A 144,179-nucleotide genomic window follows, 5' to 3' on the forward strand; every position below is an offset into this window, starting at 1 on the left:
TATATACAAAGGCTGGGTCCTTCTATTTCTGTTTAAGAGTTACTACAACAAATTCAAATTTTAAATCTGTTCGTTTGCGATTTTTCATAATTATGAACCCCCTCTCCATAAATTTCAATCTTTTTTTCTTCTGTGAAGTTTGTCCATGCACTCTGGCATAAAAATCTTGTAGGATTTGGATGACATTTTTACTTCAGGTTGATATGGTCATTTAGATGTGCCATCTGTTTGGTTTACACCTAAACTCTGCAGGTACCTTGATAGCCCTAAAACTGTATAACACTGTGTTTTGCATGCTAACAACCACCACAAATCAATGGTTCTATGTTGTAAAAGCGTAACTGAACATATGTAAGTTATGGTAGTGATGTATTTGCATTATTTGTTGGCTATTTTTGCAGATTGCAGTTATGCTGTCAGTAACATCCTGATGATGTCAGAAGCATCAACAGGTTCTGCTTCACATGGATCTGGTGGTGAAATTTTTCATTACTGGTTGATTGTAACAAAACGTTTGTGGTTAATTATGGGTCACCTTCTATAAAGGGGACACATATTGTTTTTGTCCGTCTTTTTTTCTTTTTCTTCTTCTGTCTAACGCTGGTTTGTTAAACGCGTTTGGTCAAGAAAGAGTGCTCCAAAAAAATTTGGACAGATGTTACATATTAATCCAAATTTGATCCTCCTGAAGTTTTGACCCCGAATCACCCGCAGGCCCCCAAAACGTATAAATTTAAAAACGGTTGTACTGATTAAAATACATCATCTATGTGCTCTGTTGGTGAGTTATGTGCTCTGTTGGTTGGTGCAATGTGAGGTTTTCTAAAGAATTTTCTAACTTTTAACAGGATTTACCCATTTTTACTCCTTAAACCCCGAAATATTCGTTTCTGTCTAACGCTGGTTTGTCAAACACGTTTGGTAAAGAAAAAGTTTTTTAAATTTGTTCAAATTTACACATATGTTAGCTATTGTTTGAAACCTGATCCTCTTAAAGTTTAACCCCAAATGACCCAGCGGTTCACCCACTAGACCCCAAAACGTAAAATTTTAAAAACGGCTGTACTGACTAAAGTACATAATCTAAAAGTTACATGCTTTGTTGGTTGGTGCAATGTAAGGTATTCTAAATAATTTTCTAATTTTTTATTGGATTTACCCATTTTTTACCCCTTTGAAATTTAAACCCCGAAAAAATCGGTTTTAGTTTTAAGGCAGAAATACAAGCCATATGGTGCAGAAATATTTTAAAAAAATTAACAATTGTTTAAGCAGGGTATTCGTTTAGTATTTAAAATTTTGCCAGTTACCTTGAGCGGGAGTGCTCAGCTTGACGTCCGGACAGACGTTTTCTGAGACAGTCGTTTGGGTGATTAGAAATCAGCTGTTTTTTGTGCAGCAATGCTGTGTCGTTTTATTGAGTTATCACGCGCATTTTCAGTTTTGGCGAAGGTTTTACACCCAAGATGTAATTTAAACTTGATAAACGTATTTCGGTTTCGTTTTTGTCAGGCAAAACGTTGTTGATCAACATAGATATGAAAAAATAAACTTAACTTTTTCAAACGTCGCAATAAATGATCTTTAAATTCTTGTTGTAAGCTTTGCCGTTGCATAACCACGTGTCACTAAAGGTCAACTTGTAGGCATTACAACACAGTTAAGAATTTTTCGTCATAACGTATCTTCTTTATTTTTGACAAATCAATTCAAGAATCAGGGTATTGTTGAACACTAAAGACTGCATGCTGTTAAAAACAGTGTCAAAAGGTCATTAAACGGTCGTTTTTGCGAAACAAAGTTAAGTGAAAAACAAGTTGTTATGTATACCTTTGTAGAAAACAACTTTTTTATATAGTGTCTAATATAACAGTTAAGGCTTTCTAGGAAAATTTGTGTTTAGAAACTGAACTTGAACGACAATATCAAGGTCAAAGCAAGAGATTAAATTAAATGTATTTACCGTTCTTTTTTCACCAATTTTTTTGTAATTGTGTCACATTAATGATGCAAAAAGAATATGGAAAAGAACTTTCAAAGTTAAGTTAATGCTTTGTGAAAAATTTTTCCATAAGCATCTAAAAATAACTGCAATATTAAAAAAAACGCGTGTGGGGACCCATTCGTTTTTGCTTGCAAAAACAATCATATATGTAGATAAAATTGTGTATACTATAGTAAATTGGTAAATCTCGTATAGAATATATAAAATGGAAGTATATCAGAAAGCCACTTTTCTAGTATTTTGTTAGTTTTACTTTAGAAACATCGGACAATTACCTCTCATACCCCCTAAACTAGGTGAAAAATTTAAACAAAGTTTGAACCATAGAAGAAGCTTTTGTTAGGTGTTGATTCTGTTTTACCCAATAGCCCCCTTATTTATTTACCTATTTAGCCTCCCAAAGTGGGAATTTATGGGTCCCCTTCCCTGAAGTTTTCCCATCAAATGTTTGATGGATTTGGCTGAAATTTACACAGATGGTAGATATAGTTATGTAGATGTGCATCCCACTTCGTTTTTGTTGATAACCCCAGTATTTACCCCGCTAGCCCCCTAAAATGGGTGAGTTTTTAAAACAGTGTCAGAATTGGCTGAAATTTGGATTTCTTGTATAGTATGCCATTTATAGGTGTCGATTGTTGTGTTCATCCCTTTAGTCCTAACATTTACCCCACAAGCCCCTAAAGTGTAAAACGTATTTGTATGTTACTGGTGACCACAAACGAAAGATTTCTTTGGAGCAATAGTGTTGGAAGGGCAACCAGTTGTATGTTGCTCGTTGGTGGGTTGCTTGGTGGTCGTTTTTGCGCCATGGCAGTTAGGGGCTTGTTAACAGCCCTATGATGTCAGAAACATTAACAGTTGTTGCTCAAAACACCTCTAGTGGTCGAAATTTTAAACATTGGCGGATTGGACTGAAATTTTGCAGTTATATATTTTTTAGTTTGTGTGTCGAACCCAATTAGTTACCCCACTAACCCCCTAAAATGGGTCAGTCTTTTAAAACGTTAAATGGACATACTTCAAACAATATCTGGGGTGAATCTAATTTTATAGTTTGTATTCTACATAGTATTATTATTTAAGGCCAGTGCCGATCACTGTTTTACCTTACAACACCCGACTTTCTCATGGTTATCCCTTGAATTGCATTATTTTCAACTTTGCATGTGTGGGGACCCATGAGTTTTTGCCTGCAGAAACGACTAAAGTTATAAAAGACGATGGCTAATATGGGACCCAATACAAAATAAGCATAGGAAATATATTTATGTTATAAAATAGGTTATAGTGTATGTGCAACAACAAAATGTGCTAAGCCACCCTTCTAGTTTCTATTAGAAACCTGTTTGATGGGTTTGACCGATTGGACGGAAAACCAACTCAATCTGAGATCAGATCCCAGATGCAAGCGAGAGCTGCAGAAGAAGAACGGAGGAAGAAGAAAGAGGTAAATCAAGTTGTGCTTAAAACTTTAACGGATTAATATCAACTCCCTTTTGTCGATCTGTGCTTATCTAAAATATGCAGTGTCCAGAAGGCTATTGTGTGTGATATAATAAGCAATAAAACTGGATTGTAGTTAGCTGGAAATATTTGCATTTATTAATGCTAGGTTTGAGAGACAGCACAGCTAACTGATTTTAAGATTTGATGATGAAACAATTAATGGTAAACTATAATTCACTTGGTTAAAAGTTACATAAAACTCCTTGTCCCAAATGATGATTCGTTTCTGGACAAGTAAGTTTCCAAATTTATTTGTTTAATGCAATATTATATGTTATTTATGTGATAAGCGTTTATGCTATAATATGCATGTGCTCCGGTAAAAAAAAAACTTGTTAGGAACTGTTCTCGGTGCAATTGTGCATTTAAGTAAGATTGTTTAAAACAAAATAGGTGATTGCTTATCAATTGGTAGCTTTGGTACTATGCATATCTAGAATGTTATTTAAAAATCAGATATGGTTTTTGCATAATAATGATTGGTTTATGTGCTTAAATCCCATTATAAAAGCTGAAGCTTATATCAGGCTGTATCATTCCTTTACTTCTTCATACAAATAATAGTAAAATTGAAATCAGTTGATGTTGTTTTTTGAAAATCATTTTTTATTACCTTGCCCAGAGAAAAACAAACCGAAATTACAACTGTAGTACAATTAACCTGTTTGTTTATTGTAGCAGGTGTGTTTTCTGTTCTCTAGTTGAAATGAACTTGCAGTCATGCATCTGAGTAAGCTTGTTACAAACAAAATAGTTGTTCAATTGTCAATGTTGGTCACAGTATGGATTGATCAATATTTAAAAGTGTTTGTATGATTATTGATTTGTTTACTTGCTTATGCAAAAACTGTATTGAAACTTGGCACAAAACCTGCTTTTAGCATGCTTGTGTAATGCTGCTTACTTCTAATGCAAAGTTATAAAAAATCAACATTAGTTTGATGTTTTTTTTCGGAAAATCAATTGTTTTGTTATTCTGTCTGAGAAAAATATACCAACAAGAAAAAAAATGTCATCTTTACCTATTTTACTACAACTACCTTGTTTGTTTTGCAGCATGTGTATTTTCTGTGGCGAAAGAGATGAGGGATTTACAGAGGAGGGTTTAGATTTACATTACTGGAAACAATGTCCAATGTTAAGGAGATGTGAACACTGTAAACAGGTAAATTAATGTTGCTGACATACTCACTCCTGATATTCACATGTACAAGTCGAACAGGAGTCCCTCCAGGGGGGTGTTTGGGGGTCCTTAAATGCATCATTGAATAGCAAAAATTGTACAGACTTGTAAACAGATCAACTAAAAGTTCATACCACTCCTGAAAGCACATGCTTTTGATATTCTAGTATAGAGCAAAATTAGAAACTGTTTTAAATTAAAAACACAGTTTTAGAAACATAAAGCAGCCAATACATATTATACAGGCTCATTGTTAACTTCTGCATCCTGTAATGTAGCGATTTCAGCACCAACTTATGCCATCAATGGGGTTTCACCAGAAATTGGAAAAAATTGCCACAAAATTAATTAACTATCCTATTTATGGAAAGTAAATACATTACTCTGTCAGGACATGCTCTGCGTGCTACTGGAAATATGTAATCCAGTACTGTACTACCTGTTTCATAGTCGGGTCGTTGGCGACTAAACCAGCTCACCACCCACCTCTGCTGTGTGGAGAGTGCCTAGCAACTCGTTTAGTACCCAAAATAAGACCTAATGAAGGGCGGATGAGCTTTAAAAAATGCCAACAGTATCCCATCTAACTTGCTCAAAAATGAAAATGTTATCATATGACTTTATCTATATAATGTAGCATACTTGGGTGTTGCTAACTTAGCCAAGCAGAAATTTGTTTGCTTACTTTTGCTCTCAGAATAAAGCCTAAAATAATTTGATCATCTCCATAGCAACGAATGAAGGTCAGCAGGAACACTGTCCATTGTGTCATCACAATATCGTACCAGGCGAGGAGTCGTGGAAAGCCCACTTGATGGGGTCAAAGAGAGATGCATGTGGCGACAACTCACGAAGACTTCCCTCAATAAACAGATGTAAGTGGGATGTTTGAAACTTGCTACCACCTAGTGGTAAATGATTATCAAAAATGTCAAAAACTCTGTCAACAGTTTTGGGGCTGGCACTTTACCAACTTAGCTGTACAGGCTCAGTGGTGAACTTGTCAAAAGTCGAAGCACAAGCACCATTGCCTGCCGTGTATGCTGCACATGTAGCTTCGTAGTAGGCTAGCGCTAGTTCTACCATTATTTACATGTAAATAAGCAAAAATTGTATTCATTTTAGTGAGAGCAAAAGCTAAAGCGGAAAAAGCAGCAGCGGTGAAGAACAAGAAGAAATCTCCTCACAAATAGTTTCCTTGCCTTAATATTTTTGCTTAGTTTGCACAGGGTTATTGGCTTACACTGTGCGTCGATATATATTTTTATGCAGTGATATCGTACTGTTGCTTCCTTTGTTCCCTTTGTGTTGTATGTTTTTTCCTGTATACATATAGAGGTAGTGACAGGATAAATAATAGTGGTGGCTGCGTGCGACAGAAACCTGCTTACACATGAGGAAATGGTTTGTAAAAAGTCGTTTGTTGGCTTCTAATAATATTAGCATTACTTGGCAAAAAATAATAAATCGTCCCTAATTGTCAAGACTTTTCTCACAAAGGGCTTCCGAACCGGTTTACATTGAAAACCGTCTACTTTTAAATATTTTTAATATAGCAAGTTTTTTGGTTTACAAATGAATTCTGATATATTGTGTGACAAAACTGTGTCTTACCCTTCTGAAAGATAAAGTTCGTAGACTAAAGTAAATCCCTTATTCATCTCAATTTGTTATCAAGTAAACTAACATGTTCCAATAAAATCATGCAATGTATTATTAAACCAAATGAGCAAGTGACCAATACATTTGTTACATTTCTCATGACCAAATTTCTTAGTCTTTATGTGTTGGTCCTAATGAATAAAATCATTCCTGTATAACAAAACAGTTGCAACATAAACAAGAAATTAAACGTGCATAAAGATATCATATATTATATTACAAACTTGACCGGGCACCATTCTTCACTGTGAGATAAACAACACATAGAATTTCTTTTAGACCATGTCCATCAACAAAAAAGTCACTAATAAAAATGTAGCACTAAAAGCATGTCAAAAAGACAATAAAATTTAGGAAAATGCCAGTACAGTACGTGGAACAAGTGGGTATAACTCTTACACCAAATTGTGACAAACCATGCATATGTGTGATTATGTTTTGGTTTTCATCTCATTTAAGTTTGTTTTTCATGTTACTGTCTGTAAATTGTGGTAAATAGTTTCATTTTCTTACTTGCATTTTTAATATTAAACATTTTGCTTCTGTATCTTTGAGTTCTATGTCATGAGGGCAAATGAAAAGAAATTAGCAGCTATATTTAAGCACAGACGTCTCTTGTCATCTTGTTTTTAAGGAAGGAATTCCTCACAAGAGATGGATTTTGAAACTTGAGGGGAAAATTTACTTTAATTTTTACATGTGCTTTGTAAATAGATGCTTCAGCTCTGGAAATATAACCTGTAAAGTTGATAAAAGATCCAATGTTTAATGATCTTTGTATTGTTTAGCATCTACTACGTAGTATATTAGGGAGAAATGAAAATGTTTAAACTGCTAAGGGAGAAGTTTGCCGAAAAAGTTTGGGAGCCACTGGGCTAAACATTTGCTTTGGATTTATATGAAGTAGGCAGCTATATACATGTACAGACTGCTTCTAAATATGTTAATTGCCAGAATGTTTAAAGCTGGTTGTATGTTTAGTCGCCCAATGGCACAAAATTTAATGTTGTTGGTAAAGGAAAACGAAACATAACAACGTTTTTAATACTTATTTCGTCTACGCAACAACACACCAAGTAAAATAAAACTTTTCCTTTAATGAAATTGCATTACATTTTTACGATGACGGGACAATTAAACGGATGGCTAAACCTATTTGTGCTGTTTGGTTACAAATCCTAACGAACTTCGGATTCTACCAGCAAGCAATTGTGTCACAAGAACCAATCAAGTCAAGCCACGTCACAACAGTTCAGCCGCCAATCATTCCAAGATTTTTGCCTCCCGCAATCAATCAACCAGCCCGAAGTGGAATTCACTGATTGATGCAATAAAGCCTGTCATTGGACGGTTGAAGAGCGCCCATATGACGTTTGAGAAGCAAGCGTTCTAATTGGCTGAAAGAAAAAGAAAAAAAGTGAGGCGACTTTGTCCTTGCGCCTTCGATCTGTCACTCCTTGTGAACAACTTGGTGAAGGTATCTGTGTCGATGGAATGACTTCCCAATGGAGAATAAAAGGTAATTTGCGAGTTGTAAATCAACTTGTTTGGTGTCTTTGTAGAAGTAAACTCGGGTGCACACTTGTTTACTTCGCACTGATACCTGTAATAATAAGTTATGCGTTTATGTTTAATTCACTTTTCAAATACACTATATACTGCTGCTGGATCACTTTGTTTCAGGTCGTCGGATGGCTTCGGGAATTGATTGGCTGGACGCTGAAACATCGTTCTTACGGAAGAGGGCTTCGTTGGCACACAACACACACTTCCGAAAACAGGCGAGTAAATGTATTTTTATATGTTATCTATTAAATTGTATCACTTAATATTAGATGTAGGTGCCAACATGGGGAAATAGTATAAAAGTGCACTTATCCTGTCTTCACATGTTGGTATATAGTTAAGCTTTTCGTAATTAATATTACGTTATGTCAAATTCCTGGTACTGCTTATATTTTGTTTTGCAGACAATTACTGGAGGCGGAGTGATCGAAGAAGATGGAAAGATCGGAAAGGCCTAATTAAGTTAAGTAACCAGAAAGTTAAATGTTATGTTGCTTATTTGGCGTTCCCTGGTTTGTAACAGTCGTTTTTTTTTTGAGTTTAGCTTACTAGTTGTGAGGCAGGAGTAAAGATTAGAAGCGTTAACAAACGGAGCGTCAAATATGCACTGATATTATTTTATTTTCATTTCTAAAACCAACAGCAATCGAACTTTAATATTTACATTGGTTATTGCAGATCTCCCGTTTGCAGTTAAGACACTGGGGAATAATATCGGCATTGGACTGATCACTAGATGAATGGGAACTACATACATCGGAAATACTTAATACGTTAAGTAACCAGAATAATGTTAAATCTACAGATACAACGTAACACAGAGTAAGCTAAAGAGCTGTGAGGCAGGAGTAGAGTTAGAAGTGATTAATTTTATAACTTTATTTTGTATGCACTAAAATTCGTCAGATATTAATATATGTGTTTTGCTGCAGATCTCCTGTATGTCGTGAAGGCATTGCGTAATGGAGTCGGATTTGCGCTTGAACTGACCATTGGATGAATTGGAACTATATACAGGTACGTGTTGAGGCAAATCTACATGAATTATATTCTTTTAGATAGACGTTTTGCTGCATAAGTGCCGGTTCGGGAGTTTCTATAGTAAAATGTTTACAAATCAACCAATGAATTGGAGGGGATTAATAATAGTTGTGACTCTTTAGCCGTTGCTGCAACGAATAGCAAGCCTGTTGTTGTTTTGCATGATGCTTGTGCATGTTACATTTATTGTTTTGCATGTCACTTGTGTGTTAGAGCGGCTATTCAGTTGTCAGCATCGATTAAATCATTCATATTAATAAGTAAGCGCATTTAAAAATTATTTTAACACTTAATGAACTTAAGGCGTTTGTATGCAGCAAATTATAGTCGAACAATTTACTTTTTTCAATTAGGTTGCTTATAGCCAACATGGTGCACACTGTCTAGCTTTCAGTATATTATATTTTGCGAATATGTTAAGCGATCTATATGAAAGTATGGAACTGCATTGTTTTGTCTCTTGTATGTTTCTGTTTCAGGAGCTCAGATGTCGGGTAAAGATTGGAGTTCATTCTATGGACGATGTTGGCCACAAGTTGAAGCACTCCTATCATATTCAGACTTGGAACAACAACCATACAATCAGCGGACGATCTTCAACCAGACATTCTCGACGCTCTTTTCCCGATGAAGAACTTACTTTCCGAAGAACTTCGAACTTATGTTTTGTTTTCACATTTCTGTGTTCGCTTAAATAAAAAACAACTTTGTGTATTGAGTAAGTTAAAGCTACATTTGTATCGTAATTATATTTTTGCGTTTTGTCGTTTATTGTAAATTCTAACATTCTAAAATATTTATGTAATTTAGTTCTTGTTCATCGTCAATTTTGGCAATGCTTACTTATATTATTTTGTTAATAGTCCTGAATTATAACCAAACTTTTGGCATGAGTACAGACACTGTTGAACGTTTATTTAAATGTTGCTTATTTTTGTGTGCGTGTTACTCATACTTGTTTGTTATTTTATTTGTTCACTTAAAACGTTGTTTTGCCCTTAATTTGTGTACACATATAGCACTGTGTTTATTCTAGGTGTTTCGTTATTCTATACTATATTCTATATTAGGTTACATATTTAAAGACTCATAATGGTGTCTTTTTTGTAATTTTATTGGTTTTGGTCTTTGTTTGTACTTAACATCTTTCATTGCACAAGTTATGCTTCTACATTCTATGCTATAATATACGCTATTTTAGGTTGCCGTTTTTTTGATATTTTTATGTCATTTTTATCCTCCATTGGCTTGACGCCGTTATACCATAATTATTCTTGTTAGACCCCATATTTCCGTATTGTTGGATAGGCTTCAGTGTAGATCCCAAGTCAGTCGTAACGGGAGGTCAACAAACAAACAAAAATCTGAGAAATTAGAACGTAAGAGCAAAAAGATTTGGACCTTACACAACTTCCTATCAGCAGATTTTGAGACTTCCGGTGGGATTAGAACCAGAATTGTCGTACTCCGATCCAACTACAACATTAAGTAGCGTTGCAATGGTCACATACCACAGTGCTGTGGTTGCACACTTGGTCAAAAAACAACAACTTTTACAGTTGAAGTTGTTCGTAAAATTCAAGTTTTTCTGGCCTTCCTACGTCAGTTGAGTCAGTTCCTCTGCAAGCGGACAGGCAGCCCTCTGTGAGACTTTCTGTGAACTTCTATCCAGCCTTTCGACCTTTCAGAGGTTCGAACCAGTGAATTGGAGATTTGCTGCCTGCCTGTCTGCCTTACTCTGAACCTAACTACCTGCCTGCATAACCACTGTACTAACGAGCTGCTTGCCCAACCACTAAAAAATCGTCTACATGTATGGTCTGTGTGTCTAAAAATTAAGACAATAATAGGTAAGAAAAGAAATCGATATCATTAAGGAAACCCGCCCTGCGATTTCGTGTCCATTGTGGTCTAATGGTAAGCTGCTTGGTCCATAGAACTTATGGTTTGTAGTTCTAACCCTCCCCCAAAATTTGTTATTTTTTTCGGGAAGGAATCGTCTAACTCACAAATGTATCATTTTTGGTTGGGTTTGCCGTCACCTCTCGTGGTGTAGCGGTGAAGATCTTGTCCTCATATTCTGGAGATTTGGGTTCGAATTCCAAAAGCTACATCGCTGCTTAGTTTTTGGCTGAAGCCTAGAACCGAAAACATATAAGGACCACTTAAAGCTGGGTTTCTCGTCACCAGCCGTGGTGTAGAGGTTAGTTCCTTGCTTCTCAATCCTCTCACCACTGTTCGAACCCCGGTAAAGATAAACTCTGCCCCGGTAACCGATAACACACTTCGGGTTCGAACGTAGCCCCTCTGATAAAACTCACTGGTGACCCTCCTTGATTGAGGTCTCTCCCCGCTCTGATCTCATCACTCTCTAAGCCACCCCATGGGCCTAACCCTTTTCCATGACTGCCCCCAATCTCCCTGACTGGCTTCCATGCCCCCCATAAGCTAACGAACCTCACGCTGATCGTTCAAACGCATAAATATTTTGTTTGATGATATAAGAATCGACGAAAAGAACAAGTCATAAGTCAGTTTAGCCCTTAGACCGAAGGGCGCTTGCGCGGTGTAGTGGGTAAATAGATGTGTAGTGGGCGCGGTGTAGTGGGCGAAGCCAATGGTTCGAATCGCAGCCTTGGACCCCCCCCCCCCCCCCCAAGTGATGTGAAGAACCCTCAACCCTCTCCGCACAAAGGGCTTGCGCCTTCGGCGCAAGCAGGGCCCGAAGGGCCCTCCACCTCCCATGCCCCCCCAAAAGTGTCTAAAAATACTACTCTACAACATTCCCCACTTTTTTTGTTGTATTATATTGGGCGGTTTTCCAAAAAAGTGCAAAATTACCTTTTAATTGTGATCTCATTTAAATAGGTGTACGGTCTTAAGGTTTGAGAGTGGAGTGACACACATAGAGAAGGGGAAAAACTTTAGCTCGCTGACGGCTTATGGCTTAGAGTCTGGGAAGCGGGGGATGAGATTGCTACAACGGGGAGAGACCTCAATCAAGGAGGATCACCACAGAGTTCTATCAGAGGGGCAACGTTCGAACCCAAAGTGTGTTATCGGATTGAGAAGCAAGGAACTAACCTCTACGCCACGGCTGGTGACGACCATCCCAGCTTTAAGTGGTCCTTATATGTTGTTGTACCAGAGCGTTTTTTACTGCGGTTCTAGAGTTATGTAAAAGAATCATTCAATAAACAACAAGCAGCTTGCTAGTGTAGTGGTTTGCAGCAAATGGTAGAAAGCAGTGAGTCATGGGATCGAATCTCGCGAAGCCTTCGAATCCTCGTAACCCAAGGACAACCTTTTTGTAAACTAATTCTCTTGTGTTTTGCGACGTTGCTCTGATTGGTGGTTTACCTAAAAAAACAACACACCGAACCGAAATAAAACGTGTTATTTAGTATTATTGAAGTAAACAAAGAACAAGTTTCACACACATGGTTAGGCAAAAAAGGTACTACTACGACAAACTAAAGGACAGACGTTAAATGGACGATTTAGAAGTTTAGTGGGGAACGGAGATATGTTATTAATTTTAAGATTCGTGGGACAAAATTGAAACTTTTCAAAGACCAAAAGGGTGGAAATTTCTAACAATAAATAAATTTTGTGAGCAAGGGAAATACGAAAGCGACGTAGAACGAAATATCGTGAAAATTATGGGAAATTATTTATTAAAAAAATAATTCTGTGTATTAGATGTAGCTATAACATATGTTATCAGGAAAATTTGTTTCGCAACAATGCAAGAAGCAGGACTAAAAATGGATTTGTGGAAGATTTAAAGGGGTGAAAAAACAGTAATGGAAAACACTATGTTAGTAAGGACAAGGAATTGTTCTGTCATTAAAAATTAAAGCAGAATAAAACCGTTGGTACAAAATATTACACACGCAAACTGATAAACAATGCTGATGTGTATTTGAAGTGTACCAAATATAACGTGTATGAAAGATTGTTTATTAGTGGACAAATACAAAGTACACGATGACGTCATCGATCGCAGGTTTCGTCATCACGCTCATCTACATGCGAAAGGATCATGACTATGCGAAGGTTAAACCGAAACTGCACGATGACGTCATCGATCGCTGGTTGCGTCATTCCTATCCAGTTGAAGGATCCTATCCACGCGAAGACCCACCAATGTTTTCCAGTTGTTTCTCCTGATGTTATCGAAGTGACTAAAAAAACAAGTATATAAATGGTAAGTGCGCGGCCAGTTGCATATAAACAAAATATAACATAACTTTTGTAGCAAGTTTTATTCATTCGCCTATTTGGAAGGCATGAGCATTTCCGTCTTATTTAAATGGAATCATATAGTTATAAGATTTAATTGACGCGACCAGCGACCTTCAAAAGTAACATAACTAGGTAAGATAAACACTTACATTTGGAATGTTGTGCTTCAATTACGTTGATCCGATCAGCGTTTCTCCACAACCTTTGTCACCGCAGTTGTTTCCGATGTTTGGCTGCTGCTTCGAACGTCTGCAACAAAACTAACAACAGCATTCTGGTTTGATAAAAAAAACCTAAAACTAATATAATAGAAATCTAATATCTCAATCGCATTCTGTTAAACTTATGTAAAAAGGAAAAATCGATTCTACCGGTGCTGATAACTGAATAGCAGCTCACAAACACACGTGACATGCAAAACAATGTAACATGCACAAACATCATGCCATGCAACACACCGGGCTTGCTATCCGTTGAAGCAACGGTATAAATGATAGTTTAAATTCTAATCTATGTTTAACTTCACAACGCTCGTGTTCTCTATTTATAGTTTACTTACATTAAAGCTTCAGTGCCATTTCTGTCAAGTTCAGATTTAGAAGTCTTTAAACCTTAGTCACGCCATGATCTGAAACCAAAACCATTTGAGTAAATATAAACATGGATGTACCAGCATTGAAACTGTAAATTGTTTTAAATTTTGATGTATAGCATATTTGACTTCTGCCTAAAACTCTTACTAACTTTCTGCAAACTATTATCGTCAGTGTATGCAGCAAATATTATTTTAGGTAACCTAGCATTATATAAGCGTTAAAACAATCAACTTAACTTGAAGCCGAAAGTTCCCCCCATCTTTTTTACGCTTCCGTCGGAAATCCAATCCCTGCAAAACAAAGCAGAATCAGTATTTGGAATTCAAGGCAACATGTAAACTATAGTTTATGAAATATTTAACTGTGTCAACATGCGAAGACAGAATAAGTGCACTTTATACTGCCAACACTTGGACATACAAACTATTACCATTTAACGCCAAAAGTATAGATAAGTACATAAACTTCAATCATTTATTTACTCGCCTATTTTAGGAAGTTTCATAAAGTATTTCTTCTTCGCTGTGGTAGATGTTTCTCCGAAGCGATTGAAACCATCCGACGACCTGAAACATACGATGCAGCAGCAATATCGTGTATTTGATAAATAAGTCAAACATATTCTGGTAAATGTTATTCTGGTATATGCACAGAAGTCAACAAGTGTGCACCCGAGTTTATTCTGCACAAATACCAGGCTAGTTAATTTACAACTCGCAAATTACCTGTTTATTCTCAATTGGTGAGTCGCTCCACCGACACAGCTTTCTTCACCATTGAACAAGATCGAACAAGTTGTCTCATTTTTTCTTTTTTTTCGACCAATCATAGAGCTTGCTTCTCAAACGTCACTCCCGCGCCCGAAAACCGACCAATCACAGAGCTGATACAAGTAATCAGCAAGTCTCGTCAAAAATGCAGAGAAAAACTTCAATTGATTTTCCTGGAGCAACGTTCGTTCAAATAGGCACGTGTCGTGTTGTTACGTAATTTGTGAGCATTCTATCTGTAATAAAACGCGCCATGCTGGAATATAGAAGAAAAAATGACAAAAGCTGATAATATATTTTTGATAGTTTACAGCAAATCAGTTTCCGCTTTCTGTTTCTTGGTAGAACATAAATATTTTAAAAATCAAACCTGCTGTGAAAGTTGGAACTATACGTTGCCGTTACTCTATTATATGCTTTTTTATTTCCATCCAACAATTTTAATTGCTTCAAAATCCAACCTGTGACTTTGTTTTTCAGTTTTTCTGTTGCTGACGTTTTTCATTTTGATATCACTTCAAATTCATTAGCTGACATTTAAGCTGATAAGGTTTAAACCGACTTGCTGCTTAACTCTGTCACGCCACGTGGTTTTTATCATACGTTAAGCAGGTTTACTTCAGGCCTAATTTATTGGATTTTTGACTCAGATTTCTACATACCGCTTAAAAGAAAACAGTATTTGAATATAGTATAGGCTTATGCTTTTTTCCTGTTTGAAGCCTAACAATGTTTTGGTTACCCGATTTAAAGTGGCTTGTTGCTGAAATGTTTAATTTTCACAGGTTTTGCCTCCTACCTCACCTTTAAATCACGTTCAATCAAAATCGTAAAAATATAACGTTGATCTGATATTTTAAATGTAGGCTTGTATCGCTGCATTTATTTAAGTGCAACTAGCAATTTATGCGATTGACCACAACCACAATTATCGAGTCAAGTTTTCGGTTATTTGAATGATGCTTACAATGTATTAGGTATGTTTTATAAGACAGGCGGTTACCTACAACGGTGGTTGAACCCGTAAATCACTTTACTCGAACCAATTCCCAATCACGCATGCATTTTATTGCCGGAGTGACCAATATGTTGTTTATGTACATATGCATAGAGAAAATGCACAAATCCAGAATTTGTTCGCTAGACACACAACGATCGAGTCAACTCCCTCTACTAAGAGGCACCAACCAAAGTGAAAACAACGACAACAATCCAAAAAGTACAGCCGCTAAATATTGATATATTATTACTATGGGCACACACGCGATAAAACGTCACACTACACAGTTTGTTACGTCACAGCCAGACGTCATAATGCGAGTACGTCATTAATGTATTACGTAGCACGCAGGGGTTGATGAAGCACTCGAGTCGGATAAAAAAGGATTTATATCTTTGAAGATGGAACACGGTCCATGACGTCACACACATGACGTCATAAACACGTACCTGATCGATGACGTCATATATCGACAAGAACTCAAAAGTTTTTGGTTGAAAAGAATCACAAACAAAAAATACATGCCAAAAAATAGTGATCATAATAAATACAAGGAAATTTCACTTCGTGTTCACAATCGGCGTTTATTCGTTTGCTGACGTCATAAAGGTCATTAGCAGGTGTTCGAACGGTTTTATTGTTCACAGTATGGACACTATGCTGCGCACCTGAGCGACTGTATCGTGATCTCGATTGGTTAAAAATTCGACCAATCACAGAGGTTCCCGCCAAAAACAGGTCCCCAGTAAAAAAACAGAAGTACGTGACGAACACAGTTACATGCTGCACACTACAAAAGTACGAAGTAATTAAATAAATAAACAAAAAATGAGCACGGTAGGCAGGATGCCGTTGTAACATCACACAGAGCATTGTGTTTGACACAACAATGTACAGATTATGGCTTTCAATCGAACACTATGACTTCATAGAAGGATGTTGCGCAAAAAAACAGGCTGCTGTTTATTTGATGCTAAAAACGAGCTGATAAAAGGTTACAGAAGGTCGTTGACCCCGTACAGAAGAGTTCACCGCCGTCGAGGTTACTCGCGGTCAAAAGCATGCTGCATAAAAGCTAAAAGCTGCGGGCTTTTGCATAAACAAGCGCTTTGCGATAAAATACGCAAAGTTTGGGGCAAGATGCCTTGGATAAAAGAATTCGCCACAAGAAGCGGGAGGCAAGTCGCTATAAAGTGAAAAGAAACTCGATCCAACAACGATAAAACTCTAACCACCAAACTATAACAAGCGCAAAAATCTTTCACGGGAGAAAAACGATTTAATCTACGGGAAAAATAAAAACTAGGAAAGCTAGGAAAGTCCAATGCCTGCATGGTAACCGGTCATCACGCTTGTAACCCCGCCCTGGTGATTTTGATTGGCAGACAGATTGAGCGAATCAGAGAGGTCCATCGCCACACTAGAGGCTGCGTTTCCTTGCATGAGACTAGGATTAAACTGCTGCGTCACAACGGCAGAAGCATTGAACTGTGGCGATGCTCGTTCATCCGGAACGGGGCTGCTGTGAGTGCTCACTCGAGCGTACGACTCTGCGTTGAATTGTGGGTAGGCACCGCTTGAGGTGGGGGCGCTAAATGCTGAGTCAGCATGATTCAGCGGAATTCGGGCTTGCGACATGTTGCTGTATTCAATGTCTTGTCTGCGAAAAAAACATCAAAAGTTGCGATATTTTTCTCTAACCGTGCTTGTTTCCATAGCAATATGACGTAACATGGCAATGACGTACCCGGCTTTTGTGCAGACTTGAGCGAGTAGAATTCCTCTCTTATGTTTGTTGGCGTGTTGTTCTATGCCGGACAGACCGACCACCGAATAAGTACAGCCCGGTTGGAGACAGTGAAAGTGGGAAGTATTTCTGTGTCTGTCGGAATTTCAATTATTATTTCACAGTTTCAAGTTGTTACGACATACTGCTGTGACGTAATCGACTGCTAACTGATACAATCGACCACACTTAAAGCTGGGATTAAAACCGACCCGATAGGACCATGTTGTGGTATTTTAGAAACATGCTCTTCTGCCAGAAAACTACTTTTGCATGAAACCTTGTAGGTTGAAAAAGTTTTCACCGTTTGCTGTTACTTATCATTTATTAGCTTGATGCTTTCATACAGAATTTCCTCTGGTTTATGACATCACAATCTGTGATTGTTACCTGTATTTGCACGTGTCCCGCATACAATCCTCCTTCCCTCTGAATCTCTCGAAACCGGATTGTTCAAGTGTATCAGCTTTAACGTGTTGACGTCGATGTGTTCCAACTTTCGCACTGTCTGTACACCTGTCACGTCACAATACAAAGTTTGTTTCCAAGCAACGACAAAATTCTAATAAAGACGATTTAAGTCCACCATAGCGCTTGTTACAAGGACCTTGCAAGCTTAAAGCGGGTTTCTTAACGAGCTTCGTGTAGTCAACCATAGCGCTTGTTGCATTAACGTTTTTACGATTAAAACGGGTTTCTTAACGGGCTTTGTGCAGCCAACCATAGCGCTTGTTACATGCACGACTTTGCAAGCTTAAAGCGGGTTTCCTAACGAGCTTTGTGCAGCAAAACACGACCATAAATTAGAATTCCCCCCAGCCTCTTGCAAATCTAAAGGCTCGTTGGTAGCAAAATATCGACTGCGGAATGAACTCACTTAAACTGACATCTGAGACAGTGGAAATGTGTGCTGGTGCTTCTGTACTGGCAACCATCTACTTCACAATCCTGTGTTGTCTTGAACCGCTTGAAGTCGTCCCTCACCAACCCGGCCACACGTTCATGATGCTGCTGATGTTTGAACATGTGAGTGCGACCTGTGAATCTGTACATGCATCCGTCCCTCGTGCAGTGATAATGCGAAACCTGCAAGGGATTATAGCATGCTTTTATCACCAGAAAGGAGGATATATTCTCAATTATATTTGAATTCTGTGAAAAGGGTTTTACCCTCACTACCCACATTTTTTATGTTGAATAAATACTTATTTACATGACAACGATTTCTATGAATGAAATATGACGTACTTTAAACACATGCGGACACTGGGTGTCGCCACAGTTCTCCGAAGACTCGAACCTTCGAAATCCTTCTATGACGTCATTATTGATTCGGAATTTGGCGAACATCGATTGATTCTCGTCGTTCGGTTTCGGAACGAATCTGCTCAACAAAAATTATTTCACTTTATTTGAGAATTTCAACTGTTACGTCATACTACTATGACGCAATGATCGCAAATAGTGACGTAACATTTAACAAGATTTTTTTACATTTCGGGAAAGCCTAGTTTTTGAATAAATAAACCGAAAAACAAAAATCGCTTGACTTTTCAATAAGAAATACGTTTTGTGTCATCAAGTTTTTGCTAAACGTTTTCTTTTGCTATTTTGTCAACAAAATATTCCAATGAGAATATCAACTATTTCTCTGCGTTTCGTGTTTTTGTGAAAATTTTGGGAAACTTTTTTGCTCGCTTTAAACTCCTGACATTTAAACTGTTTTGCATCAAAACGAAACCGGCAGAAAAAAGTTCAGGTTGCGAAACAAGTCAGTGAGAAACTTCTCCTCACCTGTTGACAACTTCCGGGTCAGAAAAATGAAACGAACTCCCCTCCTCTTCCGGTATCTTCTCAGGGGAATCACCGTTTGTCGACGGCATGTCGTTCGAGAATTCTAAAATTCCATTCAAACAGTTTTGTTTAGATCAGAAAAACACAAGAGAATGTGTTGGAATGGAACAAAACGTTTCAACAATAATTCTGTCATATATTTAAACTTGAAATACTAAGATTAAATGCGAAAACGGCACTTAAAACGTCGGATTAGAGCAAGGTTCACCGCGATACTTCAATTGCTTGGTACCAACGGTTCGTCTGGGGCGTTCAAAATATTTTTTAAAACAGCTCAAAGTGCTGGCTACAATATACACGGACCTAAAAAGTAGCTTGGTCAAAACAAAACTGCCAGAGAACGTGTGTGTGTAAAATATGTTATGTTTCTATTGTACAAAATATTCGATGTACGAAGTAATACTTAGTAATGAATACAATATATTATGGACGTTTCAACAATCGCTTCTGTCACCATTAATGCAATGGCGATAAAACGATAATTGCGTGTTATCAGGGATAAAAATGCTTTTATGAATTACGACGGGAAACGGGATTCTTAGCTTCTTAGTTTAATCGCTACAACATGTTATTCATAGAAAACATAGAAATAAATTCATAGAATTCATGTTATTCATAGAAAACTTATCGCTCAAAACTCACTCGAGTTGGATTCGTTGCTGTTTGAATCGGTGTCGGGATAATTTGCTCGTAAATCCAGCACCCCCTCATCCGACGAAAGATCGTTGCTTTCAAGTTGGGCAGGAAGTGAGGTCGAGTGAAGACTCGTCACAGGTCGGGGGGAACCCATATCTCCGCTAGTTGGCGCCAAAGATTGCCTCCCTGTAATTGAAAGGTTTGTGGTGAGCGAGCTCGTCTCGGTCGAAGCGAAATAAGTGAAATATTTCGACCCCGAACCTTTCGATATTTGCTCCAACATCGCTAGCTGAGGTCGGCTCAACTCATGCATGAAATTCGACGGTTTCTGTAGAAACGACGATGGCGTCACTGATGATGCAGTCGCCTGTAAAGAAAAAAAATTTGTTGAAGTAATATTTTCAACTTTTAACAAGATTTTGTGATGGAACTTTTGTATTAGTGTCAAGCATATCAGACGCCGTTTTGTGTTGTTGAATTTTTCGTGATAATTTTCAGGCAAAGATTTTCTATTTGTTTTGTCAGTACCTGGCTCGTATCCATGGCAACGCCTGGACGCTGCTCGATCTCGTCCGCTTCGTCCACTATCAGCGGTAGAGAGTCGTCGCCGGAATCGACGTTGCTGTGGTCGATGTCAGTCGTGTCTGACGTCATATCTGCAATAATAATAGAAATCTTAAAACTCTTTTCGTGTCTTACTTGCCGGACTTTGACGATAATGTTTTGTGTTTGTTTGTGCAAGATGTTTTACAGAATTGTTTCTTTCTGGAAAATACCGAACTAGCGTTTCGTATGATTATCGAATTTGTCGTTCAACTGGTGTAATGCTAAACAAAATATTAGTTGTTGTTCGAGAACTTGTATTTTTGCTGACGGTTTGCCCACCAGAACTGTAAAGCTTCTTCAGAGCAATGAATTATATATTGCGAGCACACATGCAAACTGTTTCTTCTGTTGTTTCTTACTGTATATTTGTATGTTTTTGTAAGTGTGTGTGTGTGTGACATTTTGGTGCAAGTTTTGTGTGTGTATACGTAGAAACTTTTTTCATGTTCCGATTAAACACGTGCTGTTTCCGATTAAACATGTTGTTTTGTATGTTTCTGTGCAATTGTTTATTTCTGTATCTCACCCATTCCGTTGTAACTCCTCCCCAACATTCTGCGCAGATGTTTTCTCACGTGAGTTGACATCTGATGTTTATATTGGAAAGCAAAAGCACAACCGGCTCTTATGCAGTGATAATGACTGAACAATCCGTTGTACTTGCAATCTACGAAACAAATATGTACAGTTTGCTAAAATAAAATACTTTTCAAACAAAGTACATCGCTTAGGTATAATGTGTCTAAGTGAGGAATGTGGTAAAAACCAAAAACCAATAGTTCACCACGTAACTTTTTAAATCTTCAATTTGCTTAAAAAACAATGTATAAGTTACAATTTGAGATAGCTAACAAATTGTTTTATCTCTTGAAGACAACCAAAAGGTGTAGTTTAATTGTTACAATTATTAAAACAAGGTCCCAACCACACTAAGCAATAAAGGAAAGATTTTCGCCGTTTTATTTTGCAAAATTGGAACATTTGAAAGAATAATTTAATCTCTTGAAGACAAACAAAAGGTTAATTGAGGTTCAATTGATGAAAAGGAAATGTTTTTGCCGTTTTGTTTTCCAAAGTTGCAGCATTTAAAAAGCTAATAATGAATTAAATTATTAAAACTAGAATGGTGGCTTTCTGATATACTTCCATTTTATATATTCTATACGATATTTACCAATTTACTATACACATCATTTGATCTACACATATGATTGTTTTTGTAAACAAAAACTAATGGGTCCCCACACGCGTGTTTGTGCGGATTTACGGTAAACAAATGTTGCGGTGATTTTTAAATTCTTAAGAACAAATTTTTAGAAAGCGTTAACCCAACAATGAAAAATTTTGTTGTATTTTTTTGCACTATTATTGTCGTATAATTACAAAAGCATTAAAAAAGAACGAAACAAATACTTTCAATTTAATCTCTTGCTTTGACCCAGATATTGTCGTCCAAGGTCGGGTTTTAAACACAATTTTTTTCTAGAAAGCTGTAACAGTTGTGTTACAGACAATTAAAATACGATTTGCTGCAAGTGTATACATAAGTTCTGAACTGTGTTAGTAATACCTACTAATTGACCTTAAGTAACCCGTGGTCATGCAGCGGCCAACCTAACAACGAGCATTTAAAAAACTTTTATCTTGCAAAAAAGTCAAGTTTATTTTTTCATATTTAGTTTGTTTAACAAAGTTTTGCTTGACATTATACGAAACCGAAGCACGCTTATTAGGTTTAAATCGCGTCATATGTGTGAAACCTTTGCCAAAACTGAAAATGTGAGTGATAACTTAATAAAACGACATGCATTGCTGTGCAAAACAGCTGATTTCTAATCACCGAAACGACGTCTCGTAAAACGTCTGTCCGACGTCAAGCTGAGCCCTCCCGCTCTGCCCTATTATTCGTAAACGTACTCTCTTGGGACTTCTGCCTACAGTGTCTTTCTTGACCAAACGAGCGTTAGACACATTTACGTTTCGGGGGTCTGTGGGTGTGTCGCTGGGTCATTCGGGGTCAAACTTCAGGTGGATCAAGTTCAGATTAATATCTAACATATGTCCAAATTTGAATAAATTTGAAGCACTCTTTCTTTACTAAACGACCGTTACAAACCAGCGTTAAAAATTTTACGTTTCGGGGGCCTGTGGGTGAACCGCTGGGTAATTTGGGGTCAAACTTCTGGTTGACCAAGTTTGAATTAATATCTAACATATGTCCAAATTTCAATAAATTTGAAGTACGCTTTCTTCACTAAACGAGCGTTACAGACCAGCGTTAAAAATTTTACGTTTCGGGGGCCTGTGGGTGAACCGCTGGGTAATTTGGGGTCAAACTTCACGTGGACCAAGTTTGGATTAATATCTAACATATGTCCAAATTTGAATAAATTTGAAGCACTCTTTCTTGACCAAACGAGCGTTACAAACCAGCGTTAGACAGAAAAAAGAAAAAAGAAAAAAGAAAAAAGAAAAAAGAAAAAAAGAAAAAAAAAATACGGACAAAAACAATATGTGTCCCCTTCAGGGAAGGGGACCCATAATTATTAAAATATGGTCCCAACCATTAAAGGGAACATTTTCGCTGTTTAGTTTTGCAAATTTACACCACATAAAAACCCACCATATCTTCCGCATTGCTCCTTCTTTGTGTAATATTTAAATCCGCTCGCCTCTCTTCTGGCAATCTTCTCATGCTTCTTCATGTGCCAGGGAAGTTTCGACGTTCCTATGGTAACGAACTGACAACCGGGTTTCAAGCAGTGGTAATGCCCCCTCAACCGAAACTCGCAACTCTGAATACAATTTCGTGTTAAGTCGACTCGCTGGAATTTCACTAACAGCGTCGACAATGTTTTAAAGCTCTTAGACTTGTATAGATCACAGTACGCCAGCCCCATTGAAGGCGCCATACCGAATCAGCCGGTCACCAAGCATTCACCACCACATGGCAAGGCGTAGGCTGCAAAAGTCTAGCCTTAGGTGTGTAAAACGGGTCACATATTTAGTAATTGGGCCCTAAAACATGAGGATAAAAGTCGATGAAACAGCAGCTTAGCACTAGCACATAGTTTCAATTTGATGGATTTATTAAATCCAGAAACACGCAACATTAGTTTACCGGGTTAGGACACATCTTCTTCACTGTGTAGCTTCGAAAACATTCTTTTGCCGCTTTTGCATAAGCTTCCAAACTGTCGTGGGCTTGTCTGGATGAAAACAAACAAAACAGGACAATTACGATATTGTTTATTTAAAGTTCAAGTTATTAAAGTTCAAGTTATTTATGCCCTATGCTTGTGTTACGTATTTTTGAGCCCCAAAACAATGACGTCATAAACTATGTTTTTTTCGCTGTAGCTATGAGCTAACCAGGTAAAAAACCCGGTGACTGGGTTTCAGTCGGTACAGAACCGTCTCACGAAATTTTATGTGACCAGCGAACCGGTTAGCATTACTGGTTACTGTCAATGGACTTTTTGTAACAGAACCGGCCGAAAAATATGGCTTTTGTGATAAAACCGGGTGACAAAAAAATTGAACCCCACCACTGCATGACACATAACATACCTGTGCGTTTGAGCTTTGCCGAGCGACTTGCAAACGTATCTGCACCGGTTCAGAGTGCAGTGCCAGTGATTCTGCATCATATATTTGCAATCACGACGCATGCATGTCATTCTGGTGAAGAAATAAACACAGAATTGTTATTTTGTTGATCCTAAGACCGAGCTCATTCGGTATGGGAAACTTTAACACACTTTACGGCATAGTTACTTTAAGCTTGTATCAAGTTTTTTCAAAGATCACGAAGGTAGTTTCAAGCAGCTTCGAATTGTTGCGAATCTGATCGAATCCCAAACTTACCCAGGTCGGATGTGGATGAAACCTTCCTCATCGCTTCCTCCCAACTTCTTCATCAAATCCAAGTGTCCTCCCAAGCCACTAGAGGGACCCTGTGAGCCCGACATCGCTTGTGACATGAGAGTGGGGTTCTGCAGCATCATATAAGTCCCAGTTGAGCGGGGTTCGGGGTTCAAAGTCGGGTAAACGAGCTTTTTTTCGGCCACCATCCGCGATATGTATTTGTACACTGGATGGTCGGCATAACTCGCCATGTTTACCGGGGGAGGGGCGCTCACATTCGGGTAATCCCCACCGCCGTTGTTGTTGCCGTTGTCGTGGTTACCCATGTCACGTGACTGGTCGAACTGCGCGCGACTGAGCACGATGTTTCGCTGGGTGTCGCCCTCGCCGCGCGGCAAATGACCGCTAGATGGAGTTGTAACGCGGCTGGGGGAGCGAGGTCGGGGGGGTTCGTCCTGGGCGGGAAATACCGGGGAGAATTGGCGCGCGATTGGTTGTTCGAAACCCGATTGTTCCAGTTTTTCGTGAAATCTGTGAAAAAAATTAAAAAAATGCAACTAATTTGTTTGAGAACAGTTTTTTGAAATGTTTGAACCGTTTTGTTAACGAAGTTGTTGAAAGTCGGCTTAAGCCTCATACTGTCGCTATGGTTACCACCAATAGTTGTTGAAAAATTCAGTTTAGGAACAGAAATCATTGCACAATAAAAACTTTTGACATAATAGTCGTCTGTTATCTACATTATATATAGATATTAGATAACCTACAAAAATGAATTCAATTTTTATACCGGTTGCGATTTCTTCCAGCTTATACCAAAATTCCTTTTATGTAAAAAGGCCAAGTTCCAAATTAGTGTTTTCAAGCCTCGATTGAAGCGTTACAAAACTGTTGCGTTTATCAATGAATTGTAACAAAGAGGTTTTGCTGGACAGCTTACGTGGTGTGAGTTAGCACGAGATGTTTTTCAGTGAACACAGCACAACAATCCTCTACAGCACAGTGAAAATGATGACACGAACCGAATACACAGTTGGCGACGTTGCATTCATCAGGACCGAGTCTGTGTGAAAATAAACATTTTATTTGCAAACTTCAAAACAAGTTGTGTGTCAACAAGTTGCATTTTCTGCGTTTTGTGCAAAATGAGGCAGAAATATTTCGTTAAAAGCGGCACTTTGTTGACCTAATTTATCTGTTATTTACATCTTTTTACATTATTACAGCCATTTTTATTTCAACATAATACAGGTATTGCCATTTAACTTGATTTTAAGTTTGGTTAAAATCGCAATATAGACAGTCATTGTGAAAACTTTGATTTTTAAAACATCAAAGGCCTCAGCTACAGATATTTTTCTATGCGCGCGTTTAACCAGAAAATCTTCGTCAAAATACAAGGAGACAAAATGAAATATGCAGATTAGGTGCTTACCCTCGGAAAAACTTGAGCACCGCTTTTGAGGGTTTGTCAGATTGGTGAATCTGAAACAAATGCAACACAGCGTTAATATTGTCTTAATGTCAGCTTAAGTTGCTGTTGTAATGTTAAGTTATTTTACCTCCATTGGTTTCTTTTCACTTGATGACGTCGAATTGCTCTTCGATGAAAGATTAAGAGCTTGGTCCTCCACTAAAAATGTTATTGCTATTAAACCGATGACTGGATAATATGACATAACAAAAAAATTGGAAAAAATTAGAACCACTATATGCGGACTTGAAAAGTAATTTAATTAAAAACTTCTGCATGCTGTATGTTGTTATGTTTTTGATTTCAGTTTTGAAACGATTTGAAAGATATCCATTTAATGATGAAAATAACGGCCAAATCAACGCTGCTGCGCACCTTTTTAGCAATCTTTTATATGGCTCAACTCTATATAAACGGGTGTAACTGATGTGACCCTTAATATCACTGATGATGGCATGAGCATTTACCGATGCATTTAAATAATAATGCATGTAATACATGTCGCTTTTTACGTCCATTTGGGCCATCATTCAATTTATGAACAGATCCGTATATAGTGTTACCAAGATACGCATATTTTGAAACATTGCAATTTTTCTGGGATATCCAATACCGTATTTTTTTTTTATTTACTCTGTTCAGCAAAACTCAAAACCTCACTTACTCTGGTTTTGATGACTTTCATCAATAAACGAACCATAGTTATCCCTATCTTGCTCCTGATTGGCTGGCAGGCGGTCAGGTGACCTAGCCGTTTCGCTCCAGTGCCCACAACGTTCTGCTTGACTGCTTTCTTGCTCGTATTGACTTTCACTCTTGTATGTTGAAGTCTAAAAATGAAAAAAAAATCTGTGATGGGTATTTTATGATTTTTGTGTTTATGCCGCTTTATAAGAAATTTGTATTTCTCGATATGCCGTTATCACATGAAGGCGTCTAATACAAAACGTCTAAACGTCGGTTATTTGTAAAAAAACTGCTGGAAATGCAATACTCGTTTATACATTCTGTGATGCATTTACAGTGGGGTTTTATGTGGGCAATTTCCAATATATGTTATAGCGAATGTTACCTCCATTTGATCGTTATATGCCGGTGGTAGAATGTACGGGTTCATATTTCCCCGAGATACAACTTCATCACTGGAAAACAAAATATTCATTAGTGGTTAGTAAAAGTTGTTAAAACGAGAAAAAATAGGTTTACTAACAATTGGGCAAAAAGGCTTTTCCAAATTCAGTAAAATACACAATTAAGTGTAGAAATCACAGTACGCCAGGCCCATTGAAGGCGCCATACCGAATCAGCCGGTCACCAAGCATTCACCACCATATGGCAAGGCGTAGGCTAGAAAAAACTAGCCTGCGGTGGGATTCGAACCCACGACAGGAGTTTTCCGGGACTCACACTCTACCAACTGAGCTGCACAGGTTCGGTGGTGAGCTCGTTAAAAGTCGAATCACAAGCACCGTTGCCTGCCTTTTATGCTGCACATTCGTTGTAAGTAGAAGTAATAGATGTGATAAAAAATACTTCAACCGAAAAAATCACTCAAAGAGATTTGAAGTTGACAATTTAAAAGGTGGAAGAGCGAAAGAAAACTCACCGTGGAGTTGATGACATGTCGGGTTTCATTTCACCGCTGGATGGCAGCAGAGGAGATGCAGATGTCGATGGGATAAAAGATGAAGAAACTGGAGGATTAGAAGATTCAACTTTTGGGGTGAAACCCGATAAAGTGTGGGGCAGGGCAGCTGAAAACGAGAACAAAAATAAAAAGTAAGATTTATATTTTAGGACATTTGACTCGATGACTTATGCTTTTTTAAACAATTATTTTACGAACTGTTATCACTGATGATGGCATGAGTATTTGCCGAAACGTTTGAACGTTTCAAATAAGGCTTGTCGCTTTTTACGTCTATTTGCGCCGTTGAATTTATCATTAAATTTATAAACAGATCCGGCAAATGTACATAAAAAGTGACATGCTTTATTATTCAAACGTTTCGGCAAATGCTCATGCCATCATGAGTGATACGAAGGGCTACATCTACTAGGCTGTTATATTCGTCAATAAACTTATGGACAGATCCGTGTATAGTGTTACACAGTTGTTAACATTTACCGAAAATTAACATTAAGAAGTAAAACGAAAACCCACCAGTTGCTACAGTTGTCGGAATTGAGGCTAAAACTTTTCTTGCCGCTTCCTGCAACATGGAAGAATCAAACTTTGCGCTTCCACCTGATCTGGATTCGAGAACCAGCGAAGGACCCGGACCTGAAACGTGAAACGTTGGGAATAATATATCCGGGTCGGTAAAGCTCGCGACAAAAAACTTTTTCCTAATGTTATCAAGTATGTAAAAGCATAGAGCCAATAAATGATAAGCTGCAGACAGTGCACGCTGTTTTGACCTATAAGGTCTCACAAACTGGAGTGCCGTTGGATGGCTAACAAGTCAATATGGCCGATCTCTCGTCACCAGCTGCACTGATAAGAACTTTAAGGTCGAAACAGTGTGAACTGTCAGCTTATCAAGTAGGCTTTTGAACAAAAAAGATGAAAAAGTAAATTTAACGAATATTACGTTTTTCAGGAAAAACTTTCTAAAAGTCCTCTTTTTAAATGTGAACAAGATTTCAGTGAAGAAAAAGTTTCATAGAAAGCAAGAAAAATAAATCTCACGGTTGAGTAATCGCGACGCGACGTAGGGGTAAATAAAAGATGGCATCAAAACCGGGGTTGGGGGGTTTCCCCTGACACCCAGATAGGACGGGGGTCGTCCAAAGGTCACGGGGGCTTGTTGATGTCTCACTAAGGACTGCTGCACCACCGCTGGAGGGAGGTGTGGAGCGCACGGAGCAGATGTAAGAGGACGGGAGGAGCAAGAGGAGGAAAGAGAAGTGAGAGTGGGAGGAGGAGGAACAAGCTCTGGAGAGGTTGCTATGGCGACAAGATAAACGGAAGAATAATAAATTAGAAAAGGTTTTTGGCACAAAAGTTTCGAAAATTAGTAAAGAAAAGAACCATCAGAAAAAAATGTACAAAGAGAGAAGAAAAGCTTTGCAATGAAAAAAAAATAACTAACTTATGTGCAAAGTACTTAGAAAAGAGTTTTGTGCACCAAGAAAAGGTTTTTGTCACAAACTGTTTTGATAGGAAAGATGAAAAACAAAGATTTGCGCGGAAAATATTTCTCATGTAAAACAAAACGTTCCGAAGTATTTTTTCTTACTTGAGCTTAGACTGTCAGATCCCATAAGATCTTGTCGGTCGTGTTTCCTCTTGTGAGACACCATCTGGCTGGTTGACGTGAATGAAAAGCCGCAATTATTCCGCAAACAGTGAAAGTGGTTTGCTGTGCGGTTCCAAGCACATGTCGGAAATCTGAAACAAAAGTTTGGACTAAAAATTTAGTGTTTTTCATATATGTTACTTGTTTTTGGTCAAGGGCTCTAAACAACATTTCTTAGGGAGGATAAACAAGTGAATTGAAATTTAAAACATCAATCTTTGAATATATAAGCTATTGCTGCCAGGCATAATATCAAGTTTATAGAGCTCTTCTGGCAAATGTATTTTTATTCCGACGTTTCGACGTCCTATACAGGTCGCCTTCATCAGGAAAAAAAGGCAACGATATATTTAGTTCAAACAACTTTTCAAACAATTCTCCTTGATTTAATCCTTACTATTTTACGACTTACTGGCAAGCTTCGTTCTTGTAAAACTTCTTGAATCCCTGTCTGGTGTACGCGTCATCTCTGGTGTGGTAAGCTTTATGTTTCTCGATGTCACATTTGTTCTTGAAAGTGAAATTGCAACCGGGACGACTGGGGGATAAAACGATCGTTCAACAAGTTGTCCAAATCAATCAGTTTAAACATATAGGCTTTTATGGTGACAATAATACATTAATTTGCAACATGCTGACTCAGCAATTATTGTCACCGTAAACGGCCTCTGTTCTCTGTTGCGCCACCTAGCGGAAATTCTCAAACCTGGTAACTGTGAGTTCTTACGTAAGTAGCTCTACCCCAGAAAACTTGACCAGTAACATAGAAACTCTACTTTTATGTCCACAAAAACGCACTTTTAATGAGTTTCAGAAAACTAATATCTTGCACAGGACTTTCAATGCAAGTCCGCCACTACTTATATTTTGCAAGTGGAAGCGCGCGAGTGTATTTTAAGGTACAAGTAAATAAGTGCACACGGCCGTGGGATGTCGGCCTTTTTAAAATAATAACCTAAAACACCAGCTTGAAACTCACGTGCAATGGAAGTGGGTTGTTCGTTGGTTGACAAACGGACAATCTGACATTCCACATGATTCCGTGGCTCGATATCTCTCAAATCCATTGCTCACAAACTGTTGGTTCTTCTTGTGGAAATTTTCGTGCGTCATCACATCAGAAGTGCTAGTGTAGACTTTCGTGCAGCTTGTCTGTTCACAAATTCATTTATTGTTTGTTTATTTCTATGATGGAATAAATTCACGCACTCTAGCACCATCTGGTGACACGCCGTGTTTGAAAACATTGAAAAAGTTGATTATAGACGTTATCACAAAATGGAACAAAAATGCTAACTTTAGTAAAACTAGAAGGGTGGCTTAGCACATATTGCCCTTGCATATACACTATAACCTATTTTAAAACATAAATATATTTCCTATGCTTATTTTGTATTGGGTCCCATATTAGCCATTGTCTTTTATAACTTTAGTCGTTTCTGCAGGCAAAAACTCATGGGTCCCCACACATGTAAAGTTGAAAATAATGCAATTCGAAAATAATGCAAAACCATGAAAAAGTCGGGTGATGTAAGGTAAAACACAGTGATCGGCACTGGGCTTAAATAATAATACTATGTAGAATACAAGCTATAAAATTAGATTCACCCCAGATATTGTTTGAAGTATGTCCTATTTAACGTTTTAAAAAACTGACCCATTTTAGGGGGCTAGTAGAGCAACTAATTGGGTTCGACACACAAACTAAAAAATATGTAAAAACCACAATGACTCAATCAATAGTACTGCAAAATTTCAGCCCAATCCGCCAATGTTTAAAATTTCGACCACTAGAGGTGTTTTGAGCAACAACTGTTGATGTTTCTGACGTCATAGGGCTGTTAACAAGCCCCTAACTGCCATGGCGCAAAAACGACCACCAAGCAACCCACCAATGAGCAACATACAACTGGTTGCCCTTGTAACACTATTGCTCAAAAGAAATCTTTCATTTGTGGTGACCAGTAACATACAAATACGTTTTACACTTTAGGGGCTTGTGGGGTAAATGTTAGGACTACAGGGTTGAACGCAACAATCGACACATATAAATGGCATACTATACAAGAAATCCAAATTTCAGCCAATTCTGACACTGTTTAAAAACTCACCCATTTTAGGGGGCTAACGGGGTAAATAACGGGGTTATCAACAAAACAAAGTGGGATGCACATCTACATAACTATATCTACCATCTGTGTAAATTTCAGCCAAATCCATCAAACATTTGATGGTAAAACGAGTCGGACAAACTTCGGGGGAAAAATACCCATGTTAGGGGGCTAGCGGGGTAAATACTGGGGTTATCAACAAAAACAAAGTGGGATGCACATCTACATAACTACATCTACCATCTGTGTAAATTTCATCCAAATCCATCAAGGATTTGATGGAAAAACGAGTCGGACAAACTTTGGGTAGAAGAAAAAATAAGAAAAAAAAACAAAAAAAAATTCAACATTTTGAGTAAAATCAATATGTGGGGACCCATAATTATCATAGTACACAAGGCCCATTGACGGCGTTATACCAAATCAAACCGGTCTCCCAAGCATTCCCATGTGGCAAGAGGGTAGACTAGAAAAAGCTAGCCTGCGGTGGGATTCGAACCCACGATAGGAGTCTTTCCAAGGCTCGCGGTAGAAGATCTACCCACTGAGCTACACAGGCTCAGTGACGAACCCGTCGAAAGTTGAACCACAAGCACCGTTGCCTGCCTTGTATGCTGCACATGTCAGCTTCGTAATAGGGCATCGCCAGATTGACCAATAACCACAGCAACAAAAGCGCAAAATTATTGTTGATTTTCGTTTAACAGAAATAGTTTCTGCTTAAAATTGGTAAAATTGACACTTTTTAGATTTTTGAAGGTTCTCGCAATGCCTTGGACAGTTTTAGGTACCTGACGCAATAAACTTGAATCGCAAATTCGTTACAAAATGCGAGTAATGAGTTACACTTACATGCAAGCAATGGTAGTGGGTGCTTTTCCCGTTCAAATGGCAGTTACCAAATTGTCTCGAGCAATCGTCTGTTGGTGCGAATCTCATGAAGCCATGAGCTAATGAGTTATCTCTCTTCTTATGCATGTTGTAATGACGAATCACATCTGACTTGTTGGTGAAGCGCTGGATAGATATGTTTGAAAAAGATCAGCAATTTTGAATTTTTAGGGTCACAAACGTTAAGAATAGGTAAATAAGACGCTATACATTTACGGAAAACGGTTCTATAAGAACTTAGCAAGTCGTATGAACAATGCCCACTTGCAGGGGATTAACCTGTTTTTTATGTTATTGTAATGTTAAGTGTATTACCTGAAAGTTACAATCACTATCAGTGCAGTGGTAATGATCTCTGTTGATATGAGGACAAGATGCTTGCATGCAAGGATGCTTTGATGTGTACCTGGAAATATATAAGACTGTTTTAATGCTCTGCTGGGGTGAAAAATATTACAAAGATCATAGTAGAATCGTAGAACGACCGACACAGGAAAATATTATTTTACGTTTAAAAATACAAAAAAATATTCGCTTCACTTATTATCCGCGTAAAACTGAGAGAAAACAAGTCTTTTCAACAGATGCAAAAAAGCATCTTACTTTGAAATATATTTGTCAAATACATCCTCGTCAAAGTTGGTTGGATCCAGAGTACCTTTTTTGATTGAACTAAAAAAATGTAAAAAAACAAAATTAAATATATAAGTTATTGTTGCCAGGCATAATATCAAGTTTATAGAGCTCTTCTGGCAAATTGTATTTTTATTCCGAAGTTTCGACGTCCTATACAGGTCGTCTTCATCAGGGTAAATAACACTGAATGCGCGTTGCACTGTACTACGGCATGTATAGGACGTCGAAACGTCGAACTAAAAATACATTTGCCAGAATAGCTCTATAAACAAATTTAAATGTTGATGAAGAAATAGAAACAAACAAGTTACACACCCGACTCCACTTGATACAGTTCCAGCTGTTATTGTGTCGATCGAGTCGGCATTCTCACTATACTTCACACTAGGTGGCACACAAGAGCTGGACGAGACCTGAAATAATAATAAGTGTTACAGTGATATAGATCAGGTCCTGTAAAGATTATGACGGGCCGCTATGTGTAATTTTGTCAGCATTAGATGATAAACTAAGACTGTGAAATTTACTGGACAAGTTATTGAGTAGTTTTAACAGTTCTGTTTGTATTTACACATTTTTTTAATTTAAACGTATGTTAATGAAAGATTTAACTGTTCACCAAAATGAGTTAAACTGTTTTTGTATAGCTGGCATTTATGTTTTTAGTAAAACCACTCTTAAAATATGTGTCTTGCGTTCCTAAGTTACATAATATCATACATTTACTTCAGTACACATATATATATATTGCTAAAAAAACATGTATTAAAACACATGTTCAGTAACAGTAACATATATGCTTACCTGAGAAATAGCTGATGATCTTTTGAACATTTTCTGCAGAAGTTCCGCTTTAGAGTTAGCTGAAGCATGTTCTAAAATGTTTTAACATAAATCAGTGTTAAAAAGAGTTTTGTCGTTAGTTGAAGTTGAATTACAACTTCCGCAAGTTAAGTACCGAACCACTTCCTTTAAACACAAGGCCTGTTTTTTTAGTAAACTAACATAATAAAAAATTATCATTCTTCCTCCACTTCTGTCATGTAATGCGCTTATGGTAGCTCGTAAGCCAAAGCAAATGGGTTATTTCATTCAATTTTTAGTCTAATACAAGTCAATTGTTGTCAACAAGTAACATTTTTTTTTAGATATTCATGAAGTACTAGTGTTGATAAATCAGTAATGTTTCGATGCCAGAATTAGTCTACACCACTTTTCCAACTGCACACCCTCAGACAACATAGGTTATTCAAACAGATTTTCTAAAACAGCTTCGGTAGCGATGGTCAAAATAACATACATGATGTTAGAAGGCAAAATATTGTGTGAAGTACTGTATTCTTTATTGAGTAACTTTTTTACAAGTAAACATCATAAATTTGCCCGGTATCTTTGAATTTCTCTTATTTAGAAGTTACACACCTGCATTGCTTGAAACGATTGAAGCCATGAAGGCTGCAGCAACTGCTGGAGGTAGACTGGCTGAAGAAAATGGTTTGAGGGGAGGGATTTGATTTGAAGATGTTGGTGGTGTGACAGCCTGTAACATACAAACTTTATCAACAAACAAAATATCAAGCACCAATTTCAGGTTTGCAATGGCACACAAATGAAGATTTACACCATTAAAATACTTTACAGTTTACAGAAACAACAACAGGATTATACAAAGCTTTAAATTAAATCTGATCAGCAAAATGCAGGCGTCAAACATTTCGATGTTTCACATTTAATGTACTGAAGTCTATATTTCATCTAACAATACCTAAACAGTGTAACTAAACTTTTAGTTATACTGAGTAAAATCAAACAGTAAAATGTGTGCAATTTCAATGCGTATACATCCACTCTAGCTACTAAGGTAAGTTTTCAACACTTACATTTGACAAACAGTTAACAATAAAAACATACCTGGTATGCTGCAGAATCAACATTTGTATTATTCCATGATGTGGGCGGGTTCCAAGTTGCATTGCTACTAAAAAAATGTAAAAAGATAGACTAAAAATTTTTTTGTTAGCTTACAAAGCTTTGCTAAATTGCTAAGCAGCTCATATTAATCTGGTGACAAAATGCAAAGTATGCAACCTGTTTTTGAAATCTATAATTGCTGTTTCAAATGTTTTTGTTGGATTAGGTATAATTTTAATGTTAGCAATAACATTGTCTATATTAGAATCAAGGGAAATGACATCTGCTTCACAAAACATATTTATTGCCAAAAAAGTTTAAAACTTAAGAATTTTACTTGAAAATCAATGAAATTGGATTAATATTTATTTTCTACCTTGTGTTGTGAGTGTCTTGAGAAGTTTCATGTTCAGAAGAAGATTGATTCTGAAATTAACAATATATTGAACAAAGCCGTTACAAAGCACACTGGATCTCAAAATAACTGTGGTTTGGCAAAAGTTGGTACTTACAGTTGATTCTGGTTTGTTGCTGGTCATAGTTTTCATTTGTCTAATAGCGATCAAGTCTTGATGAGTTAATCCTGCTTCAGTCATTGCTTCAATCAGAGGAGTTTGCTGACCAAGAAGTTCCATGAATCTTCTGTATCTAAATATGACATATTGGGTTTAGTTAAGATGCAATTTGAGTTGATACTTGATTTCACAAGAAGTGTTGTGTTTTAAAATGACACAAAAGTTTGAAAATGGTTTTGATACAGTCATTTCTTGTCTCATATTCATTATTCTTGTCATCTATTTTAAATAGTTGGCTTTTTGGTTCTAGCTAAGCAATAATCGTTATGTGTTCCGCTGATAAGTGAAGCATAATGTTTTTAATAAACAATTTTATGTTTTAACAAAAGTAAACTAATTACTCCATCAAATATTGTTTTCAGGCGCAAATAAAATTGGACTTACAGAATTGCAAAAACTACATAAATTCATGGCACATAATTTGTATTACTATCAGACTGTAAGCAGTGACCCCATTTCTATAAACTGCCAATAAGATTAAATGGCAATTCTGTAATTCTTTTGTGAATTTATTCCCACAGGCAAATTCCAATGCATTATGCGAGCAATAATTTTAATGAAAAGAATTATGTTAGAATATCGCATATACAAGTAATTCTAGTGTGCTGTACGAGTAAACTTGGTATAAGCGTTCACTTATTCACAGAATTCAGTTTAAAATTAGGCAAGAAATGTGTAAACACCATTTTGTCTTCACCAGCCAATAGCTTTTTTCATATTTTAACTATTTTTTACCCCACGTTTTTGTGAAACTTACTTTTCCATTCTGATATGAATGCTGTCATCAACGTCCATCTCATTTCCATCACTCATGTGTCCTGCTGCTCCTTGTGATGCTTGTGCTTCATGGTCAACTTCACTGTCATGCTCAATACCTTGTGTTGATCTCTCCTCTATAAAAACAATACAAAAAAGATTAACTTTAACATAAAAAACTGCTGTTAATTGAAAAAATGAAATACAAAGTGGAAAATTTTTTAGACTTAAATGGTTTGAGGGTATAGTGATATTGATAGCAGAGAAACAGAACTAAATGGACGTTAATATACAGCTTTGCCAGTTATACATAATGCTTACGGCAGCAATGAATATTTTCTATAAGGTTAAGGTGCAAATGCCATATTTAAAATGTATACTGTTAAAGTGTAAACAACAATTTGTGTAATTTGCCACCTTGTATAGTTTGTGTTTAATTCAAATAAACATGTACATGAGCTATTTGCTTCTGGACAGCAATTTCCTCAAATTTGTTTTCTGCACAATGTCAATAATGTTCTATATTTTGCTTGTTTTATCCCAAGGTTGTCGTTTTACAGTTTAGTACATGATTGCTTTTATAAAACATTAAATTTAAATAAAACATAGCTGTTATAGTGTCAAGGTTATTGCATGGTTTAATAATAGGGCAACAAAAATTAAACAAGAATTAAACCTTTATATTATGTCAAGGAGCATCTTGTGGCTTATTCACTTGCCAGCAGACAGCCGCTCCTTAGAACAGGGAAACAAACTTTTAGAGTTTTATAGAAATGTTTGACGACTACTTCCTAACTTCAAGCTTCCAAAACATGAGTTCGTTTATCGCTTGTGTGTTGAAACCCACACACCCCACAAAGGAAGCCAAAGTATTTGGTGGAAGATTAGAACAACACAAAATCACACGGGGCTGATTAACAAAATAAATGATTCATTTCCAGGGCAAAAGATTAATGATGGTCTGTTCTCAACTTTGTGTGATTTCATGTTGCCGGTTGGACAACACACAAATAACAAATGTTTTTTTTCAGGTTTCCCTTTATTAACAACAATATTAACTAGGGATGTGATTAAATGTTTTTAAAAACTCATATTAATTATGACATAATTATATTTCTAATTATATTCTAATGTAATGATTATTATTTTTTATTTTTTGTGCCAATAAAACTTTTATAAACTCCAATAAAACAAACAATGTGTTTGTGAATCTAAAAAGCAGAACAAAAATGTTACCTTCATCAGTTTTTTGTCGCTTCACAGACAAATCAAGGCAGGGCTTCACTTTCGGGTTAGGGATTTCACCGTCAGATGTGTTGTTTTCAAAATCTCGCATTCGTTTTCGCTCGGAGCGATCGTCATCTGTAAAACAGTGTTAGAGATGAAACAACTTATATTGATGCATTTTTTTCTTGTACATGATGCAGCATGGAACTTGGTTCAGCTTAAAAAACAGCATTTTAAACAATGATTTTGTCACAAACAAATTACTGTATATAATATTTGCTAATTATTATCAAAAAAATCGTGTACAGTTTTGTTTGTGCTTTAATATTCGGTAAAGAGTGATTTGTATCCAGTCTAAAAGGTCAAATATAATGCTACAGCCATAACTATTTAACAGTGGATTGTTAAAGACAGAAGTAAAGTCAGTATTTGGTTCACAACTTTATCAAAACCAATATGTATTGGATCTAGTATGACATCACAATGCCCTCTTAGTTGACTTCCTACTTTTTGCACTCAAAATATTTTCTTTGCTATCTTGAGCAAATTTAAATGAGGCAAACTGAAATACATTGAAGCTGTGTTTGTTTTCACAACAAAGAATGAAGATTGAAATAAATGAGGAACAAAAGATGCACTAAGTACAATGGGGTCTTTAACCAAATATCAGTTTCAGATTTTAATTAAGTTTTGAAAATTAATTTGCGTGGTTTGGCAGCAAACGAAAATTCGTTCATTGTTGTCAATATATCCCTAAAAAATATCACCACAGTAGCTGAAATACTAAGTATAATATCAACCAACAGATTGAAATGAAGTTAAAATATTTCTAAGACTGGTTTGATTTCATAGAAAACTAGATGAAGTTGTATTGAAAAATATTTCAGCGCTAAATTGACTCATTGAGATGATTTCTGTTGCACAATCGGAGGATTTTGACGTAGGGTTTATTTTGACATATAATTTCCTCATATTTTAACACAACTGTAAAGCAAACGCTTTTCTCAGCATTTTACCCAGCTTGAATCATTTCATTGTTAAAAAACAAGCTACAGCCGAGATAAAGTTACAAAAATGGAGCTTATGTAACACAATGGTACATACAACTGTAAATGTTGAAACATTTTAGTTTATTTATTTAATTTGTTAACAGTGTTTAAAATTGATTGTATCTTTAGATGGGAAATCTTACACATAAATTGTTCATTGAGTTGTACATCAAGCATTTCAAGCATTACCTTGTTTACTTGCTGAACTTTCGATCCCTTCATCATCACTAAAACCCTGTGGTTGCAGAATGTAGACCCCTGGGAAAAGAACACAAGTTCAAAGTGGGTTGAAATGCATTGCTATACATTAGAGCATGGACTAAAATGGGGCGGAAATCTTTATAGACATGTTTTTAAAGAAGCTCAAGCATTATATTTTACCGTCAGCTCAAATACAAACCACAAATAAATTTTTTAGGCCCTAATCCAATTTGAGCAAAATCTGCACAGAGTGACATACCAAAGACCACAAAGCATTATCAGAATGTTAAAGCTTTAATAATTTCCAACCAGCCCACATTGTAATTTGAAGCAACTTATCTTGTTTGTCCTAATTTATGTTAATGATTTGTGCTTGCAACAAAAGTAACAGACACCTAAGCTTTCAATTAAAATATAAATTCAGTGTTTGCTTGCAACTTTGGATATTATGTATACATATATGCAGTGGTGGGATTCAGCCGTTCTATAAAACAGTCTCACAAAATTTTATGAGATCAGCAAATCGGTTAGCATTACTGGTTACAGTCAATGGAAATATGACTTTTTGTAACAGACTTGGTTGGAAAAAAAATGACGTTTGTGAAAGAACCGGCTGACAAACAAATTTAAATCCGACCACTGCAAATACATATAATACTTTCGTATACAGTTTTATTTACCTTCCGGAGGGTGGTTGTCAAAACTGTGGTTCTTTCTTCTCACAAAATCTCCAGGCTCGGAAGTTTGTTGGTTGTGTTCTGATACTAGAAACAAAGTTAAAAAAAATTGTGAAAATTTCCAGCACAAAACAACAACAAAATTTTTATGTCACACAAAGAAACATACTTCACCACTTAACAAAGGTATATCTGCTATAACCACAATATAACCACTTATTTTATGTTTTACATACCATTGTAATATTGATGCATATTACAAACATTATAATGTGTTTTTTGTTTATGTCTGAGGTAAAGGGGGGCACAGTTAATTTTTATTCATAACAATGATTCATACAAGAAGCTGTGGCTTTTGTTTATTAAAATCCCAATGCTTGTGAAAATTATTGTAAACAATTTGGATGAATTCAATTATTGTTGACAACCAAATAATTATTTACCAGGAACGAACTGATGTCTTGGATCCAATCGGTCGCCGTCTTGTAACTCAGGATTTTCATCTAAATAGTATTTAGGTAAAATGGCTGAAAGGATTGTTGTTTTGGATGCACAAGCATCTGTGACTTAAATTACCTTTTCTACAGATAATGAACAGGCATTGTTTTCCAAAAAAATACAAGTATATACAAATGAGGATTTCATATTATTCAGTTTTACAATGCTAGCAGAAAATCTGTAACATGACTGAAAACACATAACAAATTTTATGCATTCAACAAATAAATCAAAATGAAAGAAAGAGTTTAAAATACTGACCACAAGGTGGAGTAGAAGATTCCCCTTCACTTTGCTGATACTTTTCGTAAGCTTCGAACGGAATTTCTTGATTTTCGATGTTTTGGTTTTGTTGCAAATTTGAACAGATCAGATCGAGCCTTCTAACAGGTCGACTTTTTCTTCGCGATGACATGTTTTATTTAATTTTTCACCAGCATGTCACCCTGAAGTGTTTTTCTACCAAGTTATGGGACCTGTGTAAAAAAATAACATTGTAAGGTTTTAAAGATATAAAAAAACAGAATGCTAATACAGGCTAAAAACTATTAAAACACAGTAAAAGCATTTGCTTGACACTTCAGTTCTATGTAAAAAACAAAAAATCGAAAACAATTCTTTGAGTTTGACACAAGCGGGACAAAACAAAAACATACTAATGATCTAACATCCTTAATCTTATAAATACAAAAACATGGCAATTAAAAACAAAACGACTAGCTCCTTAAAAAACTGGAATATAGGAGTATAACACCAGTCTGCCACTCAACTGCATCAAAATCATTAGCAACTGCCCTTATTGTAGCGACGTTTGCGTTCATCACCTACTACCGCAACTTCTTAAAATGTTACAGACTGGTAAAACTTCGTTGCTTCAGAGAAAATGCAAATCTCCGTTTCCTTGCTAAAGACGAGGCAAATTTTCATGCAAAATACTTCGCCTAATATCACCACAGTCCAAAGGTAACTAGCGCCTTTAAGAAATACAACCTACTCAAAATGTTTGCGCAAGTAACCAACAACGTTTAGCACCTATTAAGAATCTAAAAAACGTATTTGAGCGTAATCAGCGAATCGATTAACGTCTAAAAACAACTGGTATTACTTTCATTTTAAAACATATTGAACTTTAACGTAAATTTACAAAGTCGTAAGTTGGACATTTCGTATTTCCTAAGTTTATTTCAAAGACTTGAAAACATGTCAAGTTCAAAACTAAAAACTGTCTTGTTTTAATCAACTTTTGATGCATCGTGTATTTCCAAAACCGTCTCCCTTGGTAGCTACAAAACTTTCCTATGCATTACATTTTGTAAAACTTACAAAGCAGTTAAGTGAAAAATTTGCGCCCGATTTTTGTCGAAAGATTTGACCAGCAAACTGCGATATGGCACTAAGTTGCGAAATTTAGCACTGCAAGGCAAATTGGGACACACCACTTTTTACAACATTCGCAAAAATGTTGGCTTAAAAAATTTGGAACGCCGTATATAAACAGAAAACTTCACTTTTGATCATTTGTTAGTTTTTATTGGGCAATTCCTAAAGTGAAGATGTTTAAACTGTCGATCGACCAAAGTTTCGGTCGGTGGAAGCAAATCGACTGAACCTGTCCCTTTGACATTAGCAAAGCTCCAGTTTAAGTTCGACATTTCAAATCAGTGCATAGTTTGTCTATTAAACACCTTTGAATTAACGCTATGATTTTCTAAACTGTTATAAAGCGATGCAAATGGGCCCACTTGAATTAGCAACACGTTATTTCGTAACTACTATTTCATGTCCAGAAAGTCGGTTAATTTCGGTGGAAATTTTGCAATCTTTTGCCCGAATATTCGGTTTCGATACGGCTGCTGCACGGTTAAAACTTTTCCAGACGGTTTGGTGCTTCAACAACTTGTTTAGGTTACACAAAGTGAGAATTATTTAAATTCGTTTCAAAAAGTGCATTAAAATCTGTCTTTCAAACGATTTTATTTCATTATTTCTTTATATTTATTTAATTGTGAACATAATATTTGTTAGTAGGTAGAGAAAAAGCAGACTAGGCTATTTAGTAAAGCTTCGTGGGTTAGCCAAAGCTCACGAAATATCAAAACTTCGAAAAGTCTGTTAAGTCTTCTTTGTATATTACATGTGATATTTGTAAGCATTAAAAAGCATGGCATGTCGATTTACAGAACAGCATTTCCACTGATATGCCAAAAGACCTTCATCTAAATACTAGAATATCTTTGAAATGTAAAATAGCATTCATTGTAGGAACTGCAAAAGTGCAGAGCGTGAATTCGGAAATTTCAAATCATGACAATTTAAAATCGTGCACGGTTTCGGCGCAAACAAGTCGAAGGAATTGAGTGGATGTCACGTTTTACTGTTAACGCTTCTATTTGTTTTTTAAATCGTGAAATACGTCTAATAATGTTTGAAGACTTTGGGACTGTAGCTAAATTGTTTGGAAATAAAAACAAACGAAAATAAAAATTCGCCTCAAATCAACCATTGCAATTATCACACACCATAACAATTACAGTCGCAATTTAAACAAAAACTTTTTTAGTTAGTTAAAGGGCCGTGTCTTGATTGTGTCAATGTTGCTGCAGAAACTTAATTTTGCGTTTTATTCAAACAGATTTTTTTTATGTATCAAAGTTTTTGAAGCAACAACGACACGCTGGGTGGCATGAAGCTCGCTCGGAACCCGCTTGGATGCGTGTATAAAATAAACTGGGATCAACTGCATACCAACAACCAATAAAACTTAAATAAAAAGTCCAAACTGTAAATATTTTACCATATGTTGCAATGCAAACGCCACAGTAGTAATCAAAATCAAAATGCGCGCTGTGAATATTTCGGCAACTGTCACAACGCGCTCGGAAAACAGCAATTTAATTTTCAAGCTGGATTAATTCTACACCAAATCCCAGCAACCCAGATTAACAGTTGATCGGTTGTGTGTGGTTAATATGTGGAAAAACGCGTTGCAGGAAATTAGGTCGGGTTTTGGGTTGGCACTTCGAAGCGTTTGTTTCATTTCCTTCCTCTAAACCTCGCTCAGCAGTTGTTGTTGGGAAATACTTGAGCGAAAAAGCGTATCATGTTTTATTGGCAGGCACATAGCAAAAAAAATCCACATAGTGGGACTTCTTTTCAGGCACTTTTACTTGTGACTAAAAACTTGACTGAAAAGTTATTTGAAAACATTTTTTTTCCTTATTCGACGATAGTCTGACTTCGCAAACCGGTTTTGCAGCTAGCTTAAAACTTGTAAGTTAAAAAAAACTGAAAATGTGAAAAAACTCAAAAAGTTTCGATTAAATAGAATAAATACATCGAGCTTTTAAATGAAAACTGGTAAAGCTAAGACTAAAACTGCACCTTACAAGAAACCAAGCAGATAACAAACACACCACAAACACTAGCTTGTCTGATGCATCGAGGTGCAAAAGCGAAACGGATGTGATGAAAAAATTATTTGTCACCGGGTGCGCGAGCTGATTTTTTTCCTTCAACGGTCTTACCGGAACCTTGCTTCCTAACACTTACTGATGATAATGGCATCTGCACTGCTGGTGGCGATCTCTGACTTGTTAAGGTCACAAGCGCATGGATATTTTATTGCAATGGCGCGATTTGTCTCAAAGCACTAGTTCTATTGTGAGTGTGTGGGAAGTTTTTACGCTCCAGACAACAAAGTACTTCTGTCAAAATTAACTGAAGGAAACATCACCAAGTATTGCCTCAGTGTCAAACATTGATCTGTTTTCAAAACCAACGGGGTTTCACATAGAAGTAAAAATACAGTTGCATTGGTAAACTAAGTAGTTCTCGACAAATTAAACGGCCAATCAGGCTCGGAGAGTGCAGAATGATAGAAACAGGTTTAAGTATTAAATGCTGGATTTTACATAAACCTGTTGGACATTTATATTGTCTTTAGGAACCTCAAGACACGGATTTCAAAAGTAGCTTGATTTGAAACAAAACTGACGTGTTAATACACAATACTTCAGACATTTAAACATTCGCTGTTGTTATCAACAGGTCTTGGTTTGAACACGACCCATTCCACATAGCTCGAAGTCTGCTGGACAAAGTTTGCTTTTATATTAAACCGTTGGTATCCAGAAAGCGAAGTATTACGGCGTGTTAACCAGTAATTCGGCACATGTTGTTTTGAATGCTAATCGCGTAATCCCTAAAGCAGGGCAGGGTGCGGAAATTTCGTCAGCTTATAACATCACACAGGAAATCTATTGCTCTGATTTAATTTATTGCATTGGAGCCAACAGTGCGACTAAACACATTAACCGAAAAAAATTCAATCTATGTTCATTTGGTCGCATGGTTTGACAGTTTTCAATTTCCTGGTAAAACGCATTTAGTACATATTTTACGCCAACGCAACGAAACAAAGCGATTGTTTAAAACCATTCCACTACTAAAGTATTTTTTTGTTTCAAGCGTTGAGCAGTCAAGTAAAAACTTATGGTAACACAAAAAAATGTTTTTTAATATTTGAACAGATTTAAGCTGTCATGCACATTAGGTTTTTAATAAATTTAGAAATATAAAGTAGTATATTTCACAGTTAGAAAAAGCATTTATCCAGTTCTCAAACCGTGACCCACCACCATATTTTCTACCGCATAAGTTGGCTGGCAATCAACTCATCACAACTTCTGCATCTGCCCTCTAAACTACATTCTTGTACGCGATTAATATTAACAGCAGTTGGTAGAACGCATAAATCAAATCCGCATCCGCAATATTGCGCACTCAAATTTTCCATTCAATTCCCGGGTTGGTGAAACGAAAAAATAAATGCGTGAAAAAATGCGTCGTTACGAAAACCTGTCGCAAGTTTTACCGCAAACTTGTTTCGTTTCCGCAGTATTTTAGAGAGGGTTTATAACTTAAACAGTGTTTCCCATGCAAAAATTACGTGCTACATGTAAAGCAGCGCTGGACAAAACAAATTCTGGGGGAGAAACACTGGCGCTTGGATGTTTTAAGCGGGTTTCCAACCGGCTTTGTCCACTAACAATCATTTTTTTATTTAGAAAACTCGTCAAAACTGCCAAAATCGGAACGAAACTTTGAATTAGAGGTATTTTAACTATTTTTCGTTTAACGTTTAAAAACAATTTAAGGAACTAGAAGCGAACTAATACATCTTTACCTGACGGCTGACGCAATAAATATCCGAAGACAATACGCTTAAGCCTCAAGCAAATGGGATTGTCCTGATTATTCTAACACTGTTAAAAAAATCCAAATTAAAAACAGTTTAGCGCGAAAGGCCTGCCTGTAAGCTAGCGTTAATCGAGGCAAATTAAACTGAAAACTTCCTGTAGCGAAGTTGACATGTTACTACATGATACGAGGAATAGAAACGAAAACTGGATGCTAGCTTGGCTGTCTGAAGGAAATCGGCTAAAGTAATTACAGTAACACGTCAGTGGCGCATCTGCAATTTAATCGGGCCACATCCTACAGATCAACCATAGAAACGTGTTTATACAAATTAGACGAGCAATAAAATATCGTGATTGTGATTAAAACGTGATCGGATTCTTTGTTGGAGAGAAACAGGCTCTCGATTGCATAATGTCTGGGTAAAACTATTTAAATGTCATTTGTTGAAATTCTGTTTATCAGTCATGTGGCTGTTTTAAGTTAAATGTTAGTTGTGGTGCAACTTTTAAAATTGACTGTAAAATAAATAAGAACGCAAAATATTTTCCTCGTAACGAAATCAGTCGATGAATTTCTGGAATATATATATTTCATCTAACTGGCATCTTCAGTTCCTTTAAAAACCACAAGATGAAACATCAATAAAAGAAGAATTACAAAAACGACTGTATCGCTGTGACAAAAGGCGCAAAAATTTGCCATCTGCTTGTTTTTACAAGACATCCAGCCACGAGTAGAACACCCACTCAAACTATATCTCAAAACAGAGTCAGTATGCAAACACAAGAGTGCATCGAACAGCTAAAAACTACGAGGCTGGTCGCACTGACAGACTCCTATGTACTTAACACATTACATGCATCGGGCCAGTGCTTGGAGGGTAATTAGTTAAAGGAAGGATGTGAATTTTAAGACAGAGGTTTTTGCAAATAAGATCGGTGGATCAGGTTAAGCACCTTGCATATCTTAATACTTGAAACGGCACGACAAAATATCTCGCACAAGAACTTGTTACAAGACCCAGTAACACACTTACAGTTAACGACACCTTTTTTATTAACTGCAAATGTTACAAAAATCCATTGACACAAAAATCTAGCCAAACTAATTAGAAACTCAGTAACGCAATAACGACATAAATCTGTCAGACAAATCTAATGCATAGCTCTTGTGGCAAATGTATTTAGTATGCCCACGTTTCAAATGCCCACTAAGGTCGCGTTCATATTGGTAAATTAACACCTAACACTGACGCCACAACGAAAAATCATTTGTGTGTTACTGGTTCACAACAAATACACAAAAACACTTAATTATAATCTTTACAAAACGAATGCGGCTCTGCTAAAAAATAACTTTGAGCCCAAAGAGGTTTCCTAACTAGCACTCGCATAAAATGATAAGACCTGCTTTGATACAAGATTTCTCCAATGTAACGATGTTTTCACGATAAGCCTCAAATCCCTTCAACCTGTTGTGTGCTACATTAATGCATCATAGCTACATGAAACAGATACATAAGAATTTTTTCGTGTAAAACAAGCCAGCCAGAAATCGGTCGACCCACTTTATACAGCGCTACATGAAGCATACATGACGATTCGAAACAATTTGTGACCTCATTCATCCAAAGGCGCCCAGCAATTCTAAAGCTATTTATAAATTTTAGACCAGACTTCATAAAATACACATTTTTAATCTAATTTTACTGTTTTCTGACGGGAACACAAGCAAAGAAAAACTGACAAATCTGTGAATAACATTTGATATCACTTGTATTGGTTTTCCATACTTCCCTCCTATGTAATGTCGCTGGTTGTGCATCACAAACTGACAACAGCACTCGGCAAACCTGCAGTATTAACTGTTAACACATAAAGTATGGACTTAACGTTTTTCTAATAAGTATACAAGACGGGCTTTGCTATCAAAGTTCTTAACAAATCTACTTTAACACACAAAGTATGGACGTTTTTTCCATTAAACTTTTAGCTTTTCATAGTAGATAAATCAACATTACAGGCTGACACAATAACACACCAACATTTACATTACAGGCTGACACAATAACAAACCAACATTTACATGACTTTCAATCGAGTGAGAGCATTCGAACATCTACGAATCTTCGGCCAGACACATCATGGGGTAGCAAGTGATAAAACGCTACATGGGGTTTGAAATCCATGTTGTACAGGATGCGCGTTTTACGATGATTCAAACTTCTATGCTGCCATCTCTCAAAACAGGTTTAAAACATATTTGCCCAGCGCTCCATAATAAGGTGCGCAACTATTTCACATATCTACCAATACGTGTCATGTAATGCTTGCTTGTAAAAAAATGTGTTCTAATAACTTTATTGCGTCATTCGGTGATTTGTGACAAAACAGTTGAACATTTGAGCTACTTGTTTATTCGATGTTCTAAATAAGTATTGTATTATTTTGTATATTTACAAAACATAGGTTGTTTTCACCATAATCTTATTGCATTTTTAGTATTAACACCGCTTACATTAAACCGCAACATGCAATAAGAGGCTATGTTTGTTTCAACGTTTATATTAGTTTGTTTATTAAGAATTTATTAAATTTTAAACCTTTACCACAGACATTGAATATGTATTGAAGCCATAGGCAATTGTTTTAAAAACACTAAATGTTTCTTTTCCCTGGGAGTATTGCTTCGCCAAAGAAATAAAAATATTAAAATTAAATTGTAATCGTCGTAAGGTGTTTTTTTTTGGATTAAGTAAACTGGATTCATGTTTATCAACAGAAAACCACAACTCACAAGGTCAAATAAAAACAAAATAAATCCAATCAATTGGACACATCGTGCTGTCTAAACTCGCTGAAAGCAGTTTCCTCACAACCGACAAAAACCCGCTGACAGTAGCGAAAAAAGAGCAAGACAAGCGAAAATCGCGTTAATTAATTGTCAAGGCAACAAAATCGGCGCTTCCTAACAGAAAACGCAGCGTAATGATCGGTTGAATTGATAACACAGTGACAGGTTATGTTGAACTAATATAAAAAAGCTCTGATTAGAATTAAAAGCCCAAATCACTGGCTTGCTATTTCGGTGTGTCCAAAGAAGCGGTTTGCACGAAATATTTATGACAACTTCGCAATATTTTTAGATAGTTAATGTGAATTTGAAACAGTGTGCACTGTCGTTAACTTGCTTATCATATGTTGGCTTGGTGTTTTTATCATGTGATTTGATTTGCATCAAGCTTATGAACGACCAAAAACGCTGAACGCCAATCAGCTATTAGTGCCTTCCTTGTCAAGTAAATAAACCCACAAAGTCCAACAAACGCTGCGTCAAGCTGTTAAGTAAGCGACAACCTCACAACAACTGTTAAGCAAAGTTGACTACAAACTGTGAAGCAAAAATGAACCGGAAAACCATTGGTTAAACAAAGAAGTTTCAGAACGGAATCTTATACATGCTATTCAGTCCAAGCAATAATATTTGGCAATGGAATGCATCAATCGCTTGATGGCATATATTTAGTGCTTGTATTAAACTGCAGTATTTATATGGTTGAGATTAATGTGTCTTTTCGTTTGCTCAGTTTCTGCGAAAACCCTTAAAACCAAAGTTAATAAACTTACAAACATAAATGCTTCACTCAACATATTTAGACTTGTCTAATTAAAGAACAGATTTGGAAACTGTCACTAACTATCCTGTAACTGTGAAAGCTTCTCTAATCAGAACAAACTGCTAGCTTAACTTGTCAGGCGCAAACTCCAAACAAAACCGTTCCCGCTGCAATCATTCCCATACAAGCCCTCTCGGGTGTTTGAGGGCCCAATCAAGCACGCAAAACTTTTTTCTCTTTTTTTCCACACGCTCGTTCGAGCAAAATAATTCAAAAAGCGGGAAAAAACGCCACAAAAAACTGGGACGCTGTATGTGTTAAGGAGAAAAACGCTTGAAGTGGTAATTGTGAAGAACGGAATTAAAACTTGACAAGGGCGATTGATTTTTTAGAGTTAAGCGCCAAACTGGTTACTCAACACCTTTGTAATGTAAAGCATTATAGGTGTTGAACGTTTGATTGTTGTTGTTTTTTGTAATAAGACATCGCTTTCTATGAAGGAACCAAAAACTTCATTCAACAACTAAAGAGTATTATTAATTTAAAATATACTACCCCAGCAGAATGGACGTAAAGTCGTTTTACTTATAAAGACGCTCAGAGCAACACATTATATGATTCCCGTTTTACGCGCTGGGCCTAAATATTTAAAAACATATGGAGCGTAAGTCTTGAACACGCAAACAGGACATTTCCTTTGCAGCAAAACATTTTTAAAGATTCAAGTCAAACTGGACATTTCCTTTGCAACTGGACATTTTTAAAGATTCAAATCAAGATATTAAGGTGGCTTGTCAAGCTGGTTGAAATGTCCGCATAAATGACAACAACCCGCAAAACAGACAAATGTACGAGAGTGCAAAGAGAGAGAGATTGGTTCGAGAAGAAGATAGGATGATTCTAAACATAGGCGGCACGCAGTTAATGCTGGCGGTCGTTGCGAGGGAGAGATAAAACCGTGGCATATTCATGCAGCGTTGAAAAATCAAGCAGGAGCCTTGGATGCTCTGGGAATTGACAAACGTTTTTCGTCCGTATTATGACATAAAACAGCAGCTGTACGCCCGATGCAAGAGCAGCGCTAAACTTAGACGGGCGACAGGATAGCAGTGTGCAAGAACAGCTGAAAGCCCGTCTTGTCTTATCATACACTTCCTAATTATCATTCGCATTTTTTCGCGGCCTTCCCAAGAGTCTACAACAATTTTTACCAATACTTGCAGTTTTTCACACCGACTGGTGCACTTTAAGCTGCTAGACCTCTGGGTTGTGCGTGAGTCGATGTGAAGTTGTATTTATCGCGTTTATCGTTGCAATCTGGGCGCAAGCACTCCGAAACACTTTTGCTGACACGCGAAGATTTTTGTGCTGACAAATCACAGTTAGTTGAAACGCGAAATGACGAACTTCGGGCTCACAGCTACAAGGTTCAAACGCGAGTTAATCGAAAAGTTGATAGCGAAAGACAAGCCGCCACATTTGCGACATTGCACTTTAAAATCAACTGTGACGTGTTTAACCACGTGATCCCGGGGTTCCATTTTAAACGAAAAAACTTGTACGTATAGTTTGAAATGGCCTTCGGTTTCTGTTTAAAAAACTGCCTCATAATATTATTGTAAGTAATATAAGGGACTTTGACGTTTAAAGAATATTTTTGTAATTCACTTTATCAAATGTGCTCAAACATCTGTTAAAATTCATGAGGCGTAAGTGTGGTAAAATCTTCCTTCACCTTTTGCCCGATACTCCCATTGTTAAAAGTAACTAGTTATCCTATTTCATACTAGATTCAAAAAGCTGTGTTTAAAGCCGTACTGGCTAAGTTTGTCAGCATCATATGATCAAATTTTAAACATTTAAAAAACTTACAAAAAAATTCTAACCGATGGATGCTTAAAGCGAGCGAAGTAATCGGGCGTAACAAACTATTTCCGAAATTTGCCAGTTTTAGACCAATTGTCCAACATTCTAAAACTTTTTGCGACGATCGTTGGTTGTCATGGTAACGGTTATATTCTTGCCAGCTCCGACCGTGATTGGTTGCCAGGGAGAATATTATCACGTAAAAATATCCGAATGAAAGTTTGCCGCCTCGCAGAAACTTATGACGTGCAGTATTGTGACGTACAGTATTGTGACGTGTGTGTCATTCTGGCAAGTTGTGACAAAAGCGAGCAATTAAGACGTGAGAAGTAAAATCACTGCTAACTTGGTGAGTAATATCCGCCAGACGCTTCCCACATAATGTTTGGACTTCATGCGATCACAAAACACTGTCTTGGAAAAGATTGATACGCCACAACACTGAAAACACTTGCCAACATCAAGTCACCAACGCTTTTCAACCATGGCGTTAAGGCGCAGATTCTAAGTTTATGTTTAGCGGGTGATGCAAACCTTTGTCGTACAATACATCGCCACTATTGTATACTGGGACGTAAAGTCATAATATTCAAAGGAAAACGCCGACCCACGAATTCAAATTATACCCACAAGTTAAACTCTCCAACATGTCATTGTGCAAAACAAGTGTTTTCATCTACGTTTATGAGGTGAGGAATATGTTTTTGTGTTTGTATAAACATATGATTTAATTAAATTGTGCAACCAATCAGCATTGAGCTGCCAATCATATTTCAGGACCTGCAAAAACATGAATGAAACGCTTGAGTGCGCGAAGCCTGGTCAGACAAGCTACACACAAACCAAGCGATATAATAAACTCCTCACAACAGTCTGAACTGACCAGCACGTTCGCATATTACCAGAAAAATATGTCATATTTTTTTCGAAACCACATTATTACAGCCGCCTTGTGTTAGTTTGTAGGATAAAAATGTTGGTGAGCGAATTTCTTAACCAAGTCAAAAGTCTTGCTCGAACTCGAACTTAAAAATCAATACATAAACGCAAAGTTGCGTCTTGTTTGACTGGGAACTGCTTGGCTTAGTTCGCTTTTTACATTCAATAACATTTTAAAGCAACCGACCATAACCCGACTAAACCACAGAGCACAGCATTAAACTTTTACACGAGTTAATATGTTTTTGCGATCTCAGCGATTTGACGCAAGTTTTATTTTCACAACCGTTGTGTGTATAAAGGTTTAAATCGGAATATTTTACTCTTATGTACGGAATGGGTTTAAATCGATAACAATGCCAGTTAAAGTTGGTTTTAAGCAATGTAAGAAAACACACTAAACATATACAACTATAAATATCATGTACAGGGCTGTAAAGCCACTGTATACATGTTGCGTTATACCAGTTGCCGACTATCATAAAACACATAGAGAATGCAAGACAAGCGGCAAATAACCAATATGTGGAAGCATAAAGACAGTTAAAAGCAACGAGTTTTGGCAAACCACACAAACCAAGGTAGTTTATCTGTTAACATGGTTCAAGAATTCCCTCCTACACCGAGGGAAGATTATCACTCCCTCGAAGCTTTTCTAAAACGCAACGAAAACTGACAAGCGCTCTTTGGACCTTGAAATTTGCAGTTCGAAAGTCTAAGCAACCTGAAAAGTTTGGTACAGTTGGTGGGCCTGCTTATTTGGCTCTACAGTCCAAGACATAGTCCTTGTTCCCAGGAAAATCAAACAAAAACATTCGCGCACCACAAACGAAAGGCGTCGGCTCATATGATAGATCATAAACTCCGAAAAAAAGCAATGGTCTCACAAATTTTAAGTTTCAAGCGAATTTTGCTGACAAGTTTCATTAACAGTTCTAGCCAAAACTAGCTCAAATCAAGTAAATCAAGGGGTTATAATTTCCATCTATGGTTTTGATATGATGGACATATCTGCCTATGCACAAAACCTGTGATCGACATGTTATTTTACCGTTCCTGCACGTCTACAACACATAAAACTGCTTCACAACAACAGACAATTTGAGTATTTGACAGAATTGCTGATGCCCCACAATGTCCGAATGCCTCACATTTCCCTAGTCAGATATAAATGCAAAAGTTCTCCAAATTTGTTACAAGTCCAAAACCTTAGGTAAGGACTTGTAACAAAAACTTAATCTAGATTCTAGAACCTAATATAACTCCTGTACTTGCAACAACAGCGGTTGTTACAAGGTTTGCAAATGTATTGATTATATAAGAGCTCTCAGGCAGTTCTGTTTTGTTTAAATATTCTGTTAAACTTAACAAGGTTGCAATATCAAAAAACCTATATAAAACATCTGAAATGATTGTTGGACAACTTAAAAGTTCTGAATTAATGCTGATATAAATCTTCTGTCTAAACTTGGTACAATATATCAATTGTAAATCTGCAACTGTGAGCGAGCTCATTCATAAGCTTACTTCGACACTGACTAAAAATAAACGCCTGTTACAAAATAAAGTCATAAAACGCTTAGAAATTTCCGTCTCACTAACTTTCAATGCATAAAAGCGAAACTGAGCCGACATCGTGGCCCGCATTTTTTCTCTCCAACTGTGCCATTATTGCTGATTGAAAATGCGCAATGGCCGAACAACTGCTTGGGACACGAGACGACAGCTGGACCGCCGATCAACTGTTGCCCTGAGACAATATTTTTTGACGCACAACGTTTTTTTGGTAAACTGATCCAGCGACAAACCAACGGCGATCGAAAAAATGCGACGCTGCTACTTCCAAGCCAACTGCTCATATCGAATTTCCCCAATTTCGGCCAATCGGCTCAAAGCGACCGCGCGCCCTTTGGGGACGAAACGCCCTTATTTCAACATAAAACCGTCGCGTGTGACGTCACAATCAATAGAGCGCCGTTGATTTGGGGTGTGAGGAGGCGAAAAAAATTGCCCAGCAACGAAAAAAGGTTTGTAGCGCGTAATTTGGCGTGTTCGGCATTGAAATTCCGTGGGCTATGTCGGGCGGCTTTCAAAACTTCGCATACAGTTATTTTCCTGGAGTTTTCAGTTCGACTTCTAAGCGGCCGTAATTCACTCACTATGTGTTAATTTCTTATTCGAAGTCACAAAGCGAGACGTGCAAAAACGGTGAAGGGAATTATTGGCCGAAAAACCTGGCGACCAATTGCTCTCGAACAAGTTTTCCTGTGTAACCCAGCAACCACATATTGGGGCAACATCTAGGAAATAAGACTGTCACGCATTTTTGCTCGATGGCTTTTTCACAAAATTCATCTAAGACTTAGAAAAAAAGCCGTATTGCAAGCTGCCATAATGACATGACAGCGCTATTTCCACTATTGTATCCACATTTTTAAAGCTTTAGTTTATTTCAAATGCTAATTTGACTTATGAGATGGTTTATCACAGTTTTCTTAACATACACAAGCAGTGTTTTTTTAAGGTGTCAAATTTCTCCAGCGGTTTCCCAAAATTTGGACTTATGGCTATTTTTTGCAAATATGGCTATTTTTGGTATTTAAATGAAACACTTGCGGTCTCTTAAAACTACTTAGCGGTCACCCAAACCAAACCTTAAAAAAAACCCTGTACACAAGTATAAGAACTTAATTTAAAACATGAAGCCACTGTATGGAGTTTAATATACGTTGCCTAGTCTGTACAACGCTCCAAATCTGACACAATTCCAGCATATTTCGGTGCAATAACCTTCCCATAAAATCTGTTCAACCATTTTTTTCGGTACAATAAACCTTCATACAACTTCATCTATGTGCCAGCTACAAAACCAACAATAACAATTCAACTCAACATCAACATGCTTTTAACCAAGCGCCCTAATAGTTGTAGCACTAATAACTATTACTTGCTGTAAGTGACCATTTGAAGTCTTAACGTCCGAACAAACTGTTTTTCTTCATTAAAATTGCAACGAATTTTCCCCGTCGTCGTTTCTAATCTAAACGCAACTCAGTAAGTCGCGGGCAACTGCCGAAAAAAGTACGCCCGGCGCAAAAAAACAAGGCCTCATTAAAATTTCAATTTGCAACGTCCCTTTTTCGGCTCTCACTCTTTTCCCCGTTGCTCCTGGGAGCGATTTCCTTCTCTTTGTTGCTCCCCGGGGAAGCAGGCCGACTATTTTCAAGATTGATTAAAAAAAGCGAGCGAAATAAGCGGTATGGAGCGGAAAAGATTAGAGATGCTGCGAAAATGGAAAGAACATAGAAGCTTTGCATAATCCGGGCAGCTAATAATAACCTTACTTCCCTGGCGAAGTCGGTTAGCACTGAGAACAAGCGACTATTAATAAAAGCTCACATCCTGAATATTTTGGGCCACCGCTCAATGTCGTATCAAGGTCATTAGCAAGTTATAGCAGAACACCAGTTTCTGGGAAAATTCCTGCCCCTGCTATAGAGTTACTCACAAAAAGTTGACACAGTTAACTTTAATCATTATATGCAGCAGTTTGTGAGCTGCATCAATTCAGTCATTTTTTAATAAACCGACTAAGTATAGTGCTTTACTACAACATGAGAATATAAAAAACACGAATGCAAAAAACGAGCAAAAGTCATTCTACTTTGACTGAACAAAACTAACAAGACATTTCAAGAGAATTTAACTAAATACAAGAACCACATTCAGACTACATAGATTAGCAACATCCCTTCATAATAGCATGGTAGAATGAAAATCTAACTTACAGACAGTGCAGTATGTTTCAACTTTCAGCTGTGTGCAAGAGACCCTGCTTAATCATTAAAACCGATAAAATGTAGGTCGCATTTGGTTAAAACAAGAAAAAAAGGGAGCGATACAGTTAGCTTACTGACTGCTAATGCTGTTCAATGGAAGCAAGACAACGTCTCCTGTGATGCAAGCGTTTAATTTACATCACAAAATGCGGTCAAATTATTTCGACAGATTTGTGAGATACGAACAACTGGTGTTTGTGGAAAAATCTAGGTCGCATCTCCGCTCTGTGCTACAAATATGCGTCATACCGATTGTGCTATAAAATAATGTCATGCAACAAAAGAAAAAATTGTACCGTTTAAGTTTTGTGACCACACATGCATATTAAACCTCAAGTATTTATTGCACAATGTATTTGTTTTTTGTTTACTTGATTAGGTCTGAAACAACAGAAAAACCTTTTCTTTAAAGAGTGGGAGTGTTAACTGAACAGACTTTTAAAAGTTTTACTTTTTGTGTTATGCACACAAACTTCGCTTCAATGATTCACATAAAAATCTATTTTTTTACGTTTTAAACACATTTGAACAGATACCATCCTTTCGACACATATTTACTATGACAGCAACGTGTGCAAGTCATATATTTCTTACATTGGTTTGTGCATTTGTTTTCCCACGAAAATCCGAGCATTACGAATTCCCATCATGTACAGTAGCATCTGTTTGTAAACACATTAACACTAATAACAACAGAACCACAATAAAATGTAACCAGACACATTTCAGCGAAACTGTAACGCAGGTGGTTTGCCTAATATCAGACAATTGTTGTTTTAAACAAAATGAAGGTATAGATAGGAATGACCGAGCGCACCATGGAATTCTTAATGCAGTGAACATCATACCAGATAAATAACCTATTTTAAAGTAAACATTTTACTTGATTATGGGGCATTTAGTTCGCAAAAGATCAGTCAAATTGTAAAAACATATATAAGCTATTGCTGCTAGGCATAATATCAAGTTTATAAAGCTCTTCTGGCAAATGTAGTTTTTTACCAACGTTTCGACGTCCTTTATACAGGTCGCCTTCATCAGGGTAAATAACACTGAATGGGACCAGTACAAAACATATATACGGCGGTTGACACTTTATGGGACTTGTTCATGTAACAACGTACCGTTAAAACATTCTATTTGATCCAAATAAATTCCGGTCGAGAAATCACACAAGCAGCGGGAAAACGTGGAATGTGGGAAACACAAATGATCATTGTGCAACAAATCTACGCGACAAGATAAGATAGTTTCGTGTTATCTTGCATTTATCTCATTCTCACGTTCTGTAAGAATACTGGGACATCGTTCACGTAAACCACATACGGTTTGCTCCAGCCTAAACCGACAACACCATTGTATTGCAAAGTTTGGTCCCAAAACCTTTGAGTAACTATGGCAATTAAACATCTTGAAGTGGTATTTAAACATTGCAATTATTGCGTGAGTGATTTGTGCTTCAAATACACAAATAAACGTATACGCTTATGCCTTAAATTTACTTTCTGGTACAGCAAGCATTGACAACTAAAACTAAAAAATATTATATTGTGCTTGACGCTGAATGGCTTAAAGTAAAATGTAACCAACCACAAAACGACCATCCGATATATTCTGTAATAACCTTTGCACAAACCTGACTGTCACAATTTCTTGGGATCAAATTGAAATGAATAAACTAAACTTTAAAGTAAACATTGCCGTGCTCTGATTGGTCGTGCTAGTCACGTGACAAAAACATTTTGACTTTTACGAAATCTGAATTACGACATTCGTGGGAGATTTGAGAGTTGAACCGCAAACAACGTTCGATATTTATTGCTTAAAGTGGGTAAGCGCGTTGTTTCCACGAGAAACCGAAGTCGTGCAAAAGTTGTACACTTTACAGCGCAAAATTTAACCAATATTACATGCGGAGAATGTTAAAATGTAAAACAAAATGATAAATTTGACATTAGTTAGGAAACGCTATTGTAAACAAAAAGTTGATAGAATTGTTAATATTTGTATTTTTAAGCGCGAAACGTGATAAAACACAATGACAAAGCTATTAATTCGAAACGAAACACATTTTTGGAGCCACCGAAAAATACTGAAGCGGCCGTTTTATCTCTTTGAACTAAAAGCAAATTCCTCGTTGGAATTTAATTTCGATTATGGACAAAAACGCGCGCGCTAAAAAATCGATGCCAACAATCGAAATGAGTTGAAGCAGCGAAGAAAATCGAGCAAAACGTTTCGTGCGAGTTCAAGGCCGCAGGTTTTAGGCCAAAAATCAATCGGGTTTTATTAGTTTTTGACCGTAGTCTGCCTCAGCCGATGTCTGACATCTTCACACGTATTGACGACCTGTCGCCGTTTACCGCCAACCGGTGTGTGAATAAGCGTGTGCGGTTTACGTTCGTTTTTTCATTGAACAGATTTAATTCTCTTTATTTGATGCGATTTTTGCCGAAGCCAAAGCTTAAAGCCAGTTAAAGATCAAACAACTAACAACCGCGTACACAAAAGCTGTTATGTTTACCGCATATTTTACCAAATTACCACAAAAACACATAACTTACAGACAATAACAACCGAACAGATCAAACTTGGATTTGAGCAGATCAAACTTGAAGTTATTTTCAGAGGAAACCGTCAACAGCTGAATGGAGCCAATAAGATGCAGATGCATTTGCAGTAAGACGGTAAACCCAAATGAACTCAAACAGAAATAAAGAGAAAGGAAAGAGCTGTGCATCTCAGCATAGCATAACAGCAAAGTGTTTCGTCTTTCGGTTAATGTCAAAAGCCGGTTTGCAGTAAAAGCTGGAGACGACAGATTGCGCTGTAATTACGCAACCTCGTTTTTATTGTTTTAACTCGTTGGGAGCAGTTTTAAGTGGCGCAAGCGACTCGTTTTAAAGGTTTAAACGAGCTTGTGTGTTGTTAATTGCCACCGGTTATATATTTCAACTCCATTACCATGTCGAAAACAAAACAGCGCTGCTGACGTCACTGGTTTGTGGGCGGAACGTTCGAGTTATTTTGTTCAGCTAATTAGATTTGAAAATTGTTCGTTGACTTTCACGAAAATAAGCTGGCAGTTTTTCAACAAATTTTCATGTAATGCAATTGTCAAACTAAACTCATACACTTTGTCGTCGCAAAAAAAAATTCAAAGAGATTTATAAAGCAATGAATTTGACTGAAATAGTGCAAAAACTGGAAAATAAAACTGTCATAAAAGGTTACATAACACTATATAGGCCAAAGAGAATCAACTGATATTTTGTAAAAGACATATATTTTACCAAAGTTGTTTGGTATCTTTAGTCTTTTATGGGCATAGACCACAGATTTTGTAACAAGACATTTGTCTAACTGTCTTTAGAAACAAATTACAAAAAAATGATCAATAATATATAGATGTACTAGTCGGAACACCACATGCACTATCAAAAATGCGACGAGGTAGGGTATTTTGCAAAAACAGGTGACAATGAGGAAATATGCAGTTGCTCGCAAAAGCTCTTGCAGCCGTAATACGTGACTTTTGGAGGGTATTAGCTGCGCCAAAATTCGTCGATCTGATGCGAAAGTTTGCTCAGTTACGCAATGCAAATAAAAGTGTCAGTTTGACGAAACCGACAAACCCGTCTTGTTGGGAAATGTTACAACTTTTGTGAAATTTGCATTTTCATCGCATTTCTGTGAGCCATTGCGATAGCCTTAGCCGTGTTAAGTCATAACTTCGCAATAGCTCCAATTGTTTTTCCTTATAAATACAAACCCCCCTGGTCAAAGCGACGACTTATTTTCAAATACAACTACAGTATTTCCACTTTTAGGTCCTATTAAGTGTATGTTTAATTTAGGTAAGTTTATGCGAATTTAAACAAATTTTCCAAACTCATTTTACACAATTAACTTGGGTATATTTTATAAAATGACTGAAACATTACTAGTTTACAATTATCGACCTATTTACTAAAACTTTTGTTTTATGAGGCGAAGTTATAACTGTAAGAAGATTTCATGCATGACCCTAAAACGATTTTTTCTTGGCTGTATTAAAGTATCATTTGAAACAAATGCATACACCTTTATACTATATCTAACATCTGTAAACGTTTTCTCCGAGTTTGACAAAGATTTTATGTAAAGTTAAAAGGACAAATTCAGAGTAAAAATGGGGCTAAAATCAAAATGTGCCGCCTCAGTAAAAAGACACAGATTTGTATGCACATCATTGAGTGGAAAAATTATAACGCTTTAACTTTAAATAGTGACATTATTAAGTACACTTGCTTTTAGCGTGACTACTGGAAAAGCCGATGTGATTTAAGCGATAATGTAGTAAAATACCACAATACCGATCCGGGGGAGTTTATATACGACATAAACTTTACTCTGTTGAGGTTTAGTTACAAACTTAGGTATCGAGGGTTTAACTAAGGCTGGTTATGAAATTTGAACGTTACACCTTTTCGGGTAAACATAAAATGCGAAAGCAAACATCACGAAAAGTGGGTTCTTGAGCAACGACCTAGAGGTCGAAAAGTCGACGCTTTGTCACTAAACACATAAGTTTAAATACACAATATGGCCGAGTTTTAAGCTATTTCTGTCTCTTTGTATGTTGTTACAATCGTACGCACTGCAGGGCAAATTCCAACTCAGCAACATAAATTAAAAACTACAAAATTTTGGAAGGTAACTTTTTACGTTAATGCAACTAAAGTACTAAACGAATATGTTGTTTAACAGGGGTTTATTATCACAAGAAGCTATTGAAAATACAGGTTAAAAAAGTTTTAAATTAATTCAGGTTTCCTGTTTAAACAAATTATACGTCGTTATTGTACAAGGGTGCGCTTGTTTCAAATTCTCTATCTAATATCAGCCGAACTATTCGAGGTTAACATTTTGCCAATAATTCTTGCTATCTTACACATCAACTAACTGACGGGCATGATTACTAGAAACTATGCTAATAACTAAAACCTTCACAATTTATAACCTATGACTGCAATACTCGTAAAACTTTGCTTAGTGGATGAAGACTAATAAGCCTTATAGCAATGGAAGTAAGCTCAGAAAAAACATTTAGCCGTTCATTCTATGACTGCAAATGCGACTTTTAAGAAGGGCCCAATACGTGCCCCTGAGCGAAATGCAACAAAAACTCTTCGCAAAGCCGCTTGACGGCCACAAATCAACCAGTTAAGTTCACCAGAACAAGGTTTTTAAGTCGTAAAAAAATCGGAAAATTGCTCTGAATGGGCGCACGGAGCTCCGCGAGCTAATAATTTATAGCGGCCGTTTCAAGCGGACTAAAAATCGGGCCAACTTTTTCTCGTGGTTCGTAGGTTGCGTGCAAACCCAAGCTTTTTAATGATTGACTAAATTCTGCGCGAAATCAACTCGAAAATATCTGCGCAACAAGTTTGTACTTGTCAGCCGAACCAGGTAACATAACTTCAAAATTTATTGGTTTTTGTTGAATCTCAAACGAGGGATTGTAAAAATTTAACAAAGAGTAGTTTCAAGAAATATTTGAAAAAAGGGTAATAAATTTATATTTCTGTCAACGAAATTCGGGGTTTAGAACTAATTTATATTAAAAATCAAGATCAGACTCTCGGTATTATAACAACTTCACACACAAATGTGTTGGATAATAAAGTTCGCTCTTTCGACAAAACCAAAAAAACTTTTCTGCGCAAAATGTTACGAGTTCAAATATTTCTTTGTCTCGATTGGTTGCAACACTAGGTCAAAGTTCAATCAGCCAAATCTGTGTGACTTTAACTTTTTTTCGTGACATCCGCATTTTTGCAGGGGTTGGGATAAAAGCTATGTTTTGAGGAAACGAAAAAACAGCGTGAAAATATCGAGTTTCCCGCCGCAAAACGTGAGAAACATTCCGCGAAAGAGGAAATGAAAATTCCACGACAGGAAATTATGCGCAGGAAATTTTCCTTGTGACAAAATAATCTCACATTATGACGATAAGACAAGCGATCCTGTATGGCAATGTGACGTTATATAGTAAATTATAACGTCATACTAATATTGTTACAATTACAAAGTGGGGCTGAAAGTTTGCTGCTGAGTTTTGCCGAACAATAAGGTCCGTCATATTGTTTATTGTCAACATTTTTAACGTCCAAGATTTGACGATAAGTTTCAGGTGGTTAAGATTTGTTACAGGTAATTACTATTTAGTTGATTTTTGCAATTTTATATACCGATGTTTCCACGTCCTATACAGGCCGCATTCATCAGGGTAAATAACACTGAATGCGACTAGTACAGTGCACGATAATTACCCTGACGAATGTGACCTGTGTAGGACGTCGAAACGTCGGAATAAAAACACAATTGCCAGAAGAGCGCTATAAACTTGATATTATAATAGCTTATATACTATTTAGTTGATCACGTAATATGTGATGTTGAAGTTATAACATGATATATAGTCTGAAAAAAGTTCTGGCCGAAACCGAATCACCGGCACAACTGTACACAATCTGACGAAACTGAACTCAGCAAACTAAAAAAAAACAATATTTCGTGAGATTTCGGTATAAACCACGAGGTGCAAACAGGTACAACAAAAATGTCGTTACCTTTCGGGAATCGCTAATAATGCTGTTGTTAACAAACAAACCGATGTTAGATAGGTTTAAAAACATGTCCTCCGCACCAACCTTGAGTAAGGCGAAAATTTGCGCGACAAACCGGTAAAATGAGCGTTTTTAAAGAGGCCGTCAAAAGTGCATTGTTACGTCATAACGCGTTAGCAGGCAAACCCGGAAATAGTGGCTATTCGCGAGAATTAAATTGAAGGCCAAAAATAAAAGCGGTTGTTTAACAGAGATTTGTGCAAACACATTTGCCACAATAGAGAAAAATTTACGTATGTTGCATTTACATTGTAACTTACCCATATTATAGCACATTACGTAAAATAGATGTATTTTTTAATGTATTTACGGAAAAAAATTTGTAAAATATAAAATACCAAGAAACTAAGGTTCATACTAAGTATATATTTAGTTAAAACTGGTAATCACTTTGAATTGAATGAATTAGTAAACATTTTTTTCGTAGGTTAAATGGGTGCAAGGCACGTAAAGCCCTTAAAAGTCAAACCCAAGGGTCAAGAAATAACAATGACCGTTTTTTTTACTTCCTTTTTGACACTCAGCACATAACGGAAGTAAGATTACACCATGGACTTGCAAAGCGTAAAAGTTGAATCAAAAAACGACGCGTTCGTAAAGAAGCGGGGAAACTTGTTGTGTGGAAGTGATGTTTGACACGTAGAGGATGCCGGATTCGTGGGGAAACTCACTTGTTTTTAACGATGATAAAATTATGAATAACGAGGTTAATTGGGTTTGTTTTTGTTGAATTGGCGGGGAACCTGTCTGCACCTTATAAAAGGGCATCGGTATATCATTGAATGACTGCACCAGAATAACGATGAGCATGTTTACAGGAAAAATACACTTTTGCGTTTCAGCAAATCGGGTTTTACGAAAAAAAATGTTTTCAATTTAAGTTACTACTGTCTATCGATTTAAATAAGCGTAAATAAGGTTAAGAACTAGAAGGGTGGCTTAGCACATATTGCCCTTGCATATACACTATAGCATATTTTAAAACATAAATATATTTCCTATGCTTATTTTGTATTGGGTCCCATATTAGCCATTGTCTTTTATAACTTTAGTCGTTTCTGCAGGCAAAAACTCATGGGTCCCCACACATGCAAAGTTGTAAAAAATGCACTTCAAGAGATAACCATGAGAAAGTCGGGTGTTGTAAGGTAAAACACAGTGATCGGCACTGGGCTTAAATAATAATACTATGTAGAATACAAACTATAAAATTAGATTCACTCCAGATATTCTTTGAAGTATGTCCTATTTAACGTTTTAAAAAACTGAGCCATTTTAGGGGGCTAGTAGGGCAACTAATTGGGTTCGACACACAAACTAAAAAATACATAAAAACCACAACGACTTAATCAATAGTACTGCAAAATTTCAGCCGATGTTTAAAATTTCGACCACTAGAGGTGTTTTGAGCAACAACTGTTAATGTTTCTGACGTCATAGGGCTGTTAACAAGCCCCTAACTGCCATGGCGCAAAAACGTTCACCAAGCAACCCACCAACGAGCAACATACAACTGGTTGCCCTTGTAACACTATCGCTCAAAAGAAATCTTTCGTTTGTGGTGCCCAGTAACATACAAATACGTTTTACACTTTAGGGGCTTGTGGGGTAAATGTTAGGACTACAGGGTTGAACGCAACAATTGACACCTATAAATGGCATACTATACAAGAAATCCAATTTTCAGCTAATTCTGACACTGTATAAAAACTCACTCATTTTAGGGGCTAGCGGGGTAAGTACTGGAGTTATCAACAAAACAAAGTGGGATGCACATCTACATAACTATATCCACCATCTGTGTAAATTTCAGCCAAATCCATCAAACATTTGATGGAAAAACATGTCGGACAAACTTCAGGGGAAAAATACTCATTTTAGGGGGCTAACGGGGTAAATACTGGGGTTATCAACAAAAACAAAGTGGGATGCACATCTACATAACTATATCTACCATATGTGTGAATTTCAGCCAAATCCATCAAACATTTGATGGAAAAACGAGTCGGACAAACTTCGGGGTAAAAACACCCATTTTAGGGGGCGAGCGGGGTAAATACTGGGGTTATCAACAAAAACAAAGTGGGATGCACATCTACATAACTACATCTACCATTTGTGTAAATTTCAGCCACATCCATCAAACATTTGATGGAAAAACGAGTCGGACAAACTTCAGGGGAAAAATACCCATTTTAAGGAGCTAGCGGGGTAAATACTGGGGTTATCAACAAAAACAAAGTGGGATGCACATCTACATAACTACATCTACCATCTGTGTAAATTTCATCCAAATCCATCAACCATTTGATGGAAAAACGAGTCGGACAAACTTTGGGGAGAAAAAAAAAATGAAAGAAAAAAAAAGAAATAAAAAAAAAACAATTTGTGTAAAATCAATATGTGTCCCCTTCAGGGAAGGGGACCCATAACTACTGGTTAGAAGTCTGCCTTCGTAATTATGAAAGACAGCGTAACTTAAGGTCGAAACAGTGTGCACTGTCTGCAGCTTATCATTTATTAAGGCATGCTTTTGCAACATAACTTGTTATGTAACTAAGGCATAGCACACATGAAAAGCGGGTTACAAGTGCAAAACAATTTACAATGTTTTAAACCATTTGTAACGCTTAGCTAATAATTTTGACAGATTCGCATTTTACAGCTGGTTATAAATTATCAATCAAAAACGGCAATAGCGACGGAAAGATTTAAATATATAAAAAGTTATGTTTTCTGTTATGTTACTACAGTATTTCCAATAAACATGGACATCAAAATTTAGATGATAAATTTTCTTAGGTGATAAATTTAGGTGATAAAAAAGGTTTCTGCTGATGGGTGTAATTGTGCCTTACACAAAAAACGTGTTCAAAATCAGGTGGCACATGATTGGACGCAACTCCGCCACACGGCCTACCATATTTCGACAGTCCTTGAAAAATTGCCATATATGAGTGGTAAAGTCGGTTGAATATATACGCGAGGGCGGCCTTACTTGTACAAACACGGCTGGATTTTGACGCAGAGGGCCGAGATTTCGAGAACGAGCACGCGTTTTTGTCAAAACAACTCAAAAACTTGGAGTGGTACTTGCTGAATTCGAACGAGCTAATACTTGGTATTTCCACGAGGAAACTACACAGTTACATGATTCTGTTGTTCTTGCAAGTTACAAACACGTGCACTTCTCGGGTTTTATGATGATTTCTAGTGGAATTGTTATTGAAACAGTACCTTATGTCATACTTTAAGCGCTCCACAAAAGCTTTATAACTGCTGGGGTTTATCATATTTTGTTTCAGAAGGTCAAAAACAAAAAATCACGACAAAAGTACTATTGTTACGTTATATGTGTGACGTCATAAAAAAAATTAATCTATGAATACTAAACAAGAAGGTTATTTGCACTAGCGGTTGAGTGAGTGTTTTTAACAAACACTTCACAAACCGGTTTTGTTGTCAATTTGCTGCGGTAAAAACTCGGTCATCGAGCGTTAAACGACACCAGTACACGTCGATATTGGGGTTATTAGCAAAACTACAACCGCCCTACATGTTTTGCTGTAATTAGTGGTCGAAACAGCCTTTTAAGTTGCCACACATCTTCCTATACTGCATAGTCTTCAGTCTTTAGTTGCGTTAAAAACGGATTTGGTAACGAGCTTCGTCCAGTCAAGCGTAACGATGAAAAGCTCGTTAGTGAGGGTTTTAAATGGGTTATGTCAATCAACTTATCATTCAATTGTTTATTTTTGACCGGCAAACGCAAATATTAAATTGCTAAGTTGAAAAATGTCTAAAAGAATTGCGTATACTTAAGTTTATATACTCCGGTAAGTAAAGTCTTACACGTTTTGCTGCACAATATACCCATTACCGCCCTAAAAGACAAGCCGAAAACCAACCATGAAAAATAATGCTTGTTTGATATTTAACATGCAGTCTGTATTTTGTTACTAAGTTTGTTACAATATTTCACTGGCATCTCTGTTTTTGATAAACAACCGGCCAGACAAATCACAACATCATACGACGGGAGATATTTGGGTTAATTTTCAGATGATAAGACCGACGATATGCCGCATGTTGCGCCACACATTCTAGGTTAACCAGTATTTAACCAACATCAACGTTTCATTTCCTCTCCGCGCTGCCACACGACATAGATTTTCAAGCGTCTGTTATAATTACGAAGGCACAGCGGTAAATCGGATGATGGGAGCGATAACTTCCGGATCTTTTGATACAAGCACGCTCGCGTATCACAAATAAAACACAAATATTTCCGTTTCGTATTGCTGACATGTATTTCTGGTTAACAAACAGTGCGTGTTGTGGTAGCGCGGCTTCCTCAATATATTTATTACTATGCTATCTGAATCTTAAACACAAACTCTGTTTAAATGTACAAGTCGGTTGTTAGCAACAAACGTGGCCTGTAGATAATACTGAAAAACGAACGTTTCGTCCCCTAGGTTGCATATTTAACACATTTGTCGTTCAACTGGTGTAATGCTGAAGATAAGCTTTACTGCTCTGAAGAATCCCTACCGTTCTGGTAGCGAAACGTCAGCAAAAATACAAGTTCTTAAAAAACAACGGGTTTTTGTTTAGCATCAAACCAGTTGAACGACAAATTTGTTAAAAAAAGTGCGGCCCAGTAATACAAAAGAAAACATCGTAGTTTTCATTATTGTCCATTTATATGAAATCAACTGTTAAAACAAAGAGCCTTGCCTGTTTTGGCACTGTAAGGCAACACCTGCACTTGACTAACAGAAAACAAAACTGTCGCCTAAAATTTATATTTTAAGTAAAGTGATTAAAAAGTTGAAAAAATAGTTATCGCGCAAATAAAAATCAATGGTCTGATGGTCTTACAAATTGATACAACCTGGCTCACAATAATTTCTCTTTGCAAGTTAATATCTCGGTTTGGAGAAAACAAAAAGCAGAATAAGACTCTTCACAAGACAACAAATGTTATGATGTTGACTGGTGCAATAAGAAAAGCGCAAGCCACAAGGCACAAGCAGTAAAACAGCACTGCCCCATAAACTAGGGTGATTAACTGGACACAAGAGATACGAAAATTGCCTGGTTTCAACGTAAAAACGACAACGAGCAACAATTTACGAGCGTTGGCCCGCGGCAAAAGTTTCAGCAAACCCGATTTCAGATTTTTAAATCTTTCTCTTTCGCTTTTTCGGATTGTTATGGAAAGTTTAAAGGCAGCAATTACCTTGTAATTATCTGAGTTATGTTAATGGCTTATAAGGCCAACTGAAAAACGTCTAAGTAAGTCCAGTTGTTTTAACCTAATTATATATACCATATCTTTTAACTACTCACGTTTATGGGGTGCTGCTCTCTTCCTTGAAAGTTCTTTCTCGTCTGTAAGAGAAGATACATTTTATTCAACTCACAATACAATGTTTAATAAGCAGCACATGTTAACAATGGTGTAATTCATAAATTTAAGTTGCACCAAAATAGGCAACACATTTGTGTGGGGGCAACGTTGGTGGAAACACGGTTTAGTGTCGACTGTTTGTGGGTGTTATTTCAGATGGAAATGAAAATATTTTGTAGACATAATATTTATTCAAGAGTCGCACATGAAAAGGCGAAAGAAACGCCGGTTTTGGGACAAGTCGGGTCAAGTTTTTAACTTTTTTGTTCGAATCACCTTTTGGTTTGGACTGAAAGGTAAGAAAAATATGGGAATGAAAAACTTCCCACTGGTTTTCAATAGATGCCGTGCGACGCAGACGGTTTTTCGCGACCAGACAAAGAAAGTTTGGTGAAAGAATGGAAAAGTCGCTCGTTTGAAACCCAAGAGAATTTATTTGAGCGCAACGCGAAATTCGAGAAAGGGCAACAAAAATAGGTGTCGCGTCGCGAAGGCATTGTTTTCCCGTTCGAAAAACATTGTGAAGCGAAATGGCGACGGAATGAGCAGAATATTCGACAAACGGGAGTGACACAAACCCCTTGTCGCCGAGTATCGAATACCAGCCGCGAAAAAAGAAAATATTTGGACTTTCAAGCGAAAAAACGAGGAACAATGGTTACTTGCCGCGTTGGGATTCGCAATTTTAATTGTTGCGACACAATGGACTACTGTAAAGTCTACTCACAGTTCCCGTTGGGTTTTTGTGCAGGAAATTGAGTCCAACGGTAAATTTAAGTCTAGAACGAAGTTTAGCGCTTTTTTCAAACATGCGCTCGAGCTTATCCTTCGAAAATGCAAACCAGAACGCGAAAATGTTTTACACAAATACACTGGCTCTAATTTTTTGGCTCAGAACCGTGAAAAGTGTACCTAAGAACGCAAAAAGCTTTTGACGATTTTCACAAAAAAATGCGAATATAAATTTGTAAACAATATTTGAAACCTAGTTATGGGAAAGCTTGGGTAACAAGCTTGATTCGGTATAAAGCATTCCATAGGTACCGCTTACTAGTATTTATAACACACAACGTTTAAAATGAAAAAAAAAGGTTTTAACATTTTGATTTTTTTGGCTGAAAAGAAGCCAATACAGTAGGGAGAAAATGAAGGTTTATGACAGAAAACGAAACGTCACGGGTAAAACAGGCCAAACCCGCCCTTTCGTAAACACAGGAGTACAACATACTATGTACAGCTAAACAAGGACATGAATAAATAATAGAACCGCCTCATCAGTGTAATTACTAGAGGTCAAATGGGTTCGACAACCTGTAGAGCGGTGTGAATCCTTGGTTTTGTCCGAAACAGAGGGTTTAAAATTTAGGCAAAACTTGTAGTAAAGATGGGATATTTGTAAAAAATTAATTAAATAACCTACATATGTAACGTTTGTGATGAAAGTTACATATGCACGAGTTTTACACAAAACCATTGGTTAGTAAAGGTTTAAAAAGTTTTAAACAACTGTAGGCGTGTGGAGCGACGTCCCTTGCGATAAAAGTTTGTTTAAAACTCGAATATCAACTCGGCGGTGGTAAGTGTCACTCAAAACTGGTAACTGGCAAACAAACTTTTCTTGAAACCAAGCTCCCCTCTCCCGTATGTTATCGGCGAATAAAAAATATTAGCAACATTCCCTGATATGAACTACATGACTTTTTGCCGAGCGTCACATTCCTGAGTCGAATGTGGGGCAAATTTGTGCGACTGGAAAGTTTATAGGAAACCAGATTTGATGTAAGGGACACAGCGAGTAAATATGAAGTGTTTACTTTTGCGTTCTTCGTCACAATTTGTTGGGAGTCATAAGATGTTTCTAATTACATACACCACTAGATTTTGGGTGAGGTCAATCCTAACCACAATCGTCATTTATGATAGTTCAACGCCCTGTGGGTCGTTTGCTTGTGTCCAAAGGGCAAATTATATTTTACTTGCCCCATGAAACAATTTGATTTAAATACAACCAATTTGTTGACACTACCATAACAATGTATTTGGGTAGAGCTATTTATAAAACTGTCTTTCTTATAAAACGTTTTTGAGTTGCCATTTTCAACACCCATATCATAATCTAAACAAATCTCATTGCGCACAATGGAATTTTCTGATTTGTTGAAGTAAATAGCTTAATACAGAAACACAGGAAATGGGAAATAACTATTAAAGCTACAAACACAATACACATCACATGCTCAAGCTGAAAAGGAAATACAGTCCTAACCAAATAAATGGTTGTGATAATTCGTTGAACTCTGGTTACATGTTAACTGGTAATATGAAAAGATTTAAAGTTTTGTTTCTCAATTCTTTAACATAAAGTAAAGTTAGTGTCCATAAACCGATTAAAAATATTAATAAAATACACTGTACCAGTCAAAAGCAGCCATTTAAAAAAGTTTCAAAAAAGATAACTTTTTAAGATTCTTTAATTAAAGTGTACAGTTTACACAGCCATCCATTTTTTATAGTCAACAATGAATGTTGCAACAATGATGTGCAAATATTGACTGTTCAACAAATGGCTGCGAGAAATAGGGAAACAAAATTGGCAAAGTTTAAAGGTTATGAGAGAAACAGGTAAACTTTAACATTTTTCGTTACATAATACTGACAAAAGTTACTGAACGATACTGTCCAAATAAAAAAAGTTTACACCGCACAAGAAAAAAAATAACCAAAATCAGACTGGATTTTGTGTTTCCTTTATGGTGTGTGACACTAAAAGCACTCACCTAATAGGATAATGACTACTTTGCAAAAACTTAAAACAAACCTTTTGAACACTTTTAATGGGCACTTAAGTATATGCATAAAAGAAATGGCAAAATCAACAACCAGCATTTAAGACTGTACAATACTGCTTTGGATTAACTAAACACCACAACTTATAGCTGTGGCTGCATTTGTATGTATAGTTGTGAAATAGCATCAATGGAAATACCAAGCTAGACCATAGCTCGCTTACAAAAATATATAACCAACCGTATGTTAGATTTTGCAGTTAACTGTTGGTAACTATTAAAAGTAAAATGGGGTTTAGTGTTGTAAAAACACTGACATTTATTAAAGTCCTAGGAAACGAAACAGAAATTGTATTTATGATATCACATGCACCTTGAAATCGATCGCAGCACACATTAGTGACTGAAAATGTGGATGACTGCCAGGGTTGGATTGAAACTGTAGCAAACTGACGGGAATTTTTGCAAAGATTTACAACAGATGGCTAATGGTTAAATAACTAAATATATGCTGTGGCAAAAATTTTAAATGTAAAAATAACAAGGATGTATCAGTAGTCTATTAAACTGGAAGTGTATTCCAATGCCATATTGGTATTAAAACATATTTACAGAGCAGCCGAATCGTCTACCAAAGTGCTATATTCAGCTTTTAAATATTATACAACTAACATACACTGTAGGTGTTTAAATGGCTGGGAACTGATACTTTTATGCTAGAAAATGCATATTATTGTCCAACATATACATAATTAAGAGTATTAGCAATAAAAAACCATTAGTTTAAGTCTGTATAAAGTGTACATAAAGCCATTAGTTTATTATTGTTGAAAACTGACATTGTAAAAATGTTAAGAGGTATTGATACCATTTTGCTAGCCACTACACAAGCTTTGGTAGATTTTGCTTGTGCAATGTAGTATCACAGTAAGGGATTAGTCATCGACTTATAAATCAGACTTAGTAGGATCTATTTGATTTGCTTTATTAAACACCATTACACAGAGCACTTATGCTATCACTGGCTAGTTATAACTGGTTATAATACAGCACCATACATTACAAAGGTCAATGTGTGATTTAGATAGAATGTTATTGTTATATTAAGTCAGCCAAATTAGTCAAAGTTGAAAATAAAAAAAGCAATCCACAGAAACTAAAGTAATACACATGAAATAAAAAGTACAAAAACCACTCAACAAACGCAAAGTTTAACAAATCTTACCTCCACACGCATCCCCAGCCGAAATTCTTTTTAACCAACATTCAACTTCTCTTATTAGTACAACTTCAAAGCCAAGAGCACCACAGCAACACAACACAAGCAAACACCATGTTGATTGCTGATTCACACGCCAACTAACGGGCATGTGGGTGCAAAAATAGTAACCACCACAGCGCTATAAAACACTATTTGAAACCAATTTAGTCCTTATTGCTAAATTCAAAACATCGCCACTGCAAATTAACACACAGAAGTTTCACAGTTACGAATTTCTTACTAAAACACGTCAGTAAGTTATGTTTATCTAATTCTAAACACCAATTTTCGTGGACTTTTGAACTATAAAACTGCACAATTGTTAGAATAATCAAACCTAATGACAAAGAGCAAGAACCAAACAAAAACAATCAAAGTGTCCGAAATAGTCCAATCTTTTCCAACAATAACTTTCGTTTTTTCTTTAGATAGTATTTCAATTTCAAATATTTATTTGTATGTAAACATAGGAGTCCAGAAGCTAGGCGTAAAAACTGCGTCTATAAATAATTTCATCAATTTCAAACTCGCCTTGGGGATAAGGACAGATGTTGTTAGGCGATATCTCAAGAGAAATGATGCACAACTTCGTCTAACGATTTGGAACGCAAACGAAGAACTCATCTGTCTTGTGCTAAAACCATAGTTGCGTGGCTTGCAGGATAGATTGGGCACAAAACCTGCTAATGTAACGGTTTTGCTTTTGGTTATAATTTCAAAAGTATGTTTAAATATCTAAGTAACATTTAAGTAAACCCGAATTCGTTTTGCTAAAGTACATTTTAATGGACATATGTACAGTACAAATGATTAAATTGCAAAGGTGTAGGCTTGCAGGTTATGTGCACTAAACCTGCTAATGGGACGGTTTTGTTTTTGGCTTATTTTTTTACTATAATTTCAAGTATGTTTAAATATCTTAGTAACATTAAAATAAACCCGAATTTGTTACGCAGGAGTAGAAGGCTTATGTAGGCCTACAGTGCAAATGATCAAATTGCACGACAGCTACCAGTTCAAAACATGGCGAAAAATCTACGTAGGACATACGTAAAAAGCTGTGTTCATAACTTATTTAAAGATGACAAGTTTGAATGTGGTGGACATAGGTTGGTAACCCTGGACTGTAGGCTACCCTGGAGTTAACAGCTGTAAGTTTGTTGATATGTAATTACATGGTGTTACAGAACCAGGGGCGGATCTAGAAAAAGTTAAAGAGGGGTGTCCAACAATTATTTGGGAAATTCTCTAATGCGGTACTGACGATTTGGGTATTCCCCTTTCCAAAAACGTCATAACCTTGACGTCACTCACGCACCAAACAAGTTGCGGTCGAAAGGTATCACTTGTGTAACTACGCAGTGCTTAATGCGTAACAGAGATTTGGGGTTTGGGAAAAGCTGTTTTATTATCATGGACACACCATTTGCTGTTTAATCGTCTCCACGGTTTGAGACCTAAGTACTATTACCCCATGCACCTTTGAAATCGCTCTGTTCTGATGTGTGCTAAAAAAATCAACGCGTTTATACCACAGTACGCCTTACGCCAAAGCTAAATACTTAATTTAACGTCAAACTGGCAGTGGTCACTTGTTTCGTTGCAAATCGTCTACTAGATCAAAACGAAGCGTTAAGTGGCAGACAAAGTGCTTTGTCCAGAATTGCAAGCAGGTCCAAACCAGAAAGTACAAGACCTCAACCTAACTCGCAACTTTGGCACGCAAAGGCGAGCGGAATCTTTTATTACCATCTAATAAACAAAAAAACTATGAATTTTAGTGAAATTATTAAAATTTCCAATCATCGCTCTTGGCTCTACTATCTAGCTTACTCAACAAAACTACATAAACGTGACTGTCAGGTAAAATACATTAGTTACTTAAAAAATTAAAAGGACTGAACGCCTTTTTGAAACGATGGGTAACCTTTTAAGTTGCGCAACGTTGCGAATACAATAAAGTCGGTTACTACGCAAGGCATAAAAAATGCCAAGCATTGGCAATTTACCAATTACATGCACCTTAACAATGGTTGATGTACACCAGGTGTTCCCAACCGGTGGTACGCGAAGGGTTTTCAGGTGGTACGCGAGTAGCTTCTGTTTTGTTCACAAAAACCTCAATTTGCAACTTTATATTTTGTTTGTCTGGTTTTGTTTAGAAAATAACAGTCCCCAGGCCTATTGTCATTGTTACGTAACTATTCCTGTTGTTTCGTATCATTACGATCTTCAAAATACAGGTCATGTCAATTCTCAACAAAAAGCATAGTTGCTACTTGCTATGAAAAGCCGAACAACGCTGCGGCACAGTGGGCGTTAATTATGTCAAATGATTGCTCTTGATAGATATATCTACTGTTTTGGTGCTTAAGATAGCGTTGAATGAAATATGATTCAAACAAATTAGTTGTTCTGCAAGAAGTGGTACCATAGAGCACTGTAGAGCACAATAGTGCTCTATGGTGGTACGCGTGGCAGTGTAGAGCGTCCAGGTGGTGCGGTATCGTAAAAAGGTTGGGAACCCCTGATGTACACCGATCGAATATTGGTGACAAACAACTACGTGTTTGGGGGTCATAAACAATTTAGCATTAAATATTTTAGTCGGATTTAACATTGTTCAAATGCGAAAACAGTTTAATACATTACATTTAGTGCAGTCAGCACTTTTGACTTCAGCGTCCTTGGCGGATAATCACTTTTGTATTGTCAGCGCAATAAACTATTCATTTTAACCCTTGTTACGTCACAATAGACTATTAGATGAGCTAATACAAAACGATGAAGGCGCTCGGCTTTGAGATAACGACTCCTTGTAATCACGCAGCGGTCAACGAAACGTTTAGCGTATTTAATTTACGCACATCTTTTTCAAAATGGGAGCCCGGCAAATTTCTGAGGGGGGTGTCAAAACACCAAACACCCCCGTCTAGATCCGCCCATGTACAGAACCATGAGTTATGTATAGTGTTGCAGATAAAATTGTGTCCATGGGCCAATTCTATCTCCCAGTGTCTGTAATAAACATCAGGGCCCGGTTATTTATTTGAAGTTATGTTTACGCAGCTTTGCATTGTGCTGTTGGTAGTTTTGAAGAGTTTGGTTTATCAAGTGTCTTGGTCGTGGTCGTAATGTTTGCCTTAACGTTTTATTAAGTCCTTTCAAAGGTTATATCTCGTAAAAATAATAACAGCAACAAAATGTCGTTGCACAGATTTGCCACATTTTTGGAACTTTATCAGTTTTTTACCTGATAATTTACACCAGAAGTGTACAACCTGCAACCATGGAGACAGATTTATGCGGCCGTGAACGCCATACCGTCCTTATTTCTAAGAGTTGTCCTTATTTTGAAGGGCTATGACTTAGAAAAATTCATTGTCTTTATTTCTAAGAAATGTCCTTTTGTCTTATTTTCAACAATTACTATAGGCAAATCCCTGCTTCGAGTAAAAGTAAACCTCGACCTGAACTGTCGTAAGATGCGCGAAGTATTTGTTACGGACAAAAAGTTGCTGTAACAGATTGTTTCTGGCCAAAACGTTGCAAATGATATGTCATGGCTCGCAGAAATGCAAAGATTTGTTCAAAAACATTAGTTTCGTTTCGCATAAAGATTTAATTTTTTGTTTTCAAGTCGATGGCAATCCTGCTTATAATTAACAGTAATCAGAGCAAATATTTCAGTATAATGTTTAGATAAAGTTAATTTAAGGATGAATTTCGAAATCAAATCTGATTTTTAAGCACAAAGAGGCGTTGTTATGTAAAAAATCTCATTTTATATCAATTGTAATTTATAAACAAATATTAATGTGAAAACCTGAAATGCGGCCGTCCATTTGAAGGGTTGTGGACCCCTGACTTAAAGCTAATCAACGGTGGCCTAATAATAAAAGGTTTCAAATCAATCACATAATCTAGAACCCTTAAATGGTCTTTCAGTTATACGCAATAATTTTTAAGGGGCCTTGTTACCTGCAGGTACCTTAGTAATCTGACATGTCATCAAACGTTTTCAAAATTGTTCAACAAATTTCACATGGACAATGTTGTTTCAACATTGTTCGAATTATTGTAGAGTCGTCCGTTGTTGATTCGAGTTTACATTGTTTTATTAAGTTCCCTGTTGACAAGAATTCTAGTTCATGCATAGCATGGTCACAATTTGATAAGTTTTAATGGATAAAATCGCAAGGCTTTAAAAGCGTTTTACCCGAATTACTGATTTGATCATTTGCCAATCCTTGTTTTTTGGGGTTTGTTGCTTTGAAACGTCGCAATGTTTTCGCAACCGAAAATCTTAAAGTATAGTCTGTTTAATTACGTCATTCGCAGTTTAAGTTGAGTTTATTTCGCTTGGTGAAACAAAAAATAGCAACACAATTAATAGCATTGAAACTGTGGAAGCTCTCAACTTAAATTTCAAGTTGCTTCGTGTGGTAATGCAAATTTTGAAGTTATATTTGATTTTTGGGTTGCCTGTTTTGGTTTTGGAATAAATGTGTAAAAGTTTAATGGATTACATTTCCTCGATACGCATAACAACGTTCACTAGTATCAAGACCCTAATACATCTGACAGGGAGTTGTCAGTGGCTTAAACCAGGGGGTCGGCAACCTTTTTTGCACAGCGGACCGGTTTGAAACTGAAATTGTTGTCACGGACCGGTCTTTGAAAACCACAAATGTTCAACACTGAAAACTAATTACGATTATTACAACTTTGATTCAATGTAAACCTTGAGCAAGTTTTATGCGGCCCGGTGGTTGCCGACCACCGGCTTAAACCAATGTACCCAAAATTAATCGGCCTTCCCACCAAACAATACGACTTGAACCAAAGTTTGAGACGAGTTCAATGCAGTATTCGTTACAACACTTCGTGCTGAAGACATTTGTTCAGCAACAAATGACATCATCATCAGTTTTAAACTCGCCTTGGGAATTCAGGACAGATGTTGTCAAGCGATATCTCAAGAGAATTGATGCACAACTTCGTCTGACGATTTGTTACAGTAGATTTAAAACTTCTTTCGACTTCTTTCGTACAACATGTGAAACTTTTGGCAGGTCATAGATTTTAAGTTTTCTGCCTTGCGACTTAAAATGTAAAGTATTTTGTCGTTTCAATGAAATGGCCACTATTTTTAGACGTTTAAAAGTGTAAACACGCGGGATTTTGAAAAAATTTGAATCAAAACACTAAATTTTAATTTACTGCTGATATTTTTGGACCTTTTTGTTTCACTCGTTTTTTTTTCGATCAAGAAAATTTGCTTTTATACGTTTCTAAATTTACACACAAGACAGTTTGTTATCCAAAGTTGATCGTCCCAATTTGTAACCCAAGTTGAGCAAGCGGATTACCCACAGGCCCCAAAACATTTTAAATGACAATAATTTCTAAGTACAAGACTGAGGAGTTTCATACTTTGTTGATTGGTGTCATGCGTTATATTTGACTGAATTTTAAAATTTTCTTAGTTCACCCTTCTTTACCCTTTTACCTCTATATATTCGTTATTATGTTCACCGGCGTAAAAGCGAATATACTTTATTGCGCTTAAATGTCATGATCCATGTATTAAACGTAGGCCTACCATACGTCCTCTTTTTGAAGGACATGCCCTCCTTTTCAACAAAAAACAAGTTATCCTCCGAGGACAAGAAAAAGTACCCAAATGTCCTCCTTTATAAAGAATTTCTGGTTTGCTAAGTACATAAAGGACAGTTATGCCTTTGAAAACAGCCAAATACACATCTTCAGCTTATTTTTTACAGAATACAGGCGGATTTTACATTTTTTTAAAAAACAAGGTTATTTTGGGTAGTTATGTGATAAACGTTAAACTTTATCCGAACTATAATTTAATTTCTGAGGCTTTTATTTTTTTGCGGCCAATAAAGTAGTTTTTCATGTTCTTTTGAACAATGTGTCCTCCTTTTTGGGGATAGAAATATGATAGGCCTAATTAAACGCGCGTGCACCATCTATATGTAGGGAATATACAGTTATGTTGGTTGGTCAATTATTAATTTTACAAGGTCTGTCAGGGTGTGCAGCGAGTTGACGTCATTGACGAAGTAGCATTTTGTGCGTTTGATTTTATACCTGAGGGTTGAATGGAGTAAAGTTGATGACCTCGCAAATCGTAACAAAAATCTTTAGAGGGGAACATGCAGGGGCCACTAACCTTTATTAAGCCAACGCCTACCGTAATGTTATGAATTAACCTTTAAGGCAGGGGCGGGCAAAATACGGCCCGCGAGGGAATTTTGAGCGGCCCGCAGACAGTTTCTGGTCTTACATGACAATGTGACCCGCGGCCACAGTCTGCCGCAATCCCCCACTACTTGCTTACTATGCCAAATTATAGTTGTAACGGACAGTAACGCTCCCCAATAGCAAAAAACTTTCCCGCCGTTGTTACCATTGCACCATACATCCATTGTTACGACATAACTGCCAACGTTAGTGTTTCAGCAGTATCTAAGTCTGTGGTCACCACAGTGTGGTGTATGCATTTAATTTGCTGTGGTGAATAATTTTATGTTATATCAGTTAGATTGTTTGGACTGTATTGTAATTGTGACGTTCTTGATTGTATTTGGTTTAGGTGGTGAAAAATCCGTTTTAAATCACTGGATAAATACGCGATTTAATGTTTCGATTCAGGAATCAGGCCCGCCAAGTACTTCATTTTCCCGTATCAGGCCCGCCGACTGGAAAAGTTGCCCGCCCCAGCTTTAAGGGCTACCATTTCAAAACAGAAGCATGAACAAGTTGCAAAATCTATAAAGGGTATGCAAAACTGTATTTATGACTTATTTAAAGCTGTCAAGTTTAAATGTGGCGGACATAGGTTGATAACCCCTGGACAGTAGAGTTACCAGGTTAAGTTTGTTGATATGAAAGAACATGGTGTAACAGACCCATGGGTTATGTAGCCTAATGTTGCAGATAAAAATGTGCCCATAGACCAGTTTTATCTTGTAAAATCTGTTATAACATCAGGGTTCGGTTATTTTGTTGAAGTTAAGTTTATGCAGCATTGCATTGCGCTCTTGGAAGCTTAAAAGAGTTTAAGTAAAAGGTTTATCGCCCTGTCGTGGTCCTAATGTTCGCCTTAACTTGGTATTAAGTCCATTCAAAAGTTATATCTCATAAAAAATAATAACAGCGAAGTCTCTTCAAATTTATGCGGCCGTGAACATGTGAATAAAAGTGTATTGGCGGCGTTTGCGTTTGTTAAAATTCTTTTTGCTAAATATTTGGCTTCAAAAACTGCTATGAGAAGAATTTTGTTAAGCTCTAGGCCTAAGGTAGTTTATAAGCCAAGCAGCCATACGTCAAACTTATCAGGTACCTTACAAGGGTGTCAAACTCGCGGGGTTCGCGGGCCACATTGCAGTTTGGAAATTATGCCGAGGGCCGCATGTGATTTTTATTCAAGTTTTATACACTTAAACAACCTTTTCGCTGCGACGGCCGCATCGCAAAACCTTATTTCACCAACAACCGCCAATTACCCACTGGATTTTGTTTTAAAATTACAGATGTAAAGAAATAGGTTTAATTCCTATCGTTTCTATTCATAACATATAAATTTTCATCTATAAATTATTTTTTGTACATTTCTGTTTAAATAATTGCTTTGACTTTCATCAGTACCAAAAAAATATTTTAATGAGATAAAAATCTGACAAAATTCTACAATTGTTGTTAAGTGTGCGTGGGCCGCATTAGAGGGCTTCGTTACCGCATGCGGCCCTCGGACCGTGAGTTTGACACCCCTGCCCTAAGATATATAGGCCTGGAAGGTAATAAAGCCAACCGCTTTTATTTTTTGATATGCAAGGAAAAATGGTTTTGCTTGTCGGCCATTGGTGGCAATAAGGCCCAACATTTTTTAACATTTTTAAATGAGCCTTTTAAGTAAAGGCGACTAGTATGCACAAAAACAGCTTTTTTGCTCTCTTAGAGATATGAAAGTCCTAATAGTAAGTTTCTACAATGTGATTTTTTATTTAGTTTTCTGGTCACCGTTGTTTATTCGTTGTTGTCAGTACCTCAGATAAACGGTTATATGTCCTAAAGTTAATAACGTTGCTTGTTTGAACTTTACTTGGCCTAACAACGTAGGTATGTAATAAGGCCCAAGTTTTAATTTTTTAAGCTGTCATCCTACAAAAACAAAACGTGCAAACGCCCTTAAAATCTAATGGATGTTTAGTAATAACCTCTGCAACCATCATGTCAAATTGACCTGAAACTTTTGAATGGTTTTGAAATTGCGCAATAGTTTTTTAATGGGTCTTGTTACCTGCAGGTACCTTAGTTAACAATGATCAGAGCAAATCTTTCAGTTTAATTTATAGATAAAGTTAATGTATGGATGAATTCAGAAATCAAATCTGATTTTTATGCAGAGAAATACGTTGTTATGTAACAAATCTCAGTTTAATTATCAACTCTAACTAATAAACAAAATCATGCGCACTTTTGTGGCTGTCAGTGAAACTGAAACCTGTAATGTAGCCGTTCAAATCCAAACGAAAGGGTTGTGCATCTTAAAGCCAATCAACGGTGGCTTAATAATAAAAGTTAGGGTTTAAATCAAGCACACAATAACTTATATGTAGTAATCTGACGTGTCATCGAATTTTTCAAAATTGTTTAACAATGCAGGACTGTAACTATTTTGTTGTTTCAACATTATTCAAGTTATTGATTTGTCCGTTGTAGATTCGAGTTTACATTGTTTTGTTAAGATCTCTGTAAACAGGAATTCTAGTTCATACATCGCATAGTCACAATTAGTACGTTTAATAGATAATATCGCAAAGCTTTAAAAGCGTTTTAGCCGAATTACTGATTTGATTATTTGCCAATCCTTGTTTATTTTTGGGTTTGTTGCTTTGAAACGTCGCAATGTTTTCGCAGCCGAAAATCTTAAAGTAGAGACTGTTTAATTACGTCATTCGCAGTTTAAGTTGAGTTTATTTCGCTTGGTGAAACAGAAAATAGCAACACAATTAATAACATTGAAACTGTCGAGGCCAAAGTCTAAAGACAAGTTGTCCAACCTATTGTTACGAAATAAAGCCTATGTAGCCATTTTGTGTCCAAAATGATACTGTGGGTTGAGAAAAATAACACATAAATTGTCTGATTTTTACAAACTGGAGAGCATAGACGCGAATTTGATTCGCCAAATTGAACAAAAATTTCGGGTTCTAAAATTTCAACGCAATACTAAAAGCTAAATTGTTGTTTTTCATGTAAATTTGGCCGCTTAATTTTCATGTAAACTTTAAATATTTGCGTTCAGCGAGCATTATCACGCTCAAATGTTAGCACCCAAAACTTTTATTCGATTTTACCTATCAAACTCGCGTTAAATCCCACCAGTTTGTAAAAATCAGACAATTTATGTGTTTTTCCCTATACCTGCTGTATTAATTTGGACACAAAATGGCGTCCATGCGGCTCTATCGCGTAACAATGGGTTGGACTACTTGTGTTTTATATATACTTTGGTCGAGGCTATCAACTTAAATTTCGAATTGCTTCGTGCGGTAATGTAAATTTTGAAGGTATAGTTGATTTTTGGGTTGCCTGTTTTGTTTTTGGAATAAATGTGCAAAAGTTTAATGGAATAATGACATTTCCTCTACAATACGCATAACAACGTTCATATGTATCAAGATCCTAATACATCTGACATGGAGTTTTTAGTGGATTAAACCAATGTACCCAAATTAATCGGCCTTTCCACCAAACAATACGACTTGAACCAAAGTTTGTGACGAGTTCAATGCAGTATTCGTTACAACACTTCGTGCTGAAGACATTTGTTCAGCAACAAATAACATCATCATCAGTTATTAAAACTCGCCTTGGGGATCAGGACAAATGTTGTTAAGCGATATCTCAAGAGAATTGATGCACAACAAGCCGTACAACATACTAAAACTATTTGGCTGGTCATGGATTTTAAAAGTTATATGACTTGCGACATAAAATGTAAAGTATTTTGTCGTTTAAACATTTTTAGATGTTTGAAAGGATAAACACGCGGGATTTAAAAATAGTTAGAAGCAAAACACGAAATTTTAATTTACTGCTGATAATTTTGGGAACCTCTTTGTTCCACTCGTTTTTTCGATCAAGAAAATTTGCTTTAAACGTTTCTAAATTTACACACACGACAGTTTGTTATCCAAAGTTGATCGCCCCAATTTGTAACCCAAGTTAAGCCAGTGGATTACCCACAGGCCCCAAAACATTTTGAAATGACAATAATTTCTAAGTACACGATTGAGGAGTTTCATACTTTGTTCATTGGTGTCATGCGTTGACAAAGCTATTTGCATTTTGATTTAATTCGCCCTTTTTTACTACTTTATCTCAATACATTCTTTATTATGTTCACCGGCGTAAAAGGTCGGAAATGCCGTATTAATTGCCCTCAAATGTCCTTATTCATGCATCAAAACGCGCGTGCACCATCTATCTGTTGGGAATATACAGTTATGTTGGTTGGTCAATTACTAAGTTTACAAGGCCTGTCAGGGTGTGTGGCGAGTTGACGTCAACGACAAAGCAGCGTTTTGGGCGTTTGATTTTATACCTGGGGATTTATGTTGTTAATTTATAACAGACACTAGGACACAGTTGAAAGGTTAGGTGTTTTTTAAAACTGAGGCAATTATTTTAATGATAAAAATAACGGCCCAAATAGACGTAAAAAGCGACATGCTTTATTATTCAAACATTTCGGCAAATGCTCATGCCATCATCAGTGATATGGGGGGCACATCAGTTACACCCGTTTATATCCTTTTTATCATTCCTCCATGCGACTCAAGTGGAAATAAACGGGTGTAACTGATGTGGCCCCCCATATCACTGATGATGGCATGAGCATTTGCCGAAACGTTTGAATAACAAAGCATGTCGTCTTTGGGTCGTGTTATCATTATTAAACTTATCAACAGATCCGTACATAGTGCATATAATCCAAATGAAGCAATAATGAACGCCAAACGACTTTTTATATTGAAGTGGCTTTCAATCTTCTTGTGCAAGACATTGCCCTCATGGAGTTTAAAAATACTTAAAGTTCCCAACCTTTTTACGATCTGGTACCACTTGGGCGCTATGTACTACCACGCGTACCACTTCTTGCAGAACAACTAATTTGATCGAATCATATTTTATTCAGAAGAATAATATTGGCCCACTAAAATAACACTAAAGCATCACAACTAAATTAAATGAGATTTTTGTTTTTGTTTACGGGTGGATCTAAAGTATACAGGGTCGCTAGGATCACTTGGATCGCTTGGTGTATTATTATCACCGCTTGGCGCACCGTTATATCACTTAGTGCATCTATTTATCGCTACAGTAAAGGTGCACTAATTATTATACAGGCGCACCAAGCAAAATAAAGTTGCACCGAGCGATAAAAACTGCACCAAGCGATAATAAACTGCACCAAGCGATCCTGTATATTTTAGATCAGGGGCGGGCAACTTTTCCAGTCGGCGGGACTGATACGGGAAAATGAAGTACTTGGCGGGCCTGATTCCTGAATCGAAACATTAAATCGCGTATTTATCCAGTGATTTAAAACGGATTTTTCACCACCTAAACCAAATACAATCAAGAACGTCACAATTACAATACAGTCCAAACAATCTAACTGATATAACATAAAATTATTCACCACAGCAAATTAAATGCATACACCACACTGTGGTGACCACAGACTTAGATACTGCTGAAACACTAACGTTGGCAGTTATGTCGTAACAATGGATGTATGGTGCAATGGTAACAACGGCGGGAAAGTTTTTTGCTATTGGGGAGCGTTACTGTCCGTTACAACTATAATTTGGCATAGTAAGCAAGTAGTGGGGGATTGCGGCAGACTGTGGCCGCGGGTCACATTGTCATGTAAGACCAGAAACTGTCTGCGGGCCGCTCAAAATTCCTTCGCGGGCCGTATGTTGCCCGCCCCTGTTTTAAATGCACCGTTTGTTTACTGTTGACCGATTGGTCGATGCGCGGTGTAAATTTGCTATTTGACATAATTGGCGCTCATTGTGACTATACGGCTTTTCAAAGCAACTGTGCTTCTTTTGACAATTTTGACAAATTGACATGGCCTGCATTTTGAAGATCGTCATAATACGAAACAACAGGAATAGTTACGTAACGATAAGAATAGACTTAAGGATTTTTTTGTAAACAAAACCAGATAAACAAAATATAATGACTATAAAATGAGGCGATTTCACCATTAGGAATTGTATAAATATATACAAAAACTGTGAGACTCAGCTAACTTTAACTTATAAGCAGATTTATTTGTGTTGCAAACACCAGAGACACGGTGCGCTTTAGCTTAAACATGCTGTTATTTGAATAAATTGTGTTTGCTGGCGATTGTTTATTGTTTGTGAGCAAATGTGGGCATTTAATTTTCCACAAGGGACATTTTGTTCAGGCTATGTATGGTGAAGGCCATACTTTTTAAATACAACGGTTACAAGCTTTTCCTCAAGGTGGTTTTGCTTTCTTACTTTCTGTAGGCCTACTGGCGCTTCCCAAGCTGGAATTATTTGTAACATTTAATTTGGTAAATCTAGTGTAAGTTGATGTGGATTGTATAGGTTTCTCCTCTGATGAATAATACACCATTTATTTCAACAACAGAAGGCGATTGTTTACGCATAATCGTAATATATTATCTTTTCTATGATGTAACAAATTTTCATCAGCTGCATAAGAATTGCCCCTGAAAGTAGGCGATTTCGATAAAAAGGTTGAAGACCCCTGGTGCACACAGACTTGAAAAGTGATTTAATCATAAACATAACTGCCAAAGTCCTTGTGTATATAGATTACATCGCGCAGACGTTTCAACAATCTTATTCACCTTTTTGTCATGCTTTATAAACCGTAATCTACAGCTCGATTGACACCTGCACTGATGATGCCAACAGTGATTGTTGAAACGTCTGCATGACGTATTCTATTTAAAAAGTTCTTTGACAGTTATTTTTATGATTAAATTGATTTGATTTGTAGCGAAAATTATTTGTGATGCAACAGACCGGTCCTACATATTTTCAACTTTAGCGTTCACGTTCTGTTTTATGGTTCTTATTTTAACTGTGGCATCGTTTAGTTTATTGGTATCGTTAAAAGTGGGGCCATTTTGACCACAGGTGTTAAAGGATCTGGAAAAAGCATCTGATGCAAAACTTTTTTAGCGCCTACCTTCTAAGGCAGTGGTTCCCAAACTTTTTCATATTTGTTTCAAAACGGTCCCTTTGCCATTATTTCGAGGGCTCGCGGTCCTTAAGCCTAAATGTGTATTTCATAAAAACGAAAGTTGATTCCAGGATTTTAGCTAGTTATGCAAAATTGCGCATAACAATCATCCAAAGACAGCATGTGACATCACAAACAGGGCAAAAACATTACAATTGTGCGCAAACAATTGCATTTTTGATAGTTGTCATTCAATAAAGGTTATTGTTTAGCGACGGAGACAGTCGATTCTCAATTCTATTTTAATTTAAACTTATTTAGTGGCACAAACTGACGCCAAATAAGATTATAGAATTACTTCAACCGCTTCGCGGTCCCTCCAAAATTGCCTCAAATACCCCTAAAGGACTGCGGACCCCAGTTTGGGAACCCCTGTTCTAAGGTAAAAGCATATGATAACTTTTGTTGAATTTTTTGAGAAACTGCTGCTTTGGTTTGAACTTTGCTTTACGAAGTTGTAGTACAGTTCATAAATTACCTTGCAGCATTAGCCCAACACTTCTCGACGTATTTAGCTTTCGAGTCAACAGCAAAACATATTTCAAATCACTAAAATTCAAGGAATTCCTCTGATACTAAACTTTAAGAAACAAATCGGCGTTTTATGCCAATGGCCAAACTGCTGCCCAACACAAGGAGTTTTATTTTTAAGTTTAAAAGCATTATGTTAAAACTTGTAGTTCAACGTGCCCAGTTGCAAACTTTGCTTTGTAAAACATTTTTTCGAAGCCACAGAGTGAAATATTCAGTTGTTTTGAATGTTTAACACAAACAAATACATTTTAAGCTTGTTTTTATTATTTCTTGGCAGGAGAAAAATACTTTACAAACATGTTGTTACAACTGACAGCAATTTTCCTGTATTATACGTCACTGGTCAGCGGACAGCAGCAATGCAGTTACGTTGCAACATGCGGTGATAACGTCACTGTCACGCCTGGAAACCTGATTAGTGGGAGGGGTGAAAAGGGGGACACTGGGTTACCAGGCAAAATGGGCCCCAGGGGATTTACCGGTAACAACGGGTCTATCGGACCAACAGGTCCCAAGGGAGACCCTGGAATGGGCCGAAGGGCAGTGGCAGGTAGTCAAGGTCCGGTGGGTTCTAAAGGATATAAGGGCAAAAAGGGAGAGGCTTTAAATTCGGAAGACTTCAACAGAGATTTGAACGAAATAAGAGAAAGACTTCGAGGTACATTTGTTTTTCTGCAAACTGAAAGTTATTAAAAACGCAATTGATGAAACAAAATTTCAGTTTGTGGCTTTGTGTTTTGTAACTTCTTTAGAAACAAAATTGCTCTTTTTTATTCCTTATAGGCCTAGCCACACAAATTTTCTCTAATCGTGGAAGTAAATTATTTAGACTCCAAACGAAGCTAGTTTAGCTTTCCTTTTAAAACATGAGGTTCTCTATTTTACATTGTCTGCGTTACATGTACAATTGTCTGAACGTTGCGCAGCTATTTCCGGCCTGGTGAATATTTTAGCGCAATTGTGCTGCTACGATTTTGTCCGGCGAAATAAACTCAACTCAACTCAACTCAACTGTACATTTCAGAAATGAACAGCCGACTAACAGCGACCAGCTGCTCAACGTCATCAGTGGATGGTTACCAAAGGTTTATCAGTAACAACAAGGAAGCGGTCTGTGACCACGGTTGGACGGTAAGTCAACTAATATGTAGAATAACAACGTGGAATTACAACACTCGTATATTTCCTGCATAACAGGTTTTTCAACGACGATTTGACGGAAGTGTGTATTTTAACCGAGGCTGGCGGGAATATAAAGATGGATTCGGAAACATGGAAGGAGAATTCTGGCTCGGTGAACAAATAATTTTGCTTAAAAGCGTAAACTGAATTTAACCAAAACTTTAAACAACCCAGGTTTGGATAAAATATACGAATTGACAAGTGGACAGAACTGCAAACTGAAAATAAAGATGAAAGGTTTTGATTACGCAACGGCTTATGCACATTACCGGTATGATTTCTGTTAATAAATTAATACGCCCATATGGTGGCACTACAACTTGGTTATGTGATAGGTTATTGTTGAAACCGAACTTTAAATTAGGCAGGAACTCGGCCAAATTTTCCGGCGCGCCTGACTCACATACAGACATAAAAACACTGATCGGGTTCGAACCTCGCGAAAAAAAAACGATCATCAAATTTACCTGTATGGAGGAAAATGTTATGTTGAAAAATATCTCATTTAAAAAAGTAAAAACACAATTTACCTTCATAACCTACTGTCAGTGGTAGAGCTACTAACACCATAACACACACGACACCCAAAGTCGATTAGGGGGCGTAAAGAGCTGAGTTTTTTATTTAGCGGCTATAAATGGGTTGGGTTGGAAAATAATTTTTTAAATTTTTTGCATTAGTAACTAATTTTTTGGGTTAGTTTTATTGAATTTTAAGTGCTAATACCTTACCCCGACCCTAATAGTCCTAACCGTGAGCATTTTTGGAGATATAACCAAATCGACTTTGGGTGTCGTGTGCGTTATAACGCATATATGGTGTTAGTAGCTCTCCCACTGTCAATGGAAATATGCGTGTTAGATTATCCGGTTTCGCCGCTCCTCCTGAGAGTGGGAAAACGCTGCTCCTCCTAAGCGTGTAAAAGGTGGCACAGCTCCACTTGCCATTGTTTCGAGGGCTCGCGGTTCTTTAGCTGGAATGTGTATTTCAGAAAAACGAAAGTTGATTGCAGGATTCTAGCTAGTTATGCAACATTGCGCATAATAATGATCCGAAGACAGCATGTGACATCACAGACAAGACAAAAAGCATTAGGATTGTTCACGAACAATCGCATTTTTTACAGTTGTCATTTAATAAAGGCTATTGTTTAGTAATAGAGACAGTCAATTCTCGGTTCTAATTTGATTTACACTTACTTAGTGGCACAAACTGACGCTAAATAAGATTATAGAAGAACGTCAACCGCTTTGCGGTCCCCCTAAAAGTGCATTTCTTTGTTTCACTTTGCAATAAGTTTTAACACTAATTCGTTTCTCTCCAATCAGCAATCAAACGCGGCTGTCAGTTGATATTCAACACCGTCCCAAGCAAAACTAATCAAATGTCTTTGGTTAAACGTTTGCCTGTAGCAACACAAAACTTTTTTTTAATTTGATTGTTAATTAATTTTATTTGCAAACAAGAAAAAAATGTGCAATAATCAAGTTAAATCCATCTCTGCACCCTTTCGTGAGAATTTTGTCAAAACATGGATTGATTTTGTTGATTTGTCAGTGACAACGTTCGAAATTATTGCTATTTCGCAAAACAAGTAACAACACCGTCATATAAAGGTGTAAAAAAGTAAGTAGAGAAATTTAATTACAGTTTGTTCAGTTATTGACAAATTTAACCCCTAACCTTTGCAAATTAACGCTTTGATGTTCAATTTATTTGCGAAATTTCAGTTAATTGTCAGTCCCAATATTTACACCGCCGTAGATTGTTTGTTTTCTAAAACGACTGTATTTTAAAAAGATTATTAATTTAGAAAAAAAATTACATTAGAAAGAGCTTTTCCACTCTCTGGAGAAACTGCGAAACCGTCAGGACACAGCGCACCTCGAACAAACATTTTTCAACTGTTATTTCGTTTTGACAACTCGAAATCGTTTCCTATTTTGTAAGAAATCAAACAATCAGGTTTTGTAAAAGTAATCAATGAACCTACTGGCCTGAAATCAGGCCCTACGAAATCCGGGTGCAGTCGGTGCTCCGCGCCAGGGCCAATAACAGTATAATCGGGTCCATTAGTATGAAAAACTAAAATGCACAGTTACGTGAAAACTTGTAGTGTTCGTATTAAGACGCCAAGTGCAGGTGTAGTTTTCCAGTATAGCATTTTGATTCTCTCTTTTAATACAAATACAGTTCAATCTAGTTCTGACTAGTGTGCGAGTAGGGCCCACAAAATGTGTAGTACCAGGACATGTTATTGCTCTCTCGGTCCCTACCTAAACTTTTGAAACAAATAATGAGCATCCTTTGATCAGCGCATTACAAAATTTACAATTCAAAACTTAAGATATATATGTATAATGTTGAACCGCTTGTTATAGGGGTTCAGGTTCGGTTCAGGTTCACTGTTTTTGTGGGTTCGAATTCGTTTTTCGATTTGTAAACCGGTTTAAATTCCGTTTTTATTAACTTTATTCTACCCATAATTCGTCAGTTTTGAAACGCCCTGTAGCTGCTATCCTGTAGCGCAGGGGTCACCAAACTTTTTTCGCTGCCGGTTTAGTTTGAAAATGATTCGCACGGGCCACATAGTTTTTATTTCCTAGCGCCGTCTTTCCTTTAATTTAGCTGCAAGGCGATATTTCTAGGTGCGCCAAGATATGGTCTTTTTACAATCCCATTTAAAACCTGGTGCGACTGTTAAATTGGATAGGTCGCCTCACATTACAAGCAATACTTGCATATTACGTCACAAGTAACAGAAGAAGGCAATTGTTTGCGCACAATTGAAGCTTGTAGTCTTGTCTGTGACGTAATATGCCGGATTTGGATCAATCCTGAGCGTTGTGATCCTATAAAACTGTGTAAAAACTGTGTATATATTTTTATTTTATTTTTTAATATTATTCTACATATTGACACAGGAAAACTTTCGTGAGGAGTAGATTAATTTTTGAAAGTTACGAAGATATCAATACAATTTGACAAACCAAAAAAGCTGGTTGCGGGCCGGATGAAATGACCTCGCATTGTTTGAAATCAGTAAATATGTGAGGATTACAAAAAGTAATACAGGCTGCATTTTTACCGGTACGGTTCAGGTTTCAAACCGGTTCGCAGGTTTGGGTTCAGTTCCGGTTCGACTCCCTGGTTTAAACCTCGATTATTTCATAAAATATGGAAAAAAACCTGAAGGAAAACGAAATGTGTGTCGTTTTGTTTTCGCAGTTCGTTTGCAATCGACGACGAATCACGCAATTATCGTTTACATGTTTCTGGCTTCAGTGGAACGGCTGGTGACAGTTTGACATATAGCAACGGAATTCGATTCACCACCAAAGATCGGGATAATGATGAGTAAATATAGTTTGTGTATATAAGTATAAAACTATGGTCAAATGAACAAGATTATTTTGTTTTATTGTAAATTTGTACATTGCAAGACAAAAACAATTGTGCAAAATTAATTGCACAGAAATCATAAAACTAGTGATGCACCGAAGCTTTGGTTGGCCGAAACATTTGGCCCGAATACGCCGTTTTTCCATGTTTCTTTTATATTGTTAATTTTTTAAATGCATGGAATTAATGCCTAAACTTTAATTTTTAAAACATCATAAAATAACTAATTGTTGTATTTATGAAATACGAACCACAAAGACTGTAAAATATTACAAGTTTAGTTAAGCTTCCGCATTGTAAGGTGATGTGGGTTTGTTATAATTGAGGTCACTCGCATCAACAGCATACGTTTCAGTTGAAAACGGCCATAAGAAATGGGGATTTTCGGATTCGGTCTTATTCGATTTCAGCCCGAAAATTTTTAGGCGGGTTCGGTGCATCAGTAAAAAAAACAAAAGGCAAAAATACAAAATAAGAATCCCAAAAAATTTGACCAAATTTGGAAAAACCCGAAAAAAATCCTCACTATTGAATAAAAATTGCAAAATTAATTTTTGATTATTTTTTTAAAAAACTGAGCAAATAAAAAATCTTCACAGCAGATAAACGACTCACACGTATGTTTTATAATCGTGTTTAAAACCGCTTATTAAAAAAAATACCAAAAATCAAGTCATTTGGGAGTTAGTGTGTGACGTCATAAAATCACCAAAACAACTTCTGTGATGTCACAACTGATAAAGTAATGGCGCTATTACGCTTTTGGTTAAAACACATATTTAAATATTTCACTATGGTTTTTTTTGGAAATTGGAATATTACATTTTGACACAGGTATAGTGGCAACTTGGCACTTTACTACGGAGCTGACGGTGGATGGTGGTATAAGTATTACATCTATTCTAAACTCAACGCTGCATGGGGAAGATCACGAAGTTATAGGAACAACATGATCTGGAAACACTGGAAAGGGGATTATGAAGCGATTAAAGAATCAACGATGATGTTTAAATGCGAATAAAATCAACATTTCTCTTCCAAAGATGAAAATATAGACTTTTATTAATTTTTCTCGTATCAGTGTAAATTATGTAAATACAATTACCCTGTTGAATTAAGCGTCTAAATCTCGTAAACTTAAAATTCGCATAACACTACTTTTTAAACGATAGTGATTAGGATTTATTAAAAAATAAACTAGATTTTTTCTACAAAAGCGATTTTTAAACAAACTAATTCGCCCATTTTTAAACAAACTAATTTAAATGTAAATATATATGCAGATAAACCGTGGTATTATTACTAACAATTAAAACACGTGTAAAAATATTTGCATTAAAAATATTGATTTGATTTTGTGAATACAATACCCGGCTTAATCAGCACTTGTTAAATTGTGTTTCGAGTTTTTCATTTTAGACAGCAAGAACAGAATAAGCAGAAGTTAACGAACTTTATTTCAAAATTTCAACTTACTGCACACAAATGACGTAGCTCCGGAAAAGTTAGAAATCGCCATGGAAACTAGAGTTACCTTTAATCGGTTGCCGTGGTAACGGAAAAAAGTTGAGTCACGTTGAAACTCACTTTGTCACTCTTTTGTCATGGAAACAAATGCAAAGCATCATTTGCTTTTCACACCGTTGTCATGGAAACTCCGTTTGTTCCTGCCCTAGCAACAAAGCGTGAAACGTTATTTCTAACTGGGTTGTCATGGCAAAGGATGTGACGCGTGTGCTGTAGTTGACTTCCGTACATTATTGCGCGGATCAAAGTAGCACGTGTCTATTTCACTGTCGGGTTGAGGGACGAACTCGGGTTGAACCGACAACAAATCGTGCCAGGAAAGATCGGAAAACATCGGATATCTTCGGAAATGAGAATAAGTTTGAGAGGTGACAAACGTCATTTAGTAAATCATTTTACTCTTACTCGCCTTATTACCTATCAAACACAAATGAGAAAATCCTACCTCAGCAAAAACCAGTCCATAGATGTTTTGCTTCTTCTGAAGTTGCCAATTGGGTTGTAGGATTAACGTAGAAGTTTCTGTTTTAAAATGGGATTGCAGAGCAAGAAAGTTTGAGTAGCCCTGATCTACTCCACTCTTTCCAGCAAAGCATCAAGGAATGGAAGTAGATGGAAAACCTAAGCATTGCAACAAAGGATTAGAAAGGTAGAATTTCACAACATTACTACATAATATCGACTATTGAAAAATCCCATACATTTGCTATGCTGCATACTTTAGGTAAAATAGTGTTTAAAGTAGGGTTGGGCATTTGACAGGTCAAATAAAATCTGGTCAATTGACCGGTCAAATAAAAACTGGTCAAATAGGTCAAATACTATAAACATTATTAAATTGGAATTTTAGTTAAAAGTTGTAAGTTAAATCTTCTTCTAAACCATAAGCAATGAAAATAAAGGTTTCAACTCATGTAAATTTTATTGTGAAATAGGAAATGTTCAGTTTATATTATATTACAGACTTTTCCTACTACATTGCATGCTTCATTTCATCAATGGCCCCACCTGTGCGTGACTGGAATTTTTTAAGTATCTCCTAATTGTTTAGGCATTTATTTCAAATGAACAGAACACATCTATATTGGCTTTAAAGGCACTTATTAAAACAAGAGTATGCCCTAAACCAGGGGTTCCCAACTGGGGGTACTCGTACCCCTTGGGGGTACAAGGTTAAACATCAAGGGGTACAAAGAACCTTGGGCCACAGAGCAGCTTTTTCACTTTGGTCTTTGCTTTGAAAAAAAAAACTATCTACAAATAATTATTGTTATTTAGTAAGAAGTCTCATTGTCTCATAACAATGCTTTTTTTACATGCTGCCATTAATAAACAACAAAGCATAAAGTTAGAAATAAAATGCACAGATAAAGGAGGCATTCAATGTAGTCTTGCTGTGAATCTGCTACACCAGTGTACACTCCATCTCTAGAACTAGAGAAAGTAGGGGAAGGTGGGGCAAAATGGACACCTTATTGTTATAATATTAAAAAAAGTGTCAGTACTATTTTTATTCAAGTAACAGCTAAAATTAAACTACTAAACGTTATGTAAAACTTTGGAAACACTGCTGCTCATTCTCGAAGTCTGAAACAGAAAAAATCTAATGTAGCCTAATTTTATTCTTGGACAAAAAGTTTAATAAAATATTTCTAATATATAAGTTTAAACCAATTTCTTTTAAGACAGCTAAATCTTTAGTGTTGTTAAATCAGCTTATAGCTAAATCCATAAGAATTTTTGGGGGGGGGGGGTTCGAAGAATGCTTTGACCTGACAAAGGGGTGCGAGCAGCAAAAAAGGTTGGGAACCCCTGCACTAAACTGTTCTATCTGAGGGTTATTAAAAATAATTTCCAACCCTTTCCAACAACTAAAAAGCAAGTCCAAGAAAGTTTACCACATTTGATTTTTAACATTAAAAAATAGTATTTGACCGGCCAAATAAAGTGCTGTCCATTGACCGTATTTGACCGGTGAATTTAGTATCAAATAATATTGCAATGAGGTTCCAGCATGTTTATGCCACATCAGCATCAGCATTTTGTCCAGGTCCAGTGAATGGAATATTGTGAGATAATTCTATTACCTTAAAACCATAATTTACAAACAAAAACATTGACACACTGGTGGACCTTGTTGAAATAGGTACCTGTGATGTGGGCATATATAGCTAAATCGTTGTGCATCCCTGCTCTATCTACATACCTGCACATGTAGGAGAAACATTGTGTTGTTGCAATTCCATGGACATCCAGCAAGAATTGCATTGATGAAACATTTTGTCAAGATACCTGTGTTATAGAAAAATGTGTTCATGTGAAAAAGTAACAGAGATTTTTTTAAATGTTTGTATTAAATATAATATCAATAAAAGGGTGGAATATGCGAATAAATTCTGCCTCTGCCCTCGTAGACCAACATTATATGTCACATCTACCAACAAATACATGCATCATCTTTCACTGTGCTACAAAACAACTAAAAACCTTGCAACTGTATTCCAACAAGAAAATAGCCTGGTGGCAAGTGTGTTCATGCATAAAGCAGCATCCAATTGACTAAAACCAACCAATCGCTCCTGTGAGAATTGATTGTCTGGAAAGCCCAGGCGCTTTAACACATATAACTTATAGGCTGATTGGGCCAACATTTAAAACAGCAAACTAAAATGCTCTTTAAACAATAACAACCTTACTTCAGATTTTTTCGAGCAAAGAAATTTTTTTTACATAGTACAGCAAGTTGCAAGTAAAGTATGTGTTTACGTATTAACAATATTGTTGATACCAAGCTAGGAAACCATCAGCAGTTTTAACACTGAGGTCCACAGTCCCTTACTTAAAGCCTAAAATCATTATAGCATCCTTTTACTATCAGACTGTGGTGCTCATCATGTACAAATCAAAGTAAATATATTATTTATATTTTTGCTGAACACCAAGTAACAAATGCAATTGTTTTTTTACAATCCTAATGTTTTTGCATCTTTTCGTGGAAAATGGCAACATCAATCCAAGTTTTGTGAAAGTAATATTCAACCTAATGAACAGCAAGTCATCAAGATAATGACATTGAACCATTATGGTAAAAAATATTTAAATGTATAAGAACCAACCTACATATATAAGTTGTGGGATTTGAGCAGCAACAAACCACCTGGCTACTTCAAAGTTTATGACACAACCCTGGGACAAAATATCAAAAAAACTATATGCCAATGACCAACAAATTACTAACTAATCATTATAGGTTTAAAACTTGTGTTGGCAAGTGAAAGCAGATTTGAGCAAGCCCTGGTGGTAGACAACATGCTAAGCCATTTTTTTCATCAAGCAGTGCCAATAAACTTAAGTTGAACAAACAAGAAAAAACAAACAAAACAGGATGGAAAACAATATGTGTCCATTACTGAAGGGAACCAATAAAGCAAAATCTTAGGATTTTTAACAGTTATGAATACTAACGAATGATTTGCGAAAAAATGTTGGTATTTAACCTATTTGACATTTATGTGCAAAAGGGTGTTTAACATAAAATGTATGTGAACTATAATAAATTCTTGTGGCTACTGTGAAAGGTAAGAATTAATCCTAATAGGTTAAATAACTTTCATCTCTTTCGCTTGTGTTTGATATTTCATGCGTCATCACATATAAAATATCTGTTACAAATCGTTTTGCAAACACATACCAGAAATTTAGATCAGGTGTGTGCGACCTGTGGCCCTTGACAAAAGGTTGTGCGGACCGCAGAGAAGCTTGGATTTTAAATGTACTAGCAAACAAGTCCAATTGTTATATATTTTTGAGTAGATTAATGCGCCTTTTGGGGCTAAAATCAAAAGCGTAATTTAATTGTAGTTAACTCAATTTAGGTATTTTCGGTATGCAACAAAGTAAAATCACCTTGTGATATATAAAGGTGCGGCCTACCACTTAAAATTGGTAATTGTATTTGATCCCACAGTGACAAAGGTTGCACACCCCAGGTTTAGATAATTGCATACAATATGTTTTTTAAAATAAAAATGACTTAAAAATGAACCTTAAAATGCAGTGTGGACAATTTTGACCCACTTGCTCAACACAGTTTAAGTACAGAAAAATAAACATATCCTTTTTTCATAAGCTAAAAACTAACATGGTAAATTGTTTACCTCAAAACAGTGTCAGAAAGTTGAGATGGCTTCACATAAGTAAAAAATCCATTTGTGCAGAGCAGAGACATTTGGCTTAATCCAGCATCTCTCCAACATAATAGAGTTGTTGTAATATATATTACGATCAGTTAAAACCAACCTATTTTTTGTTCAATGGGTAGCTGTTGAAAAAACAAAATAAGTAACAATTATTTAATACAAACACAGAAGGTAAATAAATAATTTTGTTTCACATCATTTTTCACTGTTTACTTGGGTCATGTTTTGATGATTAGTCGACATTCATACAAATCAACTTTTCAGCAAAAATTAAGGCTATTTTATTGCTTCTTAAAAGCTATCAAAACTCTGTTAAATAAATCAGGTCCTGTGAAACTTTCTGTTTTGTAACTTACAAACAAACAAAACTGCGCCTTTTGTCTCTGTGCTGGTGATGCTATTTTGTTTATATTTTGTCTTTGGGATAGCAACATGTATTAACACGCAACATATCGCATGTTTGGTGTCTAAGATATTTGTTGAAGAAGTCCGGAATTTTGCTCAGACAGATATTGTAATCCTAATCTAATGTGCCTCAATCTTTTTCAATATCCAACTATTGCAAATGTATCTCATGTTTAGACAAGGCACGAATGAGGTAAAACAATCACACAGTAACAAAAGCGAACTGTTTTCGGATGTGCCGTTTATTAAACCAGTCAGAACCGACGCGGATTAATTCGTCTTCAAGTTTATTGTTGGCAAATAATGGTAAGAGATTTTTCACGGGTAATCCCCAAATCTTGCCGCGTAAACAAAATAATCTTGTCTTTCTATGATATCACAAAAGGGCAAAATAATTCCTTATATTTTAAAAATAAGAGTAAAAATGATGTACAAAACAAGTATAATCGCTCAGAATACTGATGCTGTAACTTCTGCAAACATGTTTATCAATTTTTTTTTGCATTTGAGGATGAAGGACTTTTTTTTCATCAACTTAAATTAAATTTAATTTTATTTGTGCACAGTATATTACATATACATATATCACATATATTTGTATATTAGTTGCACTGTAACTTAATCTATTTTTGTTGCTTTGTAATTATTTTATGCCATTTTTATGTTTTCATGCCTAAAAATATATTTTCTCTTTCCAACAATTTTATTAATTTATTTTTGCCACTGCGAATCCCTCATTACATAACCGTCCATGGTATTGTATTATCATGCTGTAGGGTTTTATTGCACTGCATAGAGTTACCATATTTGCATGAGCAAAATTACGGACCGTTTTGGTAAATGTCTTTGTAACATTTGTGGTTTTTCGGAACCTACTGCAATTGGTCGTACATAAAACGTTTTTATTCATCAGAAAATGAATGGAAACGAGACATGTATCGACGTGGCATAAGTGGTAATGTAACGACGACGAGATGTCGCAATTGCGTAGGCGCGCGCTCTTGCACGCCAAACGCAAAGCCGTCGCCTCAACTAGACATCGTCCCCACACGACCGTCCAGCGCGTATTGGCGAACTGCTTATCGATTGTGGGTTTCCACTTGGCGGCTTCCCACATCGAGACAGTCACCAGGCCTATCCCCAATTAAGTTATATTTTAAGCATAAAATGAATTGTAAAGGATGCTCAGTAAACATTGACTGGTGCTGTCCCATAATCGAGACTGTTTTAAAAAGGAACCCAATTACGTCATAATTCTTACGTCATAATTACGTCATAATTTTGATTTCGGAATAACAACGCAAAACTGCCAAGAATACGTCTGAAAAGATTAACCACATAAAATGAAGCAAAACGTTAAATGAGATAAAAACAGATATGCAAGGCGATTTTTGGCTGAAAATATATCTGCTTTAAACTAATTTTGTTCGCTTCACTAAAAAACAAATTTCCAGCGAAGTGGAAGAAAAGGTATTGATTTTATTACTCAGACGTTTCGACAAAAACCATTGTCATCATCAGTGAATATAATGTAAAATACAAGCGGAAACAAGCGCGTTTATATACACAGAAAAGTAACGAGAAAAGGTCAATTACGTCACACCGGTAAAAGGTTTGCAGACAAACGAGGAGATAGCGCTAAAAACAGTGATAATCAGGCTTTAGAAAGCCGAATCCGATCCGATGTCGTGTCCAATATTTCAGGATCGGTTGACCCTGTGCATGGGGTTAGTTTGAAGATGCATGCACACTTCCGATTTTTCGTTGGTTTGATGCTCGTTTATTCGTGTGACTAAATTTCGTTGTGTCTCACCAATATAGGAGAACCCACATGAACACGTAAGCCTGTAAACAACACTGCAGCGAAGGTTGTTGCAAGGGCGGTCCTTGACAGAAAAGATTTGTTTCGCTGGCAATTGGTTTTTTAGTGAAGCTACTAGTTAAGTCCGTATCTTGTGTACCTAATTTTGTTTGGTTTCTTTTTACGACTTTCAAACTCGATTTAAACCAATATCTAAAACCTGAATTAAATGCATCTTTTCTTAGGGTATAGCCTTTCTGTTTTCCTTAATTATAGGTGGTTAAAATATTTTTAAAGAATCCAGTTTGGGGAAAACAAAGAAAGACAATAAAATAAGAAGAACTCTAATACCATAGATACTACGTACTGTATATAGTATCTATGATACAAGTTAACAGAAATACAAAACTAATAATAAATTGAAAAAGTAGTACGTAATATATGGTTTCCATAGTTGTCCATATTGCGGACAATTTCAATAAATACCTTTCTCGAAACTAAACTGGCGCCATATTGGATTTCATTGAACCGTGGATCAAAAACCGCACAGACATAAGCAAACGTACACTGCCTTAAACATCCTTCTTCGATGAAATAAGGGAAAACCAAGCAGTCCGTTTTGAATATTATAGTAAATAGGCATTTGTCCAATTGCTTGAATCACCTCAGCAAGGCAATTTCGGCCACTTTGAGAGCTTTAATCGGCTACTAGACACTGGATTCCATTGGGAGTGTAATTTAAAATTATTTCTGGACACAGATTTAAACCCGAATTTCAAACATGTCCGGGAAATTTCGGACGTCTGGTAACCCTAACATAATGTAATGATGCTATTAAAAACTTAAAAAGCATTCAATTATGTGTTTGTATGTTTTCAGGCCTTTCTATAAATCTAGATGTGATCAACCAATACCTCTCAACTTACAATATTTAATTGTATGTAAACATAGGAGTCTGTCGTGGGTCAACCGGGTTTGCGAAACTTTTAGGTAAGGGTTACCAGACACCTGGAACAAAAATGTCCAAAATTAAGGCGTAAAAACTGCGTCTATAAATAATTTCATCAGTTTCAAACTCGCCTTGGGATAAGGACAGATGTTGTTAGGCAATATCTCAAGAGAATTGATGCACAACTTCGTCTAACGATTTGGAACGCATGGAAAGAACCTATCTGTCTTGTGATTTGCTGATCAGAGAAACCATAGTTGCGTTGGCTTGCAGGCTAGATTTCCCGCTAATGTAGGCCCAACGGTTTTGTTTTTAGCTTATTTTTTGGCTATGTTTAAATATCATATTATAATTAATGTAAACCCGAATTCGTTTTGCTGGAGTATATTTTAATGGACATATGCACAGTACAAATAATCAAATAGCAAAGGCGTTGGCTTGCAGAATAGATTGTGCACTAAACCTGCTAATGTAACGGGTTTTGTTTTTTTGGCTATAATTTCAAAAGTACATTTAAGTAAACCCGATTTTGTTATGCAGGAGTAGTTCGAAGGCTAATGCAGGCCTACAGTACAAATGATCAAATTGAATGGCAGCTACCGGTTCAAAACATGGCGAAAAATCTACATAGGATATACGTAAAAAGCTGTGTTCATAACTTATTTAACGCTGACAAGTGTGTGTTGCGACATAGGTTGGTAACCACTGGACTGTAAAGTAACCAGGTTAAGTTTGTCGATATCGAAGTACGTGGTGTTACAGAACCATAGGTTATGTAGTGTTGCAGATAAAAATGTGCCCATAGGCCAGTTTTTCTTTTAAAATCTGTAACACTATCAGGGTTCGGTTATTTTGTCTAAGTTAAGTTTATGCAGCATTATATTGTGTTCTTGGTAGTTTACAAAAGTTTAAGTCAATGGTTATCGCTCTGTGGTGGTCCTAATGTTCGCCTTAACTTGGTATCAAGTCCACATACCGTCCTTATTTCTAAGAGGTGTCGTTATTTTGAAGGGCTATGACTTAGAATTTTTGTCTAAAATTCATTGTCTTTTTTAAAGAAATGTCCTTATTTTTGACTTGAGTCCTTATTTTGTCTCATTTTCAACAATTACTATAGTCAAATCCCTGCTACAAGTAAAAGTAAACCTCGACCTGAACTGTCGTAAGATGCACGAAGTATTTTGTTACGAAAAAAAAGTTGCTGTAACAGATTGTTTCTGGCCAAAATATTGCAAATGATATGTCATTGCTCGCAGAAATGCAAAGATTTGTTCAAAAACATTTGTTTCGTTTCGCATAAAGGTTTAATTTTTCGGTTGTCCTTATTTTTGGTTTCAAGTCGATGGCAATCCTGCTTATAATTAACAGTAATCAGAGCAAATATTTCTGTATAATTTATAGATAAAGTTAATTTATGGATTAACTGTAATTATTTTGTTGTTTCAACATTGTTCAAATTATTGTAGAGTCGTCCGTTGTTGATTCGAGCTTATATTGTTTTACTCAGTTTCCTGTTGACAAGAATTCTAGTTTATGCATAGCATGGTCACAATTTAATACGTTTTAATGGATAAAATCGCAAGGCTTTAAAAGCGTTTTACCCGGATTACGGAATTAATAATTTGCCAATCCTTGCATATATTTATTTTTAGGTTTGTTGCTTTGAAATGTCGCAATGTTTTCGCAATCGAAAATCTTAACGTATAGACTGTTTAATTACGTCAATCGTATAGTTTGAGTTGAGTTTATTTCGGTTAAATGAAAGAAAAACAATTGCGACACAATTGCACTAAAACTGTCGAATTTTTCGACTTAAATTTCGAGTTGCTTCGTGTGGTAATGCAAATTTAGAAGTTATATTTGATTTTTCGTTTCCTTTTTTTGGAATAAATGTGTCGGAGTTTAATGGATTGATTACATTTCCTACGATACTCTTAACAATGTTCAGATGTATCAAGATCCTAATACATCTGACATGGAGTTGTTGCAGGGGTGTCCAAACCATTTTTAATGGGTTTTTTTTTATCAGGTAAACACGCCCGCGGGCCATCGTTTTTTTGCAAGTTTTTGAACGTAGAGTTATATAACAAATATGCGTGATTTGAGGAAACATTGGGATTTATTAGGCCAGCAAAATGTATACTTCCCTTTTACCGGTAAATCAAGTTCCATGGAAACTTTTGCGCGAAGATGCAATCGCCACAACTCAAAAACTTAATCCAAACTGTTGCGGTCACATAATTTAAAACAACAAAGGCGGGCTACTTTAAATGCCACCAGGGCCGCATTTGACTCGCGGCCGCGGTTTGCACACCCCTGTGTTGGTAGCTTAAACCAATGTACCCAAAATTAATCGGCCTTTTCACCGAACAATCCGACTCAAACCAAAGTTTCAGACGAGTTCAATGCAATATTCGTTGCAACACTTCGTGCTGAAGACATTTGTTCAGCAACAAATAACATCATCATCAGTTATTAAAACTCGCCTTGGGAATTCAGGACAAATGTTGTCAAGCAATATCTCAAGAGAATTGATGCACAACTTCGTCTGACGATTTGTTGCTGTAGATTTAAAACTTCTTTCCAGCAAGGCATACAACACACTAAAACTATTTGGCTGGTCATAGATTTTAAAAGTTTATTTCTGCCTTGCGACTTAAAATACAATAAAGGCGATATATATCCCTGGGGTCGTTTTAAGAAAATGGCCACAAATTTTATACGTTTGAAAGAATAAACACGCGGAATTTTCAATAAATTGGAAAATTTAAAATGTTTTTTAAATTTAAACGTTTCTAAATTTACTAAATATTTTTAAATGACAATAATTTCCAAAATACAAGACTGAGGAGTTTCATACTTTGTTGATTGGTGTCATGCGCAATATTTGACTGAATTTTTAATTTTTATTCAGTTCACTTTTTTACCCTTTTACCTCTATATATTTGTTACTATGTTTACCGACGTTAAAAAGAATATACTCTATTGCAGGGGTGTCAAACACTCGACAACAATGGAAGTATTTTGTCAGATTTTGATCCAACTATAATAAATTTTTCTTACTTTTCAAAGTGAAAGCTATTATTTAAACACACATTTACAGAAATTTAATTTATATATAATAATTCATATGTTATAAATAGAAACGATAGTAATTTAAGCATTCCTCAAATCGTACGGCCACAGAAACGAGTTTGTGCGGCCGTAAGCATATGTTTGTTAACATAATGTACTGGCGGCCGAGTTGTAATTAAAATTCCTTTGGCTAAAATTTTGTCTTTCAAACTGCTCTAAACAGATTTTGTATTACTGAAAGGAGTATTACTATAGCCTAGTAGTCATATGCGTCAGACTTTTTGTAGGCCTATTTTGTGCAAACAATGCAAAAAACAGGTACCAAAAGCGTCACAATATGAACCAGGAGTGGGGGAACCTTTTTGTTTATAAAGGCCACCAAACGGTTTATCAATACTCGTTTAGGCCGCATGGACTATTTCCCAGGCCAAGGCCATTGGTCTTCAAACTTTGTGACGTACAGAATGGTCGTTTGCAAATCCCTTGTAGAGTTGTAGCACTTACGGTCCAAGCTAAATACAATTCCTTACTACATTCCAATCTTAACAACAATATTCAGGATTTTTTTAACCTAGAAACTCGCTTGTTTGCAAATATCAATGATCTAAGATCACCTTGTGACATCACAGACAAAGTTAAGACATTCGATTATGCGCAAACAATTGTTCTTTCGCAACACAAGTAAGATTGTACAATCTTGGGCTCTTGGTAGTACTACGGAAATCGCCATGTAAACCACTATGGGACCGTTTGGCTCTAATTTAAAACCCGCTGCCCTTGAACTAATCAAATAGTATAATGTGGAATAAAGATCCAAAAATAAGTTTCTGTCTACTTTTCAGCGCCTGGTGCAGTCTGTAATAACAACATCCTAAAAAGTATTTTGACATCGAAGGCCGCACTTTGTGCCCTAAAAGGCCGCAGGTGACCTTTTGTCGCAGGTTCCCCAGCCCTGATATAGCCTATGACGTAATAAACAGTTAAAACTGATCTTCACACTGTGCAGCTTAATCTGCGCATCAAGTTTGAAACTAATCAGGGCTTTTGGGGCGTCAATAGATGGTTTATATGTGATATAAACCTATTTCTTTACATCTGTAATTTTAAAACAAAAACCAGCAGGGAATTGGCGGTTGTTGGTGAAATAAGGATCTGCAATGCGGCCGTCGTAGCAAAAAGGTTGTTTAAGTGTATAAAACTTGAATAAAAATCACATGCGGCCCTCGGCATAATTTGCAAACTGCAATGTGGCCCCCGAACCCCACGAGTTTGACACCTCTGCTCTATTGCTCTTAAATGTCATGATTCATGTATTAAACGCGCGTTCAACGTCTCCTTGTTGCCCTGTTGGGAATGTACAGTTATGTTGGTTGGTCAATTATTAAGTTCACAAGGTCTGTCAGAATGCGTAGCGAGTTGACGTCATCGACGAAGCAGCGTTTTGTGTGTTTGATTTTATACCTGAGGGTTGAATGGAGTAAAGTTGATAACCTCGCAAAACGTAAGAAAAATCTTTATAAGAAGCATGCAGGGACCACTAACTTTTATAAAGTCGAAGACTACCGTAATATTATCAAGTAACATATAAGGGCTACTAGTACAAAACATAAGCATAAACATGTTTAAAAATCTATAAAGGGGTGACATTTGTGTTCATGACTTTTTTGAAAATTAAAACTGACAAGTTTAAATGTGGCGGGCATATGTTGGTAACCCCTGGACTGTAAAGTAACCAGGTTAAGTTTGTTGATATAAGTGGTGTTACAGAACCATGGGTTATGCTGTAGTGTTGCAGATAAAAGTGTGCGTATAGGCCAGTTTTTCTTGTTAAATCTGTAACACTATCAGGGTTCGGTTATTTTGTCTAAGTTAAGTTTATGCAGCATTAGATTGTGCTCTTGGTAGTTTAGAAAAGTTTAAGTAAATGGTTTATCGCGCTGTGTGGTCCTAATGTTCGCCTTAACTTGGTATTAAGTACACATACCATCCTTATTTTTAAGAGTTGTTCTTATTTTGAAGGGCTATGACTTATATACCCAATATCTAAAACCTGAATTAAATGCATCTTTTCTTAGGGTATAGCCTTTCTGTTTTCCTTAATTATAGGTGGTTAAAATATTTTTAAAGAATCCAGTTTGGGGAAAACAAAGAAAGACAATAAAATAAGAAGAACTCTAATACCATAGATACTACGTACTGTATATAGTATCTATGATACAAGTTAACAGAAATACAAAACTAATAATAAATTGAAAAAGTAGTACGTAATATATGGTTTCCATAGTTGTCCATATTGCGGACAATTTCAATAAATACCTTTCTCGAAACTAAACTGGCGCCATATTGGATTTCATTGAACCGTGGATCAAAAACCGCACAGACATAAGCAAACGTACACTGCCTTAAACATCCTTCTTCGATGAAATAAGGGAAAACCAAGCAGTCCGTTTTGAATATTATAGTAAATAGGCATTTGTCCAATTGCTTGAATCACCTCAGCAAGGCAATTTCGGCCACTTTGAGAGCTTTAATCGGCTACTAGACACTGGATTCCATTGGGAGTGTAATTTAAAATTATTTCTGGACACAGATTTAAACCCGAATTTCAAACATGTCCGGGAAATTTCGGACGTCTGGTAACCCTAACATAATGTAATGATGCTATTAAAAACTTAAAAAGCATTCAATTATGTGTTTGTATGTTTTCAGGCCTTTCTATAAATCTAGATGTGATCAACCAATACCTCTCAACTTACAATATTTAATTGTATGTAAACATAGGAGTCTGTCGTGGGTCAACCGGGTTTGCGAAACTTTTAGGTAAGGGTTACCAGACACCTGGAACAAAAATGTCCAAAATTAAGGCGTAAAAACTGCGTCTATAAATAATTTCATCAGTTTCAAACTCGCCTTGGGATAAGGACAGATGTTGTTAGGCAATATCTCAAGAGAATTGATGCACAACTTCGTCTAACGATTTGGAACGCATGGAAAGAACCTATCTGTCTTGTGATTTGCTGATCAGAGAAACCATAGTTGCGTTGGCTTGCAGGCTAGATTTCCCGCTAATGTAGGCCCAACGGTTTTGTTTTTAGCTTATTTTTTGGCTATGTTTAAATATCATATTATAATTAATGTAAACCCGAATTCGTTTTGCTGGAGTATATTTTAATGGACATATGCACAGTACAAATAATCAAATAGCAAAGGCGTTGGCTTGCAGAATAGATTGTGCACTAAACCTGCTAATGTAACGGGTTTTGTTTTTTTGGCTATAATTTCAAAAGTACATTTAAGTAAACCCGATTTTGTTATGCAGGAGTAGTTCGAAGGCTAATGCAGGCCTACAGTACAAATGATCAAATTGAATGGCAGCTATCGGTTCAAAACATGGCGAAAAATCTACATAGGATATACGTAAAAAGCTGTGTTCATAACTTATTTAACGCTGACAAGTGTGTGTTGCGACATAGGTTGGTAACCACTGGACTGTAAAGTAACCAGGTTAAGTTTGTCGATATCGAAGTACGTGGTGTTACAGAACCATAGGTTATGTAGTGTTGCAGATAAAAATGTGCCCATAGGCCAGTTTTTCTTTTAAAATCTGTAACACTATCAGGGTTCGGTTATTTTGTCTAAGTTAAGTTTATGCAGCATTATATTGTGTTCTTGGTAGTTTACAAAAGTTTAAGTCAATGGTTATCGCTCTGTGGTGGTCCTAATGTTCGCCTTAACTTGGTATCAAGTCCACATACCGTCCTTATTTCTAAGAGGTGTCGTTATTTTGAAGGGCTATGACTTAGAATTTTTGTCTAAAATTCATTGTCTTTTTTAAAGAAATGTCCTTATTTTTGACTTGAGTCCTTATTTTGTCTCATTTTCAACAATTACTATAGTCAAATCCCTGCTACAAGTAAAAGTAAACCTCGACCTGAACTGTCGTAAGATGCACGAAGTATTTTGTTACGAAAAAAAAGTTGCTGTAACAGATTGTTTCTGGCCAAAATATTGCAAATGATATGTCATTGCTCGCAGAAATGCAAAGATTTGTTCAAAAACATTTGTTTCGTTTCGCATAAAGGTTGTCCTTATTTTTTTTCGGTTGTCCTTATTTTTGGTTTCAAGTCGATGGCAATCCTGCTTATAATTAACAGTAATCAGAGCAAATATTTCTGTATAATTTATAGATAAAGTTAATTTATGGATTAACTGTAATTATTTTGTTGTTTCAACATTGTTCAAATTATTGTAGAGTCGTCCGTTGTTGATTCGAGCTTATATTGTTTTACTCAGTTTCCTGTTGACAAGAATTCTAGTTTATGCATAGCATGGTCACAATTTAATACGTTTTAATGGATAAAATCGCAAGGCTTTAAAAGCGTTTTACCCGGATTACGGAATTAATAATTTGCCAATCCTTGCATATATTTATTTTTAGGTTTGTTGCTTTGAAATGTCGCAATGTTTTCGCAATCGAAAATCTTAACGTATAGACTGTTTAATTACGTCAATCGTATAGTTTGAGTTGAGTTTATTTCGGTTAAATGAAAGAAAAACAATTGCGACACAATTGCACTAAAACTGTCGAATTTTTCGACTTAAATTTCGAGTTGCTTCGTGTGGTAATGCAAATTTAGAAGTTATATTTGATTTTTCGTTTCCTTTTTTTGGAATAAATGTGTCGGAGTTTAATGGATTGATTACATTTCCTACGATACTCTTAACAATGTTCAGATGTATCAAGATCCTAATACATCTGACATGGAGTTGTTGCAGGGGTGTCCAAACCGTTTTTAATGGTTTTTTTTTTATCAGGTAAACACGCCCGCGGGCCATCGTTTTTTTGCAAGTTTTTGAACGTAGAGTTATATAACAAATATGCGTGATTTGAGGAAACATTGGGATTTATTAGGCCAGCAAAATGTATACTTCCCTTTTACCGGTAAATCAAGTTCCATGGAAACTTTTGCGCGAAGATGCAATCGCCACAACTCAAAAACTTAATCCAAACTGTTGCGGTCACATAATTTAAAACAACAAAGGCGGGCTACTTTAAATGCCACCAGGGCCGCATTTGACTCGCGGCCGCGGTTTGCACACCCCTGTGTTGGTAGCTTAAACCAATGTACCCAAAATTAATCGGCCTTTTCACCGAACAATCCGACTCAAACCAAAGTTTCAGACGAGTTCAATGCAATATTCGTTGCAACACTTCGTGCTGAAGACATTTGTTCAGCAACAAATAACATCATCATCAGTTATTAAAACTCGCCTTGGGAATTCAGGACAAATGTTGTCAAGCAATATCTCAAGAGAATTGATGCACAACTTCGTCTGACGATTTGTTGCTGTAGATTTAAAACTTCTTTCCAGCAAGGCATACAACACACTAAAACTATTTGGCTGGTCATAGATTTTAAAAGTTTATTTCTGCCTTACGACTTAAAATACAATAAAGGCGATATATATCCCTGGGGTCGTTTTAAGAAAATGGCCACAAATTTTATACGTTTGAAAGAATAAACACGCGGAATTTTCAATAAATTGGAAAATTTAAAATGTTTTTTAAATTTAAACGTTTCTAAATTTACTAAATATTTTTAAATGACAATAATTTCCAAAATACAAGACTGAGGAGTTTCATACTTTGTTGATTGGTGTCATGCGCAATATTTGACTGAATTTTTAATTTTTATTCAGTTCACTTTTTTACCCTTTTACCTCTATATATTTGTTACTATGTTTACCGACGTTAAAAAGAATATACTCTATTGCAGGGGTGTCAAACACTCGACAACAATGGAAGTATTTTGTCAGATTTTGATCCAACTATAATAAATTTTTCTTACTTTTCAAAGTGAAAGCTATTATTTAAACACACATTTACAGAAATTTAATTTATATATAATAATTCATATGTTATAAATAGAAACGATAGTAATTTAAGCATTCCTCAAATCGTACGGCCACAGAAACGAGTTTGTGCGGCCGTAAGCATATGTTTGTTAACATAATGTACTGGCGGCCGAGTTGTAATTAAAATTCCTTTGGCTAAAATTTTGTCTTTCAAACTGCTCTAAACAGATTTTGTATTACTGAAAGGAGTATTACTATAGCCTAGTAGTCATATGCGTCAGACTTTTTGTAGGCCTATTTTGTGCAAACAATGCAAAAAACAGGTACCAAAAGCGTCACAATATGAACCAGGAGTGGGGAACCTTTTTGTTTATAAAGGCCACCAAACGGTTTATCAATACTCGTTTAGGCCGCATGGACTATTTCCCAGGCCAAGGCCATTGGTCTTCAAACTTTGTGACGTACAGAATGGTCGTTTGCAAATCCCTTGTAGAGTTGTAGCACTTACGGTCCAAGCTAAATACAATTCCTTACTACATTCCAATCTTAACAACAATATTCAGGATTTTTTTAACCTAGAAACTCGCTTGTTTGCAAATATCAATGATCTAAGATCACCTTGTGACATCACAGACAAGTTTAAGACATTCGATTATGCGCAAACAATTGTTCTTTCGCAACACAAGTAAGATTGTACAATCTTGGGCTCTTGGTAGTACTACGGAAATCGCCATGTAAACCACTATGGGACCGTTTGGCTCTAATTTAAAACCCGCTGCCCTTGAACTAATCAAATAGTATAATGTGGAATAAAGATCCAAAAATAAGTTTCTGTCTACTTTTCAGCGCCTGGTGCAGTCTGTAATAACAACATCCTAAAAAGTATTTTGACATCGAAGGCCGCACTTTGTGCCCTAAAAGGCCGCAGGTGACCTTTTGTCGCAGGTTCCCCAGCCCTGATATAGCCTATGACGTAATAAACAGTTAAAACTGATCTTCACACTGTGCAGCTTAATCTGCGCATCAAGTTTGAAACTAATCAGGGCTTTTGGGGCGTCAATAGATGGTTTATATGTGATATAAACCTATTTCTTTACATCTGTAATTTTAAAACAAAAACCAGCAGGGAATTGGCGGTTGTTGGTGAAATAAGGATCTGCAATGCGGCCGTCGTAGCAAAAAGGTTGTTTAAGTGTATAAAACTTGAATAAAAATCACATGCGGCCCTCGGCATAATTTGCAAACTGCAATGTGGCCCCCGAACCCCACGAGTTTGACACCTCTGCTCTATTGCTCTTAAATGTCATGATTCATGTATTAAACGCGCGTTCAACGTCTCCTTGTTGCCCTGTTGGGAATGTACAGTTATGTTGGTTGGTCAATTATTAAGTTCACAAGGTCTGTCAGAATGCGTAGCGAGTTGACGTCATCGACGAAGCAGCGTTTTGTGTGTTTGATTTTATACCTGAGGGTTGAATGGAGTAAAGTTGATAACCTCGCAAAACGTAAGAAAAATCTTTATAAGAAGCATGCAGGGACCACTAACTTTTATAAAGTCGAAGACTACCGTAATATTATCAAGTAACATATAAGGGCTACTAGTACAAAACATAAGCATAAACATGTTTAAAAATCTATAAAGGGGTGACATTTGTGTTCATGACTTTTTTGAAAATTAAAACTGACAAGTTTAAATGTGGCGGGCATATGTTGGTAACCCCTGGACTGTAAAGTAACCAGGTTAAGTTTGTTGATATAAGTGGTGTTACAGAACCATGGGTTATGCTGTAGTGTTGCAGATAAAAGTGTGCGTATAGGCCAGTTTTTCTTGTTAAATCTGTAACACTATCAGGGTTCGGTTATTTTGTCTAAGTTAAGTTTATGCAGCATTAGATTGTGCTCTTGGTAGTTTAGAAAAGTTTAAGTAAATGGTTTATCGCGCTGTGTGGTCCTAATGTTCGCCTTAACTTGGTATTAAGTACACATACCATCCTTATTTTTAAGAGTTGTTCTTATTTTGAAGGGCTATGACTTATATACCCAATATCTAAAACCTGAATTAAATGCATCTTTTCTTAGGGTATAGCCTTTCTGTTTTCCTTAATTATAGGTGGTTAAAATATTTTTAAAGAATCCAGTTTGGGGAAAACAAAGAAAGACAATAAAATAAGAAGAACTCTAATACCATAGATACTACGTACTGTATATAGTATCTATGATACAAGTTAACAGAAATACAAAACTAATAATAAATTGAAAAAGTAGTACGTAATATATGGTTTCCATAGTTGTCCATATTGCGGACAATTTCAATAAATACCTTTCTCGAAACTAAACTGGCGCCATATTGGATTTCATTGAACCGTGGATCAAAAACCGCACAGACATAAGCAAACGTACACTGCCTTAAACATCCTTCTTCGATGAAATAAGGGAAAACCAAGCAGTCCGTTTTGAATATTATAGTAAATAGGCATTTGTCCAATTGCTTGAATCACCTCAGCAAGGCAATTTCGGCCACTTTGAGAGCTTTAATCGGCTACTAGACACTGGATTCCATTGGGAGTGTAATTTAAAATTATTTCTGGACACAGATTTAAACCCGAATTTCAAACATGTCCGGGAAATTTCGGACGTCTGGTAACCCTAACATAATGTAATGATGCTATTAAAAACTTAAAAAGCATTCAATTATGTGTTTGTATGTTTTCAGGCCTTTCTATAAATCTAGATGTGATCAACCAATACCTCTCAACTTACAATATTTAATTGTATGTAAACATAGGAGTCTGTCGTGGGTCAACCGGGTTTGCGAAACTTTTAGGTAAGGGTTACCAGACACCTGGAACAAAAATGTCCAAAATTAAGGCGTAAAAACTGCGTCTATAAATAATTTCATCAGTTTCAAACTCGCCTTGGGATAAGGACAGATGTTGTTAGGCAATATCTCAAGAGAATTGATGCACAACTTCGTCTAACGATTTGGAACGCATGGAAAGAACCTATCTGTCTTGTGATTTGCTGATCAGAGAAACCATAGTTGCGTTGGCTTGCAGGCTAGATTTCCCGCTAATGTAGGCCCAACGGTTTTGTTTTTAGCTTATTTTTTGGCTATGTTTAAATATCATATTATAATTAATGTAAACCCGAATTCGTTTTGCTGGAGTATATTTTAATGGACATATGCACAGTACAAATAATCAAATAGCAAAGGCGTTGGCTTGCAGAATAGATTGTGCACTAAACCTGCTAATGTAACGGGTTTTGTTTTTTTGGCTATAATTTCAAAAGTACATTTAAGTAAACCCGATTTTGTTATGCAGGAGTAGTTCGAAGGCTAATGCAGGCCTACAGTACAAATGATCAAATTGAATGGCAGCTATCGGTTCAAAACATGGCGAAAAATCTACATAGGATATACGTAAAAAGCTGTGTTCATAACTTATTTAACGCTGACAAGTGTGTGTTGCGACATAGGTTGGTAACCACTGGACTGTAAAGTAACCAGGTTAAGTTTGTCGATATCGAAGTACGTGGTGTTACAGAACCATAGGTTATGTAGTGTTGCAGATAAAAATGTGCCCATAGGCCAGTTTTTCTTTTAAAATCTGTAACACTATCAGGGTTCGGTTATTTTGTCTAAGTTAAGTTTATGCAGCATTATATTGTGTTCTTGGTAGTTTACAAAAGTTTAAGTCAATGGTTATCGCTCTGTGGTGGTCCTAATGTTCGCCTTAACTTGGTATCAAGTCCACATACCGTCCTTATTTCTAAGAGGTGTCGTTATTTTGAAGGGCTATGACTTAGAATTTTTGTCTAAAATTCATTGTCTTTTTTAAAGAAATGTCCTTATTTTTGACTTGAGTCCTTATTTTGTCTCATTTTCAACAATTACTATAGTCAAATCCCTGCTACAAGTAAAAGTAAACCTCGACCTGAACTGTCGTAAGATGCACGAAGTATTTTGTTACGAAAAAAAAGTTGCTGTAACAGATTGTTTCTGGCCAAAATATTGCAAATGATATGTCATTGCTCGCAGAAATGCAAAGATTTGTTCAAAAACATTTGTTTCGTTTCGCATAAAGGTTTAATTTTTCGGTTGTCCTTATTTTTGGTTTCAAGTCGATGGCAATCCTGCTTATAATTAACAGTAATCAGAGCAAATATTTCTGTATAATTTATAGATAAAGTTAATTTATGGATTAACTGTAATTATTTTGTTGTTTCAACATTGTTCAAATTATTGTAGAGTCGTCCGTTGTTGATTCGAGCTTATATTGTTTTACTCAGTTTCCTGTTGACAAGAATTCTAGTTTATGCATAGCATGGTCACAATTTAATACGTTTTAATGGATAAAATCGCAAGGCTTTAAAAGCGTTTTACCCGGATTACGGAATTAATAATTTGCCAATCCTTGCATATATTTATTTTTAGGTTTGTTGCTTTGAAATGTCGCAATGTTTTCGCAATCGAAAATCTTAACGTATAGACTGTTTAATTACGTCAATCGTATAGTTTGAGTTGAGTTTATTTCGGTTAAATGAAAGAAAAACAATTGCGACACAATTGCACTAAAACTGTCGAATTTTTCGACTTAAATTTCGAGTTGCTTCGTGTGGTAATGCAAATTTAGAAGTTATATTTGATTTTTCGTTTCCTTTTTTTGGAATAAATGTGTCGGAGTTTAATGGATTGATTACATTTCCTACGATACTCTTAACAATGTTCAGATGTATCAAGATCCTAATACATCTGACATGGAGTTGTTGCAGGGGTGTCCAAACCGTTTTTAATGGGTTTTTTTTTATCAGGTAAACACGCCCGCGGGCCATCGTTTTTTTGCAAGTTTTTGAACGTAGAGTTATATAACAAATATGCGTGATTTGAGGAAACATTGGGATTTATTAGGCCAGCAAAATGTATACTTCCCTTTTACCGGTAAATCAAGTTCCATGGAAACTTTTGCGCGAAGATGCAATCGCCACAACTCAAAAACTTAATCCAAACTGTTGCGGTCACATAATTTAAAACAACAAAGGCGGGCTACTTTAAATGCCACCAGGGCCGCATTTGACTCGCGGCCGCGGTTTGCACACCCCTGTGTTGGTAGCTTAAACCAATGTACCCAAAATTAATCGGCCTTTTCACCGAACAATCCGACTCAAACCAAAGTTTCAGACGAGTTCAATGCAATATTCGTTGCAACACTTCGTGCTGAAGACATTTGTTCAGCAACAAATAACATCATCATCAGTTATTAAAACTCGCCTTGGGAATTCAGGACAAATGTTGTCAAGCAATATCTCAAGAGAATTGATGCACAACTTCGTCTGACGATTTGTTGCTGTAGATTTAAAACTTCTTTCCAGCAAGGCATACAACACACTAAAACTATTTGGCTGGTCATAGATTTTAAAAGTTTATTTCTGCCTTACGACTTAAAATACAATAAAGGCGATATATATCCCTGGGGTCGTTTTAAGAAAATGGCCACAAATTTTATACGTTTGAAAGAATAAACACGCGGAATTTTCAATAAATTGGAAAATTTAAAATGTTTTTTAAATTTAAACGTTTCTAAATTTACTAAATATTTTTAAATGACAATAATTTCCAAAATACAAGACTGAGGAGTTTCATACTTTGTTGATTGGTGTCATGCGCAATATTTGACTGAATTTTTAATTTTTATTCAGTTCACTTTTTTACCCTTTTACCTCTATATATTTGTTACTATGTTTACCGACGTTAAAAAGAATATACTCTATTGCAGGGGTGTCAAACACTCGACAACAATGGAAGTATTTTGTCAGATTTTGATCCAACTATAATAAATTTTTCTTACTTTTCAAAGTGAAAGCTATTATTTAAACACACATTTACAGAAATTTAATTTATATATAATAATTCATATGTTATAAATAGAAACGATAGTAATTTAAGCATTCCTCAAATCGTACGGCCACAGAAACGAGTTTGTGCGGCCGTAAGCATATGTTTGTTAACATAATGTACTGGCGGCCGAGTTGTAATTAAAATTCCTTTGGCTAAAATTTTGTCTTTCAAACTGCTCTAAACAGATTTTGTATTACTGAAAGGAGTATTACTATAGCCTAGTAGTCATATGCGTCAGACTTTTTGTAGGCCTATTTTGTGCAAACAATGCAAAAAACAGGTACCAAAAGCGTCACAATATGAACCAGGAGTGGGGAACCTTTTTGTTTATAAAGGCCACCAAACGGTTTATCAATACTCGTTTAGGCCGCATGGACTATTTCCCAGGCCAAGGCCATTGGTCTTCAAACTTTGTGACGTACAGAATGGTCGTTTGCAAATCCCTTGTAGAGTTGTAGCACTTACGGTCCAAGCTAAATACAATTCCTTACTACATTCCAATCTTAACAACAATATTCAGGATTTTTTTAACCTAGAAACTCGCTTGTTTGCAAATATCAATGATCTAAGATCACCTTGTGACATCACAGACAAGTTTAAGACATTCGATTATGCGCAAACAATTGTTCTTTCGCAACACAAGTAAGATTGTACAATCTTGGGCTCTTGGTAGTACTACGGAAATCGCCATGTAAACCACTATGGGACCGTTTGGCTCTAATTTAAAACCCGCTGCCCTTGAACTAATCAAATAGTATAATGTGGAATAAAGATCCAAAAATAAGTTTCTGTCTACTTTTCAGCGCCTGGTGCAGTCTGTAATAACAACATCCTAAAAAGTATTTTGACATCGAAGGCCGCACTTTGTGCCCTAAAAGGCCGCAGGTGACCTTTTGTCGCAGGTTCCCCAGCCCTGATATAGCCTATGACGTAATAAACAGTTAAAACTGATCTTCACACTGTGCAGCTTAATCTGCGCATCAAGTTTGAAACTAATCAGGGCTTTTGGGGCGTCAATAGATGGTTTATATGTGATATAAACCTATTTCTTTACATCTGTAATTTTAAAACAAAAACCAGCAGGGAATTGGCGGTTGTTGGTGAAATAAGGATCTGCAATGCGGCCGTCGTAGCAAAAAGGTTGTTTAAGTGTATAAAACTTGAATAAAAATCACATGCGGCCCTCGGCATAATTTGCAAACTGCAATGTGGCCCCCGAACCCCACGAGTTTGACACCTCTGCTCTATTGCTCTTAAATGTCATGATTCATGTATTAAACGCGCGTTCAACGTCTCCTTGTTGCCCTGTTGGGAATGTACAGTTATGTTGGTTGGTCAATTATTAAGTTCACAAGGTCTGTCAGAATGCGTAGCGAGTTGACGTCATCGACGAAGCAGCGTTTTGTGTGTTTGATTTTATACCTGAGGGTTGAATGGAGTAAAGTTGATAACCTCGCAAAACGTAAGAAAAATCTTTATAAGAAGCATGCAGGGACCACTAACTTTTATAAAGTCGAAGACTACCGTAATATTATCAAGTAACATATAAGGGCTACTAGTACAAAACATAAGCATAAACATGTTTAAAAATCTATAAAGGGGTGACATTTGTGTTCATGACTTTTTTGAAAATTAAAACTGACAAGTTTAAATGTGGCGGGCATATGTTGGTAACCCCTGGACTGTAAAGTAACCAGGTTAAGTTTGTTGATATAAGTGGTGTTACAGAACCATGGGTTATGCTGTAGTGTTGCAGATAAAAGTGTGCGTATAGGCCAGTTTTTCTTGTTAAATCTGTAACACTATCAGGGTTCGGTTATTTTGTCTAAGTTAAGTTTATGCAGCATTAGATTGTGCTCTTGGTAGTTTAGAAAAGTTTAAGTAAATGGTTTATCGCGCTGTGTGGTCCTAATGTTCGCCTTAACTTGGTATTAAGTACACATACCATCCTTATTTTTAAGAGTTGTTCTTATTTTGAAGGGCTATGACTTATATACCCAATATCTAAAACCTGAATTAAATGCATCTTTTCTTAGGGTATAGCCTTTCTGTTTTCCTTAATTATAGGTGGTTAAAATATTTTTAAAGAATCCAGTTTGGGGAAAACAAAGAAAGACAATAAAATAAGAAGAACTCTAATACCATAGATACTACGTACTGTATATAGTATCTATGATACAAGTTAACAGAAATACAAAACTAATAATAAATTGAAAAAGTAGTACGTAATATATGGTTTCCATAGTTGTCCATATTGCGGACAATTTCAATAAATACCTTTCTCGAAACTAAACTGGCGCCATATTGGATTTCATTGAACCGTGGATCAAAAACCGCACAGACATAAGCAAACGTACACTGCCTTAAACATCCTTCTTCGATGAAATAAGGGAAAACCAAGCAGTCCGTTTTGAATATTATAGTAAATAGGCATTTGTCCAATTGCTTGAATCACCTCAGCAAGGCAATTTCGGCCACTTTGAGAGCTTTAATCGGCTACTAGACACTGGATTCCATTGGGAGTGTAATTTAAAATTATTTCTGGACACAGATTTAAACCCGAATTTCAAACATGTCCGGGAAATTTCGGACGTCTGGTAACCCTAACATAATGTAATGATGCTATTAAAAACTTAAAAAGCATTCAATTATGTGTTTGTATGTTTTCAGGCCTTTCTATAAATCTAGATGTGATCAACCAATACCTCTCAACTTACAATATTTAATTGTATGTAAACATAGGAGTCTGTCGTGGGTCAACCGGGTTTGCGAAACTTTTAGGTAAGGGTTACCAGACACCTGGAACAAAAATGTCCAAAATTAAGGCGTAAAAACTGCGTCTATAAATAATTTCATCAGTTTCAAACTCGCCTTGGGATAAGGACAGATGTTGTTAGGCAATATCTCAAGAGAATTGATGCACAACTTCGTCTAACGATTTGGAACGCATGGAAAGAACCTATCTGTCTTGTGATTTGCTGATCAGAGAAACCATAGTTGCGTTGGCTTGCAGGCTAGATTTCCCGCTAATGTAGGCCCAACGGTTTTGTTTTTAGCTTATTTTTTGGCTATGTTTAAATATCATATTATAATTAATGTAAACCCGAATTCGTTTTGCTGGAGTATATTTTAATGGACATATGCACAGTACAAATAATCAAATAGCAAAGGCGTTGGCTTGCAGAATAGATTGTGCACTAAACCTGCTAATGTAACGGGTTTTGTTTTTTTGGCTATAATTTCAAAAGTACATTTAAGTAAACCCGATTTTGTTATGCAGGAGTAGTTCGAAGGCTAATGCAGGCCTACAGTACAAATGATCAAATTGAATGGCAGCTATCGGTTCAAAACATGGCGAAAAATCTACATAGGATATACGTAAAAAGCTGTGTTCATAACTTATTTAACGCTGACAAGTGTGTGTTGCGACATAGGTTGGTAACCACTGGACTGTAAAGTAACCAGGTTAAGTTTGTCGATATCGAAGTACGTGGTGTTACAGAACCATAGGTTATGTAGTGTTGCAGATAAAAATGTGCCCATAGGCCAGTTTTTCTTTTAAAATCTGTAACACTATCAGGGTTCGGTTATTTTGTCTAAGTTAAGTTTATGCAGCATTATATTGTGTTCTTGGTAGTTTACAAAAGTTTAAGTCAATGGTTATCGCTCTGTGGTGGTCCTAATGTTCGCCTTAACTTGGTATCAAGTCCACATACCGTCCTTATTTCTAAGAGGTGTCGTTATTTTGAAGGGCTATGACTTAGAATTTTTGTCTAAAATTCATTGTCTTTTTTAAAGAAATGTCCTTATTTTTGACTTGAGTCCTTATTTTGTCTCATTTTCAACAATTACTATAGTCAAATCCCTGCTACAAGTAAAAGTAAACCTCGACCTGAACTGTCGTAAGATGCACGAAGTATTTTGTTACGAAAAAAAAGTTGCTGTAACAGATTGTTTCTGGCCAAAATATTGCAAATGATATGTCATTGCTCGCAGAAATGCAAAGATTTGTTCAAAAACATTTGTTTCGTTTCGCATAAAGGTTTAATTTTTCGGTTGTCCTTATTTTTGGTTTCAAGTCGATGGCAATCCTGCTTATAATTAACAGTAATCAGAGCAAATATTTCTGTATAATTTATAGATAAAGTTAATTTATGGATTAACTGTAATTATTTTGTTGTTTCAACATTGTTCAAATTATTGTAGAGTCGTCCGTTGTTGATTCGAGCTTATATTGTTTTACTCAGTTTCCTGTTGACAAGAATTCTAGTTTATGCATAGCATGGTCACAATTTAATACGTTTTAATGGATAAAATCGCAAGGCTTTAAAAGCGTTTTACCCGGATTACGGAATTAATAATTTGCCAATCCTTGCATATATTTATTTTTAGGTTTGTTGCTTTGAAATGTCGCAATGTTTTCGCAATCGAAAATCTTAACGTATAGACTGTTTAATTACGTCAATCGTATAGTTTGAGTTGAGTTTATTTCGGTTAAATGAAAGAAAAACAATTGCGACACAATTGCACTAAAACTGTCGAATTTTTCGACTTAAATTTCGAGTTGCTTCGTGTGGTAATGCAAATTTAGAAGTTATATTTGATTTTTCGTTTCCTTTTTTTGGAATAAATGTGTCGGAGTTTAATGGATTGATTACATTTCCTACGATACTCTTAACAATGTTCAGATGTATCAAGATCCTAATACATCTGACATGGAGTTGTTGCAGGGGTGTCCAAACCGTTTTTAATGGGTTTTTTTTTATCAGGTAAACACGCCCGCGGGCCATCGTTTTTTTGCAAGTTTTTGAACGTAGAGTTATATAACAAATATGCGTGATTTGAGGAAACATTGGGATTTATTAGGCCAGCAAAATGTATACTTCCCTTTTACCGGTAAATCAAGTTCCATGGAAACTTTTGCGCGAAGATGCAATCGCCACAACTCAAAAACTTAATCCAAACTGTTGCGGTCACATAATTTAAAACAACAAAGGCGGGCTACTTTAAATGCCACCAGGGCCGCATTTGACTCGCGGCCGCGGTTTGCACACCCCTGTGTTGGTAGCTTAAACCAATGTACCCAAAATTAATCGGCCTTTTCACCGAACAATCCGACTCAAACCAAAGTTTCAGACGAGTTCAATGCAATATTCGTTGCAACACTTCGTGCTGAAGACATTTGTTCAGCAACAAATAACATCATCATCAGTTATTAAAACTCGCCTTGGGAATTCAGGACAAATGTTGTCAAGCAATATCTCAAGAGAATTGATGCACAACTTCGTCTGACGATTTGTTGCTGTAGATTTAAAACTTCTTTCCAGCAAGGCATACAACACACTAAAACTATTTGGCTGGTCATAGATTTTAAAAGTTTATTTCTGCCTTACGACTTAAAATACAATAAAGGCGATATATATCCCTGGGGTCGTTTTAAGAAAATGGCCACAAATTTTATACGTTTGAAAGAATAAACACGCGGAATTTTCAATAAATTGGAAAATTTAAAATGTTTTTTAAATTTAAACGTTTCTAAATTTACTAAATATTTTTAAATGACAATAATTTCCAAAATACAAGACTGAGGAGTTTCATACTTTGTTGATTGGTGTCATGCGCAATATTTGACTGAATTTTTAATTTTTATTCAGTTCACTTTTTTACCCTTTTACCTCTATATATTTGTTACTATGTTTACCGACGTTAAAAAGAATATACTCTATTGCAGGGGTGTCAAACACTCGACAACAATGGAAGTATTTTGTCAGATTTTGATCCAACTATAATAAATTTTTCTTACTTTTCAAAGTGAAAGCTATTATTTAAACACACATTTACAGAAATTTAATTTATATATAATAATTCATATGTTATAAATAGAAACGATAGTAATTTAAGCATTCCTCAAATCGTACGGCCACAGAAACGAGTTTGTGCGGCCGTAAGCATATGTTTGTTAACATAATGTACTGGCGGCCGAGTTGTAATTAAAATTCCTTTGGCTAAAATTTTGTCTTTCAAACTGCTCTAAACAGATTTTGTATTACTGAAAGGAGTATTACTATAGCCTAGTAGTCATATGCGTCAGACTTTTTGTAGGCCTATTTTGTGCAAACAATGCAAAAAACAGGTACCAAAAGCGTCACAATATGAACCAGGAGTGGGGAACCTTTTTGTTTATAAAGGCCACCAAACGGTTTATCAATACTCGTTTAGGCCGCATGGACTATTTCCCAGGCCAAGGCCATTGGTCTTCAAACTTTGTGACGTACAGAATGGTCGTTTGCAAATCCCTTGTAGAGTTGTAGCACTTACGGTCCAAGCTAAATACAATTCCTTACTACATTCCAATCTTAACAACAATATTCAGGATTTTTTTAACCTAGAAACTCGCTTGTTTGCAAATATCAATGATCTAAGATCACCTTGTGACATCACAGACAAGTTTAAGACATTCGATTATGCGCAAACAATTGTTCTTTCGCAACACAAGTAAGATTGTACAATCTTGGGCTCTTGGTAGTACTACGGAAATCGCCATGTAAACCACTATGGGACCGTTTGGCTCTAATTTAAAACCCGCTGCCCTTGAACTAATCAAATAGTATAATGTGGAATAAAGATCCAAAAATAAGTTTCTGTCTACTTTTCAGCGCCTGGTGCAGTCTGTAATAACAACATCCTAAAAAGTATTTTGACATCGAAGGCCGCACTTTGTGCCCTAAAAGGCCGCAGGTGACCTTTTGTCGCAGGTTCCCCAGCCCTGATATAGCCTATGACGTAATAAACAGTTAAAACTGATCTTCACACTGTGCAGCTTAATCTGCGCATCAAGTTTGAAACTAATCAGGGCTTTTGGGGCGTCAATAGATGGTTTATATGTGATATAAACCTATTTCTTTACATCTGTAATTTTAAAACAAAAACCAGCAGGGAATTGGCGGTTGTTGGTGAAATAAGGATCTGCAATGCGGCCGTCGTAGCAAAAAGGTTGTTTAAGTGTATAAAACTTGAATAAAAATCACATGCGGCCCTCGGCATAATTTGCAAACTGCAATGTGGCCCCCGAACCCCACGAGTTTGACACCTCTGCTCTATTGCTCTTAAATGTCATGATTCATGTATTAAACGCGCGTTCAACGTCTCCTTGTTGCCCTGTTGGGAATGTACAGTTATGTTGGTTGGTCAATTATTAAGTTCACAAGGTCTGTCAGAATGCGTAGCGAGTTGACGTCATCGACGAAGCAGCGTTTTGTGTGTTTGATTTTATACCTGAGGGTTGAATGGAGTAAAGTTGATAACCTCGCAAAACGTAAGAAAAATCTTTATAAGAAGCATGCAGGGACCACTAACTTTTATAAAGTCGAAGACTACCGTAATATTATCAAGTAACATATAAGGGCTACTAGTACAAAACATAAGCATAAACATGTTTAAAAATCTATAAAGGGGTGACATTTGTGTTCATGACTTTTTTGAAAATTAAAACTGACAAGTTTAAATGTGGCGGGCATATGTTGGTAACCCCTGGACTGTAAAGTAACCAGGTTAAGTTTGTTGATATAAGTGGTGTTACAGAACCATGGGTTATGCTGTAGTGTTGCAGATAAAAGTGTGCGTATAGGCCAGTTTTTCTTGTTAAATCTGTAACACTATCAGGGTTCGGTTATTTTGTCTAAGTTAAGTTTATGCAGCATTAGATTGTGCTCTTGGTAGTTTAGAAAAGTTTAAGTAAATGGTTTATCGCGCTGTGTGGTCCTAATGTTCGCCTTAACTTGGTATTAAGTACACATACCATCCTTATTTTTAAGAGTTGTTCTTATTTTGAAGGGCTATGACTTAGAAAAATTTATTGTCTTTTTCAAAGAAATGTCCTTATTTTTGACTTGAATCCTTATTTTGTCTTATTTTCAACAAAACTATAGTCAAATCCCTGCTACGAGTAAAAGTAAACCTCGACCTGAACTGTCGTAAGATGCACGAAGTATTTTGTTACGGACAAAAAGTTGCTGGAACAGATTGTTTCTGGCCAAAATGTTGCAAATGATATGTCATGGCTCGCAGAAATGCAAAGATTTGTTCAAAAACATTTGTTTCGTTTCGCATAAAGATTTAATTTTTCGGTTGTCCTTATCTTTGGTTTCAAGTCGATGGCAATCCTGCTTATAATTAACAGTAATCAGAGAAAATATTTCAGTATAATTTAGAGATAAATTTAATTTATGGATTAATTTAAAAATCAATTCAGAATTTTATGCAGAAAGAGACGTTGTTATGTAACAAACCTCATTTTAATTAGCAGTTGTAATTTATGAACATATATCATGCGCACATTAGTGGCCGTCGTTGAAACTGAAGCCTGTAATGTAGCCCTCTAACTGAAGGGTTGTGCACCCCTGCCTTAAAGCTAATCAACGGTAGCTTAATAATAAAAGGTTTTAAATCAATCACATAATATATATAGTAATCTGACATGTCATCAATTTTTCAAAATTGTTCAACAAATTTTACATGAACAATGCAGGAATGTAATTATTTTGTTGTTTCAACATTGTTCAAATTATTGTAGAGTCGTCCGTTGTTGATTTAACCCTTTGAGGGTTACTGGTACATATATGTACCACAACTTTGAAGCATCGTAGAAAATTAATTTGTTGTTCGATCGATATAATTTTCACACAACCTCTCAATGTGGATTTAATGTTTATATTTCTATGATTTTTTTGCACTTGCCACCTTCAGATCAGCTGTTTTTGTGCCTTAAAGTAGTCAGTTTTCGGTCATTCTCAAGGGCATAGTTGTTTCACTTACTGGTAAGTATACAAAAACATAAAAACAAGTGACTGATAACGTTTTTTATTGTTTATGTGTTGGTTGTCAATAATTACTAGTTTTAAAAAATAAAACCCTAGTAAAAATGTAAAAATTTTGGACATACATGTTATGGTACATATATGTACCACTGTCCATTTGGGGAAAAAAAGTCAAAGTTTTCGGTTTTGTTGAAAAATGCTGTTGTTTGTTTTTTAAGTCCAATTAGAACTACAAAACAGCACATTTAAGGTTTTTAGTATTTTTTATTTGTATTTTAAGACATTTCAGAACAAAAGTGACAGGAACAAAAAGTTAGTTTTTCCATTGACATATAGCATCGTGGAGGAAATTTTGTTTGCTGATGTTAGCGACACTGAAGATGACCTTGCTTTAGATGCAGAAGATGTTAAGGTTCTCTTAAAAGATTCCAAATTGTTGCTGCCAGTTCAATGCTTGATTGTACGGTAGCAAAAAAGCAAAATCCTAGTGATTAGAAGAGATCTGTAGCAAGTTGAACTTCAACAACAATGAAAATATGAAACCGAGAAATGATCCAATGTATGAAAGGGCTTGTAAAATTAGGCCAGTACTACAGCATTTTAATTCATCATTTCTATCAGTCCTATTTTCTTCCGTTGATGAACATGTGATCAAATTTCAAGGGCCACAATTCTAGTATTTGCAAGAAAAGATCTAGCAAAGTCAATACAATTGACAAGATCAACAATATACAAAGGTGTAAGCTTTGCACATGTCAAAAGATTCAGAACAGGACCAACAACAAGTATGTCCAGTGTGACACATATCTTTGTTGTGCAAAGGATAGGAAATCCTTCAAACTTTATCATAAAAAATAAGTTTCTGTGCTTGATTTTGTTGTATTTCAATTTTTTGTGACCTGTTACCATTTGCTATCTATGATTTCTTCGTACAAAACTGGCATTTCCTTTTCATCTCTATATTGTTGTGAAGCTAAGTTTACTGAACTGAAATCCTACACTGGTAATGACAACAACTATTGTTGAAATACCTGCACCATTATTCTATACTTACAAGTTTTCTCGCATTTTTGTATGCTGTTGACTAGGTTTTGTTTGTTGTTTTGTATTTACTAATCAAATACATAGAATACAAGTATTTGTTAGTTAACAAAGTTTACTTACAGTGATCCTTGAATACATTTTTTACTATAATAATGGATTTGCACCAAAATTGAAAAAAAAAAATTTCAAAAAAAAATTCCCCCAGATGGTTGCTGGTACATATATGTACCATGCTCTAAAATAAACAAACTAAGAAATTACAAAAAAAATTTTGGGGGAATACTTTTTTTGACCCATTTTAACTAAGATTTGTTGACTGAATTAAAAAAAGCAGTGCACAAAAAAGTGTGTCCCTCAAAGGGTTAAGTTTATATTGTTATATTAAGTTTCCTGTTGGCAAGAATTCTAGTTCATGCATAGCATGGTCACAATTTAATACGTTTTAATGGATAAAATCGCAAGGCTTTAAAAGCGTTTTACCCGGTTTACGGAATTAATAATTTGCCAATCCTTGCATATATTTATTTTTGGGTTTGTTGCTTTGAAACGTCGCAATGTTTTCGCAACCGAAAATCTTAACGTATAGACTGTTTGATTACGTCAATCGTATAGTTTGAATTGAGTTTATTTCGCTTAAATGAAAGTAAAAAAAATAGCGACACAATAGTATTAAAACAGTCGAATTTTTCAACTTAAATTTCGAGTTGCTTCGTGTGGTAATGCAAATTTTGAAGTTATGTTTGATTTTTCGTTTCCTTTTTTTTGGAAAAAATGTGTCGGAGTTTAATGGATTGATTACATTCCTACAATACGCATAACAACGTTGAGATGTTTCAAGATCCTAATATAACTGCAATGGAGTTGTTTGTGTCTTAAATCAATGTACCAAAAATTAATCGGCCTTTTTCACCGAACAATTCAACTGGAACCAAAGTTTAAGACGAGTTCAATGCAATATTCGTTACAACACTTCGTACTGAAGACATTTGTTCAGCAACAAATAACATCATCATCAGTTATTAAAACTCGCCTTGGGAATCAGGACAAATGTTGTTAAGCGATATCTCAAGAGAATTGATGCACAACTTCGTCTGACGGTTTGTTGTTTAAAATCACCTTCACCATTGGATTTAGTCACAATGAGCCACTGTTATTAAAAACCAAACAAGTTTAGCAAATAGCACAGATATTAATTTAAAAACTTATTGATGGGTCGCCTAAAAATTTTATGACAAGACCTTAGTGGGCGCCATTTCATTTTTAATGAACTCCTAATCTTGTTACGCGATATCTTAAGATAATTATCTCAATTATATCAGTTATAATTGATGCACCAATTTGCTTAACAAGTTTAAAGGTTAGATTTAATTTTTTGTGTGTGAAAGCATTTTTATTTTCAGATATTTTAAGACTCAACTGCGTTTGTTAGAGCAGTTTTTTGTTTACCACGTTCTTACTTTTTCACATTTTTATTTGGTTTGTTCACATAAAATAGCGAAAATTGTTTGTCATGCAACAAATGCTGCCTTCGTATTTCCAATTTTGACGTCCACCTTCTATTTTGTGATTCTTAGTTTAATTGTGGCATACATTATTTCTCTACTATGGTGGCATCGTTGAAAGTGGGGTGATTTTGACCAAAGGTGTAAAAGGGTCTGGAAAAAGCTTCTGTTGCAAAACTTTTTAACGCTTAGCTTCTAAAGTAAAACCATTTAATAACTGTTGTTGAGTATTTTGAGAAACTTTTGCTTTATCGCCTCATTGGTTTGAAGTTTGTTTAAGTTTTAATACAGGTTTATAAATTACTTGTAGCATTAGCCCAAGAGGGTATTAACACTAAAGTTTAAGGAATTCCGTTAATTCGTGCCAAGTCTGATACTAAACTTTAAGAAACGAATCGATATTTTGAGGTTACAAATCGGGTTCAACCATAAATGGCGTCATGTTACTTTATAAACCTACAAATTTAAGAAATATATTCATTTCGGAGCCAAACGCCTGTCCAACTAAACAAGTTTTATCACAATAATTTTGAAACATTTTATTAAAACTTGCAAAATTTGCTTGGTAAAACCATTTTTCGGAGCCACAGAATGAAATATTCAGTTGTTTTGAATGTTGAACACAAACAAATACCTTCTAAACTTGTATTTGTTATTTCTTGGCAGAAGATAAAATAATTTTTAAAACATGTTGTTACAACTGATAGCGGTTTTGCTGTATTATATGTCCCTGGTCAGCGGACAGCAGCAATGCAGTTACGTCACCGTTGCAACATGTGGTGATGACGTCACTGTCACACCTGGAAACCTGATTAATGGGAGGGGTGAAAAGGGGGACACTGGGTTACCAGGCAAAATGGGTCCTAGGGGATTCACCGGAAACAACGGGGTTATCGGACCCATAGGTCCCAAAGGAGACCCTGGAATGCCTGGTGTGTGCCGAAGGGGAGAGGCAGGTAGACAAGGTCCGGTGGGTCCTAAGGGCGATAAGGGCGACAAGGGAGAGGCTTTAAATTTGGAAGACTTCAACACAGATTTGCACGAAATAAGAGAAAATCTTCGAGGTACATTTGTTTTTCTGCAAACTGAAAGTTAAAAACGCTATTTATAAAACGAAATTTCAATTTGCGGCTTTGTTTTAACAAAATAACACAAACAAAACCACCCAATAACCACTCAGACAGCTGGCGATTAAAATAACTTTAACATGTTTTTGTTAAAAGCTTGTGAACAAAACTTGCAGTTCTACACACAGCAAACTTTCAAAAGGGGGTTGCGGTGCACGAAGTACAACAGAAAACCCTTCTACCAGAACGTACCACAGTATCAAAAACTGTTGCAGTTGCACTGAATGCAAAAAAGTGAAGGGTCCGTGATCCGTGAAGGGATTTTTACCGGGCCGCATAAAACTTGCTCATGGTTCACATTGAACGAAAGTTGTAATAACAGTAATTAGTTTTTCAGTTGAACATTTGTGGTTTTTAAAAGCCGGTCCGTGACAAAAATTGAAGTTTTAAACCTTTAAACCGGTCCGGAGTGCAAAACAGGTTGCCGACCCCTGCACTAAACGATAAAAAAATAAAAAATAAAAATTTTAAAGAAAGTTTTAAGCAAAAAATAAACTTTCAGGCAAGGATGGCAGTACGGTACGGTACGTATGTCGTTTATCGTACAACGTACCTCGTTACATAGGGCGTACCGTACCACCGAACCGTACCAAATGTCAAAAATCAAAACGTACCGTACCACCGTACAAGACTTGAGGTACTTTACGGAAAATCATACCGAACCTTCAAATAACCAAGCGGGATTAGGTTGAATACATTTTATGACATGCACATAAGGGAGAGGTGTGTAAACTCCATACAAGCTGCCCCACTACAACCAGCTTATTCTAAATGAAAGGTTGATGTGTTTTCTATGATGGGCTCGTGCAGCGACAGTGTGTAATTTTCAACAGCATGTTTCTTAAAATCATTGCTGCGAAAGAGACAACAACACTAGCAAGCTTTTTCAACTTGAAAATCAATTACAAATGCCAAGTTAATCTCTGTTCTTGTCATGTACCCGATTTATTAATAGGCCTACAGAACGTGTAACCCTCCGTCCTAAACTTTTTGAGCGCTATTTTGTTTTTGTTTTTTTGTGATGAAATCATGTCATAAAAAGTTAAATTAAGGTTTCAATCAATTTTGATATTATCTGCAAAGGGTAGCGATTCAAACTTGACGTTTAATCAACATTTAATATGTGTACCAGTACAGTGATGATATTTGCTGCGTACCGTACCCTACCAAAACAAAAATTCCCATATGGCAAGGCACAGGCTAGAAAAATATTCGGAATTCGGGCGTAAAATCAGAAATATTTTCTTAAAACACTCTTACAGTAGTGATATTCGGAATTTTGCTCACGTAGATATGGTAACTCTATAACAGGAGCCACCAAACTTTTTTCACTGCGGGCCGGATAAGTTTAAAAATGACTCGCGCGGGCCGCATAGTTTACATATCGCCGCCTTTCAAAACTTAGCCCGCGAGGTGATTTTTCTGGGTGCGCCAAGATATGGCTTTTCTACAATCCCATTTAAAAGCTGGTGTTGCGACTTTAACTTGTATAGGTCGTCTCGTACGAGCAATGCTTGCATATTACGTCACAGGTAATAAAAAAGGCATTTGTTTGCGCATAATTAACACTTAGTCTTGTCTGTGACATAACAAACTGGCCTTGGAACATTCCTAGGCGCTCTAATCCTATGAAATTGATCAATATCATTCTACATATCGCCAGAGGAAAACTTAAGGATTAGAATATTTTTTGAATGTTACAAAGTTATCAATACGATTTGGCAAACCAAAAAATGTGGTCGGGGGCTGGATGAAATGACCTCAAGGGCCGGATCCTATGTACCTATGTAGCATTGATTATTTAATTTAGGATTTTATCAACAGGAAATAAAAGAAAACAACATAATAGGCCCAAAGCAATAAGTAATGTACATCTGTCCTTGATTGTAAACTAGTTGAAATCAAGTTACTTTTTGTTATATCTCCTTATAGCACACAAATTTCCTCTAATCGTGGAAGTAATTATTTAGTCTCGAAACTAAACTATTTTAGCTTTCCTTTCTATACAGAAGGTTTTCTATTTTACAATTTAGCGACAGAAAATTCATTTTGCAAATGAATACACTGTTGCTGCCAGGCATAACGTATCAACAAAATTTTCAGCTCTTCCGGCAGTTTTTTTATTCTACTGTGCCAACGTCGCTAATTAGCGCAACATGCTACTGTCCTCGGGCACACCATAAACTTCTCTGCTGCCCAGGTGTTAGCGAGAGAAACCGATTTTCACAAGCGAGGTTTCCTGGAGTCGTGGAACATACATTCTCACACCAACACGATGAACGTTAAAACGGACGTTCTAATGCCGATAACTTATCGGTCGCTTTTGCACCATTGAGCCAGGTGTTATCACACGACCATTGGTGCGCATTGCGTTTTTTCTACCGTCATTTTGCAAATGTTTCTTCGTTTTCATGTTTCAGAGATTGACAGCCGACTAACAGCAATAAACTCCTCAACGTCATCAGTGGATGGTCACCAGACGCTTGTCAGCAACACGGAAGTTACTCGATTGCTCCCTGACACCTGCTCTACTTCATCAGTAAACGGTTACCAGCGATTACGTCACAACAAGAAAGCGGTTTGTGACGAAGGTTGGACGGTAAATCGAACAATATGTAGAATAACAACGTGGAATTACAACATTCGTACATTTCCTGCATGACAGGTTTTTCAACGACGATTTGACGGAAGTGTGGATTTTAACCGAACCTGGCAGGAATATAAAGATGGATTCGGAAACATGGAAGGAGAATTCTGGCTCGGTGAACAAATAATTTTGTTTAAAAGCGTAAATTGAATTTGACCAAAACTTTAAACAACCCAGGTTTGGATGAAATACACGAATTGACAAGTGGACAGAACTGCAAACTGAAAATAAAGATGACAGGTTTTGATGCCACAACGGCTTACGCACAATACAGGTATGATTTTTACTACAAAAATAATATGCCCATATGGTGGCGCTACAACTTGGTCAGGTAATAGGGTTACTGTAGCAGCAGGAACTTGGCCGAACGGTCTGGCACACCTGATCCACATAAGACATAAAAAAAACTGATCGGGTACGAACCCAGTGAAAAAAACAACATCAAATATATCTGTATTGAAGAAAAAATGTTATGTTGAAAAATACCTTATTTACAAAAGTAAAAATCCATTTTACCATTTTAACCCACTGTCAGTGAAAATATGTGTGCCAGACCAGGGGTCGGCAAACCCTTTTTGCGCTACGGACCGGCTTTGATACTAAAATTTTATCGCGGACCGGTCTTCACAAAACAGCTAATTTTAAGAAATAAAAGTCATTGCAAGATTAATGAAATAAAACATCGAGTTTGTTTCGTCGCAAGGAGGCGCTACCACCAAGGGAATTATTGACAAAATTCACGCCCGGTCTGTTTCACGGTTTCGTCTTTATCACAGAAAATATGTAGGCTACTCGCATAAGTAACGCGTCCGAAATAATACCAAAGATTTTAATGATTTTATGGGAGCCGCTTATTATCATAAACATTACTGCCAAGGTAGTGGTGTATATAGAATACATCGTGTAGACGTTTCGACAATCTTCACACATCTGGCTTCCCTTTCTTTTCTTTTTTTTCCTTAGTGCTTTATATACCGTGTTCCACAGCTTGATTGAAAACATGTACTGATGATGACAACAGAGATTGTCGAAACGTCTACACGATGTATTCTATATACACCACTACCTTGGCAGTAATGTTTATGATTAAACTACTTTTCAAGTCCGTGCATAGTGTTCCTACGCTTATTATCAGTTTGGCATATTACTGCTAAAAGGTAGAGATATACCGAATATGCAATATGCGAATTTATTGACAAATATTCGGTTTTACAAACACAAATTTTAGATGTAAAACGTTTATTTTCTACTTAATGAGTTCCACGCAATCTTTCAAACTAAGCAACAACTAATATCGCGTCATTATTTTCATACATTATCGTTTTTATATCTTTGGTACACAAAACTTGCACAAACCTTTTGTTTCAGTTCGCCCGGTAAAGTTTTTTTGCAACAAGGACAAAATTCAATATATAAGCTATTGCTGCCAGACATAGTATCAAGTTTAAAGAGCTCTTCTAGCAAATGTATTTTTATTCCGACGTTTCGACGTCCTATACAGGTCGTCTTCATCAGGTTTTTTTCTTTGTTTATCGTGCACTGTACTAGTCGCATTCAGTGTTATTTACCCTGATGAAGACGACCTGTAAAGGACGTCGAAACGTCGGAATAAAAATACATTTGCCAGAAGAGCTCTTTAAAGGACAAAATTCCATCATCTACATCCTTTGTGAAATCATTTCACATTCGAAATCATTGTTATTTCGCAAACAAGTCTTTGTACAAAACATGTTAAGTAAACCGTCATGTAAAGGTGTAAAAAAATTAAAAAAGTGAAAACCAAGTAGGGAAATTAAATTAAGTTTTAGTCATAAATTTAAAACCTTTCCTTTGCAGAACTAATCTTTGATTTTAGGCTATCTTTTAATTTATTAATGATTATTCCGTTATTTGTCTGCGCTAATAATTACACGGCCGTGGATCGTTTGTTTTCTAAAACCGACTGTATTTTATTAAGAATATTAATTCACAAGGAAAATTACATTAGAGCTTTTCCTCTCTCAGGAGCAACTGCGAAACCAGAAAAACATATTTTAACTCTTATTTTGCAAGTAAAAAAGCAATGAGGCCTTGTAAACGTAATCACTAAACCGACTGGCCTGAAATCAGGCCCTACGAGATGCGGGTGCAGCCGGTGTTCCGCGCCAGGGTCCAACAGTTTAATGGGGTCATAAATATAAAAACTAAAATGAACAGTTACGTGTAAACTTCTATTCTATTAATTTCTATAAAGACGCAAAGTGTTGGTGTAGTTCTCCAGTATAGCATTTTGATTCTCTTGTTAATACAAATACAGTCCAATCTAGTTCTGACTAGTGTGCGAGTAGGGCCCATAAAATGTGTTGTACCAGGACATGTTATTGCTCTCCAGGGCCTTGCCTGAAATTTTGAAACAAACAATGAGCATCAAATCTACTTTGTTAATTTTTTTTAGCGCATTACAAGTTTTACAATTCACAACTTAAGATACATATTTATAACATGTGAAAATTTAAATTGGTTTAAACCAGGGAGTCGAACCACTTGTTATACGGGTTCAGGTTCGGTTCGGGTTCACTTTTTTGGAGTTCGGTTTGCGGTTTGTAAACCGGTTTAAATTCCGTTTTCATTAACTTAGTTCAGGGGTGTCCAACTCGATTACACCGCCGTGCCAATTTTTGTTTTAAAATATACTCGCGTGCCAACGTTTGGTACTTTTTCCAAACCATGTCTAAAACGTCTTAACGGTACGGGCTCAATCCGATTATTTGGCCATTATGTAGAACCATATATGGCATATATTAAATTTAATATATTAAATGGTTAGAAAAAAACATGTCGTCAAGTGCGAGTAAACTTGTTTATGATACTCCAGAAAGCTTTTATTCTGTTTATGCGACACAAGATACGAATAGTTTGCAGGGGCACTGGCGTAGAGTACTTTGCGTAACGTCGAAATCGCATCTTTGTTCAAGTTACGTCGGTTTTAAAACGTATTTCCAACTAACCACAAATGCGTTTGTAGTCACGTAATTAATTGGATCGACATCGATTGAAACGCAACAATTACAATTGTTTCGAAATAAACGGGCATTTTATTGCAACGTAAAGCATGGCACGGACACTCATGGCACGTACACTCACCTTTTAATATTGAAACGTGAATTGCTTTTAAAAATGCAATTTAATCAGTGGCTTGTATAACTTTACTAATAATCATCTTTACTAAAGTTAGACGAAAGGCCAAGAGGAATCAATAGAAGCAAAATTTAATTGCGTAACAAATCCTAATGTTTACCATATGAATGTGCAAAAGCTCGCGTGCCATTTTCAAATACTCTGCGTGCCACTTTTGGCACGGGTGCCACGTGTTTGACACCCCTGACTTAGTTCTACCCATAATTCGTCATTTTTGAAACGCCCTGTAGCGTCTATCTTGCGTATTCTTTAGTACAGGGGTGGGCAAACTTTTCAGTACAAGAGCCGCATTCAAAAGTTCTCAATTTTATGGGGCCGCACAGTATAATAACCCAACATATAAACATAGCATGTTTCCAGCTAAATACAAATTACTTTGCAACTTCATTGATCGTACAGATATTGGTTTAAACGCATTAATTGCAATTGTTATAAAATGAACAGGCATTTATTGCAACGTAGGCTACACGACGTTTTTTGAATTTCTTGCGCCAACAGTAAACAATAAAAGTTCTTTTTGTATCCATCGTTAGGTGTTGTGCGGGTAACGACCGTTTGCGAAGCACTGCCACGGTCTAAGCTTGATCCATAGTGACCAAAGTTTTGGCGTCAACAGTGCAAAGTTGGCTGTATTTGAAAACGTAAATCGCTTTTCCTTTCTTCTCCACTGTAACAAACTACCCATATCTAAATCATCGTTAAAATTGTTGATTCGGCAAATCGTCTATTCAGTATGCGCACATATGTTCTTGAAACAGAACGAAGAAATGATGTGAAGTGACTATTTGCAAAATACTTTGGCAGAACCTATAGGCATGTAAAAAGTATCTAATAGTATGGGTACAGATACTTGACATGGTATAGGTGTAGGCAAGTCCCACTCCAGTATTTTGGAAAACTCTACGCCTGTGTTCATAATATTATTTAGCGTTTGCTTTCTGTTTTAAATTTACAGACATTTGACGGCCGCATGAACTCCATTGTCGGGCCATAGTTTGCCCACCCCTGCATTAACGTGTCGTTTGTCATGTTTCAAATTAAAGCAATGCAGTTTAAACAAAGCTACAAACGAACCGAATATTCTATCAGCAAATAAAAAGGAAATTCGCAATCATCTACCGCTTGCATTGAACACCTTGTTAACACAAAACGAAAGCTGGTATTGCCGTGGCAGGTTTTAGGCAGTTTTACAAACATAGTGTAATCCCTTGGATCAAACTTCTTCATGTAAGAAACGAATCCATCGTCGACATAAAGCTTCAGTACATTGTTTGACATCAATAAAAATTGTGGTGGCGAATAAAAAAAATAATACAGGCTGCATTTTTTTACCGGTTTGGTTCAGGTTTAATGAATTTAATCGCTCAAACCGGTTCGCGGGTTCGGGTTCAGTTCCGGTTCGACTTCCTGCGTCAAACTAAAAACAAAACCATAAGGAAAGCGATATGTGTGTCCTTCAGAGAAGGGCCCATAACAAATAAAAAAAATACCAACAATGTGTTTTGTTTTCGCAGTTCGTTTGCAATCGACGACGAATCAGACAATTATCGTTTACATGTTTCTGGCTTCAGTGGAACGGCTGGTGACAGTTTGATATATTATCACAACGGAATGCAATTCACCACCAAAGATCGGGATAATGATCTGTAAATACACTTTATGTTCATAAGTATAAAAATATTTCCGCATTGTTAAATAAACGAGATTATTTTTTATTTCACTGTAAGTTTGTTTTATGACGTCATATTGCAAGACAATAACAATTGTGCAAAATCAATTGCACAGAAACCATATTAACTACAGGAAAAACACAAGAAAAAAAATTGCAAAACTAATTTTTGACTTATTTTTTAAAAAATTGAGTGAATAAAAAACTTTACAGCAGATAAAACGACTCACTCGTATGTTTAATAATCGTGTTCAAAACTGTTTATTGAAAAACTCAAAAACTATCAAAAATCCAGTGATTTAGTAGTTAGTGTGTGACGTCATAAAATCATCCATACAGTCTGTGTGGTGTCACAACTGACAAAGTGATGGCGCTATTGGTTGAAACACACATTTAAATATTCCACTATGTGTTTGTGTAGTTTGTATCGAGGTTAAGTTTTATTGGAATATTACATTGTGACACAGGCGGAGTTGGGGCAACTGTGCAGTTGAATACGGCAGGGCTGGCGGTGGATGGTGGTATAGTGCTTGTGGCTTTTCTAGACTCAACGTTGAATGGGGACGAGGAGGTAACTACCGCAACATGCTCTGGTATCACTGGAAAGGGTCGGATGAAGCGATTAAAGAATCAACGATGATGTTTAAATGCGAATAAAATCAACATTTCTCTTCCAAAGATGAAAACACGGACTTTTTTTAATTTTCCCCTTATCAGTGTAAATTATGTAAATACAATTACTCTGTTGATTGAAGTGTCTAAATCTCGCTAGATTAAAAATTCGCATAATTCTACTTTCTAACTGATAGTGATTAGGATGTATCAAAAAAATTAAAAGGCTTTTCTCCAAAAGTGATTTCACCCAGTTTTATGCAAATTAATATGAATGTTAAACTATATGCAGATAAACCGTGGTATTATTACTAACAATTAAAACACGTGTAAAAATGTTTGCATTAAAAACATTGATTTGATTTTGTGAATACAATGCACGGCTTAATCAGCACTTGTTAAATTGTGTTTGGAATTTTTCATTTTTGATAGCAAAGACAGAATAAGCAGAAGTTAACGAACTTTATTTCCAAATTTTAACTTACTGCACACAAATGACGTAGCTCTGGGAAAGTTAGAAATCGCCATGGAAATTAAAGTTCCAAGTGTTCGACAATTTGTAAAAAATGGCGAGTCATCTTCAATTGCCCTGGTAACAGAGAAGACTTTTGTCATATTGTTGCCATGGTTACTAAAGTTGAAACCCACTTTGTCACTCTATTGTCAAGGAAACAAATGCAAAGCATCATTTGCTTCTCATACCGTTGTCATGGCAACTCACTTTGCATCGTGCCATGGAAGATCGGAAAACATCGGATTTCTTCGGAAAATATGAATATATTGTGAGGTGATATATGTATTTGCCAGTGGTTTTCAACCGGTAGGAATTCTAAAACTTAAGGAAAGGAATTTACTTTCATTTGTTAATATTATCTCCGCTTAATTTGCATGAAGCTGAATAAATTACTAAACTATAATAAACTTCAGCGATTTTGTTTTTAACGCTAATTTGCTGTTACTTGTTAAGCCCGGTTTACATCAAGCGCGAACGCGAACAGCTCTTTTTTTCTTCACGCAAATGACGCGAAAATCGAGGTTTACACCAGGCGCGAACGGTGCGAACAAAGTCGTTTCGTCCGCTCATCCGACAGTTGTGCCCTGCCAATATATGATAAGACTTGCAATTAATTTCATGAAATTGTGTGTAAAATAAATTGTTTTTGGGTCAAACAACGTTTAGTTGTTGCATGTGAAGGTTTAATCAAACAATAGTACACAGTACAAATCCCGTGACCATTAAAAATGTGGTTTTGCAACTGATAATGAAATTGCTCCTAAACCAAAGTCGTTGTTTATGTAATGCAAAACTACTCTACTCTGTGCAGCTAACTTAAGAAATTGTTCTCCAAAGTATTCGTGTGTCTTTTTTTATCTTACATGGTTGCACTCTAAAACTTAAACGTGTACCATTTTGGGGGATAAAATACAGCAAAGTTAATACCCATTAAAGTTTCCAAAAACTATGTATTTTCAATTTGATCTATCTGGTGGGTCTGTACATTGCAAAACTTGGCCATTGCACCGATTCTATCACCATTTGAAAATATTATATTGATCATGTGTTCTTTGATATGACAGCGCGAAATATGACTGTCCAGCACTTTTATGAGTGATATATTCTTACAATTTGCATCAATTGACATTGTGTAATAAAGTTGCAGCGCCTAAACCTTCATATGACTACAAAGTAACCGACATAAATGACCAAGACTGATCATTCCTATATATTCTGGGCAAAATTCTCGCGCGAAACGCCGTTTCTGTTGCTCACGGAGCAACCCAGACGCGAAGCGCGCAAACGAGAGAAGCGCGAAATGGGACTTTCCCACGCGTTGCTTAAATAGAACAAGAAATTTCGCGTTGCTCGCTCCGAACGCGCTTGGTGTAAACCGGCCTTTATGATCATGGGCGACGGCACGTAGGGCAGGAGGGGGCACGTGCATTTGCGGTTGCATGACCAAAGCGGGTTTGCATTGAGGTTTAAGTGAAGCAAACACGTTTCGTTTTATGCGACTAATAAGCCGCGCCAACAGAAAGTTGAATCACAAGCACCGATGCCTGCCTCGTATGCTGCACATGTCAGATTTATAGTAGGGTTTGATCCATCGCCAGTTTGACCATCAGTCAGCAACTTCCTTCTAACATGTTCATTACTAGCAATACAGTATTATACAAATCACAGTACGAAAGATAACGACATGAATGACTTTCGGCAGGCAAACCACTAAGCTTGCATAGCTCAGATGTTGATTTCCCAGGTTATACACCAACCTGATTGAAGCCAATTTGGGGAAACGTCACTTAGCAAAACTGTGCAGTTTGTCAAAGCAATCCGAGTCTTGAAACTTACAGAGTCTGTCTGTTTATCTGCTGGGGTCACTTGTTGTGCAGCAGGACTTCCAGGTGAGGAACCAACCACTTCTTCCATCTTGGAAATCTACACAAATAAACAAAACATTAATAAAAATAAACTTAAATAAAAACATTTATGAAAGTAACTCCCATAAAATATCTGGTATTAAGCTACTGGAATTATCAAATTATATGCAGCAAGATGTTTTATATTGTGTCACTAAATACTCATTTTTGCTGAGTTGTCTTATGTTTTATAGCTTGATGATGAAATACAGTTGTGCATGACAGTGCTGGAAATCATTTTAATCAATTTTCTACCAAAAATTAGCCAAACGAGATTGATAGAAAACTTAACATGGAAATTACATCTTGCACACTTAGAAGTAATTTAAGATACATGGGTCTACGTCTCTTTTAAGTCCAGAAAAAAATAGTGGCTTATGGTAAATTGGAGGCAAAAGCATTAAGTGAATAAAAAGCACAAAGCACATAAACTTCCTACACCATGTGTTTTCAAAGAGAGATGTTTTATAAACCAACTACTGCTTCAATGTGTTGCTGATCATGGAATAAGATATAGTTCAGAATATTAATACCGAAGCATGTAGCAACCACATGAATTTATATATCCACCACATACAGGATAAGAATCAATATTTTATCAGATCTTTGCAACAACATGCTTAAGACCAGACATGAATGTGTTTGTGTGTTGCAATAACATTTACTAACACAGATCAGTATATGATTACCTCAGTTTTGATGAAAGCTGTCCTATATTTTAGTGCAATTGTGCTGTTACGATTTGTATCACCGGCGAAATAAACTCAACTCAACTCAACTCAACTCAATCTCAAAACATTTTACTCTTACTTGCCTTGTTACCTACCACATACAAATGAGAAAATCCTACCTCAGCAAAAACCAGTTCATAGATGTTTTGTTCCTTCTGAAATTGTCAATTGGGTTGTAACATTGAGTTCATCGTTTGAAATTAATCTCTTCATGATCTACTCTACTCTTTTCCAGCAAAGCATCAAAGGATCGAAGTAGATGGACAACCTAAGCATTGCAACAAATATAATAATAAAACCTTTTTTATCAATCTTTTATGTGGATCAAGTGAATATAAATGGGTGTAAATGTGGCCCTTCATACCACTGATGATGGCATGAGCATTTTTCGAAACGTTTGATTACTCAAGCAAGTCACTTGTATTTTGGCCAATGTTATTCTTATTAAAAGTGTTTCACAAGATATTTGTTTTTTGAAAAAAATACAACAACAAATGCCTGGGCTTCAAAAGTAGATTTCCAGGCTTAGAAAGTGAATATTAAACCTCATTCTAAACGTACCACATGTTTTCAAACTGGGTACAAATGCCATGAAATTGCAACCTACATTATACTGGGTCATGCGCCAAATGCAAGAAAGAACCCTAGGCCAGTGCACAGACGAATATACATTATCAGGCATCAAGTGGGTTCGTCTGGGCTAAAACAACAAGAATATTAACTTAGCTGGGAATTATTTGACCAATAATGTAGTTGATGATTGTCTCATTTTACAGGCTTTTCGTTTCAACTAATCAAAATAAGTGATTATCCATTAAAGTTAGTTTTTCTCAATGAATGCTAGTTTAAAATCTATAATCCTAATGTAATGAAACAGAATATATGTATATCTGACACATCCATAAACCATAACCCACAATATAGCAAGTGAAAAAATATGTAAAAAATTCCTACCTAAAACAGAATCAGTCGAGTCCATCCTGATGACTTTTCTCCAATAAATTCTGTATGTGTTTAATAACCAAGCCGACCATCAGAGTAACAAAACCGTTGTAACAAACATTCACATCTCTCCATCAGTTTTAGCAACACATCCCTCCAATGGCAGTTTTAATTTCAATCAAACTCTAAAATTAAACATAATTAAAGAGAACTTTACTGTGTGTTATAAAACACCAAAATAAATTCCAATACAGTGTTTTTTAACTTTGTTGAGCTTGCAGACCGATAACATTTTTCACCAATTTTTGCAGGCCGGTGATTTTATAAAATCTAAACAAACCTCTTTGGTTTCGTTGTTACTAATTTCTCTCATGTATAATAGAAAATATTCTTTCTTAAACTTATCAAAAACCTGATGTACCAGCAGTTAAGAAACATTATCTCATGAAGCCTTATAACCGTTATGTTCTACATCCCTAAAAATAATTAATCCATATTAACCTTTTTTGCAGTCCGACTTGTTTATTATTGTTATTTTAGTAACATCCACTGACTCTCAGCTACCTCCATGGCACCGGAACGAACATGGTGATGAAGAAACTGATATTTCGTATTGACAAGTGATATAACATTCAGGTGAAGGTAATACAAAAGAGTCAGGAATGCCAAAAGTTGGGCAGTGATCCAAGAACCGACCAAATTACGAAGTTGATCACCTGTTAAACAACGTAACTTATTAATAGTGTTGTGGTTTTACATAGAAAAGAAGACATTATTAGAGAAGAAGCAAATAATACAATATTTTTTCAACAAAAAGTAAATCAAATCCTAAATTTAATATGACAGATATTAATATAAAAGTTAAAGTTGTTTGTTACAAGCTTGCTACAAAGCCAGGATAATTTTAACCCTTTAAATTCAACTGATTAATTACCTATAAGTTAAAGTTGCACAAAAAGTGGCAGTACAGCAGCTGGTCCCTAGAGCATCTTTAAAATTTGTATACTGGCGATTGTGATATAATGACCAATATATTGATACATTTGCTCTTGTGGCTTTTGGCTTCTTAAGTTAAGATTTCAGGGGATCAAAAATGTACATATTACATGCTTGGGAGATATAGGAACCTAGCGGTTAGACTGTTTGTATGCATGTTGTTTAAAAGCAATCCACAGTCTTAACATATAACAATGTAAATAGTGATGTGAAAAACTGCTAGAAGCAAGTGGTTAAGTTAAGTGTATGGATGAAATTACACACCAGTCTGTACTTTTATGCACCAGTGAATTGGATATTATGGAATAAATATCATTTCCTTAAAACTGTAATATACAAACATTGGCACACTGGTGGCCATTGTTGAAATAGGGACCTGTGATGTGGGCACATATAGTTAAAAGGTTGTGGACCCTGTTCTATCTACATACCTGCACATGTAGGAGAAACATTGTGCTGTTGCAATTCCAGGGATATACTGCATGAATTGCATTAAGCAAACATTCCGTCGATAAACCTATGTTATAGAAAAATATGAATGTGTGAATAAGTGACAGAGATTTTACAAATGTTTGTATGGTAAGGAGTGGAATATGACAATAAATTCTGCCTCTGCTCTCATAGACCAACATTATATGTACCATCTGCCACTAAATATATGCAACATCTTTCATTGTGATACAAAACAACTAAAAACCTTGCAACTCTATTCCAACACGAAAATAGCCCAGTGGCATGTGTGTTCATGCATAAAGCAGCGTCCAATTGACAAAAACCAACCAATCGCTCCTATGGGAATTGACTGTCTGGAAGCCCAGGCACTTTAACACATATTAAGAGCTATAAAGATAACTTATAGGCTGATTGGGCTAAAATTTGAAACAGCAAACTAAAATGCTCTTTAAACAATAACAACCTTACTTCAGATTTTTTCGAGCAAAGAATTTTTCACTTAAACCCCTGTTCTGTCACAATTAACAATTTGATAAGTCAATACAAAAAGATACAACAGTTACCAGTAAAGCAAGTTTGCAAGTAAAGTATGTGTTTACGTATTAACAATATTGTCGATACCAAGCTAGGAAACCATCAGCAGTTTTAACACTGAGGTCCACAGTCCCTTACCTAAAGCTTAAAATCATTACAGCATCCTTTTAATATCAGACTGTGGTGCTCATCATGTTATATATTGCTGAACACCCTTTATGCCAAGTAACAAATGCAATTGTTTTTGTGTTTTTCTAAAACAGTATGTGTCCATTACTGAAGGGAACCAATAAAGCAAAATCTTAGGATTTTAAACAGTTATGAATACTAATGAATGATTTGCGAAAAAATGTTGGTATTTAACCTATTTGACATTTATGTGCAAAAGGGTGTTTAACATAAAATGTATGTGAACTATAATAAATTCTTATGGCTACTGTGAAAGGTAAGAATTAATCCTAATAGGTTAAATAACTTTCATCTCTTTCGCTTGTGTTTGATATTTCATGCATCATCAGATATAAAATATCTGTTACAAATCGTTTTGCAAAAACATACCAGAAATTTAGTTTAGGCGTGTGCAACCTGTGGGCCATTGATAAAAGGTTGTGCGACCCACAAAGAAGCTTGGATTTCAAATGTACTACCAAACAAGTCCAATTGTTATATATTTTTGAGTAGATTAATGTGCATTTTGGGGATAAAATCGAAAGCAAAATTTAGTTGTAGTTAACTCAATATAGATATTTTCGGTATGCAACAAAGTAAAATCACCTTGTGATATATAAAGGTGCGGCCCACCACTTAAAATTGGTAATTCTATTTGATCCCACAGTGACTAAGGTTGCATACCCCAAGTTTAGATAATTGCATACAATATGTTTTTTGAAAATAAAAATGACTTAAAAATTATCCTTGAAATGGAGTGTGGACAATTTTGACCCACTTGTTCAACACAGTTTAAGTACGGAAAAATAAACATATCCCTTTTTCATAGGCTAAAAACTAACATGGTAAATTGGTTACCTCAAAACAGTGTCAGAAAGTTGAGATGGCTTCACATAAGTAATAAATCCATATGTGCATAGCAGAGACATTTGGCTTAATCCACGATTTATCCAACAAAGTAGAGTTGTTGCAATATATATTACGATCAGTTCAAACTAACCTATTTTTTGTTCAATGGGTTGTTGTAGAAAAAAACAAAATAAGTAACAATTATTTAATACAAACAAAAAAGGTAAATAAATAAATTTGTTTCACATCATTTTTCGCTGTTTACTTGGGCCATGTTTTGATAATTATTCGACATTCATACAAATCAACTTTTCAGCAAAAATTAAGGCTATTTCATTGCTTTTTAAAAGCTATCAAAACTCTGTTAAATAAGTCAGGTCCTGTGAAACTTTCTGTTTTGTAACTTACAAACAAACAAAACTGCGCCTTTTGTCTCTGTGCTAGTGATGCTATTTTGTTTATATTTTGTCTTTGGGATGGCAACATGTAATAACATGCAACATATCGCATGTTTGGTGTCGCCAAAGATATTTGTTGAAGACGTCCGGAATTTTGCTCAGACAGATATTGTAATCCTAATCTAATGTGCCTCAATCTTTTTCAATATCCAACTAATGTATCTCATGTTTAGACAAGGCACGAATGAGGTAAAACAATATCACAGTAACAAAAGCCAACCCTTTTCGGATGTGCCGTTTATTAAACCAGCTGGCTAGTCAGAACCGACGCGGATTAATTCGTCTTCAAGTTTATTGTTGGCGAATAATGGTAAGAGATTTTTCACGGATAATCCCCAAATTTTGCCGCGTAAATAAAATAATCTTGCACAGACAATTGTCTTTCTATGACAGGGGTGGCCAAACTGCGGCTCCCGAGCCGCATGTGGCTCTTTGAGCCTTTGATTGCTGCTCATTAATGTTGCAAATGCATTTCCCCATCTTGCCGAATTATTTAACTTCATTATAAAATAATGCATTCTATCACGCATTAACAACAGAATGACTATTGTAGTAACTAATAACCACTGTACATTCCGAAAACCGAAAAGAATATCATTGTACATAAGTGCGCTAGCTTGTGCATTGTAGTTAAATATTATCAGATTTCAGATTGAAGCTGTAAGTCAGGTCTATGACATTAAAAACATTTCACATTTTTTTGCATTGATTGATAATGGAGGTAAACTTGTGTGTCCTATTTGTCAAGTTTCGCTCAATCATTACTAAACTAGTAACTTCAAACGTCATTACGAAGCTAAACACAAAAACTTTTCCATCACATCAGCCCAATTTCAAACACCTTGCAGCCCAGATCGAGACTTACAGTATAACCACACAACAATAATCATTTTTTGATACTGTACACTTCATTGTGAGTGAATAAATTCGTTTTTGATTTTTTGTGTTGCGGCTCTTTTAAAACTAAGTTTTGTGTTTTGCGGCTCAGCATGAAGCAGGTCTGGCCACCACTGTTCTATGATATCACAAAAGGGCAAAATAATGCCTTATATTTTAAAAATAAGAGTAAAAATGATGTACAAAAAAGTATTATCGCTCATAATACTGATGCTGTAACTTCTGCAAACATGTTTATCAACTTTTTTTGTTGCATTTGAGGATGAAAGACCTTTTTCCATCAACTTAAATTAAATTTTATTTTATTATTTTATTATTTTAAATTTTATTTTTACAGTATATTACATATAGGTACACATTGCACTGTAACTTAATCTATTTTTGTTGCTTTGTAATCTAGTGTTTATGGATTTGTGCAAATACATTTTTTATGCCATTTTTATGTTTTCATGCATAAAAATATATTTTCTCTTTGCAACAATTTTAATAATTTATTTTTGCCACTGCAAATCCCTTATTACATAAACGTCTTTGATATTGTACCATCATGTTGTAGGTTTTTATCACACTGCATAGAGTTACTATATTTGCATGAGCAAAATTCCGGACCGTTTGGATAAATGTCTTCTATAACGTTAGTGGTTTTTCGGAGCCTACTGCAACTGGTCGTACATAAAACGGTTTATTTCATCAGAAAATGAATGGAAACGAAACATGCAGCGAAGTGGCATTTAATGGGAGTGTAACGATGACGAGATGTCGCAATTGCGCGGGCGCGCGCTCTTGCCAGGTTAAAATTTTGCAAATCGAACAGACCGTAGGCCAGAACGCTTAAAATTCGCCCAAACTATCATTTTATGCTAAATTTCTAAAATCGCTTGTTTAGCGCCATCAAGTGGTGGACAATGTGTATTATTATTTTTGAGAAACGAGGCTCGAGTAAACATTTATTCAAAAAACATGACATGCGCAACACCAACACTATACGAAAAAAATAATACTAGTATCAATTGTCAAAATCAGTCAGCAGATTGTTAAACTCAGTTACATTTTGTTCATACATGTCGTTATTAAACAATTTAAACATGGTGTCAGTTGCAGTAAACCTATTGCAGCAAACCCCATCTTCATGTAAGTTTGATCTGATGCGAACCAAGGCTTTAAGCATCTTTACTCCTAACCGGTTTCTACTTTTTGCTTTAATGGCAGTTACTAAAGAAAAAACACGTTCAACAACTGCATTGCTTGTTGGTGTCGACAAGCAGTTTAGAGCGTATGTGGCTAATTTACTGAATGCAGATACATTTCGTCCATCCGTGTACAAAAATTACTCAAAAATGTAATACAGGTAGTCCGGACAAGGGACAAGTTATATAGCATTTTAAATTTGCCGGGGGGGTAGAGGGTTGTTGATAAGTTATCCAGACAATGATAATGGCGCTAACCGGATGGAAACCATGAAGTCGGATTAAGTATTACAGTTCAGACAATGATACCAGACACAAAACCGGTTAAAGTCGGTGTTATTCAGCAGCGACGGGATTCAGAGCGTCATGTGGCGCTGCAATCTCGTTCGAGACACGGCGCATATCGCGACAGCGCAGAGAACAAAAAGGTCGGGACCGAAAAGCGTCAAATCCTGTTGAGAAGCGTGCTCGCATGATAAAAGTGTGAGAACGCCCAAACTTTCGGCCAGACGGCCAGACCGAAGTTTTTTCGCCCAAGGG

General features: G+C 36.2%; 5 protein-coding genes and 5 long non-coding RNA genes across 20 annotated transcripts in view; 5 read left to right on the forward strand and 5 right to left on the reverse strand.

Moving 5' to 3' along the window:
* Positions 1 to 264: 264 nt before the first annotated feature.
* On the forward strand, positions 265 to 6,906 carry LOC145228489 (centrosomal protein of 104 kDa-like). Of its 4 annotated transcripts, XM_080093560.1 has the most exons (4): positions 265 to 351; positions 409 to 476; positions 5,429 to 5,572; positions 5,823 to 6,906. In XM_080093560.1, the coding sequence occupies exons 1-4, from the start codon at positions 317 to 319 to the stop codon at positions 5,888 to 5,890; spliced, it is 315 nt and encodes a 104-aa protein (XP_079949686.1). In that variant the 5' UTR covers positions 265 to 316; the 3' UTR covers positions 5,891 to 6,906. The 4 variants fall into 4 exon arrangements, 3 of the variants coding, with proteins under 3 accessions (XP_079949686.1, XP_079949688.1, XP_079949687.1); XM_080093562.1 differs by lacking the exons at positions 265 to 351; positions 409 to 476; positions 5,429 to 5,572 and adding exons at positions 483 to 3,455; positions 4,571 to 4,679 and having other exon boundaries at positions 5,823 to 5,887; XM_080093561.1 differs by lacking the exons at positions 265 to 351; positions 409 to 476; positions 5,823 to 6,906 and adding exons at positions 483 to 3,455; positions 4,571 to 4,679 and having other exon boundaries at positions 5,395 to 5,458.
* A 449-nt stretch (positions 6,907 to 7,355) lies between these two features.
* LOC145228490 (uncharacterized) lies at positions 7,356 to 9,826 on the forward strand. Its single transcript, XR_013860085.1, has 5 exons — positions 7,356 to 7,878; positions 8,043 to 8,140; positions 8,330 to 8,698; positions 8,858 to 8,942; positions 9,446 to 9,826. It is a non-coding gene; the product is annotated as an uncharacterized LOC145228490 (long non-coding RNA).
* A 2,527-nt stretch (positions 9,827 to 12,353) lies between these two features.
* LOC145229722 (uncharacterized) lies at positions 12,354 to 14,639 on the reverse strand. Its single transcript, XR_013860472.1, has 6 exons — positions 14,536 to 14,639; positions 14,297 to 14,376; positions 14,046 to 14,100; positions 13,774 to 13,842; positions 13,364 to 13,474; positions 12,354 to 13,153 (listed from the first exon to the last, which is right to left on the reverse strand). It is a non-coding gene; the product is annotated as an uncharacterized LOC145229722 (long non-coding RNA).
* A 987-nt stretch (positions 14,640 to 15,626) lies between these two features.
* Positions 15,627 to 71,324, reverse strand: LOC145229502 (zinc finger protein castor homolog 1-like). Of its 4 annotated transcripts, none has more exons than XM_080094853.1 (42): positions 71,198 to 71,324; positions 67,126 to 67,167; positions 39,899 to 40,113; positions 39,583 to 39,642; positions 39,143 to 39,226; positions 38,451 to 38,519; positions 37,222 to 37,347; positions 35,987 to 36,122; positions 35,167 to 35,302; positions 35,031 to 35,080; positions 34,655 to 34,718; positions 34,166 to 34,283; positions 33,548 to 33,618; positions 33,059 to 33,156; positions 32,711 to 32,779; positions 32,423 to 32,513; positions 32,069 to 32,233; positions 30,085 to 30,257; positions 29,518 to 29,643; positions 29,046 to 29,197; positions 28,496 to 28,753; positions 27,968 to 28,087; positions 27,410 to 27,557; positions 26,876 to 26,945; positions 26,468 to 26,633; positions 25,892 to 25,962; positions 25,765 to 25,814; positions 25,270 to 25,392; positions 24,330 to 24,860; positions 24,033 to 24,143; positions 23,584 to 23,671; positions 23,086 to 23,257; positions 20,989 to 21,129; positions 20,385 to 20,512; positions 20,118 to 20,223; positions 19,863 to 20,042; positions 19,161 to 19,263; positions 18,615 to 18,750; positions 18,244 to 18,452; positions 17,757 to 17,882; positions 17,328 to 17,462; positions 15,627 to 17,240 (listed from the first exon to the last, which is right to left on the reverse strand). In XM_080094853.1, exons 3-42 carry the CDS (start codon positions 40,050 to 40,052, stop codon positions 16,892 to 16,894), a joined length of 5,463 nt encoding a protein of 1,820 aa, XP_079950979.1. In that variant the 5' UTR covers positions 40,053 to 40,113; positions 67,126 to 67,167; positions 71,198 to 71,324; the 3' UTR covers positions 15,627 to 16,891. The 4 variants fall into 4 exon arrangements, with proteins under 4 accessions (XP_079950979.1, XP_079950978.1, XP_079950980.1 ...); XM_080094852.1 differs by having other exon boundaries at positions 34,655 to 34,721; XM_080094854.1 differs by lacking the exon at positions 28,496 to 28,753 and having other exon boundaries at positions 34,655 to 34,721; positions 71,198 to 71,323.
* A 14,074-nt stretch (positions 71,325 to 85,398) lies between these two features.
* On the forward strand, positions 85,399 to 91,086 carry LOC145229503 (microfibril-associated glycoprotein 4-like). The gene is made up of 6 exons (XM_080094857.1): positions 85,399 to 85,778; positions 86,145 to 86,251; positions 86,318 to 86,414; positions 86,477 to 86,573; positions 89,531 to 89,659; positions 90,539 to 91,086. The coding sequence occupies exons 1-6, from the start codon at positions 85,418 to 85,420 to the stop codon at positions 90,723 to 90,725; spliced, it is 978 nt and encodes a 325-aa protein (XP_079950983.1). The 5' UTR covers positions 85,399 to 85,417; the 3' UTR covers positions 90,726 to 91,086.
* Positions 91,087 to 91,142: 56 nt separating this feature from the next.
* On the reverse strand, positions 91,143 to 95,548 carry LOC145229504 (uncharacterized). The gene is made up of 4 exons (XR_013860461.1): positions 95,389 to 95,548; positions 93,438 to 93,523; positions 91,677 to 91,852; positions 91,143 to 91,572 (listed from the first exon to the last, which is right to left on the reverse strand). It is a non-coding gene; the product is annotated as an uncharacterized LOC145229504 (long non-coding RNA).
* A 26,458-nt stretch (positions 95,549 to 122,006) lies between these two features.
* LOC145229183 (uncharacterized) lies at positions 122,007 to 123,366 on the forward strand. Its single transcript, XR_013860383.1, has 2 exons — positions 122,007 to 122,228; positions 122,509 to 123,366. It is a non-coding gene; the product is annotated as an uncharacterized LOC145229183 (long non-coding RNA).
* A 2,132-nt stretch (positions 123,367 to 125,498) lies between these two features.
* Positions 125,499 to 129,719, forward strand: LOC145229724 (uncharacterized). Its single transcript, XM_080095054.1, has 4 exons — positions 125,499 to 125,838; positions 128,322 to 128,500; positions 128,567 to 128,663; positions 128,726 to 129,719. The coding sequence occupies exons 1-4, from the start codon at positions 125,499 to 125,501 to the stop codon at positions 128,881 to 128,883; spliced, it is 774 nt and encodes a 257-aa protein (XP_079951180.1). The 3' UTR covers positions 128,884 to 129,719.
* Positions 129,720 to 133,386: 3,667 nt separating this feature from the next.
* LOC145228644 (eukaryotic translation initiation factor 3 subunit B-like) overlaps positions 133,387 to 144,179 on the reverse strand; it is a 112,893-nt gene continuing 102,100 nt past the window's right edge. The window contains exons 1-9 of one of the 5 annotated variants that reach the window (XM_080093842.1): positions 141,107 to 141,260; positions 139,525 to 139,610; positions 138,599 to 138,813; positions 138,110 to 138,282; positions 137,275 to 137,423; positions 136,357 to 136,443; positions 134,655 to 134,841; positions 134,492 to 134,595; positions 133,387 to 133,993 (exon numbers count right to left, since the gene is read on the reverse strand). In XM_080093842.1, coding sequence (XP_079949968.1) covers positions 133,800 to 133,993; positions 134,492 to 134,595; positions 134,655 to 134,695 — 339 coding nt within the window. In that variant the 5' untranslated portion in view covers positions 134,696 to 134,841; positions 136,357 to 136,443; positions 137,275 to 137,423; ... (2 more) ...; positions 139,525 to 139,610; positions 141,107 to 141,260 and the 3' untranslated portion in view covers positions 133,387 to 133,799. Of the gene's footprint in view, positions 133,994 to 134,491; positions 134,596 to 134,654; positions 136,444 to 137,274; positions 137,424 to 138,109; positions 138,283 to 138,598; positions 138,814 to 139,524; positions 139,611 to 140,218; positions 140,336 to 141,106; positions 141,261 to 144,179 lie in introns of those variants that run through there. The other 4 variants (XM_080093845.1, XM_080093843.1, XM_080093844.1 and 1 more) reach the window with 4 other exon arrangements.
* The window catches only part of LOC145230533 (uncharacterized), a 1,277-nt gene continuing 216 nt past the window's right edge, over positions 143,119 to 144,179 (reverse strand). Inside the window, exon 2 of the long non-coding RNA XR_013860676.1 lies at positions 143,119 to 144,179. This exon is cut by the window's right edge and continues 82 nt beyond it. This is a non-coding gene — a long non-coding RNA (uncharacterized LOC145230533).

The sequence above is a fragment of the Phallusia mammillata genome, chromosome 5, assembly GCF_965637545.1.
Source record: "Phallusia mammillata chromosome 5, kaPhaMamm4.hap1.1, whole genome shotgun sequence".
NCBI classification, from domain to species: domain Eukaryota; kingdom Metazoa; phylum Chordata; class Ascidiacea; order Phlebobranchia; family Ascidiidae; genus Phallusia; species Phallusia mammillata.

Bases quoted from the DNA above. Each gene is read 5' to 3' on its own strand.
- LOC145229502 (XM_080094852.1), bottom strand. From the start codon at position 40,052: ATGTCATCGCGAAGAAAAAGTCGACCTGTTAGAAGGCTCGATCTGATC. The intron at 34,722-35,030 runs GTAGAAAATAAA...ACATTTTTTTAG, and splicing joins CAAGACACTCACAACACAAG to TAGCAATGCAACTTGGAACC. The intron at 34,284-34,654 runs GTATGTTTTTAT...TGTATGTTACAG, and splicing joins TTGATTCTGCAGCATACCAG to GCTGTCACACCACCAACATC.
- LOC145228489 (XM_080093560.1), top strand. From the start codon at position 317: ATGGTTCTATGTTGTAAAAGCGTAACTGAACATAT. The intron at 352-408 runs GTAAGTTATGGT...TGCAGATTGCAG, and splicing joins AAAAGCGTAACTGAACATAT to TTATGCTGTCAGTAACATCC. The intron at 5,573-5,822 runs GTAAGTGGGATG...TATTCATTTTAG, and splicing joins ACTTCCCTCAATAAACAGAT to TGAGAGCAAAAGCTAAAGCG.
- LOC145229503 (XM_080094857.1), top strand. From the start codon at position 85,418: ATGTTGTTACAACTGACAGCAATTTTCCTGTATTATACGTCACTGGTC. The intron at 86,415-86,476 runs GTGAACAAATAA...TAAACAACCCAG, and splicing joins GGAAGGAGAATTCTGGCTCG to GTTTGGATAAAATATACGAA. The intron at 86,574-89,530 runs GTATGATTTCTG...TTGTTTTCGCAG, and splicing joins ACGGCTTATGCACATTACCG to TTCGTTTGCAATCGACGACG.
- LOC145229724 (XM_080095054.1), top strand. From the start codon at position 125,499: ATGTCCCTGGTCAGCGGACAGCAGCAATGCAGTTACGTCACCGTTGCA. The intron at 125,839-128,321 runs GTACATTTGTTT...TTCATGTTTCAG, and splicing joins AATAAGAGAAAATCTTCGAG to AGATTGACAGCCGACTAACA. The intron at 128,501-128,566 runs GTAAATCGAACA...CCTGCATGACAG, and splicing joins TTTGTGACGAAGGTTGGACG to GTTTTTCAACGACGATTTGA.